A 105,818-nucleotide genomic window follows, 5' to 3' on the forward strand; every position below is an offset into this window, starting at 1 on the left:
TAAAATGAAAGCCTGAAAGTCTCAAGTCAGAGCACAGCAAAAAGAAAAGGAGAAGATGAATGTAGTGTAAGCACATAGACTGCTATACCCTTAAATGCAGAAGACAAGGTGCTGAGACAAGGACAGAAAAAATGAAAATTAAATGGTGAGGATGCAAGCAGTGACTAGGAGGAGCTGGGATTCAGAGACTGAGATCAAGGCTAGCTGAAGAAAGAAGAGCAAATATTTTCAGCTGAGTGCAGGCCAAACCCTTATGTAAGGATACTGGGTAATTTGAGATCTCACAATTTTTTGATCTGCCTGCTTTGTTCTGTTCTGCTGTAGTATTGTACCTTTACATTTGCCTGTCCCCTACAGAACAAGCAATCCCATTGTAATGCCATACCTTATTTTTATGATGAAGCCAAGAGCTGAAATACAGTGACTCACCAACAGTATTTCAGCTGAGTGAACACAATGATTCTAATAACTGTCTGCTAATTAGCAGGTTTTTGAGATAAAGACAGTTGAATAGCTTGCATCCTCTGACACCCCAAATTAATAATGCTCCAGTAGCAAATAATAAAGTGGTAAAGACTGCCATTATTACTTTTTGGTACAGTACAAAATAGATTAAAATTAATCTGGCTTGTTTATCTACACAGTCTAGACCATTTCAAAATGCTGGAAAACTCTGCCTTGGCTCTAACATATGATACCCTAGAGACCTTTATATAAATCTAAAAGAATTTCTCCTAAAGCAAGATGCAAACATTTATACTGTACAATTTTATGAATAAAATTAATTAACCAACAATTTATTACATTCTAAAAGCTTCATATGACCATAATAATCCTTGTATGCAGCCCAAATAGTATTTGGTAATTGCAGAGTGATGGAATAATGTGGATATTTTTTGATTACAGTTCATTACATAAGATAACAAGGAAGAATTTGTGTTTGAATCATAATGAAAACTTAATTGACACCACTCTTCTGAAGTATTTTCAATGACTAAATTTCAGTCTGTGTCTTAATCAGTTTTATATTAGAAAGAGATTTTAACAAGATGATGCTGTGAAAACAATATCATTGCATTATAAAACCTTTGGATCTTCTAAGTAATTAAACTCCAACCATCTTGGAAATCTGACACAAACGCAATTCTAACTTCAATATTCTTTAAGATTATACAGTTTCAAGTTTCTTTTATTTTCTGTACTACCTTTAATCAAATTTAAGCTTTTCCCTCCCTCTCCACCCCTCAAATAGTCTACAATTTATACCTGCAAGATAATTTCAGGAGGGATAAATTCTAGACTCCAGAATCATACCTTAACACAAGTTAAATCACACATTAACACGAGTTAAACTTAAGCAACAACATGAGTAATCATACAAAATGCAGTTACTTTCCTTGGCAGTGATTCCCAAAGTCTGCTCCCTCAGGACCTTCCCTCTATCCAGCTGTGCTCTCACTGAGGCTGAGTGTGCTCAGAGCTCACTCACACAGAGGGAAATGTCCACATCAGCTCAGGCCTCTTCCAAAAAGCCATTTCTACCATGAGCTCACATGTATTTTAGAGGCCTTTCTCAAGGCTGTACTTAACAAAATAACAGATAATCTCCCACGGAGAGAGATCCCAGGTTGTAACAGGAACAATTACAGTGCTGCCCATCACTCATATAAGACACACCTGGCTGCCCAAAGTTTTTAAGTGGCAACAGCACATTTTGAATTAAAACACCAGGAGGGAAGAACACAGAGCCAGCCCCTTGGAAAATGCTGTGCAGTTGGGATTCAGCCTGCCTAGCAACAGGCAAGGGCTACTTCACTTCCAGCTGACCTCCTCCTGACTTTTATGAGGATCCCACAGCTTGAATTAGGAGTAACTCAAAACCACCAAACAAGTTTCTATTTAAAGGTACAGCTGGCTTGTATACTAAAGGCACAGTGAAGAAAAGTGCAAACTCCAGGCTCCTGTTAAACAGCTCATTGCTGCACAAGGAAGCAAGAAATAAAGGGCAATCTGGGAAACAAAGAAATGGTTGCTTTTTCATTGCAAGACTCACTTAAATTTAATGCCCCACGTTAAAACCTGTCATAGCTGTTGGTAGGGTGATTAAAACCATGCAGCCATAAAATCTTGGTCCAGACTTCAACTGGACCCACAGTCTTGGTACAGGCTTATGTCTTACTACAGGCAATAAGGAACATAAACTACAAACCAATGGAATACATTATGCTCATTAATAATTAAAATCTGCTGTTCACAAGGATGCTCTGAAAATTTTTCTCTGAAAAAGCTTTTTTTACTGAGCATGCAAAAAAGTAGATAGAAACCCCTTGCATTTGTGCCAATATGAAAAATCAGAAAAATAAAAATGTGCTACAGAGGAGAAGTTGCTACCATACCCAGTTTATGGATTCCATGACAGAGACAATTTACTCAGCACCATAATCCTGTGTATGTTAAAACACCTTTCCAGACTAACCAGACCAAAGACAAGACAAGCTTACAGCACTCACTACAAGATAATACACATAAACATATAAATGTTTAAATACAAGATAATACATATAAACATATAAATACATATAAACATATGGAGTCATGATAGGAGTACATATGGTTTCTGTGATGCACAGACATATTATTTTTCATACATATACACACACATGCACATTAAATATTTTCTAGAACCAAGGAATACACTTGCAGGGAACACAAATTTAAAGTACAGCTACAAGCAATCTCTATGTATGTAAATACATACTAATGGCCTAATTAACTTTATATCTGCTCAAGAATAGCCCAGCTCCTGTTTGAGTGCTGAAGAACTTCCCCTGCACTGAATAGCATGATGACAATTTTCTGTGTCCAAGCAACATCAAGAACTATGGAGAAATGCATATGTGTTTGCAATAAATTAGAGTAACATTAATTGTTTTCACCCCCAAGCATCAATTCCATTATAAGCTTGTGTACTATCTTGTCAAGAATAATAGGAGTAAACAAAGACAGTATGTATTTAAAAAAATGTTTATTTCTTCCTTATTTATACATAGTTTCTTTTTCTTTTTATACAGTCATAAAAGGAAGTTTAAAACTCAAGTTTAAACACCAGGATTTCAAAACCACACATGTATTGACTTCAAAATTAGGTTCAAGCTATCTGTCACACCTTTCCCTGGAACTCTCAGAAGGCATTTTACAGTAAACTGAGCTGATAATAGACCTTCCATTTTCAGAAGAAGCAGTCCCACCTGCCCTGTGACCTTCCCCCTTCTTGTGCATAGAAGCTGTTTTGCCTTGAACTACACTATTACATCCCTAACCCTACATTGATCAGGTCAGGGAGCTAAACCAGTTCAAAAAAGTGGGAAAAAACATCTCAGGAAGATGGAATAGGTACCAACTGATCTGAACATCATCCTCTGTTAAATAGCGTGTCCTCAACTTTTGGTGAGGAAAGGAGGAAGCAGTCTCCTCCTGACAGAGGAGGTTTAGATTGGATAATAGAAGAAACTTCTTCAGCCAAAGGGTTGTCAGGCATTGGATCAGAATGCCCAGGGAAGTGGTGGAATCACCATCCTTGGAGGTGTTTAAAAGATTTGCAGATGTGGCACTGTGGGACATGGTTTAGTGGTGGACTTGGCTCTACTGGGTTAAAGCTTAGACTCAATGATTTTAAAGTTCTTTTCCAACCTCAATGATTCTATGATTCTGTGATAAACTCTGGTTAAAGAAAGCTGCATTGAAAAGATGCATAAAAAGAGCAATAATTTCCTTAAATGTAGGTGCTTGCTCAAAGCAGAATGGGACTGGATGAGCACCAGAAGATTAACACAAAAGGGTTAAAAATTTGTCTCCAGGGTTGAGGGAGAGAGTAGGATCATTTCTTTGCTCAACAGCTAACCACAAAACCATCTTAACTGCATTATGAAAGCATAAACATAGAGGTCATAGAAGAAAAGACAACAGTCTCACTCCTGTTTACAACACATCCCAACAGAATTTCACATTCCATACTCTGGCTTATTTCCTAAGCCTCTGACAGACTCACAGGAGAGAGACATCCTAAAAAGTAACTCTGGTTGTTATTGCCAGATCTTGATTTCTCCAGCCCAGTCACATGTTGCAAGGAGTGATGGCAAGACTGGGTGAAATGTTGCACTCACACAAGCTTCTTTATGTGCAGACAGAGTGCGAATAATCCTTGAAGTATGATAGTTGTAGAAAAACACTTTGCCATCTGAACTTCCTGTCACCAAAAGTGTTCCATCTGGAGAAAATTCACAGCCCACTGCAAATCCTTCCACCTGTGAAAAACAATAACAGAGTAACTCTTGATGCTGATTAGAAAAGTTCAGTGTGAAAATTAATAGAGTACAAAACCTGCATGTCTTTAAATAAATATACACTAAAGAATTCTCCAGGTCTTTACTAAGACACAGCTATAGCAAAAACTTTTTTAATCAAGACATTAAGCATTCATAAAGCCTTCTAATAACTATTTCATTCAGAGTGCATTTGATTCAAAATAGACTGGCACATGGGAAAGCAAATGAAGCCAATTAATATCTATCACTGATTTATAATAAAACACTATAAGCAGACATATTAAAAAGTAGAGGTGCTTTGTTATCAATCATCCTTTTAAACTTAGATACTGTTTAAGCTCCTGGTGGAGAAGGATACCTTGTGTCCTTCGTATCTTTTCTTTTTGTTGATTCTGTAGGGTCGCTGGGCAGAAAACAGAGCCAGGTAGTTCCCGTTGGTCTGAGCAACAAACACAGACTCCCTTGGGTGCAGGCTCAGGCTTGGGCAAGTGTAACGCTCCTGAAAAGGATTTTAAAGGAAGTTTTGTTTTATCAAACAGATTAGTTCAAATAAATCAAGTTATCTCTTGACATATTTGAGAGCCCATGAAGGACAAAGTAAGGACAAGTCATCTCCATTAATATATTATATAAAGATACTTAAATCACTACAAATCTTATATCAGGACAAAGGCTAAATCAAACCTCTACCTTGTTTTCTTAGATATTGACCAAAATCCCCTATCCACCTGAGCCATAATTATACTGCAGAACAGCTGCAGAAAGGTAATTCCAACCAGATGGCTCTCCATCATCAGCTTTTGCCCAAGGAAACCCAAAGTTTGGATGTTGAAGTGAATCATCTTCTCCCATACCCCTTCCCCCACAACCATACTGTGCTTTCCATGTTACTTTGTACAGTTCTCAAATCCTCCATCCTTCCAGTTCTGGCCAGACTGACAGGAACAGAAAACATCTGATTGAAACAGACACCTTTCCCCATCCCACTCTTATAAAAAAGAAGAAAAAAAATAAAGGATCTTTATTAGCCTCCTCATGACAGTGATGTGGGCTGCTGCTGGCTGCAAGCTCATAAATATCTGCAGTAATTAGTAAGACTTGGCTTTACCATACAGTTCCTATTTAAGACTGAATTAAGATTATTTTCAAAACTCTGCATGGTGACTCCCTCAGAAATCAACTGCTCTCACAAGGCTTCCACCAGGTCCAAACCACTTCTAATTTCAGCCTGACCTAAAGACTGCTGAGTTTTGATGCAATGAGAGCTTTGGCTGTAGGATCCATCTGCACGTGAAGAACACCAGGATAACAGTGAACTATTGGACACCATGGGCTATGTGGTAGAACAGGAAGAACATCAGATTGGTTTTGTTTTGTGATTTGGAAGTGAAGGACTGGGAAGGAAATTCTGGGTACTGTAAAGTATTGGGCACAGTGAAACTGTGTGTTTCTGCAGAGAAACTGGGTCTGGAAGTGCAGGACTAGAAAGCACAACACAAACTGCAGGAGCATGCTGCTGTCATGCTGGGTATGTTGTAGTGATGGGTTATTTTAGAGCTGTTAACTATTCATTGGTTAATGCAGGCAAGCAATACAACAAGTCCTGTTGGGATCTAATCTGTTTGGAGAGTTGTGGGTTTCACCCCCACTTCAAAGGTTTCAAAGGTGAAATTCAGAAAAGTGAAGCAGAGCTTGCTAAGTCATCACCACATTTTGTTTATTCACAGTGCAGAAAGGTAGGGGTGGAGGGGGAGAAAGTCCATTTCAGAGATGCTGTAGTCATGTTTGTTTGTTTCTCCTTGATGCTGAATCTTTCTGGTCTGTAATTTATATATTCACAGTTCTTTCTTTTTTCCTTTCCTATTGTCTATCCAAGGTATTGATAGACCCAGTAGAGTACAAAGACACAATTCAGGAAATGAAACACTAAAAAAAACCCATTAAACCATCAACTATGTGCTCTTGTCAGCAGAGTACTGTTCATTTCAGCCAAAAAGCATCTATATACAATCCAATCATATTATATTACATAGGATATTAGACTTGGGTTTTCAAAAAAGACCCAGAGAGTTGAAATTTTCTATTAACTGCCTTGGTAATCTCCTTTGAAGCTGTCAGCCTTTCTAGACAATTTAGTCCATTAAATGTCTTGCTTGGTTAGATGACTGAGAAATACTGCACCTGCACTGATAAATGCAAATTTTGCCTCTGTGATTAGTCTGTATTAGGTATCTATATGCACATATCAGGTTGCTATTACTTTGTGAATATTAAACTCCATTTGTCAATAGCCCTCAGAGCAGCTGATGACAAATGTATGAAAAAGTGTGGGAAAAGAAACATTGCACTACAGCAGCTACTGCCATGCACCACTGGCAAACCACAATGACACTGCAGAGTCCTTGCCTAAATATAGCTTAGACATCAATGAATTAGCATTGATATGTAAATATTTTAAACACAAGGAGACCTCTCAGTCTTCAAGGTTATTTTTTAATAACAACTAAGTGTTAATTGTGAAAACAAAGAAAGTCATCAACTTACATGAAAGGCATCTTCTACATCACAAGACCTTATTGAAAATTAAATGCTTTTTTTGCTCCACTGACAAGTATGAAATATTAAATCATGACCCCAACAACAGCAGTTGATCTTACATGAAAGATCTGATTGGAGATCTTTGCAGCACTCTGGAAGTCCCACACAACAATGGTGCGATCGGCCGAGTCCCGGCTCACAGCGTCCGTGCTGGTAAGAAATTCTCTTCCTTCAGGAAGGAAGAGGATATCCAAAGTCTGTTGTACTGCAGCTTTGTACACTCTCAACACCTAGTGGACAAAAGAGTTTGTTATTTTTTTGGCAGATTAGAACATGACAACCTATGTTTTCTCTCTTTGTATAAATAATTATCTCCATTAAATTATCTATTATTTTTAAACATCAAAAGGTAACTTGCTGTCATTATAGTGCAAGAGTTCTATTGTCACTACACTGCAAGGGTTCCATATTACTGGAGTTTTGTACCTCCTTGATGTTTCGTGTAGGCAGCTCCTCCAGGCACTGACTCCTCCTTGTCCTCACAGCAGCCAACTGATTCCAGTTCCCTGAGCTACCCAATCCATTCTTTTATAACACTCTTCTTATTGGCTACAGGTGTGGCCTGTTAACACCAGGCCTGTTCCTAACCCTTAATAACTAACCCAGCTGCAACTCTTTAGGGGGTAAGATTACTTTCTACACTTCCTTTATTTACTTATATTCTATCTCCCTACAGTAACTCATTTTAAAATGTTGACATACTAGTGTTCTTCAATAGCTTGGGCAATGAATATAAAGAATCAATATACAGGAAAATTAAATTATATATTTTTAAAAGCATCAGTTTGTACAATTTCTAAGTTATTTTTATATATACATAAGAGTCTGTTGTGAATTACCAAGGAATTAGAGTAAGATCCAGAAAGAGCTTCAGACAACACAATGTGAAGCTGGGTCTACACAAACTCCCTTTAATATTATGAAATCTTCTGGATTCCCTAGAAGGGACAAAAGAATCCTTGGCAGCAAGTTGTCACTCAGTGAGCCAGGGTTAAAATGAAGGACTCAGGGAGTTTGGGGTGTCCAAACTGGCAACACTAAACACATCATTGCAACCCCTGGGGACAAGCCAGGCCAACCAGAGCAGCAGCAAACGTTCCTTAGCTGCCTCCCAAGATGAAAACCAGCAGAGCAACCACCTCAGGTGTCTGCACACCAACACACACAGCCTGGGAGCAACCAGGAGGAGCTGGAGCTCTGGGCCCAGCCAGAAAGTGAAAGGCACCTGAGGATCTTCATGGACAACAAGCTCAACATGAGTGAATAGCAAAGAAATCCAGCTGGGTGCTGGGGCACACCAACAAGGGCATCACTAGCAGAGATTGTCATTGTCCCACTCTCATCAGCTCTTTTAAAGTCACACCTGGCACATTGTGTTCAATATTGCCCATCCTATACAAAAGACATGGGGACAGGCTGAAGAGAGACCAGAGAAGGGCAGTGAAGATGCTCAAAAGATTGGGAAGCTGCTACATAAGGAAAAGTAGAAAGACCTTGAGCTTGCTCAGCCTTGAGAAAAAAAGGTTAGGGGAGACCAAGTCCCAGCATTTAACGGATGGCTGCAAAGATGATGGAAACTCCCTTCCTACAAAGAGTTATGTGGAAAAGAGGAGGGGTAATTGGTGCAAGTTTCACCTGGGGAGATTTTGATTGTACAGAAAAAGTGGGTTAGATCCATGCAGAAATGGGTATCAGCCACAGGATTCTGAATATTTTAACAGCCTGTAAGCTGGATCTTTAAAAGTAAGATATTTTAAATTATTCTAAGGAACACATGAACAATTTGAATGTCCTTTCTTTCCATCTTTCTTCATGAAATTCTGTATCTATGTTGTCTAATTTGAATTTTGCAAATCAATACTTTTGCTTTCTTTTTTCTCTGATTGCCTCCAGTGAAGAGAAACTTCAAGGCAAGTGGCCAGATCAAAGCAAAACATCTCTCTGAATAAGGTGATCCTTGAAACTAGGACATGGGAAGACTCCTAGTTATTAATACCTGAATCTCTCTCTCTCCAAGATAGCTAAAAACATAGCTGCCTGCACTTCCAAAGTGTATTCAGAGGTTAGTCCCTCTTCTAATGTCACTAGAATACCAATAGAGTGGAGAGAGTGCTTGAATAATTATCCTGGAATGACTTCCAACTTTGTGAGGCATTTCAGTGCCTACCTGATACCCCTTTACATACCCAGTGATTACTGACTTCAGGGCCCAGACCATTTGCAGATACATTTTTTTAAATAACCACCAAACAATTTCCACGCGTCACAGTGAAATATCCTAAATTATACCCCTATTTTACACTTTCACCAATAAAAGAAAAATCATGTCAAGTACCAAACACAGCATGAGAACTTCTTGATTTCCTGCCTCAAACTCTAAAATCTATGGCTGTTGGGGAAATGTTCAGAAAGCTGATCCTGCATTAGGGTGGATCTACTCGTGGATGTACTGAGGTCCCTTCCAGCTCTGCTTCCTGTGATCTCAGCATGTAGAAGGATGGCAGCACAGCTGCTCCAGTTGCTTTTCACAGGTTTTGTGAAATACACAGTTTAAACACATCATGTTTGCATTTGATGAAGAACCTTAGCCATGCAAGCACCCTACACACCCTGTAATAACAGCAACAAGATGCAAACCTGCACACTCAAAAACTTGCACATTTCTCAGCAATCTGTCTGCTTTTTTAAGATAGTGAATGTACAAATGTGCTTCTTGCTCTCATCAGATTTTACAGCCTCAGAATCTGCATAATATACAAAGCAATTAAACTTTGCAAAGCCAAAAGGGATATTTCCATATTTATATCCTCTACTTTCTCTATGGAGAAATCACCATGCATACTTCTTCACAGAGTTATAAAAGGAAGTCTATAGTTCATTAGTAAAGTAGAAAATGAAGCTATTTTGTAGAAGCAAAAATGAAAAATAAAACCCCAAACTGAAAAAAAAAAAAGCCCACAAAATATAATAGCTGCCTGGAATGAGATATGGAATATGAGATATGAGATATGAGATACAGGAACCTGACAGCCGTAGGAGCTGCAGGAGAAGAATGAAGTCAGATTGAGGGGAGTGGACACAAAAGGCAGAACCACCCTGACAGACTGAGGAGGCAGCTCCTTAGCAGCAGGAACCTTCTCAGAAGTGACAAGTCCAACCAGAGAGTCAGCAGGAGCAAGAGCATGGAGCAGCACAAGTGTAAAAACAGGGACCAAGAGCCAGAAACAAAAGCCAGTTAGTGCTGGGAGATGAAGAACAACAAAACAGAACAATAAATGACAACAAACTTCCAAATGGATATTCACGGTAGTGATTTTTAATATTTTCTTATTTTAAAGGTGAAAATCACAGACATATCGTTTACATCTTCATCATCTAAAAAAAGTCCCAAACTTGTGAAATGTGGGTACATATCCAGCCATATGTTGTGTCCAGCATTGTAAAGGGTTTAGGCTTTGGATTTGCTTTTAACAGTTTTTGGAGCAACAGACACCTCTTGGTACAGAAAAAGAAGATACTGTGAAGTTTTGGTAATGTGCAAATACTTTTAATGTTTGCTGAAAACCTATTGGGCTCTTACAAAAACTGCTACTATCAATTTAAACCTTCACCACTAATCATTAAACAATATTTGTTTGTCTGTTATTTAATGGAATATTTAACTAAATTACCTGTGTACCTTACCTTTGCAACAGGAAACTGCCTATCAAAATAAGCACAAAATACCTTCATTTTCTATATGTTTGTTATATACCTCAGAAAAACTATGCTATTTTATCTTCAAACTACACAGTAGGAACTGACTTAGGGAACAGTAAATTAACACTTTGAATAGCAACTGGGAACTTGATATACATAGTATTTCAATTGCCCCATGAAGACAGCTTTCAAAAATAACTAATTGCAACATCCCTGCTCAGAAAAGTACTCATAATTAAACCTGCTTTGTTCTACCTTAGGCAATTAATTCATGACATGCCTGAGGAACTTGTCTGGGGAAAGCACAGGTTTGCCTACCCTGCTGGCTTTAGTTTGTTAATAACAACTTCTGCTCTTTTCCTACTTGCAGATTTATCACCTACCAGCACTGGAAAACCACAGTTCACTTCTTCAATCTAAGAATTTTATGGACATAAAATAGTTCATTTCAAACAAAAGCCTAATCATTTCTGGTGTCAACACAATCCAATAACAAAACTTCTTCAATAAGGCAGGAGCTCATGGCTGCAGGAATTCGAAAAGAAAGGTAATTTAAGCAAATTAAATCAGCTTCAAAGAGATTCTTATGGTTCTGGTGGTTTGAAAAGCAAGCTGTGATGCTGAATTCAAGGCATATATTTCAGATGGGTGTTCTGTAATACTTCTCTCCATTAAGCACATACCATGCACATACTGGCATTCTGACAAGAAATCTCAAAGCCTCCACATGAGCAATCCAGAAGCTGCTATTTGCCCCAAGCCTGTGCTGGCCACTTGTATGCTGTGTGCAATGCACTTTACAAAAAGCACCTCAAATTTTATGCTAGTGATGAGAAAGAAATGTGCTTTTATATCCATAGTCCTGTGCCATCAGGAGAGGAGGTGTCAAAACAAATCTAACAGGACTACTGGCAATATGGCTGGTCATCAGAAAAACCCTTTTCACTGAGATCCATGGCTTCCAACCTGTAAAATTTGGCATATTTTTTCTTTCTTTTCTTGTCATATCTTTTTAGATTGTGTGATTTGGCATGGACCTGCCTCTTCCTACTGACATGCTGGGTAATTAGTTCAATGGGAGACTGATTAAATTTCCCCTGTGAAACAGTACTACACCATCAACAGTAACAAAAAGTACATTGTAACTTAAAGAAAAGCTTACCCTTTCACAAAATAGAAGGGGCTTTTATCTATTGTAGTGCAAACCATTTGTGTCAATCTATTGTATTTCTCTTCATGCAGTTAAAAACACTACTTTTCTTTACTCTTTAATTTTTTTCCCATTTGTAACTGCTCTGTTTTCAGAAATAAAGCTCAACATTATCAACAGATCTTGAGAATAATTAAAAGGAAAGAAGTACTTTTTAAGATGAAGAAGTGGTTAACTTTAATCTGATATTAATCTCTAAGATTTCAGATTTGAACAATGTACATTGCCTTTTTTAAAGTCAATTTTAGATCACTTGAAAAGACACAAGAATCTTGTGATGGAAATCATCAATCATTTATAAGAAAAAAAATAATTTTCCCATCATATTGTTTTATTTAAACTTATCTCCCCATCTCAAATAGGATAAGAAGTGAAATCCACATATAAGAAAGATACGGAATGGCTTTTTGTGAAGAACTCGTAGAAAGTTTTTAGTACAAAAACATGGAATTCTTAGTACAGAAATTAGATGACTGAGGGCAATCTGAAAGAATTGCAAATAAAGTCTGAGCAGCATGAAGGAGAGTGGTTTCCTCCGTTATAAGACTTTAGACAGTAAATGAGCAGAAGGCAGCTTCAAAATGCACAGAACGAGATGCTTCTTCAAACACTACATATTTAAACTGAGTTCCTTGCTAAAGGAAATTGCAGATGTAAAAAGATTAAGAAAACCAATTCCAGAGTGTGAAAACTCAAAGTGATCCAAGAAGGACAAAGAGGCAGGAATCCCCCAGACTGTAAGTTAGAGAGGCCTAGGTAACCATTGCTGGGAATTGTGACAAAGATGTTTGCTGTGCTTTTCTATTCTTCCTCTTCCAAAGTGTATTGGTCACTGCTGGGGCTGTAAAGCATGCCTAGAAATGGACTGAAACTGGAACAGCCATTCCCTGACAGCCTCTAACATGAACACTCCCACTCCAAAAGAAGGAATGCTTCATTCCTGGCTCATTTCTGTCCCTCTGGAGCACAGGAGTGATGTCCTGCACTGACAGGTGTGGGATTTTCATCTGCAATGCCACCAAATGAGGCTCCCAAATAAACACAGCAGACTGCTCACCTGTGCCACAGACAAATAACACGTGCCTTCCTCAGAAAGGACCCTGAATGTTAACAATTAAAATCAAATGTCACTGTGCAAGTGCAAATATACCCCCACCACATTTCTTTGAACATTTGACCATGGATTCAAGAAGGATTTCTCTGAGAAGAATAACTTGAGTTTTCTAAAGCACTGCATAAATCATCTTATTTTAATTACCTTGTTCTTCCTAATACCACCAGTACATGACAATGTATTGGCTGTTTCTATAGAAACCAGAAGTGCAAGCAGCTCCACCAGCTTCTACAGCCTTTTCTCATATTTATATGCTATCCAGAGACAAATTCATTAGGGTCTCCTAAATACATGCTACTTAAAATGACTGCATCTCATCTGGAAGAAATTGCAATAGAATGTTTCCAAGGAAACAAATGCAGTGCATTTGCACCTATTAATTTTTTTAACTGTGCTTTAACAGCTTGGGCTTATTTCTTTATAAACTCAAGTATGGAGAAATAGCTCACCAATATAAAAAGCATCTCTTCAGTTTTTTTCTTTTTCAGCATAAAGTTGTAGATGATAGTTGCAATTTTGTAGCTAAGTATTGTTCAGAGTAATAAAGATGGGGGAGGAAAAAAAACCTGTTGTTGCTCTGCCTTGAACTTTGCTGTTAATAAAAATTTTACAGTTCATTTCAAGACATTTTAAAAGCTTCAAATAGGAGCTTCCATCATTTTTTGCTAGTTAATTTGTTCTATATCTTATAAGATCTCAATTTTTAAAATGGGAAATTCTGTGTAAATCTTCAAATCTATATTTTCCTTAAATTTGCCTTGACTTTTCACTAATCTTTTTTCAAACTTTCCACGACAAAATTTTGTTATTAATCCCAAATGGTTGAACCTTTCTATTTCTTTGTATCCTTTCAATTTCTAGTAAGTTGTTGCCATTTTTCCTGTGTAATATTCTATTGCTTTTTTTAATTGATTGTGCTAGCACAAGACTTTCTACAACAAACATTTTCCAAAATTAAAATAACATATTTTGTCTCCATTTAGTGTCATGCCTGAAGCACTTCCTTAAATTCCTCCAAGCCAGTTTCCTTTTTTGAGACATCCCTTTTAGCTACTTTTCTCATTATACAGTACCTAGGTTAATTCCTGCCTTCCCCAGCTTCTCTTATTGCTCTATTCAAGTCCAACATCATAAAGGGACATCAAGTAAACTTCACACAATCAACCTTCCCTTAAAATAATACAATATTTTAAAATATATTTTATTTTTACATTTGTAACTAATCTTTTCTTCAAAGTCTGCTCTGTGGCTGTCCAGTCATATTTTACTGGGCCTCCTCTACCTGATGCCCTTCCTCTCTTTCCCTCCTTGTTTAACATAATCAGTGGATTTGCATTTATGGAGGTCTAAGAGCTTCAAATAATGCTTTAGGATCAGAGCCACAGCCCTGTCACCTTCCACTTATTCCCTCTGCAGATTAGGTGTGGTGCTTCATCAGGACTTGCTGTTCTGGCAGTGATCACAAATAGCTCTGGCCAAAGCTCCAACAAACCTCACCAGCTCGTGACACTGGGCACGTGAGCATCAACAGACAAGAGATCAGAGAGAGACTTTGTCCAACAGCTGGGTAAATTATTCCTCTAGTTTTAATAAAGTCCAAAAAAATGTTGTTAGTGATCTCCACTCACCAAGTTCCCCCACATTTCTGTATGGACACAGTAAGGAACCAGTTCCTGAATGCTTACAAATATTAAGTTGGATTAAAACAGAATATAAATAAAAGGTAAAATATGCAAATGTGAAAAATAATTAAATGGATACATTTAGAAACTTTAATGAGTACATTCAGATGTAAGCTTTGACTGCTGTACATCCTTTCACCAGAGCTATGCAAACCTTGCTGACACATGTAAATACATTGTTCAATGCAGTTTGACCATTCACCATATAATGAACTTCAGCTCCTTTAAAAGTATTACCAGTTTTAAACAGCTACAGTAGTAGTCTTTCTCTGATAGTACATCTGTGTAAGCTTAGAAACCTAAATTAAAAAGCAAAAGAACCCATCTGTAGTCATATTTACATTAATGAACCCAATAAGGTCCTTATTTCTGGGTTAAAGGATACAAGTCTCAATCTTTTCTTCTCTTTGGTATTTCAATGAATACTAAAATTTCAGGTAGAATAAGTGATTGGAATAGATACTGTATCCTGTCTGAAAATCTAATGTAGATCAGCCAAAACAAAGGGTGACTGTGGCTGGCTTATGCTGAACATCTTATGAAATTCTTCCACGGCTCAGAGTAAGGAAATACTTCTAAAATACATAACTACTTTAAGGTCTTGGGGTTATTGCACACTTCTTTTTGCAGGGTTTTATGGGGTTTATCTAAGTTCAGCTCCAAGGTCCAAAGGTCCCATGGGGCTGTTCAATATGATGCTCCCTCCTTGGTTGACATTGCAGATTGTTTTAGTTTTTAAAACACAGCACCTCACTTCCAGGTTTTCTGGTCTTTTCATAAAACCTCTATAAACATTCTCCAAATTTTTCATAAGTTTAATCAATCTGTTATACAATAATATAAAATCTCCAGAATAATCTCTTTACCAGAGAGACAAAACTGGGTTTAACACAAACAGAAAGAAATACCACTATAATAAATCTCCACAGGCTATTCAGCTGCCTCTTCTATTTTTTTTTCAGGCTTTGATTACTTGTGTCTCTAATTTTGAGATGCTGTATACTTTACATTTCACTGAGAGGTTAATAAGCTGTCCCATCCATTCATTTATCTGAAGTATATTGTTTAGCTCTATCTTAAAGATTTAAACTGCCTTATTGTTCTTTCATTCTTTGTCTTGCTTAATACCCAATGCTACCTTTGAAATTATTTTGCCTATTTGCTCAACAGAACAGGAATAGCAATAAGCATCTTTCAACATTCCCCATTTTTTGTTCTTTTTTTTTTTTTAATGTCTGCCTCTCTAATTAATGGCCTACTGCACATTTCTGTCATGGTTTAAACCCAGCCAGCAACTAAGGACCACACAGCCACTCACCCACTTCCCCTGTGCCATGAGAGAACTGTCAAACTGAATTTAAAAGATTCTTTTATACACATCAGCAAGGCTTACATTGTGTAAAGCAGGGATGCTATTAGCTCCCCTAAAATTTTTCAGTGTTTTAGTAGCTGAGAGGATGCCTCAAACCAACTTGCTACATTTTCTCTGGGACTTGCAAATCCAATTGTTGTACCACATTCAAATCATGAATATGAGTAATTAATGCTCACAAATTCATGGTCCTGGTCAGAAGCATTAACTTTTAAAAATACCAATATGAGCTACTCTATGTCATTTTCCATCAGCAGAAAGCATTCAATGTGGCACACTGCCATAAAGCAGCTCATTTAGACCACTGCATGTATGTGTAATTGGACAACATTTTTGCAATTTCTCATTCTGTCTCTTTCTGTTATGCTTAATGTTTTGCTCTAAATTTCCAGGAAAAAATCTCCTTATTTCCTGATAAAATAATCATTTTCCCTCACAGTTAATTTTAAGTTGTGCAAGAGGATAGCTTGTTAAAACAGAGGAGTATATCCTAAAGAATGACCCCTGAAACTAAATTACCAGGACATGCTGAAATTGAGTTTTCAGTGTGCGATGAATAACAACATTCATTTGTTCATTTGTGCCTGATTTAGGGTGTTCTCTCTATTGACAAAATATGCTGCAAAGCCTGAAAAAGCTATCAGGAGTGTGATGATAGGAACAAAAAGAATCATTGGTTCACCCACACATCATTCCAAACTGAATGACAGATTAACACTCTTGAAAAGAACAAGCAAAACAGGAAAATCTTGTAATTAATTAGGATGAAAGAACTTGGAAGATAGAAAGGTTATTTGTGTCAAAATTGAAACAAAAGTGGCATGAGGTCTCAGACATCTATTTCAGTTAAGAGAAAATGGCACTTATTAGAACAAGACAAATTTCAAAATATTGGCTAAGACACTGTCCAGTTTTAACTATGGCTATGACAGTGTAAAATGGAAAAGATATGTGAATAAGGACAGCAATATAAACTGAAAGCAGGAATACCTGAAGAATCCATTGAAAACCCCCAAAACTAGGAAGTGGCAGACATGACACATTGATGACACTGATAATTCATGCCTAACCAATATTTCCTTCAATACCTAAGAGTTTGAAATGTAACTACAATATTTTGCAGTAATGATGCACAGGTGATACTAAGCTCCACTCAGATGTTTGCTGCTCCTCCTTACTGCCTCCTTTTTTTGGGTGCTACCCCTCTCTGTTTGCCTGGTCCCTGTTGCAGCTACACTGTTCATTGGTGAAGGACATGCTTCTTCTCTCCCACCAGTTTTTAGGAACAGTTTCACTGAGAACACTTTCCAGTCCACAGAGATGCACATGTTTCTGTAGGAGGCACCTTTTGCAGAACATCAGGCTGAGGTGGCTGGCAATGTTTGGCAGTCACAGTCTGGGATGCTGGTGGTGCTTTGATGGCTCTATCCAGGTCAAGCATCGCATGCTCCTCTTCAAAAAGAACTGCTTTCTGAATCTACCTTTATGCAGGACTGATCTTTAATCAGGTTTGCCAGAAACATCAACTGACAGTTTGGCTCTGGTTAAACCGAGGTGTCATCAGAACTTAAAACCTAAAAGGAAGGATCTGCTTTAAGAGACAAACACATTTATTGTCCTCATCGTCTGGAATACAGTACTGTTTGATACCTTGTCTGGTACCAAGGGAAAGCACTACTGAAACTCTGACAATTCACAAGAGGGGGGAAAGGGCCAAGAACAGCATTTTTCAAGCCATTTGTCTTGGTGACACTGTAACACTGTTCAAAGATAAAACTACTGCAGATTGGCAGAGATACTGACAACAGAAGAGTAGCAGACTCAGGAGACAACTCAAAACCAATCTATCTAGCACAAGCACTAACATCTGTTCTCTAGCCCCTTAGCTCTACTTGAGCTAATGCCAATTTTGCAGTCTTCAGATCTTGTCATCAAAATCACTGGTATCAGAATTGCTGAAAAAAAGTTTCACTCAAGTATAAGTCTTGGATTATAAATACCTATTGTAAACAAATCTTCTATCTCCTTGAAACTGAAGTGCCTTCTCCATTATCAGTATTTGAGATTGTGTCCTACCACCTGTGAAATATTTCTAACATATTCCTCCACAATCATACACAACAGGAGAACCACCCTGACAGGCACATTTTGCAACATGTGACTCCAGGCATTTGTTACTGTAGAACAGAATCAGTTATCATTTTCCATCTGAAAAGACTGGGCACTCTAGACACACACAAGCTGAAGGCATTGCCAGTTTTGGCATGACCGTGCTCATCAATCACAATTGACTTCAAATCTAGAGAAAAATCATCTTCACAGATTCTCATAGATGGTTGCTCAAAGATGGGCACAGGTGCAAAATCCATCATAAAGAAATGGCATGGGGTGAAAGAATGCCTCTGGCTTTATACACAGCCAGACTATCACTTGACTTTTGTATAACTACAGTATCATTTCCAGAAAAGATTATTGGACCAAGTCAGAAAATCTCTGAAAGAATGTTTTGTCACCTACATCTGCCATCTTCTCCTTGACTACAAAGACCTCAAATTTGACATAACAATCAACAATATTTAAGCCTTAAAAAGATGACACCCATTTAGTTCCTGAAGCACCTTAAAAGGCAGTTCAGCATACCATGACAACAGTGGGTTCTCTGTGTTAAAAAGGACATTGAAGGATTCAATTACAGACTGCACCTCCTCCCCACAATTAAGTTCTACTGAGAGAATCTCAAGAAAGAAAAACTTTATTTGCTATGTCATTTCCATGCTATGAAACCACTGATCCTTCTCTTCAGAAGCAAAGACTTCTATTAGTCCTTCTTCCTCAGTTCCCTGCCAGGAGGAACAGTGAAAATTGAAAATCTAATTTCCTTTTTTTTAAAAATTTACAAAAGTATTTTTTATTAAATACATTTATATTTTTGCAATTTAAAACTAGAACCATCTTCCTTCACAGACCTATGCTTTGAGAACCTCTTCACATCCCTATGAAGGAAAACTAGACATCATACAAGTATGATGGATGCAATGAGACCGATCCACTTTTACAAAGGTTTTCATACTAACACTGTAACTCTGAAACTCACAGTTATTTTATTTTCAGAGTAGCCTCAGATGTGGCAGTCTCAATATGTATTTACTAATGCTTTTCTTTTAAGAACTTATTCATGTGGTAGAGATCCTACATAATTAAATGCGTTCCTCAAACATCAGTGACAAATGCAACTGCAGCACAGGAACTTGATTGTTAATTGCACAAGAATACTCTGTTTTCTCAACAGAGCAACTCCCACAATGATTTCAGAGCTCTCCTGTTGAGCCCTCATACCTGAAATGTATCTCCTTTTATCTCTCACCTATTATTCCTAGTACATCACAGACAGAGACAAGGTGTGGCTATGCTATCTCATGTTTTTCAAGTCCCTTCTACCATCCTCAAGAGCAAACAGATGGCAAACTATGATGAGTAGGATCTACCCACAGTGATATTCAAAGGAAAACAAAGAAATAATCACTTTGCAGTCCCTGCTTCTCTTTGAGCTGTTCTGTGCATGAGGATGTTGCTTACCTTAAACTTCCACTGGCAGAGTACAGCTCTGGTCTTACCTGAGCTCTCAATGGCAGCTGGGAGCACATTGCTCTTTGTGGTTCATGATAAAGTAAAAGCAGAGCCTTGTTCTTTGTGGTTCATGACAAAGTAAAAGCAGAGGCATTTCACACTTCTGTGGCCCTTCATAATTGTAAAAATTGCTCCAGGCTTCTATAGAAAAGTTACAGGCATAAGGTACACATCCTGACCCACATGTAAGAGCTTGAGGAGCAAATTAGCTGTACTGTTTCTTTGCTTTTCACAATCCTCAAAGGAGCTATTGGTTTTGTTTATTTCAACTATATGTAACTTTTATCTACAGAAAGAAAAAAATTATATTTTTCTGTAAAGTGTTCCTCATAACACTTAAAACACATTACAGAGGTTCATCTCAATGAATAGGAACACAGTGAAAAAGCAAAAGACCTCACAGTAACATTTTAATGAAAGACCAGTAAGTACATCTAGCACCTTGATAACACACAGCAGACACAACCTAGGGAACATTTGGAAAGAGAAAGAGAAAAAAGATTTGCTTTACCTTAGAAGTCCTTAAATCCCATGCTTTAACTTCTGGGCTGAACCCTCCACAAATGAAAACATTTGACTCTGTAGGGTGGAACTTCAGTGCACTGATCCTAAATTCTGTTTTGCTGCTAAATATCTGCTTCCCTAAAACCAAGGAACAAGCACACATTACAATTTGAGCAGAAAATGAAATACGTTATTCATTTCAACTTAGTTTCAAAAATATCAAGGTTGTTAAAAGCGAACATGCTTATAATTACACACTTCAAATATCTAGGGCTAGTCTAATTTAATGAAAATAAAGGACAACTCACTAATTTCTATCCACTTGAAATTGCTCCTGCTCATGGGCCTCTGCACCACTGACTGCTTCCTACTGAAAAGAGACAACAAGTGGCTCCCACATTGGGGAGAGGAGCTCCACTAGGTCACAGTGCAGACAACACACAGGAAAAAATCTACAAATCCAATGGTTGAATGTTTCCCTACTGAGATGCCAGTCTTTTTCTTTTCAATGAGACAAAAATAATTTGAATAAAACATTGTCTGTACAGAAATACTACATCTCAATCTATATTACAGCTCTTGAGCTGTTTACCTAACTTTCAGCAAAGGTAGGAGTGAAACTTCATCTTGGAAGTAGGAAATAATTTGCAAACCACCATATGAAGGCAATAGCTGTTCCCATGGATACACTGTTGCCAACATTTAATTGTACACACTAATCTCCACAGGATCCTGTGGTTAGTATCAATTGGATTGCCTGCACTTTGGAACACAACAGAATTCAGCTAGGTTAATTTATAGGACTTTTCCATAGTTGACTGCTTCCTTTCATCCTAACAAATTCATTATATTACTGTACATTCACTGAAATAAAATTTTTGGAACAGCAGTATGAACCAAGATAAATATATCTGCTCACTTTCACAATAACAACTGTGATTTATATTCTACATATCCCATATAAAGATCTACATTAAATCAAGTTACTGCTGTAAGCAACAGTGAAGGAGGTACTGCAGAACTAGAACAAAATAAAATCCTTTAAAATACCATGAGAAAAGCTTCTTAAAATATTCTTTAATTTGCATTTTCTGCAAGTGAGGATTATCTTAAAACAGGCTTTTTTAAACAACAGAAAATACTTTCAGCTAAAAACATTACTGACAGATGTAAACTCTTGCAGTTAGGTGTACAATACTGAAAATCATTCACACTGATTTTTTTATGCTCATTTCATGCTCTGGGGCCGATTTATTTGATTTCATCATCAGTTCCATTTTCCTCATTTCCTGAACTCAACTTACATAGTCAATAGGCTAAGACTTGTAAAATTACTTAATTATTCAGTTTAAAGAAGAGAAAGGTTTTACTTTATCATATATGCTCATTAAGGGAAAAGACAGGGAAAAAGATTACAGAGAGCCTAAAGGAGGGGTGAGTGTTGTTCTATGAGAATTCTGGTATTTGTAGGGTTTTTTTGTCCATTTTTAAATGACTCACCACCAATTGCCACTGCAAGATCTAAAGGGTCTCTCTGCCACCACTAAGTGAAACACTTAATTTTGTCCATGAGTTCCTTCCCCAAAAGGACAAAAAAGTCATCAGGGCAGCAGAGATTTTCTCCACAAGTTATATTTGTGACCATCCCTTGCCATGGGAGCTTTCAGAACCCCAACAGCTACAGGGGAAAAAAAAAGACTCCACAGGGAAGGAAGAAAGTATTAAAATCATCAGTTATAGGAGCAACAAGATATTACTCTCGTGTACACCACTACCAGGTATCATTTGGGGGGGCTTTACAAAAGCCACATACACAGGCATCTTACTCACCCCCAGCGCTTGAGAAAATACTGAATTACCCCATGGAGGCTCACTACTCAGTTTAATGGCACTTTACTCCCAAAGGAACTTGTATCTTACTAGCTCCCAGCATAATAAAAACTCTGGGAGTATAATCAACAAGTTTTCAATGGGACTGCAGTCAGAAATTAGCAAAAGTGCAGCCTGCCTGTACTAATCCTGTCACACAGCTTTATAAAGGACACAGCAAGAGATCACTGTTCTCCACAAAGTGTTGTCCAAATGGCATTAGACATATCCATAACTGATTCAGTGGAAGCGCTCATTTTGGCAATCACTGGCTTTGCTATGTGTTTACCTCCACAAGACTTCTCAAAACTGCTTTTTCTATAATAAATATTTGTGTTCTTTAGCCTAAGACACGAGAAAGTTAGGTAAAACACAGGCAAAATAGATGTGCATTTAGTTCAAGATGCATTTCATCCACTAACTACAAGATCTGTTACCTTTTCCACAGAAAGATTGATTTAACATAATTTGTTATTAATTAGTCAATTTTTCCATCTCATTCCCAATTGCTTCCAAGTAATTTAATAATCTGCCTGATATTTTTTTTCAGAAACTAAAATGCTCTACATTCCCTACTCTGTCTCTCCCTATTTGATAGAGTGGGCACTGAATTTGCCCTTTTCTTGTCTTCTACAGGCGGCAATTTATCCAAAAGCTCTCAGTGACAGTCACTAAAATAATTAAACCATAATAATCTCAGTGTTATGAACTCTACATTACAATGTAATAACAAATAAAATTAATGCAAACAACCTGGGCATCTTATTTACCTCTTTATTCTTTAACCTCATTCTTTTTCTTAATTTAAGTTGCCACCTTATGATTTGAGGCCGCAGATATTAATAATTTTTTTAACTTAAGTCAACGATTACAATAAACTAATACTAAAAGCTCAGACTCTCCAATTAACACTTTGCAAGACAACCCTCCCTCTCTTATTGCCTCCCCAAAGTGAAATTCAATCAAACATCTCTTTTTGAGAATTGAGTAAACAGTGTTCTGAAGAGTTTGGTGTTATTAGATGCACACACAAATTCCATTCTACTGCCATGTCACAGAAAATGGGCAAGACTGGAATGTAGACAGGCTGAACAGCAGCAGTTAACAAACTCGAAAGGTATTAGAGAAAGGAAACACTCTTTATTGTCACAACTAAAATTTATTCACAATTCACTCAGAAATTTAGGAAAAATATCCACCTGAGAGATGGAACAGGTCAATGCAAAAGATGACATGGGGCATATTAGCTCATACAATTCAGTAATTTGAGGCAATGAACTCAACTCTTAGCCTTTTCCTGCACAAACTTGGCTTCAGGTGCTATACTGACATGAGCAGAATTTATTCTTTCCAGGCTGTAATGCTGTTATGATGGAACCTATCCCACAGCTTGGGAAATCCAGGTTCAGTGTTTGCTGTAGATCCTCCTCCACCTTTCTGGAAATCTTTTTTTTCAGTTACCCATCTTTTTCTCTACAATTACTCACTTTACTAAATGAAATATTCATCTTTGAGGGGTCTTATTTTATATATCGAAACAGATGCCTATAAGGAGAAGACCCCCTTATCCATAACAGGTATAAATCAGCACATTTCTATACACCTTTATTTTGTATATATTTATTGTATTTTAGTTCCTAGAGGCAGCATAACCAACTCATAGACTAGAAAATTAGGCCTTTTGAAAATGTCTTTGGCTAATTGAGGGAAAATCCATATCACATATCATTTTCCTTCATAAGGTATTGTTATTCCAAAGCAGAAATCAAATGTTTCTCTAATCCTTAATTTTCACAATTTCAGTAACAATATCTACTATATCTTTTGCAGCGTGTTTTATGTTCTTTAAAGGCTTTAATTAAATTCTTCAAGCATTAAAGGCTTGCCAGTAACATAATAATAACATGCACAATATGGAAAAAAATCTTTAAAAATATCTTGAATATATGTTTCCGCTTCTTTATGCAGCAGCCTACTGTGAAACTGCTCAGATATGAAATCAGATGTTTTAAAGGCTATTTAACACTCTGAATTTTTCACAGAACATCAGCACAGTTGCTCAGAACAGGATGCTTCTGTAACTGTGCTTAGTGGCCCTTAGGTTCACACACCTACTGCATAACCCTAAAACGTTTCCTTCCTTACTCTAATCTGTGATCTGTCTTTCTGTAAAGAAAGGTGAAGCCTGAGACTGACAAGGACACAAGAGCAATCTTGCTTAGCAAAATGGATTCCCCTCTGTGCTTAGAAAAAGACATAAAACAACATATACAAAAATATTTCATTACAGTCACAGTCCCTCTCATGCACAACAGTGAGAAAACAAATTAGATTGATTAGACATCATTTGTTCTTAAGAAATCAATGCTGTCTGTTATTTCTCCATTCTTGGTGTGCTTACAAATGGCCTTATTATTTTCTCAAGAACCAAAGTTATATTGATTACATATTTTTTCCTATATTTTGTCCCTACATGTTCAGACGTTCACAACAAGTGCAGATTTTTGAAATATTAAATTTTCTGTTTTAAATTTTGAAACATCCCCATAATAAATACTTTTCAGCAAGGCTTTACAGCAGCGAGCATAAAAAGTGAAATGCTGTTACCTCCTAGCTGGAGAGTGCTATGTTCAACTTATTTCATAAAACTGCTGAATCTTGGGGGAAACCTTTGACCTCACATCTAAGGTGCCTGCATACGCTCAAAAGAAAAAAAATAAACAAGCAAACAAAAACATTATCAATAAACTGGGCTTTTTTTTCTGAGGTGCCATATAAAAGCTTTCTGATATTAAAACATATTCTCTAAATACTACTGGGAGAGAAAAGGAGGAACAGAGGAATGCCACAGCTTTCCTGGGGTGATGTTTAGGTAAGAGAACTAGAACTCCTATGTGAACAAATACGAGTACATTAAAAATAGCAATGTTATATATAGGACTATCAAATTAGAACAGAAAAAAATACATTAAAAAGAAAATTTTCTTGTTAGGTACAAGATGTTCCATTAAGAAACTCTCTCTCATTATAACACTGAGGAAATTATATTTGAAAGCAAGCTTAGTCCATGAACTAAAATACAACTGCAGCATTTGGCAACTTAGGAAATGTGCCAAAATTTCTTGGAACATTCCCTCTGTCATAATATTAAAGAAATGAAAAGTATCTACAATATGCAAATAGTAAAAAACCCAGCCAATGTTCTGCCTATGCTATTATACCAATTCATTTGTGACTAATGAAAAATCTACTGATTAATAAAACATGCATTCCAAAAATAAAACAGTTATAAATAAATTCTAAAAATACAATTACCCTTCCAAAGTTGGTAGAGCACCTCCATTGCATCTGGACATAACAGAAGTTAAATGTCAAATTTATTTGACCTAGAAAGTTTTAAGAGCATTTTTTTCAGTGCTCTCAGAATATAGCCCTATTTAACACTCTGTAAATAACAATGTGTCTGAACTACCAGTAATAGAAAATGAATGTGTGTTATCAGAGAAAAACAAAACCAAGCAGTCTCAGAGTGCTGAATTACTATCATATTTGTGAAAATATTCAAAAGACTTTGTTTTGGATCTACCAATATTCATGAATCTCCATAGTGCAGTGCTGAACTTGCCTGATGCAAACTGCAACTGATCACAGAACACTCATGTGCATGACTCATGCATAACCTTCAGTTCTTTAAAAATAATGTATATTTTGGGTCCAACCCATACTGAATGTGTACAATAGCTTTTAAGAAAACCATGTTTGTGAAGAGTCTTAGCTTCACATCCTGGTGTTAAGGCACTGGATGGCCCTTGAAGATAATATATGATGATCTACAAAAATTGAATTTAAAAAAGACTTGCACAGCAACATCTATTATCTTTTATCCAAACCACAGTAAGAGAACTCCTTGTACCTCATTAACTTGAATTCTTCTCTTGTACTGTTCTTCATCACAGTATCCTGTAGGTTGGACCTCCAGGGATCATCTACTCGTAATCCCTACTCAAATTATGTCCAGCTGCAGCAGATTACTTAAGGATCTAGGGTCTGTCCACTGAAGTTCTGGGTACTCCAAGTACAGACTCCAGAGCTTCTCTGAACAGCCTGGTTTAGTATTTGATCACCCTTGAGATGAGCCAACAAGTTCCTGTGTTCCTACATCGTTCCTTTGCCTCTTATCCTTTCACTGCACATCTCCGAGAAGAGCCTGTATCATTTTCTCTACCTGCTAGGTAAATACTCCTGATCTGGCCTGGAATGATGTTGACCTTCTTTGCTGCTGACAACACTGCTGATTCACATGCAGCACCAGGACCTCCAGGTATTTTTTTGTAAAGTTTCTTTCTAACCAGTTTAACATCAGTCTGTTCTGTTGCACAGGATTACTCCACTCCAGATCATGTCCTTGCTGAACTTCCTGAGATTCCTATCAGATAATGTTTTATGCTTGGAGTATCTTAGATCTTTTTATATGTAAGAACTTTCATTTCATACATCTGACAAGGGCAAGGGATTTGATGGTGTAAAACTGCAGCATAAGATTTCATGGATGTGTCTTCTAGCCTTATATCAGGATTTCTCTGCCAACAGCAAAAATTCTGTTTCGTGACTAATGAGATTTCAGTGTTTGCTTCTATTCTGATGTTGTTCAGATCATAAAGGTAAGGAAAAAACACTCCAGAAGATGCAATATACTAGCACATGGGATACCCAAACTGAAGTCCAATCTTCGAAAGAAATTTTCCTGAAGAATTTATTCTAGTGCTGTTTGTTAAAAAATTGCTGACAAATTCCTTTGAGAAATATCATAACTAGCCTTCATCAGACCCAGAACAATTAGCAAGACTACAATTTCAATTTAGTAGGGCAGAAACTATGTTCCCAACAGAAAACCAACAGAAAATGACAAAAAATCCCCCACAGCTCAGCAGCTCAATACCATGCATGTACTAAGCTGTATTTGCAACCTTTTTTAAATTTTAAGTCATTCTTTATAGATCATTAGGTTTCTTTTAGTGAAGGACATGTAGCAATTTTTATAATACAGATGTAATATATAAAACACATACTGAAAACCAAGACAAGAAAGATTAGATTTTAGGAAACTACTGGAAAAATGTTGAACCAGAACAAAATATACCAGAGCATAGACCCTGAAAGAGAGCATTATTATTTATAAAATCCCACTGGCATGCACTTACTACATTTAAACACACTGGTAGTTAGTTCACACTAGCAATGGAAAGTAATTAGGACTGAAGTCCAAAAAAGTATATGAAAGTCCAATGCAAAGGAACAGTTCTAACATCTATCTGAAGTTAATCAAAGAAGAAATCATCTCAGCACTGATGAAGAGTGAGGAGGAGTGAATGATTCAGTGAACTAATGTAAATCAAAATCTCATAGATGCCTTAGTGTTTTTCAAATGGAAATGAGGCTTTTTATATCAAATTGATTTGGATTCCAGAGGCAACTGCTTGCCCTGTCTCTCTGAACAGAACTGATGGAAATGTATGAAAAGAAGAGTAACTTTACAACAGGGAAGGAGCTCAGAAACTGGCTTGCATACATAGGAAATCAGACTAAAGTTCTGATCACTCCTATTATGCTTTTCCAAATGGGGTGTGAAAGGTCCAATCGCAACTGCAGTTCAGAGGAACTACAAGGAATTCTGTGTTCTTTAAATAAGACAGCAATGAATACCTGATACTTCCAAGTATATAAGCATTCATTTCACCCACATACAATTTATTGAAGTAGCTAGAAACACTATAACTCACAAGTCAGTAAGGAAAGAACCATTTACAAATTTATCTGCTTTGACACTTAGTAAATATATTTTGTTATTGTTGTCATTTCTGAGAGAAGTATAAATGAATCACTATAATCAACTTAATCCAGACTTCTGTCCCATTACTGGTTAATTAAGCTGAAGAGATGTTGGAAATTAAAGCATATTATTTAAATTATGTACCTTTGGAATTTTCCCTATAATTTTATGAGATTTTTCCCAGAATAGTGAAATGTGACTCAGACACACAAAATCTATTCAGCTGCTACAAATCCCATTATGAACATAGCCATTCCATTTAGAATTTTTAAGCATTACCAACAAAAGTAAATCCACTTGGATTAGTAAGGTTCAGTTATATGTGGGACTAGAAATGTTGCTGTAGAAGTCTGACAAACTAATGACTTGGTATATTAACCTCATGTACTATTACACCAAGTATATAAAGCTCCTTTCCCCATGAAAAAAGCTGAATATTCTCAAAACACCAGTATTCTGTGACATATTTTACATTCCTACACTGCAATGGCTTCCTTCCAGCCATCACTGCATTCAAATACTTCTGGTACAATTATTGTTGAGAAAAATAAATTCTTGGAGCATGAAAAAGAACCTTTTTCTCATGTGAACAATATTTTAAAATTTTCTTGGCTGCTTTCTCAGTTCCTCTGAATAGGATTTCTGCTTTCCAGTTATTCACATACAATGTAGTTCTTGCTTTTATGCAAGAGAAAATCCTCTAGACAAAACTGCTTGCAATTTTTGTAAGGATTTCTATTGTAGTATTACAAAAAATATTGCACCTTTGCAGGAGTTAAACACTAAAAATTAAACTAAGGGGGAAATATAAAATTGCATCTCTTCCCTTGACAAGGTCCCATTTTGGATCTAATTCATACACACACACAAATATATCCTATTATGCAGAGTCCCAGTGAAAGCTGCTGATGTTGGAAACACATTAAGGAGAGAAGGAATACAGAAGTGCTGACAGAAGCACTTTAGTTTGTGAAGGAGACATGAGGAGACACAGCATCCAGGAAATTAGTTGTTAAGGTTACAACAATCAAATCCCAAATCAAATTCAAAAATGCATCAAAGCAACACAAGTTCAGTCTCAAGGTTTCATACCAGAATTTAAGTTTCTATACTCCTAATTAAGGTCCTATTCAGAAAAAAGAAAAAATCACCTAATTAACTTCAAACACAAACTTCAACCCAACAGAGAATGAGATACAAGCCTATGTTTAAACTAAATATATGTATAAATGTTACTGAAGTCAGTCTTAAGAGGCTGTTCAAACACTTTAATGAATTATAGTGACAGAGCATAAAAACACACATTTCATTCCATTCATCTGTGTAGTATCTGACAACATAAATTAGATGTGATTGTCAACTGTAAGATATTTCAGTTTTCTCAAACTTCTCCAACAACTCTTAATTGCCAAAACACATTTTTTAAGTATGGTCACGTTTCAAGAATTCTAACTTTCACCTATGGATTTGTCTATATTTTAGAAGAAAGAGTAAGGCTAGCAAGGTCCCAAGGGATCTGTACACAAAAGGAAATGGCTGTAATGCATTCTTCATGGCCTTTACCTGTTTCTACATCTGTTAAATGCAGCATGGAATCAAAGCCCCCACTGAGGATCCTTCTTCCACAGGATGACCACCGGGCAGCTCGAACAGCACAGGAGTGACAGGAGAAGGTTTTTAAACAGCAGCCTGTATCTACAGCATCCCAAACCTTAAAAAGAAGGATAGGGACACCTTTATAAAGAATCACAGTATTTTTTTCAATAATAATTTTCTACAGGAAATCACTGTAGTTAAGAAAGCTTTGCATTCTGAAGTTGTATCAAGTTGGTAACTTGACACAACTTGTTACTTGTTTCCCAGTAATATATTTTAGAAAATACAAGTAGTTTGACTTCAGTTACCAAATACAGTTGAAAAAAAATTATATATATAATTATATATATAATATGGTGTATATATATAATTATTTGTATAATATGCCTTTCATGGTTCTATTTTTGTCATAGTTTTAAGAAAAAATTAGAAGTTTAGCAACATCATATAAAAATCCAGTATGATCAGATCTGTGACAGAAGGCTAAACATCAAAACTATTTTCTTATAAATGTTCCTCTTCAGTAAAAACTGGAATATAAAATATCTTATGGTTGTACAACATAATACCTTTGGAGTTTAAAATGTGAAAAGGGAGAAAAAAACAAGACTTTGGGTAATGTATTTTTATCTTCAATTATATTTTCTTCTTACTGGGCAAAAAGGACTTGCTGACAGTATCATTACACAATGCATACTCAGAAGACAACATTCCATTAAAGAAAATTATTTTATCAAAAGATTTTCTATCACGAAGCACAGTTCTGCAATACAAAGCAACCAATTATGATTAATTACTTGACTAGCCAGTAAAGACTGAAACTATGAGGACCATACCCTTAGTATTCCACCCTAATCACAAGTCTAAAAAATCAGGGAAATTTTAATCTTACACTGCTTTTGAAAGTAAGTTTCTCTCTTTTAATGAGTTTTAATGATTGTTTCAAGTTTCACGGTATCAAAAAAGGGTTAATTATGTCTTGCAGGGCTTTTGGTATGAGGAAGCTAATGAATGAATCAGGATGAAAGGAAAAACAGGTGGTACATGCTTCCAATATTTTCTGTCATGTTTTAGAGATTAAGTACAAAAACTCAATTTTCACAAGAAAGGTAAAGCAAGTCCGACAGCACTTTTGAGTTTATGCTTCATTTTAAAAAAGCTACATAATTGGAAATAGCACATCCTTAAAGCTGCACATTTCCCTCCATTATATGAATTAGAAGAAGTGATCCACTCTTGTGGATGAGATCACTGATGACACCCAAGGGACAATTCAGCAGGTAACACATTTCTCTCCACTGTTTTACTTTCCATCAGCTCTTTTTTGCCCAGGTAATGGTGGTGTTGCAATGCTTTCTGAAATTAGAGTTGCATGGGCAAGGCAGTTTCGACTGAGTAAATTCACTTAGTTTAGTGCCCATTAATGTAAACTTTTAATTACAGAACCAGGTTTTGAGGAAAACAGACCAAGAGTTAAACAAGTGTTAGTGTTCAGAAACACATAATCACAAAAGCGATTATATGTTGGTGCTTTCATTAAGAGCTCTGGGTGTCAGGGGTATTTCAACTCAAATCTGACTCTGACCATACATTTGAGATGAACACGTTTTTATATTCTATCATGATAAAACTTTCATGTTAATTATTAAACTTATATTGCTCTATTGTATACAAAGATTTCAGTCAAGCATGGCCCCTCGTGGCTCCCCCTTAAATTTCTAACATAGTTTCTCATGATTCTTCTTACGATTCTACAATAATTATATTTAATTACTAAACAATCATCACATCTAACAATTATATCATTTATCATACTGCTTACGCAGGTGCGTTGATCTGACAAAACACAAAGTCTAACATTTTCAGAGTCTATCTTTAACATTTTCCCAGGGCCCCACTATCACAAGCACTCAAGGGAGCATCTTCCCCTGTCAGATCCCACTTCAGTGCAGTGCTTCTCCCCCTGCTCCTGCCCAGCTCCATCAGTTTTCCCTGGGCATCATGGTGAGATGCTCAGCCAAGCAGTGAATGCTCAGCTGTAACAGAACTGCCTCGGGTTACAAGCACCAGGCTGTGCCTCCAAGGAACAGAGATGTTAACCACGTTGTATGCACAAATGGAGAATCTTCTCTATTTCATCACGAAGGAAAAGGCTTCAGATCCTATCAGAGGATCACTGCAAAGCCACCATCATGTCTGCATTTCCTTAGGGAGCCCCTTAAGCAATTCCCCATTCCTGTGTATTCCCACTGTTTAACCTGGGGAAAGTGAAAACAATGTGGTTCATGGGAGAGAGAGTTCCACTGTCCAAAGCTGGAGAGGAATTCTGCTCAGCTGCTGGCGCCTGCTCCATCCAGGCAGCCACCGCCACTGAAAAAAGGAGAGGTTGCAAAAGGATGAGTCCCCTGCATCTGAGTTTGCACCTCTCAGCCCAAGGCTCAGGTGTCAGATCAGCAGATTCTCCAGGGTGATGGGCATTTCAGGGTTCCAATTTCAACTGAGAGAGCCAAGTGTATCAAAAATAACTTGTGTGGAAATAAATGCATTTCTAGTCTTTTTTTCTTCACTTCCTCCAAATTCTAGGGCCATTAAAGCTTCCTATTTCAAGTGACTGATGTTGTGAATCTTGCCCTCTTTGGCAAAAAAAAAAAGGAACATGAATTACAATCTCTTTACCAAAAGAGGATCCCAAACATATTCTTCTGAGTGGCATCTATACATGAACCTGAAAAAAGGATTTGTTTTCAAAACCAGTCTAAGGCTGAAGATAAGGGCCACAACTCCATAATCTGTCACGGTTTCAAGAATTTCAAAGTATTTTTTTAATAAATTGTCTTAGAACTATTTTAAAAATTTCACTTAAAATACCAAAAGATGCTAAACTTTAACCTGGTAATAAATACCTTTACAAGTAGTATTTGTAGAATAAACTCCAATATTTACATGGAAAAAGATCATATTTAGTACAGAATAAATTATTTGGGCATGGGAAACAGTTCACTGAAAAATACAGAGACTGAGATATATATAAATCTTCATTCACAGGCATTGGAACACATGTATCAAGTATTCTAAGACTAGAAATTATTATACATCTGCCAAAGCAAGACACATTTATATGAAATTATTTTTACCAAGAGATCAACTGCTTTAAGTGTTGTAGCTTGACTTCAAAACTCAGCTCTCACAGAAACTCAGTATTATTTCTAGATGAAATACTAAATTCTCATTAAACCTGACATTGCTGTTTTATCTTGTGATGACCATTGTGATTTTAATTGCTGAGCTGAAAAGCTAAAAGCACACATTTCATCCTGCTACTCTGAAAATACTACTTTTTTTGCCACACACTCAAGCAATAATGTTGTACATTATAAACAGTAACTAATCCATCCTTTCCCTTTATAAGAATCATAAAAACAATGAAATATGCAACTGTTATTAGAAAAATAACACATATTATCATATTGCCTCCTCTAAATCCAAAATTATTAACTAATTAATTATACAGTATTTGAAAGAAGTAAACAGCTAATACTCATTTCTGGTATAAAGGTATAATGAAAACGTTAATTTTATTTTTTCCAATTTTAGTTAAATTTAAACTGGTTCATCTTTCACTACTATTTCCTACTCTTCTGGGCTTCACTATTTATAATACTGCATTTCCATTTCTTTTCCACAAATTGTTTTCATTTCATTTCCTCTGCCATTATATAAATTATGGTGATTACATCGTTTTCTGCTAGGATTAATGTATGGGGCCAAAATGGCAGGTACAAACAGCAAAGTGACAAAATTATACTAGTGATTTCTTTACAAAAGCAATTTTCCTTTTACTTTCTCTGAGGCACATTGTAATTCAATTGCTCTTTCACATTCTCCATAGTATTTGGAAATAAAGGCTTCAGAAGTTGTTTGCTTTCCTGTATAGCCTAGAAATGCTATGAAAATACTGTAACATGTATTTGAGGCAACACAACCAGACCTCCTTGCCCTTGAGATTAGAAGTGCACAAAGCACATAAGCAACTACACAATGTAGGAGATGAGATTTATTATAGATATGTTTCCAGATCCTATTTTCTGCTTGCAGGAAAACAGCCTTGGAAAATAAAGCAGTTTGGGTTGGAGATAAAAACTCTTGGTAAGTCTCAGCAGGAAGCAGCAGAGGGTAAGCACTTGATACTCAAGTAAACAGCAGTCACAGAATAAAGCTCTGGGGTCTGCACAATCATAACCAGCTCATAAGGCACAAAAGAAAGGCTTTTATCTTACTGATCATACAAACCAGGGATTCATTCCCAGAAAAAAAAAACTGCACAGTAACATAAGCAGAGGAACCAAAATAATATGAGAACTCATCATGCAGACCAAGAGTGATAAATTAGGAATTGAGCACATCTCTTTCATTGCCATGCTATGATTATCCATGATGCACTTGCCTCCAACTTAGACTGCAGAAAAGAAAACCCAGCAGCCTGACTTTTAGAAAGAGAAAGGTGCATCTATTCAAGCAGGCAGTCAGTAATTGCACAGTGAACCTGAGAACAATGATTCAATTGTGATAAATTAGAGGTTGGAAGCAAGTGAGGAATTAAGTTGTATGCATTTTGAATTTGCATGCACAGAGGAACTACAGCAGAGCCAGTCAAGAATACTAAGCAATAAATCAATTTCTGGAGGATGTGTACCACCAGAATTAAAAAGTTTTTTAATGGATGGATCCATGTTCATTTCAATATAACATCTAATAAAAGAGTTAATAAAACATCTAAGAGTTCTAATAAAAGAACTCTTCCTCCCTCAATTTAGCTAAGTTGTGTTACCAACTTCCTCTGTCAATGGCTCCTAGTGAACCACAGCAAGAAATCATTTCTTACTTGTCAATTACTATAAATATAAACGTGGCATTTAAGAAACAGCCCTGTTCAAGGATGATGTGGGATAATACTGAGTTACAGGATGCATGAAGAAATAACTATGCTTTGGCTAGAATAGACTCTGTTCCATTCCACAGTGCACTCAGGCTGCTCCACAGACTTTTGAATCTAAAAAGATATAAGCCTCTCCTGTCCCTTTTTTTAAACAGCACTGCTCTCTGATGTATCTCAAGAAGACAAAACTGATTCAGATTTTTTACTTTGTTTTTTAACTGAATTCAGGTCTGAAAGATATGCCATATCTGCTAACACACAATTTCTAACAAATGAAGTAGAGAAGGAAGCCCCAAACTATCTACATAAAGTGTCTTTTCTAGTTTTCAAAGCAGGCTCTGATCTCTGATCTGTACTTTAAAAGGTTCTTTGAAAATCAGTGGACCAGAGGGCAGAAATAGTCTCATGGAAAAACTATAAAAAGGTATCTCCTGCTGTTACTACTTCAGACTCCCCAGTTGGATGAGGTGCAGCTTTGGGCAGGACTGCAAGAGCTGAAAGGGCCCCTTGGTTATCTCTAACACACAGCAATAAGATAAGGGGCTACATAAGGAGGTAGGTATATTCTTTTGTTCATAAAACTGAGACAAGAGAGTGCCAGGAAGGGAAGCAATAAATAGCCAAACAATAAAATTGTTAGGTGTGCCTAAGCCTCTCAAGCCATTGGGTGACTTACAAAAATGTCTGATCTTGCATGTAATATATATAAATCCCTAAAGTAACTACAGGAATATTTAGAATATTTTATGTTTGTTTCAATTCATGTCTTCTTAAAATATTGAGCTAAATAATACTGTTGTAGTACAAAGCAAAATTTGTTGAAAGAACCATGGAATAAATCACTTGAACTCTTTTGTTTAAACCCGCAGTTAAACCGTGTGAAAACGAAATTAAGTTCAAAAAACCCCTGTGAGCTAAGGTCACTTTGTGTATAACCTTCAAGTGCTAATAAACTTATTTTCAAACAGCTATGAAGGATGTAAATAGATGTTCAGATTGTTATATGGACTATGAGTGATGACATTTTGAACACACCAGCTTAATTTTCAAACCAACTGTCCCAAAAAAAGAGTTTTTCTGCAGGATTCTGTATAGCTACATAAAGCTAACACATTTTCAGATGTGTTGAACACTTGCTTCAGGAATGTTTAAAGTGTTCTAGGGAACATATTTTAAATGACATCCCTCTTCCTAATCTAGACATGGTGTAAGAAGTATATATCAATGCTGTCATTTGAACATTTACATATTTCCACTAGTTTTCTTCTTGCAGCAGTTGTAACTCAAAATCAATTATCTTACTAATCTGAAGGGAAGTACCAACTTTATTATTGCTTTAATATCTGAATAAGAGAATAAGAATTTGTATTTGGATAGCTTATTACTAGACAAGCTTTACTACTGTAGAAACAGGGAGAATGGAAAGTAGAAAACTATAATAAATTCAATTAGCTGAGACAGCCAGCATAAGGCCTAAATTTGTTATTTTTCCCTTAAAAAATTTAACATGAAAATGTCACAAGTGTATGAATCAAATCAAGGTAATGAGTTATAAAATCTTCTCTTTCTCAAAAAAAAAATGAAAAAAAGGAAAACAAAACCAAACAAAACCATAAACAAAATAACAAAAACCCCAGAAACAAAATCAAACTAAACCCAAAAATAACTCAGCATATTAGACATAAGATAGTTCTAATTTTGTAGGGGGCTTTATTCAGGCAGAAACATTTCCAGTTATAATACTTGTGGTATACTAGTTGGCACTACTACTAGAAACTACTCAGTGGTGTGAAAACTGATTTGCACACGTCAAAAAGCTTTAATCCTACAAAACCCAGCAAAGGTTAAGTAAAAGCACTATATGAGCTTAATGCCAACCAAGCCTATGAAACACAATTCTAATTATTTGATGTTTTATTTTAATCTTCCCTCCCACAGAAACTCAGCAGCCCTCTCCCCAAGGAAGGCTCCATAATTGTTAGTTGTGAAGCTTTGTTTGGGTGGTTTACCCATTAATTGGAAAATAAAAACCCAATCAAAAGCGCACTTTGAGCTGCCACCACCTTATAAAATGATTTTAAGAAAACACTAATGGAAGAAGATAAAACATTGACATTTTCAGTTGGCAAAGGAGGGGTAAGACAAAGAAAATAAAGTTCTGTAAAAAGGAAACAAAAACTCCACACCACTGGGGCAAGAGCTGCCCATCTGATTACACACAATAAAGAAATATTCTTGGTAAAACTTTAACAAGAGCTATCACACTTCATTTAAATAGACCTAACCATTCCCTACTTCAAAAGTTAACCTGTATCATGAGGAAAATCTAATCAACCAAGCAAAAATCAAGACATAAATAATTTTAAAGTATACAAACTATCTGGAGTTTTGCCAGTATAAATAATTAATGTTGCCTCCACAGGAACCTTTCCAGTCAAAAGTGGCAAACAGAACTCTTCTGAAAGAAGTAAATTGTATTTTAAAAATGGTAACAGTAAGACACTGAACAACACTGACATAAATATTTAATAGATATTTCTATTAAAGAATTTGCAAATTATATATTCCCATTGTATCCAGTGTCCTCAGGACATACCAATCTCATCTGTGAAAATTCTTTTTTTAACCATTTGATTCAGAAATGGGAAAAGTAAAGAAAACTTGGACTCTGGTGAATTCCTATTTCTTGGATGTCATTTGTTGTGGATGCTGACAACTGGTCAGAGAAGAAAGTCGGACAAACTTCCCCAGGCATTGCCCTGGGAAGTTTTGGGAAAGTTCAGAGAAAGAATTAAAACAATTCTAATCTTAGCAGCTGGTGTTTTGAAGGCGTTGTTTACTTGGAAGAGGTGCACAAGAGGGTGTTGTTCCTAATTAGCCAAAGGTGTGAGGGACATTGATTAAGGACCAATCGGGTCCAGCTTTCTATAACTCTCTATAAGAAGGATGTGGTCTAATAAACTCAGCTTTGCCTTCTGAAGACATGGGAGTCTGTGTGTCCCTTCATCCACCCATCCTCAATACAACAGCCACAATTCATGCTGGAATTACAGACAGAATGATAAAATGGACAGCTGAGACCTTACTTCCATTCAGTGGTTTCAGTATCCTTTCCCTGTTAATTATCTGCAGTTTCTGGACAAACAAGCTCAGTCCTCCAGCATTTAACCCCCTCTCAGAGGGAGGCCAGCACAGGCAGGGGTTGCACAGCCCCTACACACAGCTGGGGTAGGATGAAATGCTGCTAAACATGCATGGATGCAGTAACACAGACAAGCAAAATAGTACTAACACATTCAAACACTTGATTGAAGTAAATAAGTGCTAGAGTATTATATAATTATTCAGAAGTAAGCCCTGCTGCTCTTATAAACTGAAGCTAGAGATTAGAATGAGTTTGTTTATAAAGAATGTTTACCTAAAATTAATATTTCTATGATAAGAACTGAAATACTGTTGAAGTATGAACAAGTTCAGGGTGAAATCTTGAAAATAAAACCATGTTTGACAGGGTTTTGGGTGGGGCTCTTTTGTTTGTTGGTTGGTTTTGTTTGTTTTTTTTTTTAATGTCTTTCATACCACAATCACGGCCATTTCATTGTGTTGTAGCATTTCCAGTGAACATCTAGTTAAGATTTGGTACCAAGCTTTGAGTTTTAGGGGCATAAGGTTTACTGCAGTGCAGTGTGTTTGGCAGAGAAGTTTGTTTTTCTAAAAAGGAGGTGAGGGTTACAAGTTTCAAATATGCATTTATTTTTAGTATCACAATGTAATACAAGGCACGTTTGTATTGTGACAAGAACACAAAACAACAAAACCACTTTAAACCAATTAAAATCAGCAGGAGCTATATATCTTACTTGTTTAATGAACAGTACCAGCAGCACAGGTTCACCCCCACTGAAATGAAAAAATATTGAAACAAGATCAGTAAGATGATCTTACCACTAAAAATACTTCCAGGAAAGTGGGCAACGGAAGAGAAGAAGTAACACAGCTCAGAGTTCCTTAGATATCATCTGAGTTTCTCTACAGGAATTACTGGCACTCCAGCAGGAAAATGTAAACCCAAAACTGAGGAGACCTAAGAACTATGTCTAAAAACCAAATGCTGAAGAACCTAAGAACTATCAAACTTTTCCAATTTTGTCAACTATAATCAAGCTGGCAAAGACACAGAGGAATGTGAAAAAGCAAGCTAGTTCCTGGTAATAAGTATTAGAGTTTTAATTAAAATGTCAGTCAGAATATAGTATAAAACTGTTCAAACACAGCCATAATACAGTTGCTAGCATTTTTTATTAGTTATATTTCTTGACAGTATTAAGTTGCAAGTAAACTGACATGCCTATTTTCATTACTTTTATGGGGTTTTTTTCTACATTGGCGAGTGAAATCTTCATAGTTCTAGCTTCCCTCCTTGGAACCAAAATATCATTAGTAAGAAAATTCTCCTGAAACCATTTTATTTTCCTTTAAAAACTTCAGGGAAATAAATTACACTGTTAGACTTTCAAAACACATTGAGTCCTTCTGCAAAGCACGGATTTGTTTGTTGGAATGTTTTAGACCACATGTATCATTTTAAAAGACACAGAAAACTGCAGACATTCACAGAAAAAAGTCTTCACTAAATGAGATCAAGATCTCTAAACACACTGATCATTCTTTTGATTTTTATTCTGGCAGACAGCTAATTTCCCCACTTCTCCTTTGTTCTTAAAAAGGAAAGACTCCAAAGGAATGGAGATGCAGTAGGTGTTAAGAGCAGCATTCCTTCCCCTATTCTAAGATTTGGAGAAACACTTTGCATTTCATTGATATGACAGCACTCTAAGTAGAACCCTGCTGCCTAAGAGTCCTTTAAAAGCCAGCAAGACTTGTGGGACAGCAGCAGAGCTGGCAGCAAACACCCTTGGACAGAGGTGTCAGTTCAACATCCTCTGTACTGGCACCTCCCTTCACTCCTGGCTTCAGCACAAACTCTGCAGCACCAAGACCTCAAGTGGAGATGAATGAATCAGTCACATTACACACAACACTTGCTCATCCTTCTAAAAGGCCTGGAAGATGCAACCTCTGAAAACTACACTAATTTAGACACACTGAGAACTGCAAAAGTCTGAACATCTATTAAGGTGTAGGACCCATGTTATGTTACATGTGACTTTGGCTACAAATTTTAATGTCCAAATGAATCAATAATACAGAGCAGCCCACAACAGCTTGTGGTAGGATTTTACTGAATCTATATCACACAATTAGTAACAAGCTGGAGTCGTCTTTACCTTCAGAGAAAGAAACATCAAAGCCCCCCTCTGGCAGCTGTACAGCTTTAAGATGTTGATTTGTTTCCACAGATATAGCCTCATCCTGCAGTTCAGAAACAGGGGTGGAAAGAAAAGAAGGCTGCAAAATCACTGTTTGATTAAGTTCTTGCAGTAAAGATCTTGAAGTAAGAGCAGGTATTTATTTTCCTTACCCAGAGCAGAATACATTTTCATAAATACAAGTAGTTTGATTATTTAAGTGACACTGAAGATAATGCTAAATTTTAGTTGTGTAGCAGAGATGACTTTGTACTGAAATCGGGTTAACCAGAACAACAAGAGAGCACCAAAAAACAGGTAATTTATTTGGATTTTTTTTTAATTAAACTGAATATTTTTAAATTGCTTTGAAGAATACACCTAGCCTGAGGGCTGCAGGGATAAACTTTGGCAGAGGTCCTCTCAAGATTTTTCTGTATAAGATGTTATTTAGTGGGATGATGTACAGTATAGGGACCTCCACTTGTTCTAGTTACACTAGAGTCACCGAGACTGAGAATTTTTCCATTTTTTTCTCCAGGAAAACATTCTGCTTTACGACAATTGTTTGTGCCATTACTGAGTTATTATGATGCTTATGTGTCTCTAAGCACTGGGGAAAATAATGGGAAAAACAGACAAGTTTATGGTCCAAGTGACAAAGGTCTCTCAGTGCAAGGTTTGGTCTCCTGCTTCCCCTGGAACAAACTGTTCCTTGTGCTGTCAATGTTCTGCCTTCAACACACACATCCAATTGCTGCATGGGAATGGGAAGTGCTGCTTCCTATGGAAATCAAAGAGCCTCCAGACAGCTCCTAACACAAGGCTGCCTCCCATAATCCTCAATGACAATTCCTCCCTGGGATATCTCAACAAGGTCCAAATCTCTGCAGCAGGAATTCCTGCTCAGGTGGGTCTCCACTGGATATGTGAAGGTAGATTTTATCTAGTATGAAGTCTGTGAGAAATACTGTTAAGCCTTGAAAACTGAGGAGCATCAAAGAATGAGTAACATGGTGAGATTCAAGTGATTGATTATATTAAGGATATTTGCATTTCCTGGCCACTCATGAGGGGTGTAGGAAGCAGATACCTCAAACACATCAGGATTTCTCAAAGTTACACATTTGACCCCCAGGATATTCAGTGTCTCCCATAAGATCTGCTGACTCAAACAAAACAGTTTGCCCCACAGATGGGGATGGCCATCTAGTGTGCAGCAGCACACACATTAATCCTCAGCAAATTCCTGACTTTTAAATGTAATAGAAAAAATTCTGCTCTGACACAGCTATCTAGAAATGTTCTAAAACAACTTGCCCATTTTAATTTTTGTTGTTTCTGCAGTTTCCCTTCAAGCATGCAGCACAGCTCAGTTTTGTTCACTCAGCACAGCCGTCACCGTAACTCAGCCTTGGCCCTGATGTGGGGCCAGGCACAGTGCAGGGCTGTCACCATGTCATGCTTACTGTACCAACAGGAGCTTCCCTACCCTTCCAGCTTCCCCACATGTTATGTTGCTCATAATAAATATATTTTACTTCTACACTGATCTCCAGCATTTCCCACCCATTCCCACCCTTCATATCCATATGTCTCTATGGTAAAGAGGGGGATGGCTTGGGTTTGTTTCCCCCACCAGCATTACTCCAGCTGTCTCAGGTACACTGAAACTTGACTAATTCACACTAATTTTAGCACAGATAAACAACATTGGCTGTGTCATGCTATTTTCAAGTACATTCCTTTTTCAAATGAAGTCAATACAGCAACTCCTCTTCACCAAGCAATTTACACAGCATCAACATGCATCATTAGAATACTCAGATTTTTCTTTCTTTTAGGAAACTCAAGTATCTACGCATTAACAGCTTTACATAAAACAAAACTGACCAGCTTTTGTTATTCCTCCTTTGCATATCCATGCAAACCACTAGACAAAAAGGGGCCTGCCATTCCTGTGACAAATAGCAGAAGATTGCAAAGATGTTTAATATTCTTTGTAATATAGCTCAGTTCCTATAACATCATTTAGATTGCCCTACGGAGTTTCTGTACTTTGTACTTTATAACATTTAATCTCTCTCCTGTGAAATCTTGAAGAACAACCTATTCCATATGTCAACCCAACAGAAAGTTATTGACAATGATTTCATGAAGAGCTTTGTCCCAAAGGGCATTGGTAGGTAATTTGCAAATCTAATGTACCTCTAGTCAGCAGAGGGTTTTCAATGCTCACTTACATTCCTACAATGTAGCACAGTGATACAGCCCCCCTGAAGCTGAATGAGAGATCTTTGATTATGTTTTTCATCGATACAAAGCACCACAGTTTACACCAAATTTTAAGATTCAAAAAATAACCTTAAAAGAACAACTACTTACTTTTTTGACATTCTGCACAAGACTTTGGTAAATAGGTTTTTCTTTATTAATAGGTCGGGGGTGGTTTATTTCAATAATAAATTCATAAACATTAACACAGACATAATATTCATTCTAAAAATACAGGATTTTTTTTCTTAAAGCAAATAAACATATAAAAATTTTGTACTTGTTTTACCCAGATATCATAAACTGAAGAAAAACTACAGCAATTTAAGACACAAGAAGCTGTACCTCAAAGAGAGATTATTACTGTAGTCCAAATGTTTCAAAGCTAGTTTCCAGACGTAACTGACTTTTTAAATTTAACTAGGAGTACAGCTCAAATGAGAAGCACTGCTACACAAGTGTGGGTGGAAGCATCTATAAATACTCAGAACTTTACATGTTAAAAAGTATCTACTATGCTCTCCAGCAATAGTTTAGAAGTAAGGTAACAAGCTTGCATATTCATTGTGATTTTGTCATATTGTGGCGACTGTATCACTAACTTTCATTTTACAGCTGGTGTGAGAAGATGCCTTTGCATCTGGAAATGAAAATAATAGCTAAAACCCTAGGAGCAGATTAAAAACTAACTTTCTCCTCCGTGGATGTTGACTTGAAACTATGAATTAATGACAGAATTATCAAGGAGCAGATATGAACATACTGACACTTGCAAACATTGCCTGGCATTTACACAGGACCCAATTAAGTTATTTTTAACTAGAGAAGTAAATGTAATATTAAATTGTTTTAAAATACCCAGCACTGCCCTCCCCTGTTTTGCTCTAAAGCCTGATGAACACACTTCATTTAGCAAGCAATAATGCAGAACTGTGGCATTCTATCTGCAGGGGCAGCCTCTGGTCACATTCCCATAGTGCAAATTACTTGATCAGTACACAAGTGCAGTGGTACCATAAGAAATCCCAGTTAAACTCAGCCCAGGGAAATAGCTGTGTATCCAGCAGAGCATCTCACCAGAGCCCTGAACATGCACATAACCCCAAAGGTCCAGCACAGGTCCCAGAGAGCTCAGCTCCTTGGCACCAGTGCAACACAAACATTTCAACCATGCAGCCTCGGGTTCAGCATTTCCCGCTGCAGCACCAGTACAACACTGTGGGATTCACATCCTCTGAACCTGAGAGAAGCAGAGAAAAGAATGATCAAAACAATTCTTATCTCACTTGCTGCTCCTGTCTGCCAAAGTAGAATGCAATATGGAGATTGCTTACCCAAAGTGATGGTGTTTTGTTGGGTGCTTGTGCAGATTCAATCTAGATGTAATGTAATATAGTATAGAATAATATACTATAATAAAGTAATTAATTAGCCTTCTGATATCAGTGGATATCCGTCTGAGGCATCAGTGGATGCATCACTTTCTTCCCCACTTTCTCCCCCAGGGGTTGCCCTGATTTACACTACAACACACCTACAGGAATGTTACTTCACCTAGAAATATTTCACTGCATTTACTTCACTGTCACTGCAGACTTACAGAACAAAGAATTTCAAAATTCTAAGTTAATTCAAATATTTGGGGTGTGGCCTACTTGAAAATTCTGGTAGCACTGTAGGCTACTATCTCCTAGCAAAAATTTAAAGAGAGTAGTGACAGTTCTGGCCAACTTTTCAAGAGTATTTAAATCTATTTAAGCACATAAATGGGAACGATTTCTAAAATAAACAAGAAATGTCAGCAGCTGAATATCAACTTTTTTGATAATTCAGACTCTGTACTGAGATACTCAAGATTAGATTTCCCAAAGAAAATAAGAGCCTTTCATGTATAAAGGCAGTAGAAAAAAGTAAGCCAAAAATGTTTTGTTCCAACCCATTTGGCATAGCAGACACATAGGAAAGCTTTTTGACATCATTACCAGACCATTTAGTTAGAATATGTCTATGACATTACCTAAATACTTAAAATCAACACCTGGTGGTTGTGAAAAGTTTTTTTCATCCAAGTCACTCTACAGATGAAAAATTATCATTGGGAAGTTTCCCCAATGAAGTCCTTATCAATTCCAACACTATTTTCACATAACATGTTGAAGACCCTTCCACAATCAGATTCACTTTATTATTTTAGCTTCCTATTACTCACTGTCTCCTCTCTTTGTGCTGCCATCGCTAAAATACTTTTACTACTTGAAAAAATATTCATCACTCCCCTTAGTTATGCCTTCCTGTACCTGCAGCTATCTCCCCTCCCACCGCACAAAGCAAAGATAATTAGTTTAATTAATCTTCATGACTGTTTCTAAAATTTAGTAACCTTTCTTCCTGTTCTCCAAACTAGTTTGAAATTGATGTCTGAGAGATCAAAATATCTGCTTAGCATGTTTTAAGTGCTGTCCCAAATTAAAAACTTGAAAGTATTTAATGTACTGTATAGAAAAATATTATTCTGAAATGTAAGCTACAGGTTATTACCAGGATTTCAATGGAATCTCTATTCACACAGGTTCATGAAATGTGCAGGCAAAGAGAATATGCAGTTTGGAAGTAAAAGTAGTTGACAATAGAGGTCTTCTGCTAATGAAAGGCTCTTTTATATATATCTAAATGTATATATTTTCAATATACATGCACATATAAGCACACATGAAGTGCACTGCTGCAAACAAGTCAAAAGAATGATTCACTATTGAGGAAAGATTTATTTTAATGGAAAAACATTGAAGAAAATCCTTTCATATTTCTATTAAGTTTCTACCTGAAAGGCAGAGAAGAAAGATGGAAGAGGGAACCTGGAAACTAGAATATAGGGAGGATTTTCTAGGATCTATGAGGGATTTTTTTTGGTTGCAGTGTAAGCTTTCTTGGGCTGTGGAATGCTCTCTGCCAAGAAAAAACATCCTTAGAGAGAGAAAAGCATACAGAGCACAAGTGCTGTGACTGAAAGAAACCCTTCTGGTATTATCATAAGCCGTATTTCTTTAGCTGAAGATGTCAACACACCTTTGTAACACCTCATGATGGATCTAGCCTGCCAGCCTAATTTGCTACTTCTTCTCTTTTCTTATGCTGCCTAGGGAAAAAAAAATCAACTGATTGCTTTTTCTAAAAAAAAATATTACACACATCACAGTTCAGGTGTTAAAAACCAAATGGAATGAAATAACTGATTATCTGTGCTGCAGTGGTACACATAAAGAGCATAGAGGGCCTAAGCAACTGCAACAATTTCAGAATGATTTAAATAAAATCTGGATCTTATACTGAGAAACTTTTAGAAGCAAAATACATTTTTCACAGTAGGTAAGAGATTCCAGAAACATAAGTACTACCCTGAGTAATTATTGTTAATTAACTAGCAATGAGGCACTATTTCCAAATGTGACATTTAAAGCACATAATGTGATTGTGAATATTCACAAAGATAATTAAGTTCATCTGCTTCAAGTCCTTGATTTCAGCGCATCTGAAAACACCTCTTAAACTATCATTAGACCTGTAATCAAGTATTTTGTTGCTCAGGAAAATTGCATACCTTTGCTTACCTGCTAAGATTGGGATATGTATTCAAATACCAGTACGTGGCTTTTGAGAAGAAACTCTCCTTCAGGCAAACACTGAGGAGAAAAAAAACACTAATTCTGATTGTTTTCTCAAAAGGGACCACTAAAAATTAATTCCTCACACCATCAGATGGAAACAAAACCACAAATTTCTGTGTTTCCCTAACTGAACTCAAGGTCACAAGACTGATGTGAGCCATACTTGACTGAAAATCTTCATCATCAAGTAAGATGTACCCCCAATGCACATACTGAGGATACTATTCATGATAGGTTACATACTTTCTTCCATCTTCTTTATAGCTAGATCCATTTCTCTACAAAAAGAAAAATGCAACCAAATTCAGGGATGAAATACAATGTATAATGTAAAAATGTGAAAATCAGAAAAGCTACTGACTTCATTCTCTTGGGAAAAAAGTTTAAGCTGTTACTCTTCAGAGGGAGAAGGAGTCTTTGATCATCAACTCTGATCTTGATCAAGACCTTCTTGGAGATATAAACTCTGAAAATAGCAAAAAAATGACCCCAAGAACAGAGTGTCAGAAGAGTCATGACTTGGTGTTTTCTCCTTTGTTCCTTTAAGAGTAAAGACAGCTCCTTTCCATTAGAAAAGAGATTAATGAATAATGGGCTCCAAGATGGAGAAGAAACATTTAGACAGCATTTTAAAGTACAAAAGGTTAAATTTACTCTATCACTCTCCAATTATTTGACAAAGAGGATTTTTAATCAGTCAAAACAACAGTGTGAATTATTATGTACTCTAAGGATGTCCTACTGGTCTGGATCTCTCAGCCCAGTTTGATTAGCAGTTTTTTTCAATGCCAGAAAACTCTTTCTTGATCAAACTCTTATCAAGGATTATGTTTGAAGAGAAAAATAAGGCAAAATCTTTCTAAAAAAAGAAAAATGAAATATTCTTAAGGTGCATAGTGCCAAGAAACTCCTGACCTTGTCTAAAAGCCAGTTCCTGCTGCTGCCTGGCTGCATTCAGTGTAGATTTACTATTCTACTTTAAAGTCCATTGCAAGCACAGGCAATGCCCACAGCCAGGAGAGCAGAGGGGATGAGACACTCTGTGCCACAGGTCATTAGCCCCAGCCAGCACCCTGCTCACACCAGCAGCCAGCTGGACCTCACCCACGGGGTGTCATCCTCCAGGAAAGTGTTGGTCCATTCTCAGCAGTGAAGGGACAACACCTGAGCCCAAACATGGCATACATCTCATACAACCAATTCCAGGCTTGCAAAGAACCTCCTCAAGAGATCTACATGTTACCCACCTTCCCCAAGATCTGTTTCCTTAATCTATAAATAGACTGAGAAAACAAGAAGAAAGAAAATGTTCTACAGTCTCTGGAGATGAGCAACAGCAAGAATTATGAACATGTTGCTACACTCCTACTAAAGACATGACTTCAGATAAAAGTGACCTTCAATCTAACTAAACAATAAAATCATAACTGTAGTTCTCTTCTAAGTGCTTTCAGAGAAAAGTAACCAACTCAGGATTATCCAAAAGAAGAAATACAGAAGAATAAAACTTACTACAGATCTTCCTTTCCCTTTCTTTATTCTCTGCAAGAACACTGGAATGCTGTTGAAACACTTTCTTACAGTCATTTTGGCAAGTTTCATGAGGAATTATCCTGTTTCTATATAAAGTGGTCAGCAAAATAAAATAGGCAGTGAGAGGTTAGACTACACTAAACACTGCTACACCAACATTACTACCACCAAGTGCAACAGGTTAGCCCTAAGGCAAGCCAGGTTGCCAAACTGGCATTATTTGAAGGCCCACTGCTCCAGTGCACATCCTCAAAGCTACTGGACAATTTAAATCAGGACACTTTAAATCCCCCAGAGCAGTGGGTTACTGCTTTCTATAACAAAACAACCAAGGAATAGAAGGAATAATTAAAAAGCAAAACTATGCCATTGGTATTTTCTCCTATCATATTTGTAAGCATGACAAAATAATGTCTTCAGACAGTTCAGGGGAATAAAAATGTATGTTTCTGATGCTCATCACTGTATTTACAGCAAATTAAGAGGAAAGCAACAGCTTAAATAATGTTTTTCAATTGAATTCATCTGTTCTACAGAGCTGGCATGATGGTATTAGACCATATGCACCATAACACATAGATTATTGTATGCTATTTTCTCAAACCATTCTAAAATCCAAATTAAGCATCCTGTGAATAATTGCAGAGATTTGTACCAAAGAAGCCTAGAAATTAACAGGTAATACCTATGTATTAGGTAACCCAAATGAAAAATCAGAAATTCTCAGAAAAAAATATCAAATAGTTGAGCAAAGTCAGACCAAACAGCAAGATTCATACCAACAGAGGCTTTGTTTGACATTTTAGTCATCTGTATCAATCAATCTTCTTTAGCTAGTTCCCACTATTTACAAGAGAGATGGGCTTACCAAATGCTGAGTAACACAGCAAGCTGACAAGGAGAGAAAAGAGAGAAAACAGGAAAATTAAAAGAGAACCACTATTTTTTACTCTGAAGACAGGAAACCTTTACATTACAATGCTCACCAAAAAAAAGTAATTTGTAATAAGTGTATACATTCAGATATTTAAAATCATCAGTTATCAAGGACTCTATCCTTCTCAAGAGCAAAGTGTCTGCCATGCCATCAATCCTCCTCCTTTAACATAGCATGTTCTTTATTGTGCAGAAAGGTTCTGGGACAATTACACCTGAAGCTAATCACAAGCTTTCCATAAACCATTGACTCTAAGGAATTTGCTCATATAGATCACATTCTCAGACAGCTAAAAGTTATGAGAGTGACTACAAAATAGCTAAAAAATAGCAATTGTACATTCATGCTGGGCAGACAGTGCAAGAGAGCAACTTCCCACACACACCAAAACAAAGTGAAGACTTCCCATGTAGTTTGCAGTTAACCTTTAAGTGTTTTGTGACTAATCACTGCACTATGGCTAACCCTGTGGATGTTCCTCAAATGGCAAGTTCCTGGAAAATGCAGAAGTGTAAAGTTACAATTTCCTTACACATCAGCTAGTGATTCAAGCTATAGTTTGTTCTAAAATATGAAAAATCAGAATTATTTTAGCATAAGACAAAGCTAAGTATAGTGAAGACACTTAAATCCCCACCTCTGCTGAACATTATGTATCCACAAAAATTTACTTCAGATATATCAGCTACTCCACACACAGCAGTGGGTGTGTTTGGGATGGCATGGTTCAAGCAGGGCAGTTTGATGCACATATTCAAGTAATTAAAGAGAAACATACATTTAATGACAGGTAGCTAATAAGAAATACTTTTAAACCACTAAATTCCCTACTGCTGCCCCTATGTGGAAGAAGAACATGGCATAAATGTGGCAGCTTCTCATCAGCTTCAGAACGCAGTGTAGTGTGTGTAGTAGTGTGTTAAGAATAACACATGGTGCTCACAACACCCAAAAGCACAAACCCACTAGTGGTTCCTGCAGACAGTACTTGTGCCCAGAAAACACTTCAGCAATCAAGATCTTACCAGCAAGCAAAGGAGAACTTCAAATGTACTGCAGCTCTCCAGGAGATAATTAGCTAAATTACTATAGCCATTTATTAAATAATCTGGTTTCCCCTTCATCTCTATGAATCATATTCATTAGCATCAATCACTTCTTCAAGTCACAAACATTTATGCTCTATTAAAAGCAGGGATTCCTCAGAAGTGCTAGACACCTCAATTTCAAACTCACAGCACTTTGCAGATAAATTGCCTCAAGAATCCTCAGTTCCTACAGGTAAGGAAGGACTGGCTACTTTCACAAGCATATCCCACAGACACTTGCATCCCACAGATTTGGAGCACCCACTGTGGTGTAAGAAGCACTGTTCTGCTCACAACACAAGTCTTAGCAACTGCACTCCCAGCTTCTCAAACACTGTGTGTCAACTCCTGCTGGCCTGGGACTTAATTCTGAAAACAGGAGAGAGAAAACCACCACAGACAAACTCCATTTAGTTTTATGGATTTTTTTCTTAAGCTTCAGTTAAACAGTAGCTATTAAAATTCAAATCACAGCTGTTTGTACTGTACCTCAATACTATCCTACTTTTTAATATAAAACTGCCAATCAGCTAAGGCTACTCATGTGCTTTAGAGCTTTATATTGATCTATGTACCTATATAAAATCAGATACCATCAGACACCACCTTCTTCACACAGCCAATAAAACAAAGTACAAACAAAACAAACAAAAAAGGAGCAATTAAAAATTAAAAACCTGTCTCATTCTTGCACATCATCCACTGGGAGGACCTGGCACAGCAGGGACAACAGCAAGGGACAAGTTCTGGTGAGCCAACCATCAGATGAGTGGTGGTTGTTCATCAGCACAGCAGAGCTGGACACTGCCAGCTGTGCACCCACTGACAGGGTATTTGTGCAATGGCACAGAGCAACCCACCACTGCAGCAGGTCTAAAAGTAAAAATAATGGTAGACAGTTGTACTTTGTACAGTTGTAATTTCTTTTGGGAAGAAATCACTAATCCAAATTTACAAGGAATTTCTGTCCATCCCCAATGTTAATCAGGTGGTTTTCTTATTTTAAGAAGTAGTTTTTGGAGTCTTACTGCCCACCCTGATTTGGAGTAATATCTGAGGCAGTACACAGTGATTTAGAGCAGCTATCTAAAAACCTGAGCTATAATGAATCTTGCATTTATCAGGCAGCCTGGGCAAGTTTAATTTTCTTTACAACTTCATCCTTTCAACTAAAAAATAAACCATTTATTATTTCCAAGGCTATTGAGAATGTTAATAACTGGAGGGAGAAAAAAAAAAAAAAAAAAACAAAACACAAACAAAAACAAAGAGAAAAACCAAAAAAAACCAAAATATTAAAGATCCTCTTATCTGGAAAATATAGATGCAATCTTAAACCCTCTGATGTCAGTGACATAACCCAGTATTAAACATGAAAACTAGTTATTTGATTATGGAAATAAACTATTAATTATGTCAAGCAGCTACGTGTTTTGCTAGCAATGAGGACATTTTAACTAGCACCATTTCAGTACCAGCAAGCAGAGTAAGATTGAACTACCTAATTAATTTTAATTTCTTCTGCATTGTTAGCATAGTGCTAGCTTTAACATGCTTATATGACTATGTCAGCCCTAACCACCTGCACCCCTAACTGCCATCCTTTCCATAGAAAACCAGCTGTGTTATCCCTTAGCGGATAAAAATACAAAATTCCGAGCACTAGTCACAATGTTCAGAATGAGAAAAAAATTTTTAAAGAGTACATTATCATTTGGAAAGAGGCGAGGAGACCAGAGAAAAGGACAGATTCCTAGTTCTGACTTCAGGAAGCAAGGTGTTACACAGCTGGCACAGGGCACAACACACAGGCACATGAAGTCTTCACTATCATGCCCAGCGTTGATCCACCAACCAACAGAAACGTCTGAGAAAGGCAGAAGTTTTTATAACATTTTCAGGTACGTCCTAGAAGAAAAACAGCAGTTTTATTAAAAAGAATATAAAATAAAGCCTCCATAACCACAGTGAAGGTAAAGACCAGCCTTAACAATCTAACCAGCCTGTCACCCAGCACACAGGAGCTGCAAGACAAACCCAACACAATTCCACAGCAGCCACTAAATGCTTTTTCTTTGAAGAGACATAATTACTGCAATGAAACATGATATGTATGATAAAGGACTGTAAGTCATTAGTTCCATAGTAATGAAGCAAGTTCTTTGATGAACAAGGGGTTTTCTAATGTTTCTTCCTCCTGTAATTAAAGGGAATTTATAACTAACAGTTGTTTTTATAGAATAAATATATAGCAAAGGCATCAATTAAATTCTTTCTATGAGGCTTCATCCAAAGATCAAGTGTTAGCAATCCTTGGTACATTCACTGGTATTATGACCTTGAAGATGCAGCTATATGACACATGCTAAAAATAAATTCTGCTTTTAAAAGAGCAAGTGAAAATAATAGAAACTTCAGGAAAACTCCTTCTAGCCCAGATGCTAGATAAATCCTACACAAGTAATCTCTCTATAGAATCTGAAAAAGTAGAGCAAAATTTCTCAAAAAGTTGTTTCCTTGACAACATTGACAAACCAAGAAGGGTAAGGAATCAAAGTCATAAGATGCCTTGTGGTTTGTTAGCAGATTTTTTTTTAATATATAGCAGTATGTAAGATGCAGCTATAAAGCCAGATTTCTAGAAAAGCAGCAAGGTTAGATTGGTTTTATTTATATTTTCAAACAGCAAAATTATTCAGAATTTCTTAACTGTTACAAAAAAAAAAAATTATACTCCCATAATATATTATAGTCACTTAAGAACTTAAAATTACTTTAGCACATTCTTTTCCCAAGTACCAAAATCTTGACTGTTTCACCAGCAATCTTACTGACACACCCAGAATGGGGACAAACCATCATTCGTGTGTCCCATCTCAGCTGACATTCTGCCACTGGCCTGCCCAGCAGCTGCCCACACAGGTGCTGGGTGCAACTGGAGAGCTTCCCTTGGACATTCCCAGTTCAGCTGCATTGGAGGCTCTGCCCCACTGCCATCCCTGGCCCTGACTCTGCCCTGCCAGGAGCACAAGGCTCCTTTCTCCTCTGCTGCTTCAGAGACAGAGGAAACAACTGCAAGAGCTCCCAGCAGAAAGGAAGGGCAGAGCTCACCCATTAGGGACAGATGGGTTGCTAGGAAAAAAAGTCAGATAAACACTTTAAATTCCTCAAACTTCTGCAAATAATGATACAAGTAAACAAAACTCTTTCTAGGTAACATGAGAGAACAGAATCCTTTCTTCCACATCACTGTTAAGGATATTTAGAAGTCAGTCTCCATAATTTTGGATTTCCAGAGAAGAAAAGTTCGTGAAACAACACTGTCACAACAACCATGTTATCCCGTGCACCTCACCTGTGGCCACTTTGCACCTGTTGATCAGTGTCAACCAAATTTCACAGAAGGCCTCAAGTGTTTTTCTCTCAAGGCTTAATCATGCTAAGCAGCTGAATAAAAGATACTGCAGAAGATCCAGAGAAAGAAATTGAAGAGGATTTGTAGTCAGACTCAAAATACAGACAGGCTTCAGTAACTTCCCTGCTCTTGGAAGAACTTTCATTTTCAAATTTTTTCTTTAAATAATTCCCAATTTATTTTTGCAGGGGTGAGGGGGAACACAGCTACACTGTGAAATATCCATCCCACTCTTCTCCCCCATGGCCACATCCTCTCACACAGCCATAGAGCAGTCAAAAAATGTTTCACAAGAACACTGGGGGTATTACTCCTGCATTCTTTAAGGAAATCCTAAGTCAGGAGTCATTTCCAAGTGGAAAAAAACTCAAGATATCACAAAGCTAAAAACCTCACCCAGAAGCTGAGAGGTTCACTGCATTTTTGCCCTCTCTCTTTTCCTCAAATGTCAGTCTTCATACAAGTATTAAGATAAATTCTAATACAAAGCAGTACTGAATTTAGTTCCTGTTAGTGCAGAAGGAAAGAAACAATGGCTTATCAAATCCTACAGAGATGAGGATGCTGCTATTTATACTCAAAGAAACATACTCCTTTGAAAAAAATCCTTTGAGGCCTAAGAGTGTGTCAAACACTCAGAACATAATAAAAACTATACAAGTCATCTCCAGCTGTGGATTCTGAAAAAGTGAACAAAGGCATTACAAGGATTTCTGTTTCCTTGACAACTGCATCACTGGAAACAAGGAAATAATTAAAAAAATATATCTCTCTAACAGCACTCTCTAAACATTATCAAGGTACTAAAATACCAAATATGAAACAACTCTTACCCACACAAACCTTTGGGATGAAGAGACCAAAATTCACCACTTTGATGAACTGTTCTTTGCTGATATGTGTCACCAGCTTTTGCAGAACAATTGGGAGAGCTATCCATTACATCCTGACCTGGATTATCATCTACCCATGGCACAGCCAGAAGCTTTCACTGGTGGTCAAATACATTCCTTCCTGCATGATGTTCCTTTTCTTACAAAAATAAGCACGATGGAGGATACTTCTCATTGAAGTGTATGAAACAATTCTGTTTCATCAACAAGATGATCAAGGGATACAAAAAACGCTGGTCTTACCATGCATGTGCCTATCACATAAGTGTACTGCCATCTTAATAACCAGCAATCTTACAGTCACTGGAAAAAACATGAGAAGAGAAGAGAAGAGAAGAGAAGAGAAGAGAAGAGAAGAGAAGAGAAGAGAAGAGAAGAGAAGAGAAGAGAAGAGAAGAGAAGAGAAGAGAAGAGAAGAGAAGAGAAGAGAAGAGAAGAGAAGAGAAGAGAAGAGAAGAGAAGAGAAGAGAAGAGAAGAGAAGAGAAGAGAAGAGAAGAGAAGAGAAGAGAAGAGAAGAACCTTCATAAAGAGAGTTTTGCTTCAGTATTTCTGCTAATATTTAGCAACCTCTTCAACAAGAAAACAATGGGGTTTTTCCCACATCTAGGTAAGCAGCACACAATATCCAGAATATTAGCATTTCCTTGCCACTTCCAAGATAATGGGGAGAACTACTTGTTATTTTTAATATACAGTATTAAAAATGTATCAACAGAGATCTTCAAAACATTTCAAATAAAGAACATATGTATCAAACAGGATGACTTCCCAATTTGTCACCTACAGTTAAAGGAATGTTGCCACAATTAGATTTTAAAAATCAATCTAAGAGTTGCCCTACTGGAGGTACTAGCAGCATGATAGCTAATTCTGCTTAGTGAACAGTTTGAATCCAGCCTAGCTGTGACAGGGCTACAGCCATCTGAAAGCCATGCTTGAGTGTACAGCAAATATGCTGGCAGCTTAAATTTATTCCTTAATAAACAGACACACCTGTGACAGAACAACAAGAAACACTACCTATTCCAAGTGAATTGTGTACAGAATGGTTGAAAGCAAAAATATTAGGTTTTGTTACTCTGAGACAGGGTAATGGCCAATATCTAGGAAATTTGTGTTGTCACTATCTGTGTCACACACAGTTTATGGATTGAGGCTATCCTCTTCTATCATTCAGCCCAATACAACAGGATAAGGAATAACAAAATTCCTGGAATATACTACTGTGCTGTCTTTCTCCTAACAGACACAAAATCACAAAATAATAAAATACTTTGAAAGTATAATTGAAAATTGTATTTCTTGTGGCGTTTGACACACTCCAGGAACCAAAATCCGTACATTAAATTTAATGAGTATGAGTAACATACCACTCTAAATCTAATGATCACAAAAGAGTCTCAGAAGAATGGAGAGGTATCTGGAAGAAATCTCTTGAGGTAGCAAGTTACAAAGATTAACTGCTTAGGAGCTCAGAAATCCCAACTTGAAAATAAGCACAGACCAGAAGAGGACTTAAAGGGGCCACAAACCTTGGACTTGTTCTTCTTTACTCATCCACTTAGAGACTGACTCCTGGTCTGAACCAGGATGGTTGTTATGTTCTTAATCATGGGAAGTCAGCAATGCCCCTGCTCAAGAGGCTTACATTATTAAACTCATTTAAAAACTTTTACTTTACTTGTATTGATAGAGCTGGGACTAAATGACTATTCAGCTAGGCCAGTAGGGAACAAAATATATAAGAAAAACTTGCAACAATGTATTAGTACACAAAGTGCTATTAATATACATTTTGCATACTCAAGAATTGCAGCACTTTCTTTCCTTGATCTTGTTTAACAATGGAGTGAAAGTGCTGAAAATTAAGAAATCCTCTGCAACAAACATAACACCTGCTGTGATGCTCTAAATAAAATATGAGAAACACAAAATTAAGAGCTAGCAGATGATTATATAAAGATGTTACCTTGAGTTAATTTTAAGGTAAACTAGGAGATACAGAACAAAGGCATAGGATGCTGAAGTTACGAACAATTGTTAAAAAGCTAAGTCCAGCACCAGAAACAAGTGAAAATGCTAACATCTGTGTGGCTCTGTGTAATGACAAGATCTTCCAAATAAAAGACACTGACAATGTGTATTCAGCTTTATGGTTTCTGCAATTGATAAAAAGGCACAACTTTTTAATGTTCTCTGCTACCAAAGACAAAAAGCTGTATTCAATGGCAATCTGTGATTCTGGATGCTGTATTTGGGGTTCTAATCCAGAAGTACCTAAACAAGGTCTGATGTTCAGAAAGCATTGAATATCCACACTATGGGAACCAGGCACCTTTAACAGCAGTGATAACTCTCAAAATTTATGAAAAAAAAAAAAAAAAAAACCCAAACCAAAAAAACAGTAGATGAGATATTAAAAGAATTAACACTATTCAGCTATTCAAACAGAAGGTAGAGAAGGGTTATTCAAAGAAAGCAAATTTAACCAGTTCAGACAACAATGTTTCACAGTCCCTAAAATCCATACCTAAGCTACTCACAATAGTGTTACAGTGTAACTGTGAAGAGCAGCACTGCCTCAGCAAGAGCTCCCCCTTCCCTGCAAATTCAAAATTTAGCATTAAATATTCTTCTATTAATGCTCCAGATTTGAAGAACCATGGATAATTTGCAATACCTATCACTTCCCAGATGAGGTTCTATATTATTTTCAGGTCTCTCTGAAAACTCAGGGGTTTTCTCACACATTTAGCAACACATGCATAAACTTGTAATTTGGGTCTTTCAACATACAACATAGAGGCAAATATTAGTCTTTGAGTCCTCATTCACAGGCAGTTTAGTTCCCATCCCTTTCTAACACGCTGAGGTGCCCCATCTGCTGGCACGAGTGTTACTCTAAAGAATTCTGCTCCGAGCTGAAAACTGATACTTTTTCCAACTTCACCACTTGAAGTGTTCTAAATGCAGCAGTACAAAAGAAATCAGATCAAATACTTCTAAAGAAAACCATGAAATGCACAAAAACACAGTTCATTCATTCATAACTATGCAAGTTATTTTTACTGGATGCTTACGATGATCTTCCAGCTCTAGGTTATTCTTCAGACAACAGAAACTGAAAACATCAACTCATTTACTGTAAATACTTTAGCACGACTCCCATTGATTCATAAAGGTGTTAAAGTGCATTTTCAACCCGAGAGAACATAAATGGAAGACTGTACTTTTCTCCTGATCTAAACAGGATACATACACATACTTAAAAAGTAAAAAAAACCCACATAATCAGTTCCATATACACATTTTAGACATCCATCTGTGTGATATGAATGACTTAGTCATCGTAATTTAGACAGAAATAAAAAAAAATTATGATCACTAAGGTAAGTAAAACAAGTGTTTCTTCCTTCTCCATGCTAAGTTAATTTTAAAAAAGAAAATCCTTTTCCACAAAGGAAAATCTTAGTCTGTGATGAAAGAGGAAGTTGTTAAGATGAAATTATAAGAACAGATAAAATATACAAACTGAGTAAGAGATCTGGTTCAAGCACTTAAGCCACCATAGTCATCTCAACTTTGAACATTCCATTCTGAGAAATCCCCACTAATACTGGACTCTTCAAAATACAAACGTCTTAATGCATAGGCTGGGTGTAAGGACTGAATCCAAGACATTTACTCTTAAAAACAGTCACAGTTACTCCTGTGACTAACTGAAAGTACAGAGTTTCCAGGGTCTGAATTGCCTCTTCTCTCTGATCATACAGAGATTTTAGGCTTTTAACAGTGCTTTGAGCTTCACCCAGATCAGATGTTGAAAGTAAATCATGAAAGCATCCTGAGTGTCTGCATATTCCACTAAAGGGAAAGAGGACACATATTCACTCCCTGGATTTAAATGAGCAATTCCAAGCAGGTGTTTTTTGGGGGAAAAAATACACAATCTGTGTGAAGTTAAAAGGATGAGGAAAAAGAAGAGTTGACCTGCATTTTCAATCGGCTGTTTTATGCTATACCAGAAAATCGACAACTTCAGGCAACAGCAGACAGCCAACATCAACTCCCAGAAGGTAAAGCAGTGCTGCCACAGTCACCAGGGATTTATGTGCTCGGGATCCCAGAAAGGGAGAGAATCTGGGAGCCGAACACCCAGTGAATCCTCGAATCCTCGGTGTCACCGCGCCCTCTGCTGCCCAGGACAGCCAGCGGCTCCCTGAGACACAGCATCCACAGCATCCACAGCATCCACAGCATCCTCATCATCCTCAGCATCCACAGCATCCACAGCATCCACAGCATCCTCATCATCCTCAGCATCCACAGCATACTCAGCATCCCCAGCATCCTCAGCATCCTCAGCATCCACAGCATCCACAGCATACTCAGCATCCCCAGCATCCACAGCATCCTCAGCATCCTCAGCATCCACAGCACCCTCAGCATCCACAGCACCCTCAGCATCCTCAGCATCCTCAGCATCCTCAGCATCCTCAGCATCCACAGCACCCTCAGCATCCACAGCATCCTCAGCATCCACAGCACCCTCAGCATCCACAGCACCCTCAGCATCCACAGCATCCTCAGCATCCTCAGCATCCTCAGCATCCTCAGCATCCACAGCATCCTCAGCATCCTCAGCATCCTCAGCACCCACAGCATCCTCAGCACCCTCAGCACCCTCAGCATCCTCAGCACCCACAGCATCCTCAGCATCCTCAGCATCCTCAGCATCCACAGCATCCAGAGCTGCCCTCCAGAACACAACATGTGCTTTCAGACTTCCTAAGAGCTTCGGTATTCCTGCATTAATTTTTTAGACCTGCATGCTGTGAAGTGTAGCCAGCACTAGTATACTTCATTTATATTGAATTTCCAAGTTTTGAGGGACCTAAAATAGATTTCTTTAAAAACTGGCTTTACTGTTAATGACTGATTCCAAGCAGGCATGGTAACACTGATTCAGAAAAATATTTTTTTTTATGCTCAGAAGACAAACCAGACTGGCCATTATTTCAACTTTGTAATAATTTTATGTTGCAGCAACAACTCAGATTTTAGATTTTTATACCAAATTCAACACATCCATAACTTCACTTGTCAGTACAAATGAGGCTCTGGAATACTCAACAAACATTAAGCAGATGATGTGACAATTTAAGACAAAAGGTCAAATTCAGACATCCAGGGGTCAGTATTGAACAATCTAAATTTACATTGCTGCTTAACAGAAACACCCATCAGCACTTTTTGCATATCTTAGCCTTTTCCTTCAAGGTCTGTTCTTCAAGCAAAAGCCAAGATATAACAAATATACTAAAGATGACCTGAAAGGAGAAATAAAGGCACTTTTTCCCCTACATTTAATGTTTAAGAAAAAAAGAGGTTTCAAAATCCTCGTAAAGAAGATGGAGGAACTATGTTGGTATTCTGGTACAAGGGCTGTTCTTCTTAAGATTTACTAAAGTCCTAAATTTTAGAAGCAGGAAAATGGTAAATACATGTTAGATGCAATAAAGCATGTCTCCCACCAGAAAGGACCCTTTCTGAGCACTCTCATCAAAGGTATGTTCCTGTGCAAGGCCACTTCAGAAGACTATTATTTGAACCCAGAGGCACAATCAGCTGGGAAAGCTGGGAAAGCATATACCCATTACCCATTTTAAAAATAAAAGCCTCATTGGACTGACTAAATTACCAAAGAACTGAAGACAAATTCATTAAGGCTAGGAGGAAAACTCACTCTGAGTATTGAGCAATTAACCCTTGAAACAAATTGAAGTGAGAAGACCCCTTAGACCATGACAAGACAGTTCTGAGATGCAAAATCCATCTGACCTGATCTACCTCCTCCAGCAGATGTCACACAGGCCTGTCAGAATAATTAAAAATATTATTCCAGTGTTGGCGGTTAGTTGCTTAATGACTCATGACAGAATCTGTGTGCATACCCTAGTGCTCATGGCCATTGTGATGAAACACTGATAGAGATCATGAGAAATGATCTAACTACTTAAGGTCTAAAATACTGACATGCCTAAAATAAAATTTAAAAAAAACTAAAAATAATTTTAAAAATTAAAAAAAAAAATTTAAAAGCCCACCAAATTCTAAGCTAATGGAACTAACTGTGGGTATAGTGAAGGATTAGGCTGCAAGTTTACAATAATCTTATGAAGCATCTCCTGAAATTCTGAGTACGTTGGAACTGTTAAATACACACAAGCAAGGATGTTATTATGTTATTTCCAGAAGAGCATTGTTTAATACAACATGATGGTTGAGCCACAAAGCATCTTCCTTTACATTACCTTGACTGTTCTGTCCATAGAAGCTGAGAGAAGCAAGTGACTTTGTTCCAGTACAGGACACCACTGGATTTCATTAACGGGGCCGCTGTGTTTAGACATGTAAAATATTAAGCTTTTGGGAACTTCAGTTACTTTATATTTAGATCCCAAATATGGCTTAATTAATTCAGAGGTCTTTCTCAAAGCCTGCTCTCCTGGCCCAGTTACCTTAACATCACACTCTGAGCTACCTCTCTGCTCAGATTCTTCTTTTTCAGGCTTGCTGGAATTTTCTTGACGCAATCGTTTCGGGATGTATGGTCTAATTCCTTTTAGGGTAGGAGTGCTGTCATTGTGTGCCCTCTTCTGGAAAAAGCCATTTCCAGAATTTGTTGAAGAGCTTGAAGCCTGTTGATAGTTTCTGTAAGCCACAGATACTGCAGCATGGCCAGAGTAAACCCTCTGACAATGGGGAGGTGCCAAGTCAGTGTTGCTATTCCATGCATAACGCTCAGAGGGATCTTCACAAACCCTGCTCCAGCCAGGGTGCATTTCATGTGCAGATTCTGTACTACCAGGTTCAAAGTGCTGAACACAACTCACAGGAGAACTCAGCTGGTTTGTTTGTCTGCCAGAAGCATCAGGGGCTTCAGTCTTTTCAGCTTCTGTCTCGGAGTCTGAATCTTCATAAGCAACCAAACTCATTATGGCTAGACACAGCAGACTCCAGAGATCTCAGTGCTGCAATCCTCCAAAATTATGATCTAAAATAAAGAATTGATCATTCAGAGCACAATTAATTACAGGATCCACAATCTGAGCAACTTAGGGATATAAATATGTTTTACCTAAAAATAAAAAAAACAAAACTCCTATTTCTGTTTATTAATGGAATTTATTCCTCTATTATAACACACTGTACATTCTATTAAGCAACACAATTTGCCTCCAAGCCCTTTGCATGCATTTTTAATGCATTGCAGAGGTGTATATGCATACCACAAAACAATGACAATGAGGATGAAAAGGAAAACAACCTTACAATATAAATACAGCAAATTACTTTGCCTTATTTCCAGCATTACATCCACACAGAGAATAAATTAATTAATTATGTAGTGGTTTTGTATGTTCATTTATAAGAATACAAATACTTCAACTCTTTTGGAGTCAGTCTAACAATATCTATTTCTTAACACTACAGATGACTTGAAAGAAGTGTGTAGGGGTTCAACTGGCAGTTAAAGTGTAAACACATTTCTGACCTCTTCAGCAGCCTTGCAGTATGAGGAAATTTTCCAACTATATCCAGAGAGCATGTGCCACACACGGAACATGTGTTTTACAGATCAGATATGCCAGAAGCTACACTGAATTCACTATTTGCATTTACTTACAGAAAAATGAGAGCACAGATCCCTCAGCTGTGGAATAAGGTTTTTTCAATGTGTCCAGGAGAAAGAAATCTCCTGTCAAGACTGCATATGTAACATGCAGAATAATTCACTCTCATAAAATCCCACCAAGATTTTTCCAACAATTTGTATGGAGTATGTGGAGTATAGAGTTAACTACATTCAAACAACTGATGTGTCTGCAAAGTAATATTTCAACTTCTGTTTATAGGCAAGAAGTACTGGTATGATGGATTAAATGTGACATTTTATTACTGCTTTGTTTCCTTGCCAAGCTGTTAGCACTCATTATGCTGAAGAGATTTAACCCACAACACTTTCAGACAGGCTGCTGAAATTCTTGGTTCAGGTCAGCAAAGAAACTGCCCTCAAAGCATCTTGATGGCAACAGGGAACACATGAAAGTCATTAGTTATCTCCACAAGCATTGGCAGCATTGACACCACAAATGCAGGCACACCACAAATGTAGGCCCTGCAAATACTTCTGCAGGAGTAGGACTCTGGAACTTGCAGATTATTCATTTAACTTCAGAATTAGATCTATTTGAATTAAAACAACTGTGTTTCACATAACCTACAGAGGTGTTACATGACTCTAGATTCTGTTATCAAATTTCTAAGCACAGATGCAGAAGACAGGTACTTATTAATACACACACATTCACAGATCCTTCCCAAGATAAGTGATAAGACATTTAACTGGAACAAGATCACCAACATTTCAGCACATTTCAGCACATAAAAGCAACAAGATCTCCCTCTAGAGGACATTTTGTCATTATCTGAAGTTTAAGACAGTTATAAGTGACAGCAAAGAAGAGCAAGGAAAAAAATCTGTTTTTAATAACACAGCTTCATTTATTACAACAATATTTCATTTAAACAGAAAAAGTAGTGTTTCATGAAAACTTAACTAACAAATCAATTCAAAACTAGTAAATTGAAGTTCCTAGCAGTAAATTGACACATCAAATAAATAGGAGCTTTGAAGGGCTTCATTTCAGTAATTGTATCAAGTAGTCACTGTTTGTACTTCAGTGCTAAACACATTTTCCAGCTAAATGCATCATGTCCAAAGAACAAATATAATAAGAAGCTGACCACTGGCTAAAAGCTACAAACTAGGATACACAAGTGGATTGGGTTAGACTTACAGTTACTTTAGTTTGTTTTAACACAAAACAACCCCAAGCTGAGATTCAGAAGTGCTGGACAGTGCTTTGCAAACACAAGGTTAAAAGTGATTCTCATGAGAAACTGGAAAGAAACTGTCCTATTAGATTTGGTCAGCATAAACCCATTCCATCACACACATTACCCATAAACCTCAGTATTTTTGTAACAACAAAGCATGTCTCTCATCTAAACACTTCCCATCAACTTCTGTTTTTAAGGAAACACCACCCAGAGCCACTGCCCTACCCAAAGAATAATGCGAGGTCAGAGGGGAACCACCATGCACCTGACTGGAACCATCCTGTAACTAGACTGGGAATTTATTCACGGTGTGATGTGCAATGTATTCAGCTAAAAGAAAAGTTTGCAGCATTTTGGTTTTCCTCGGCTTCCACAAGACTGATTGATCTGAAGGCACTGAAGAAGAGTGTCCAGCTTAGGGGCACAGCGATGGCAGCAGAGCCGGGACAAGGCACAGAGCACCGCGGGGACGGGGGCACAGCCCTCCCCGGGCCCTCCACAGCCCCGAGGGACAAAGAACAAACTACTGGGAGAGGGTTCGGTGGAGGCCACAAAGATGGTGAGGGGTCTGGAGCATCCCTCTTATGGCAGACCCTGGGAGACGCGTTTAGTCTGGAGGACAGAGGGGATCGCATCAATTCGCACATATGTCCCAAAGGCGGGTACCCAGAGGATGGTGCCAGGCGCTTTTCCGTGGTGCCCAGCGACAGGACGAGCAACAATGGCCATAAACTAAAACCCAAGAGTTCCACCCCAAGGCGAGGAATCGCTTCTTTCCCCGGAGGGTGGCAGAGCAGGGGGACACGCTGCTCGGTGCAGGTGTGGATCTCCCTGCCTGGAAACATCCAGCACCCACACTGGTGCGTTACTGTGGGACCCGCTCTGGGTGACCCTGCCTGGATAACCTCCAGAGAGCCCTTCCAGCCCTAACGCTGCTGCGAACACCCGGCCCTGTCCAGCTCCACCCGAGGAAGGGGGTCCCGGGAGGGCCCCGGCAACTGAGGCGGCTCCTTCCCTCTACCCAGAGCCCCGGGCGCCGAGGCCACGCGTGTGCCGGGACAGCGCCCCCCAGCCCCGTTCCGGTCCCGATCCCGATTCCCGGTGCCGGTTCCCGGTCTCGGTTCCTTGTCCCGATTCCCGTTCCCGGTCTCGGTTCCCGGTGCCACCCCTGCGGTACCTGCGCCCCCGGCACCGCGCCCGGAACTCACCTGCCGGCCGCCGCCGCGCCGCTCCTAAACACGGGCCGGCCGAAAACACAGCACCGCACTCAAACAGTTCCGTGTGCCGCAGCCCCCGCGCTGGGGCTGCGGGTTGGGAAGGGCAGGGTCAGACGGCGGCTCCCGGAGCGGGAAGGAGCTCCTCGCCTGCCCTGCGAGCCAAATGGAGAGCGCTGCCTTGGGCTGGGGACTGCAAGCAGGAGGGAGGACTGTGTGAGGCAATGGTTCCGGGGGGTTGTGTTTCCCAGCCGGGAGCGCACCGGCCGTGCCGGCTGGGGTGATGCAATGGTGGTGACAGCGGAGCGGCGGGTGAGGAGCGCCGGGACGGGCCGGGATGGGCACCGGGATGGGCACTCGGGGAGAGACCCCGGCGGGCGGGAGAGGGGCTGGCTGGGTGGTCACTGCCGCCCCCGTGAGCGGCGTGTGGAGGGGCTGTGCCGGGCACGTTCCCCCCTTCCCTTGGGCGATGCACTCGAGGCTTTGCCCCCGTTCCCTGCGGGGCCGCCTCGCCGCAGGGCCCGGTGGAAGTGCCCCTGTCCCTGGGGAGGGCAGCGCGGGTGGCCCGGGCACTGCAGAACGCATCGAGGGGCAGAGCTGGCCGGTGGCCGTGCCCGGGCAGGGCGGGGCAGGCGCTGCAGACGCCGGGCTCGGGGAGCAGCGGGATGAGGAATCATTGCGGGCTGTAATCCTGGGCTGTAATTCTGGGCACGGCCGGTCCTTGCACGGGAGCTTTGCTCTGATACAGCTGCAGTAAAGCCAAGATTCATGTGCTGGTCAGTCCTCATTCTTTGAATGGTCATGTTATCTGTCATCTCGTCTTGCAGTCTTTTATTGTAATTCCGTGCATAAACTGAAGTGTGCCGTGACTGGGAAGGTAGGTCTGCTATAAAGGGCAGCTCTGTTGGAGTGCCTCTCAAGGCTTGATTCCAATGATATGTCTCAATGCCCAGTTCTTATTTTCTACCTACTTTAATTTTACTTTTCGTGTTTGTTTTGATTTGTTTTACAGGAGGAAAAACAGTTTTCAGGAATGTAAGTGCTGTTAGACTTAGTCTCACATTCTTTCATTTGCTCATGAAAGCTTGTTCTGGTCTGTCATCTCTGAAAGTCATAATGTACTTCCATGCAATGTTTGTCTTCTCAACTTAGTGTGAAACCCTGTTTTTTCATTCTCAGGTCTTTAAATTACCAAATCAGACTGGAGACAGTGACAACGATGATAGAGCTGTGATGGTCAGCCAGTTGGAAAGGGAGGAAGATGCAGTAGTTTTCTGATGCCTTTGCCTAGGATAATTTTTGAGCTTTGTCTCATAGCAGTTTAATATTTTGGAATGGACACAGGAGCAATACCCATTATAAGTTCCCTGCATTTCATGAGTAGAAAAAGCACACATATCTTGGCTTTCAAGTTCACACTGGCTCATTCTGTACTCTGGTCTTAAATATCCTAATAGCTTATTCTCCAATTCCCATCTTTTTTTTTCCTTCAGATCTGTTTGCCTATGGTATGTAATCTATCTGGGAATGTTAATTTTTATAATATCAATAAGAAAGCAAGAAAAAAAATCCTGATAAATCGTAGAATATCCAGACTTTTTTTTTTTTTTAGTGGCTCACAACTGCATTATTGTATTTCAAAAGGTAAAGACCTGTGTTCCTCATCACTTAATTCCTGGCTTGAACTCCACTGGGAAACGGGGGCAGTGCTGAGGTAAATAGAGATAACCTTTAGGCAGCAGTCCATAAGTTTTGCATTTTATAGTCACTATATCCTCATGTCTTGTTGCACCACTACTTTTGCTACTTCTTAATGAAGATGCACCTTCATTTGAGATTCTCTTTTCAGCTTAAATCCATAATATTCCAGACATTTTAAGGGGTCTGGTTTGCTGCTTTCCATTATATGTGCCAACTGTCAGCTGTCATTTCAGCCTTTCTGAATGGAGGCAATCCATCAGTAAGACTTTTCTGTAAGGGATTAAGTTAAAACAACAAGTCACAATTTGTTCTACACCAAAGAAAATTATTATATTATATTATATTATATTATATTATATTATATTATATTATATTATATTATATTATATTATATTATATTATATTATATTATATTTATTATATTATATTTATTATTTATACTTTTATTACTTTGTGAAATTTGAAGTCTGTAAATATAAATGGCATGTTCCTAGAAAAAGGACGTGTGTTTATCTTCATAAATATTTTCTAATATGTAGTTATTCTATACTTTCTTTAACACTTAAAATATTCTCTGCTCCTGAAGAAAAGGAAGGCAATATCTAAATAAAAATATGCAATTAAATTGCAGGAATGTATCAAAAATTGTTTGCTCTGCTTCAAATTACTTTTGTTTTTTAGTCACACTTTCGAACTGCAAAAAGTCAAGTTATAAAGGATCAAATTAGGTTAAAAGCTTAAACATTATTTTGTAATCTAAGTATGGTAATCCAAGGGTTAATAGAGTAAACAAATTACATTAACAAGTGGATGTATCCACTTCTAGTTACTTTCTCAGGATATTCTACTGAAGCTGAAATGTGGGAATAGTGCAGCTGCCTGGCAAACAAAGCCCTAATGATAGGTGTGTTTTGGTAACCACCTGGTTACCAAATCGACCTTCAAAGCTTGCTGGGCAGGTGAAAGCTTTTTGCAGTAGCAGCTTAAATAAGCACTGTGTACATATAGCCAAGGTTGTGATTAGACTGATTATTTTGTAGAAGGAAGGCTTTGAAGTACTGCTGAACAGCTAATGCAGCTGTTATATTAGTTGGTTTTGTTTTGCTTGGATTTTTTGCTTGTTTTAATTCTGGGAAAAGGGAGCCAAAAGAACATGTATTTTTGCCTACCCTCAATCGGTCTGTGCTCCATGCACTGCAGTGGATCAGGAATTTGCTGGGGGGTCTCTCCAGAGAGACAAAACCTTTGCAGGTCAGGAGTTTTTTCCATGGGCACAGCATGGCAGAGCGTGCTTGGGCACACTGCTGTGTTCTTAGTCTCAGCCATCTCCTCATCTGTAACCATCTCCTGTTATTTTTCCTGCATAGTTCTGAGAAACACAGGCAAATTTTCAGCCTACTGCTGACCCAAGGATTCTTTGGAAAGCAACATTTCTCACCAATCAGTGTGTTTTGTGACTTGTGGAGGAAAGCCATGAAGAAGATGACTAAGCTTTGCTCTTGTGTATCTGTCTTTGGACAGAAGCACTCTATTACAAATGCTGAGACAAAATTCCCTGTTGTAGTTATGAAAGTCTCATCATTCATAATTTGACAGGCTATCAGTGCAGGAACATTAACTAATCAGGAGTCAGATAGCCTCTATTAGTTGTTCTGAGATGCTCTGAATTGCATATACTGGTATTTAATTATTTCTCTTTTGCCAGGAATTTGACTTTGAAAAGGTGTTCTAGTGTTAAATACATAGACAGACAACATGAACACTGATGTCTAAATTTACCTGGTGCTCTTGTCAGTCTCTGTCCATTTTTGTGTGAAACTGAAGCTCACTGTGTCATGTCTCCACATTTATCAATTTGATATGACTAGAATATGGTAGGGATCAGTATAGTTTTTATTTTCTTATTCTATTCACCTAATCTTGAAGACTTACACTAAAGAGTAAATACTACTGTTTGCCCTACAGTTCTGTTTGTTCCTGCTGTTTTGAATCTCCAAGCCAAAGAGCTGGAAGAGGATAAATTCAGTTGAGTTGTACCTAAACAGATCTTTGTGCAGTCTGGCAGAATGGCTGACAGCCCCAACTGTGATTTGAAGTCTCTGAGTCCACTTCAGCTGTTTGAAAGAGTGACTGAACAAGGAGAGAAAGTCAGAGCACTGAAAGCAGGAAAAGCACCAAAGGTATTTACATTTCATGTTTTGAACCCTTTTTTTTTAAGTTTAGGTATGTCTTTGAGTGCTGAAGAATTTTATCATTCTAAGATCTATTTTGCATTGTGATGGGAAAAACCCTTGTTGAAAACTGTTTATGTCCATTCTGTGAACGGTGGCATACCTGGAGCCAGGCTGTCACTTGCAGGACTGAAGTTTTTATTCTTGAAGTAAGAGCATAGTCCTAGGCTTGGAAAACTGCTTCATCCAGTTGCCATACCATGTGACAGGATCCAAGGCATTTATTTCTCAAGTAAATTTATGTCACTTGCATTCTTCTCTGAATTTAGATGGTTCATGAAAATTTTTTCTCCAGGCATTATTGTAGACATTATCAAATATGTCTTCCTGTAACTATACTGACAGTTCCTTCTTAATCTCCCTTAAATAATTTAGTAATTTGCCATTTATTTCAGGTTCCCTATTGTGTCATCACTATTTTGGCAAGGAGAGCTCAGTTTTAAAATGAGCTTTCTTAATGTGTTGCCTGTGGGAGAAAGCCTTGAACACTGGGAGTCAAATAAAGTGTTGTTCTATTTATTGCTTGCATGAAATTTTACAATAGCTTTATATTAGAGAGGTCATAACCATAACTTCTTGTTCTAGTGTTCTTCCAGTCTGTCAATGAATTGTAATAAATAAATTGTTTTAAGGTGAACCACTAAAAACATTGTAAAGTAAATTAGATCATAATTTATGTTTTATTTTTATACTTTTATTAATTTATGGTAAAAGTGCTGAGCTTGTTATACCTCTGAAAGGCAAGCAAGCATTTTTTTTCCTAGGCAGAAATTGAAAAGCAAGACAGAGCTGCTTTAAATGTCTTGGCAATGGTGATGATTTATATTCTAATGAATAAGTATTTGCTTTTCTTCTACACTTGACATTGATGCTGAAAGCATTTAAATAAAACAGAGTTTAGGGTTTATTAATGATGCAATTCAGATCAAAGCATGGATGTGGGATTTTGAAAGGTTGGGACATTAATGTCATTGTCTATTTTAAGTATGTTAAGGCAAACAGTTGTTTGGGTTTTTTTCCTTTATTCAGGATGAAATTGATGCAGCAGTGAGGATGCTCTTATCATTAAAACTGTCATATAAAACAACAACAGGACAAGATTATCAGGCAGGCTTGCCTCCAAAAGATCTTCTATTAATAAACAATGGTACAACTAAAGAAGAGGATGAGGATTTGGTGGATCCCTGGAATGTGCAGACATCAAATGCTAAAGGCGTGGATTATGACAAGCTCATAGGTATAACTCTTCCTTCACTGCTACTAAGGAATTTATGTAAAGTGATCCTAATGACCACAGAAACAGCAAGGCATCATAACAAATCCAGATCAAAACATCATAGGTAACATTTAATTTATGTCTAATCTTAGCATTTCCATGTCTAAAGAATTTGCTGTAAGAGATGAAAATGTCCCAGGTGGAGATTTCCTGTGAAAGATTTAAATAATTTGCAAAGAACTTTTAAGTTCAAAATCCAGGTTTTAGTGTGGTTTGTTTTTTAGTGTAAGGACTGTTATTAGAAATTACACTAGTGAAGACACTGACTGAGCATTCAGTGGCTGGAATGCAGGAGAGCATTTTCAGCAGCCTGAAGGATTCTTCCTACCCACTCCTCACATCACTTATAGATTGGAGAGGGCAGGAATGATCCAAGGCTAATGCAGAAATCTGTTAAATCTAATGACTTCTTCAGAAGGCACACTTACAGGCAGCCAAGGGCTGGCTGCAGTGAAGGAGTTGCAGCTCATTCAAAAACATGCAGTGTAATGGAAAATGTTTCAGATGGGGTTATTACAAAACTTGCAAAGTTTTGTAGTTAAAGAAACAGAGGTCTAGGTAATTTCCTTATTGATTTTACAGTTTACTGTTTTAATAACTTGTTTGAGTCTAGCATGGAAACTTCTGTAATGAAATATTCATTAATTTCTCTATTTTTCCTTTTTTCATTATTGTCAATCTTCAATTCCTGTTTAGTACCTCAGTTTTACATTGCTGAGGTCTGCTTAGTAGTTTTTGCTCACAGTAGAGCATACACCCTTATGTTGCAGTAATTGTATCTGCTGTGGGGACAGTTGCTTGTGTCAGCATTATTTTAATTCTTTGTGATGTTACTGAGAGATTGTGTCAAATTATGCACACATTGGCTGAGTCTGCAGGAGGTAACAGGAGAAAGAGAAAATGGGAAAGGGAGAAGTGTGCAAAGAAAATCATAGGTCAGGGTGAGAGAATGAAAAAAATATATTTTTTAGAATCTGGAAGAGGAAAGGATCTTGTTACTTGCATAAGAGTTACAGAGAAGTAATTTGGGTTTTTTTCTTGGAAGGAGGGGTCCTGAGCATTTTAGAAAAGGAACAATTGCACAATTGTGATGGCACAATCTCAGGATCTTCCTAAAAACTATTTACCATAAATCAGTCCATGCCCTTTTTTTCCTGTAACTGTGTGCATAAGACCTTTCACCTTCCATAGAGTGTTGGTTAGCCTAAAAGGTTTTTACTTCTTTACACTACTCTCAGATTATTGAATTTGATAAATGAGTCATTTTGCTTGTTCTAAGTGCTGTGTTGGAAGTGTTTCAGAGAATGCTAGCCTAGCCACTTCAGGATGTGAAGCAGTAGCTGGTTGTTATTGATAAGCTTCCTTCTTTTCCTTCCCTTTTAAAAAATAACAATTAAAGGTGTTGTTACATTGGATAGCTCCTACCCTAAGGGAAATTTTTGTGCCACCTATATTCTGTTACTAGTGGAACCTGAGAAAGTTGCCACTGTGCTTATGTTTAATCAAACACAAAAAAATGAAAGCAGTGTGTGAATTGGAAGAGGTCTTCTCAAATGCTTGTCCTAGATGTGCAATTATAAATGTATGGTAGCACAACAAAACAGCCTGAAGATATTCTGGGAAGAAGGGTTCTGTCAGCTAAGTACCAGATATAAACATCCCTAGAAATTTGATGTTTAAGAATGATTTCCAGGATCATTTGCTTCAGATTGAGGTGAGGTGGACATGCCCACAGATTGAGGTGAGGTGGACTGGCTGTCCACCTCAATTCCACAATTCCTTCTTCTAGCCCTTCTTTAAGGTAGGATTGGCATTTGCATTCTTCCAGCCTCCAGCTGCCTCTCCCTGTTGTCATGATTGTTCTGAGATCCTTGAGACTGGCCTGGTCACCAGAGTTACTGTGTGACAAATATTGGAGTATATATTTCTCTATGTAGTTGTAACAGGGCAGTGGCAAAGAAGAAAAGTGTACAATGAATTTCAACAAATGCAAATATGCTTTTGAAAATGGCAGTTCTCAGGACTTCTGCACAGTGAGTTGAAAGCTGTATTTTGGTAAAAGCTAGAACACCAGAGATAAAAAGCACATTAGGAATTTTTTTAAAGCTTGTTTAGGAGCAGAGACTTTGTCAGAAGCTGTTTAGAAAGGCAGATTCTTTGTGAGCAGACAGCCTAAGATGTTCTGAGCACTCAAATAAGAGGAAAGAGGTAGGGAAAAATGATCCATCTTTTAACAGAAGAGGTGAACATGGGCAAAGAAAAGGGAGTTGTGCAGCCTGTGAATGTTTAATAAAGATTTTTAGACATTTCCAGTGAAATGTTCTATACCCCAGAGAGCTTTTCTAATCACTTGCTATGACAGTACACAAATATTTCTAGGGTAGCCAGTCCCAATTAATCCAGGGCATTTTCATGTTTCCTGTTGATGTCAGATTAGCCTCTTACCAGTTGCTGTTGATGTGCTGAATCATTTTCATGCTCATTGGGTCTCTTTTCAGCATTCTTTCAGATTATCATTTGCCATTTTGTGATGCATTTTGCATTTCATTAGTGCAATCTGAATAATTCTAGTATTGAATAAAGCAGAATAGTAGCAAACAGTAGATTATTGCACAGATTTTTTTTTTCAAACATATTTAAATTATAGAGCATTGGCCTGATTGTTAAAATCCCAAAATTACTGGGAATATGGAAAATACTGCTATTTTACTCTATCACAGCCTTTGCTAAACCACCAAGTCATAAGACTTACTGATTGCCATGAAGAGCATTATGCATTTCCTTTTCAAGCCTCTTGAGGGGAGCAGTGTCTGTAATCATATACATATTAAAGAAGAATTAAGTTTGCAGAAGAGTATTTGGGGTTGGTGATGTCGTTTGAGTGAAAGCAAAAGATGTTGTCTGACAGCAGAAAATTTGGACATCAAAAGAGAAACATTCAGAGCCTCTTAGGCATTTTTTATTGTATGGCTTAGGCCAAGCTGGTGATCTGAATGTGTTTCTTATGTTTTGCTTGGAATAGCAATGCTTGGAATATCACTGCTTCTGCTGTAAGGAGGCTGCAATTACAGTAATTTGTGGATGGAGAAATACTGTATGTTTTAGTGAGCTGGGCCTCCTAGCATAGAGATAATACTGGAGGTGACTGCTGGGTCTTCAGGCAAGAATCAGGAAAATTGACTATTTGACTTGAAGATGTCTTTTTTAATCCAGCCTGCTTTGGTATGTTCTTGGTATTCCAAGATCTGGCTGTAGCTATGCTGTGCTCATTTTAATTTTTTTTTAACATTTTATGATTATAGTTCGGTTTGGCAGCAGTAAAATTGACACAGATCTGATAAATCGAATAGAGAGAGCCATTGGGCAAAAACCTCACCACTTTCTACGCAGAGGAATCTTTTTTTCCCACAGGTGAGTTTTTCTTTTCTTAAACTTCAAAAGGTTCTGTTGGGCACACTTCCTGCAAGAATTATTGGGAGAAGCCTGTAACTAGCAAAAACCATGTGCTTTTATGCCAAGGCAAGCCTACTGTGCCATTTGAAATTAGCAACTCTTGCAGATTTCCCCTGGCAACACTCGAAACTCTTGATTGCGTGGGTTTGTGCTGTGTCCTCAGGAACCCCAAACTGAAGAAATGTGCTCAGAGTGCAGGCTCAGTTTGTCTCTGTGTCAGCAGCCAGAAGCAGTGGCCTGGCAGAGAACTCCAGGTGCCACTGTTGGTTTCAGCAGGGCTCCCATGCATCTGTTTGTGGCACAGAAAGGGCTCAGGGAATAATCTTAAGCATGAGCCTGCCAGTGACCTTCACGGGTTAATGTTAGCACACAGGGCCTTTTGGGCTGTGGCACCAGCAGGCTTCACAGAAGGCCCTGAGCATGGCTGAGAACATGGCCTCCACCAGAGGTCAGCTAAACTGCTTGGGTGAACCTGTTTGAGAACCTATCCCTGTTTTGCTAGGCTCTAGAGATTATTATCCAGTGAAGTTATTTTAGAAGCTGCACAATTTCAACATTAAATTTTCAATTTTGATTTAATTTTTCTTGGAGTTTTTTTCCCCCATGAAGACTGAAGGAAAAACAAGAACTTTCTTATTTCTAGGACCTTTAACATACTGTAATTTATTTATAAATACTTTTGGCTTTAAAAACACTCAGATTTTTAATAAGGGCTTTTTACTATAGGTATCTCTTGCTAAAGAGTTGTATCTTGTTTTCTTTGTTTTTTCTCTAGAGATATGGACCAAATACTTGATGCTTATGAAAACAAGAAGCCCTTTTACCTTTATACAGGCAGAGGGCCATCCTCTCAGGCAATGCACGTTGGTCATCTCATCCCATTTTTGTTCACAAAGTAAGCTGTTTCTACCAGTTGTATTCATCAAAGCATTCTTTTCAAAAGAAACATTAAATATGGCTTATGGAAACTGCCAAAATGATACATTGCAAGGAGATCTGATTGTGTGGAGTGAATATTAATGAATTTAATTCAGTCTTACCTTTTCACTGAAATGATCACAATCCCTGCATCACCATAAAGCCCTTTTCCTTACTCTCTTAGCCATGTGGCACTCCTTAGAATTTCTGCTGTTCCTAAAAACCAGTTCCTTACAAGACTCAGTAACATTACTCTGTAAGGTGCTGCCTGCAGCAGCAGGACACAGAGACATTGGGCTCAGAAAGGTAAAACCTCTTTGAATTCTTGTTCCTTTGTAACTGGTGGGCTCTGTCATGTGAGTCTTTTTTCCAGTTAAGTTGTCATTATCATCTGTATAGAACATTTTATCTGTTCACATAAATATAAACATACAAAGAAAAGAGCAGACCTCTCCACATACGGTTTAAATACATAAAAATATTTTAGCTGCATGATTTACATCTTCATTTTAACTTAATTTAGGATTAAACATGTCTACTTCTCTTAGGTGGCTTCAAGAAGTATTTGATGTTCCCTTGGTAATACAGTTAACTGATGATGAGAAATACCTCTGGAAGGACATGACAATTGAGAAGGCATATGAATATGCTAAAGAAAATGCAAAAGACATCATTGCATGTGGTTTTGATGTCAATAAAACCTTTATATTTTCAGATTTAGACTATTTAGGGTAAGTAGGAATTTCTTTTGAGCATTGTAGTGAAAAAAGTGTCCATATTTTCTCTGTGTTTTCTCTCCTAACTTTGACAACATAAGTGTGTCTAAATTTGAAAGCTTCAGGACAAGTTTTGTAATACTTGAAATGGAAACATATTATTTTTTCTGCTCTAACATTTTATATATATTGTCATTCTCCTGTATAACATAGGAGCAAATACTTGTGTGTGCAATGTGTAAATTATGAAAAATATATTAAACCAGCTGAAATGTAAAAATACCTAAACCACCAGGAAACTTCCTGATTGATTTGCTTAAGATGGTATCAAAATCTCTCAGATGTGTTTACACTTTATTTGCTTTAATAGAAGGCATTGCAGCAACTTGTTGTGGTCAATTATTTTAATAATACAAAATTGAGTGAAGTTTTGAGTTTGAAGTTTAATAATACAAAATTGAGTAAAGAATCTTTGTAGTAATTATTGGGGGACGGGAAGAATAAATTAAACTTTCAAGACATAAAATTCCTGTTTGTAAATGATTCTCTAATTATCATCTCAATGGGCCACAAAAAGTCTGAAACTGAGACTTAATCCTGCAGTTTTTTTTGATGTTCTCTGCTTTTGCAGTCAAAGTTTGTACATACACTCTCCTCCTCTTCTCATTTTATTTTTCCACTTTTTTTTTCTCACAGGACAAGTGCTGGATTCTACAAAAACATTGTCAAAGTTCAGAAGCATGTCACATTTAACCAAGTGAAAGGAATCTTTGGCTTTACAGACAGTGATTGCATTGGTAGGAAATTGTACCAGTTACAAGAAACAGTGCTTGCTTTCACTTTCAATTGAGCTATTTTAAATAGGAGTTTAAAGAGATTAGTGTGCCACTCATGAAACAGGCAGAAAAAGCAGGAGGATTATGTTTCTAGGCAGTTTCTGATGTTATTGTTGTTCCTTCAGAATAGAACATACTTTACAATGAAATTTCTAGCATAACTTCCACCTTTTTGACTTTAGTAAAAGCAAAGTACAAAACACAAATGTTAAGGAGTCCAAAACAGAGAACGAATTTTTCTTTTCTTTTCTTTTTTATTCTTTTGTTACAGTGATTGGAGCTATAGGCAATCTTACCTTCTAGCAAGTTCTATGCCAAACTTGTAAGGAAACTTATCAGAAAAGGTTGCATTAGTACACATAGGCATTTACATATTTGAAAAAAGTTGGGTGCTGAATAGCCTAAATTATCAAGTAACTCAAGTCTCCCATTTACTTCACTGCAATTGCAGGTTTCTGTCACCTGGCCAAGAGAAAAGATTCTGTGTAAAAATGACATTAAATCCTGGATGTTTCTCAGCATTATCATCATTCTTTATCCAGTAATTAGGCCAGTGACAACTTCCAGCCTTCACTGTAACCAAGGAACAGGTTTCCACTTGTTGTAGCAGTGCTCTGATAAAAGATGGTATTGTGATTATGACTTCATCACGTGTGTGTAAAAGTCCAGCACTTGCTGTCTGTTCTGATAGGATTTTGATAAGCTCCAGGTTGGCCACACTGGGATTAAGCCCTGTATAAAAAAGAAAACTGGGCATATCTGAGATGCTCCATGAGTACAGAGTGATTATAGCAGTGATTTAAGATCTTAGAGGGAAGCTTATGTGATGACTGTAGCAATTCTCTCACAAAGTGAAAAAAAATGGAAAGCTTAGTCAATTCTGTTTCTGGAAAGGGCAGATAGTTCAATGATCAAGAGAGTATGCAGTGATGAACTTTTGCTGAAGTCAGTGTGGTCACAGCTTGCCTTTTCTATGTCAGTTGAAGGTTTGTTGACATTGCAGAAGATAAAGGTGAAAAGGTTTCCTCAGATAAGGCAGCAGAGCTTGATAAAGATAGAGCTTGGTCTTCAACTGAGTGTTTGGATAATTCACTTGTGCATTTTACAGCCTGCAAAAAATTCTCTCTATTTATCACTGCTTCTGTTGATTGCTTAGCTTTTCCAAACATGTTTTTTAGGTAAGATCAGCTTTCCCGCTATCCAAGCTGCTCCATCCTTCAGTTCATCATTTCCACAGATATTCAATGGCAAAGAGAATATTCAGTGTCTTATCCCATGTGCTATTGACCAGGTAAGAAAATCATGTTTTAACTTGGTTTTCATGGATTTGGTTTTATATTGTACCATTGGTGGTGGTATCCCAAGGCATCTCTAAAACATTCCTGCAGTCACCTTTCTAGGGTAGAAACTGAAAGACCTAAAAGATGAAAAGATGAAGGCTTAACCCAACAATCATGTATTCATCCAGTCTTGGATCTCTCTTGATCTCAGCTCCACTCACACTGAGCTGACATCTAGGAAAGCAAGGACTGTAACATCTATGCAAAAGCACACTGACATGGGGGTAGGAAGAAACGTTTGGCCATCTCCATGGTAACTTGGACAAGATGGAATGAGCTCAACTTGCAGCACAAGAGTTTTCTGTTGAACCATGGGGAAAAACCCTGTCTCAGTAAGAATAAAGAAGCACTGAAATAGTTTGCCAGAAAGGCTGCAGAATTTTAACAGTGCAGATTTAGAGAACTGAAAGAACATCAGATTCAAATGAGAGTAATAGGGTTTTGTCTTTAAGTGGTATTTCTAGGAATCACATCCTGCACTGTCTGAATCTTTAGCTATTTTAGTCACAGGGACAGATGCTGGAAGATGATGTAATCAAATTAATCAGCCACAATATTATGAAATAGAATTTCACTTTGGTTTTAAGTCACATCATCAGCACAGCACTGCCAGCTTGCTTGCTGATTTAGTTCAGATTCTCTGCTGGTTGTTAAAATGCTTTGGGAGAAAGCTTTCATCTTAGGCTGTATCCATCTCCAGGCATATTAAGCATAGTTTTAGCAACTATTTGAATTAATGTAAAATTTTGTAAATATGCCTATTACTTAAGGGAATCAGAGTGTACAGCACTATGAAAAAGGAAAAAAAAGGGGATTTTGTTTGTTGGTGTTCTGAATGAACTGGATTGAAAGTAGGTTCTGGAATATTTCATTGTTTGCTTTTTTCAGGTTTTGGTTTTTTGACATCACTTCTTATGGCATGAATGAGTCAGCATCAATCAGAATTGATTTCAAATCACATTTTTCAGCTTTATTCTGTGCTTTTATTGGTTGTTTTAGGATCCTTATTTTAGAATGACCCGTGATGTAGCACCAAGAATTGGACAGCCTAAACCAGCCTTACTCCACTCAGTCTTCTTCCCAGCCCTACAAGGAGCACAGACCAAAATGAGTGCTAGTGACCCAAACTCCTCCATCTTCCTCACTGATACACCCAAGCAAATCAAGACAAAGGTAAGGACTTGTGAAACCTGATAAGGATGAAGCTTTACAACAAAAAGGAGAGGTCATAGAATCATAGAGCCATTTGGGTCAGGAAAGAGCCTTAAGCTCATAGAGTTCAACCATAAACCTATCTCTGCCAAGTCCACCACTGAGCCATGTCTGTAGGTAACATTGGTAGAAGAGTCTCCAGCTTCATCAGAAAGTGTTGCAGAGGTTGGCCCAGCTCCTACCTGACACTCCTTTGATTCCCCCTCAGCTGTCTGGCACTTCCTTCAGAGATCCTTCTGGTTACAATGGCAGATTTTAGTGTTTTCCTTGAACATGTGTGAATCGAGTTTTCCATACATTTCATGGCAAAGCATCTTCAGGAATTGACTGAGTTATGCAAATTTAGCTAAACTATCAAATATGATACTTTACCTTACCAGCTAGTCTGATAGTGCCAGTATTAGCTGGGAAAGTGTACAACACATGTTTGTTTTTCTGATACCTGGAGAGCAGTGGTGTGAGAATAAGAGCTGTGGAGGCTCATGCTATTAAAATAAATCTTATGTTGCCATAGTTTTGAAATCTGACAGGCCATGATGTAAACCTAATACACAGCTCTTTCTCTTGACTGCCTCTCCTTGTTGGGAGCACCAAACATTCCATGGTGTTAGTTACAACACAGGTCAGACCTTTCCTGCTGCTTGAGAATCTGTTGCTGCCAATTCACAAAGAAATCTGCTCACTCTAGTTTCCAAATAAACATTATGCTGAATTTCAGCTCAGAAGGGTTGAAATTTTTTTCTGAGTATGTTCCTAGTTTGTTTCTAAGTTCAAAGGAAGATTGCTTTTATCTGGTGTCAGATGATGTAGTTTTGTAAAAGTTCACCTGTGTTGTGGTATTTAAAGAAAATGAAAATCATTCCTTGGGAATGAATTTGTAGGCATGAAACCAGGCATTAAAAAAATGTCAAAACAAGAAGAAAATATGTTAATGTTGTTTCTGTTGGGCAGGCTTGGATTAATTCTCTTTGACAGCCACCCCATAATGCTTCATTCTCCTTTGTAGAAACTGATTAAGCAGTGCTGTTTTGAAGAATTAGAATTCTTCATGTGTGTTATAATAATTCCAGTTAACTTGCACAGTTATAGAGTTACTTTAAAAAAAAAAAAAAAAAAAAAAACACTTTAAAAACACTTTAATTTCAGAATAGAGAATACATGGTTAATGGTAATATTGGTAACATTCTTCCATGATTTTTTCCTGGCAAATAACTTGTGATCTGCAATGAGATCCACATTCATAAGTCCTAATTCTACTGTCTTTAAACTACTTGAAAAAATGAAAAACAAAGTGTTTCTAGCTACTTGGAATAAAAAAGACATAAAGAAAAATCTGAAATTTTAAATGTTGAGTAATGGTGGACAAACTCAGCTCCTGAAGCCCATCAGAAACAAGTCTTTATGGAAATACAGCTTCAGTGAAAGACCAAATACTGTTATAGCAAATAAAGAAACAAATATATTAGGAAAGGTGACTTCTGGTCATGATTGAAGGTTAAAAAGAGAATGCTACGCTGAACAAAAAAAATTACTGCTTACAGCATTTTTCAAATTATTAGTACATTGCTAATTAATGAGGTTCAAAACTAGTAATGGAAGATAAAAAATTACTATGTAGTGGAAATGGCTAAGAGGATTCTAGGTAATCTAATGAGATGAGTGACAGCATTTCAATAAACTATTCTTATTGTACCTATCAGCAAATTACAATTCAGTTACTTGTTTGTTTTCCTAAAGTGTTATTTAGATTTTATGTCTACAGACATATTGAGGGATTCAGAGACATTCATTCAGGGGGAAAAAGATCAGTGCATCACTGTGGATGGGTCACTGAAGCCCTCAGTTAATGAGTAGATGCCAGAATATGTAAAAAGTGAATTTGAGATGAGGAAAGGAATCATTTTTTGTTTCAACAAAAAAATGCTTTCACCTGTCATGTTGTATTTAATCCTTCTCTGTTTAGGAAGAACACAAACTGTAGAGATAAAGGGCATTGAAAAAATTTCATACAGACTTGCAAAATCTACTAAGGAGGAAGGTCAGTGCAGAAGACTATGTAAAAACTTCATTTTACAGATGCTGAGACAGCTATTCAGGCTGCCCTACAATATAAGAATAGATGTGTGTGGCAGATGGCAGTTCATTGCCTTAAAATATTCATCAGTCCCTGATTTCTGATTGTAGTTTTTTGCCACAAGATTTCATCTGTAACTTGGTGGTTGGAGAGATTCAAAAAAGCACTAGACAGTCTATATAGATAATAGGAATGTTCATAAATTGTAAATATATAACAGCTCCTGGATACCAGAACTAAAAAAAACCCAATTCATATGCAAATTTGTCTCTTGGCAGGTTGGTAACAGTATCTCAAAAGATACAGGAGCTAAATGAAAGCTCCGCATATGGTTAAGAAATATTTTTTTCCTCCACTTAGCAATTTATTTTCTTTAAATTTGTAGGAAGATTAGCATCCTCAGAGAGTTCTACATATGTGTAAATGCTCAAAATAGGCCAGTGGCTTCTGAATTTATTGGGAATGGGATTAGCAATTACATCTGTTCAGTAGTGCTGTTCATCTGCCTATAGGAAACGATGCTTAAAGAAAGGGAGACTGTCAGCAAATATTCCATTTTTAGACTGAACAATTGGGCATTGGCCTGATTTTAAGCATTCTAGACAGACTTTTGTAATGTTTAACTTTGCTTTCTCTTGTTTTTCTTTTCCACAAAAAGGGATAAGTTTATCTCTAGGATTTCTGCAGGATTTTCCATGCCTTCTTCATCTCTTCCAAAATTAGCTTCTTGATAAAGTAAATATCTTAATTTTTGTTACATGAAGTACATCTTCTGTAAGCACAAATTCTATGCAGCAACTTCAGCAAAAGGAACCTAAATTTTTTTTTACTGAGTCTTGGGTAGATTATTTTTAATTTTCACTTATTTTTATTCTGATTATGCAGTCTGAGGAGTATGTGTACAGCCATTTTTCCCTGCTGGGCTCTAATGACCTCCTTTTTTCAGTCCTGAGGCTCTGCTTTAACTTGTTCCACTCATTCCTCAGCTAATCCTAGGTAAAGAATTTGGAGGATCATCACACATCTCTGTTTGCAGTGAAGTAATCCTGATTGTGGTGGGAATTACAGCAGGAGCTCCTGGTGTTGTTTCAGATGAACAAACTCCTGGTGTTGTTTCAGATGAACAAGCTGCTGTTGCTGTTTCAGATGAACAAACTCCTGGTGTTGTTTCAGATGAACAAGCTGCTGTTGCTGTTTCAGATTAACAAACTCCTGTTGCTGTTTCAGATTAACAAACTCCTGTTGCTGTTTCAGATTAACAAGCTCTGGTTGCTGTTTCAGATTAACAAACTCCTGTTGCTGTTTCAGATGAACAAGCTCCTGTTGCTGTTTCAGATTAACAAACTCCTGTTGCTGTTTCAGATTAACAAGCATGCCTTCTCAGGAGGCAGGGACACAATTGAGGAGCACAGGAAGTACGGAGGCAACTGTGATGTTGATGTGTCCTTTATGTACCTGACTTTCTTCCTGGAAGATGATGACAGGCTCGAGCAGCTGAAGCAGGTGAGTAACCAAACTGCTCACAGGGTTATTCGTTCCCTGCTCTGAGGACAAAGCTGTGCCTCAGTCCTCCTGAGGACCTTCTCCAGGAAGGTAATTTTGGTGTTATGCTCTCCATCCCTTTCAAGTTTCAGTATTAGTATTTCAGTTTTTGTTTCTTTGCAGTGTTCTTTCTCACAGGCCAATCCATCTCCTTTAAAACAAAAAATCTCCAGTGTTTCCACAGGAATCTCCAACAGTCTGTGGGACAGTATCTTCCCTACCTTTCAAATGAGGTCACCTTGGGATTAGTGTGGTTTTAATTGTATAATACACTCTGCCTGTTCCTCGTTGTAAAGTACCTAAACATTCTGCAAAACTACAAAAGCACATGTCTAAAGCTTGCTGGGTTTTGGTTTTTTATCATCATCACAAGAAATGTAATAGCTCTGAGGAATTGATTCACTGATCCCAGGCAAAAACTGCTTCATATATGTTGCTTTCTCTTTAAGGCTGTCTGTCAGACTTCTGTCCCCAGGGCTGGTAGCAAGCCACTTCCCTTCCTTTCCTCACCAATGCTAGGTGGTGTGTTTGCTCTGGAAGGCAGGAGCTGCAGTAGATAACACCCATGTCACATTGGTTTATCAGCTTTCTCCTGCTGGGAACAGCTGCAAGGAAATCAAGAGCTGCAGATTCTTCTCCAGCCCTCTACTCCTTCCCACACAAGAGCAGGGTTGGATAGCTACTCTTTTCTGTGCTGTTGTAAATTCCTTATGGAAACCTGAAGCACATTTGACTTTAAGAGATTTTTTTCATTGATCTCCAGCCTCTGCAAGAGTGTCAGCTGCAAGAGTGTCAGCCTAATTGTGCTGCAGAGCACAAAGCCTGGCCCACAGCTTGCAGCTCGCTGCAGTGGTGCCTCAGAACCTGGGTAGAAAAGGTGAACTCACCCACTGTAGCAGCATCAGTGCAGCTGCTTCACCTCTAGCACCAGAGGGCACTTCCAGAGAAAGTAGCATTGGTGTTTTTATAACAAACTAACAAGCACAAAAAAGAATTCACAGAAGGACTAGGTTGGAAGAGATCTTAAAGATCATCAAGTCCAACCCAGCCCTAACACCTCAACTAAACCCTGGCACTGAGGGCCACATCCAGTCTTTTCTTAAACACATGCAGGGATGGTGACTCCACCACCTCCCCAGGCAGAGCAGTCCAGAACTTTATCACCCCTTCTGTAAAAAACTTCTTCCTAATATCCAGCCTGTATGTCCCTTGATGCAGCTTGAGACTGTGTCCTCCTGTTCTCTCAGTTGCTGCCTGGTGAAAGAGACCAACCCCACCTGACTACAATAACTTTTCAGGAAGTTGCAGAGAGTGATAAGGTCACCTCTGAGTCTCCTTTTCTCCAGACTAAACACCCCCAATACAGACTTCAAACATACAGACCTCAAACCACACCCTGAAATTACAATTCCACTTGTTCTTGTTAATGTATTTTACTCTTGCTGAGTGAACATCAGCAGCATTTACACCTTGAGCAGGTGTTACAAATGGCTTGATGATGAGGGGAGGCAATCATGTTTATTGTCATTTCAAATATAGCTGAACTGTCCCAGCCATGGTTGGCAAATGTGGCTGAACCAATAAACTTGGCCTGTGCTTCTAAGCTAGAGCATTTCAGTATTGAGCAATGGAGTGGATTACCAGCTGTGAATATGACTACAGTGTGAACATAGATTCTGAGTGTCTTTGCTATAAAAAGGATATTTAAATCACATCTAATCTCTTACCAAATGCAGTGAGAGAAAAATATGGGCATTTGTACCTGTTATTGAGGAAAATAAAGGCTTAGACTGTTTATTTGAACTGGGATTCTGGGGAGGAAAATTGCAGTTTCCTGCAAGTAATTACAGGATTTCCTAGTTACACTACTGAATGTAGTTTATTCAGTCCTTAGAATAACTTGTACATACAAAGTTTGCCAGCTACCTTAATGTTTTAACAGGCAACAAGCAACTCCGCAAGTTTCATTTTCAGAGTGATACCAGATAATCTTCCAAGGCATGTACTTACTTTTAAGTAATCCAAATCTGTCTTTTAAAGAAATACTGATCACTGAGTCTTTTTGTGAATGGCACCATGTTCAGCAACCAATACTTTCTTGACAGGCCTACACCAGTGGGGAATTGCTCACAGGAGAGCTGAAGAAGGTACTTATTGAAACAATGCAGCCCTTGGTAGCAGCTCATCAGGAGAGAAGGAAGCAGGTCACAGATGAAATTGTGAAGCAGTTCATGACTCCACGGAAGCTGGCTTTTGAATTTTGAAGAAATGTATATGTAACTTAGCACTTCCTAGTTCACAGCCAAGTAATTATTGTCTTCTGTTGTGTGTCATCACTCCCTAGTTATGTACAGCCTGTAATTGGTGCTTTATAAATAATGAGTAAATTATCATGAACAGCAGAGTACAGAAAAAGTTTAAAATAGGACTTGGAACTATTTAAAATCAGAATATGCAAAACAGAATTGATCCCTCTCGCAGGAAAGCATGTGTGTCAGCCCAGCATTGTATTTTAATGTATTTCATGTTGAAAATATAAATAAAATTTCCATTGATGATAAAGACTAACTTGGAAATTGCTTTAAATATGTTGGTAAGAGGTCATATCTCAAAGTAATAAATAGTAGCTCCATTTTCTTTTGTACTCTGTACCTTGGTTTACTAGATTGTATGTCTTCTTGGGCTGCTGAGAACATGCTGCACACAAAAGAGTGGTGAATGTTACATAGTGGGATCAGTGCAGAAAGAGTGGACATCTGTGAGTTGAACACTGGGGAAGGAATATCAGACTTGTCTTGCTGTCACCTTCCTCTTTGACATTGGGCAAGATGCAGAAATCTCACTGTACTTTTTTTCTGGACCTTTTTACCTGATCTGAGTGCCTCTGGAAAGAGAAGATCATCAGGAAGCTGTCAGGTCCTTGATATTCTCAGGTGGAAGATAGTGTAGAAATGCAAATATTAGTTTCTAAGAATAAATAACAAGTGTTAAATCATGATGTGAAAATTTAACTCACACTGGACACAGGGATGCTTTTAGTACTCTGTTCTCTTTCACTGCACCAGGAGTTTATAACTAGGGATATTTATTTTAGGATGTATTCCAGTGAGAAAATACACTTTGTTAAAATACCTCATGTAATATTTAATTATCTCCTTTCTTCAAAAGAACTTCAGTGTCTTCACTATGATTCCTGGAAGAAAAATCCAAAGTATTAGTTATTTGTTTTGATCTGAACAGTGCTGACTGTTAGATCTGTCTTGCATAGAATAGAAAATTGCTAGCCCAGGTATAGTCTAGCAAAGATGGATTTATTTGATATAGATAACACAAGTGAGTTAACCTGGTTATGTTTGTTCCAGGAGCCAAGGAAAAGGCAGATGTGCAAGGCAAACCTAGGAATATTGCACGAGTTTCAAACTTGTGCTGGAAATAGCAAGGCTTATTAGCTTTTGTCTTTTTCTTTACAGTTTATGTGAGCTGACATTTCTAATCTAATGCCATTGACTTCAGTGAATTAGTGAAAATGTTTCCCAGAGACTGTCTTCATAACCCACAGGCAAAACATCTCAGTGCCAGCAAGGGCTTAACAATGAGTAAAAAAACCTTTTTTTTTTTTAGAAGTAGTGGAACAATTCTTAGGGGGAAGAAGCAGCTTCTTAAATCCAGTAATAAATAAGCTAAGTCTTAATTGCTTTGGACTTTAAGGATGACCTTCCTGTTCTTGCAGTCTACTCTTTGTCATCTTTAGCCATACATAAAAGATAAGCCTTAAATTGACTTTAAAAGTGCTTTTACAGACTTATAATGCAAATATATTGTTTAAAATATATGCAGATTTGTTCTGCTAGATTTATTTCATTAGCTGAGAATTTATTTTGTTATTCACCAAAGGGAAATATGCTGTAGGAGAAATGGTGCTGTGTTCTAGTCTAGATAAGCAGAAGGATTATTTTACAACAACAATTGAAATATGTTTTAAAAGTTCTAGACAGGAAGGTGATAGGAAAAGTATTTGTTTACTGAAGAGCCACTGTTTTCAAGTTCTCTGAGGAATTCATACAACATGCTTCTGAGATGGTTCAGTTTCTCAGAGGAGCCTTGATGAATTTCTGACTCGACTGTAATTACGATTCATGTCCCAGGAGTCATTTTAAAGGTCAAGATAAGGCAATTTTCAAAAACACACTGAAATGTTACCAGACATGGTTCATTACATTTTCCTCAATTTGCTCATTTTGTCCATCTCACTGTAATAAAAATGTAGATAAAAGTCTATTTTTGTTTACTTTTTTTTTTTTAAGCCTTAAATTACTGTTGCTTTGGGTTTGACCTCTCTTCCTGCCTTTTTATGTGTTGATTTGTCACCTTGTTGATGTAGCTGGTTCTTGTTTTGAAGTATTGGAACAGGGTGCCTTAGAGCCCCCTTGCAGGTAGAAGGTTCAGACTGCTCCCAGACTGATCCAGTGAAGGGTCAGTTGTGCAGAGGTGACCTGGTCCCAAGCCAGACTGGATGTCCCTGTGCACAGCAGCCGGCTCTGGGATGGGGGAAGGTCCAGAGACCTGTTTACAGTGACACCTCAGTGGCTTTGGTGTAAACTGGTGCTTGAGTGGAAACACAGTGCTCACCATTTCTGTGCAAAAGCACAGATTCTGATTAGCTTCCCACAGAGCTTCCACAATCCCCAAGAGGAAAGCTGAAACCTGCCTGGATATTCATGAGCATTGTCAGAGCAAACAGGAACTGTCAGCAACATGGAACCTGATCCTAGTGTGACTTCTAAGAGTTTTTGCCTCAAGGCCACCAACTTTGTTGCTGAAAGAAATTATCTATATGACAAGCTGCAGTCAATATAGCAAAGCAAACCCAATATCAGCACAGCAAATGCGGTGCCTTCTTTCTGCTGGCTGGCCTTCAGCTAGCTGGTTTATCAAAATAAATAGTTCTGTGATCATTACAGTAGCTAAAGGTCAAGATAATACAAAGCAGAAAATAAAGCAGTCAAGTGTTGAAAACCAGAAGCTGAACACCCAGGTGTGTTGTGGTGTGTGTAGTGAAGTACATAATATGTGTCCTGTCAGTAAACAAAAATTGGTTTAAATTCATGTGCCTGTGTTTACAGTACTCACACAGTTCCTGTACCTGTTGCAGTTTGTATCAGCAGCGAGTTCTTACTCAGGTGGTCACACAGACAACCTGAAAAGTAAGGTGGTTTTTTCCCGGGATCGTGAAGCCCTTCCCTTCCTGAAAGAAGCTGCCTAGAGATACAATTTGCCTCTCATGTAGCATTCCTTCAGACCACATGAGAGCTGCTTATATGTGGTGCTGAACAGCCCGAGGCTTAGAGTTCTCAGCCCCTTCCACTGGCTTCTGCAGCTACTCCAAATCATATTTGCAATCCCTCTGTAATTTCTCTCCCTTGGGATCAGCTGTATTTCAGTTACACCCACAGGAGACATTTTTAGTTATCTGAGTGCCTGAGTGTACTGGGAAAGATGGGCTGTTTAATATTCAAACCTTGGGCTGACCATGAATGGTATCAGTGCTGCCTAACAATAAAAGGTTGTTTAGTCTGTTTTACAGGCATTCTTTCGCCGTCTCAGTTCAGAGAGTGTAATGCCTGAGAACAAGATTGGCTGACAATAACATGGCATAAAGGAGTATGGTCCCAAACATCCAGGCAGAGCAGGGGTAAATCACTACCCAGTTAAATGCATCCCTTGTAGAAAGGGTGAGGGTAGTAGACTCTTAAGAGGAATTCCAAACCTCAAGGACATGGTTAAGTCTCCTGTTTTAAGGACCTTCTGACTAAAGGAAGTTTGTGCTGACATCTAAAGCTGTCACCAGTGTGGTAGCTTGCTGAGGCCCTAAGCATTTTGGAGAGAATCCAGTTTAGTGTTGGGCCTTTCATTTCACTCCCCTTAACGTGACATAGTGTGCACCAGCCTGGTCTCTTCACCCTGCTCTTGGATCAGCTGCAGGAGCTAAATGGACCCTTGAAAGAATTCAGGTGCTTGTTTGGTATGATTGCACAGCTGTGAACATGTTTAAAAGGCCAGTTGGAGGCTTAGATTTCAGGAGTTGTGAAGTTTTTAATGGTCTGTGAGGTAGAAGAGGTTCCCTTTATTCTTGTCTGGGAGCACCTGAATTCTTTAAACTTGTTGTAGTTCTTTCTGAATTTCAAAGGCAGCTGACATATCCTGTCTGCTGCAAAACTGCAGCCAGTGTCATCAACTGGTGAGAGTGACTGCTGACCAGAAGGGTCCTAAATATGAGAATTCCTTTTAAAATACAGTATTCCCCTTTCCCTCCAATCAATGCATTTTTAGCAGAATCTGAGAGGTTGGATCCAGAATGCTTCAAGTGTTGTCATCCAGGGATCAAACCAGAAGCATATATGTTGCCTGTGAGGCAGAATGAGCAAACTAACATTTCTGGGTTTAGGGATTTTCCTTCTGAAGCAATAGCATAGGCACTGGTTTTTCAATTGTCTTTTTCATGAAAAAAGTAGGAAAAAGTAATGAAAAATAAGTAGTAGTAAGATGAGAAAGAAGTAACAGAAAAGTCTGAAATTCTTTCAAAAATGCACCTTTGGCAAAATACATTTAGCTGCTGCTAACAGCACCATTTAAAGGGAGAAGAGTATAGACTTTTAAAAGCTGGGAATCTTGATTATGCTCTACAACTTTGCAGCTCTCTTCCAACTTGCCTAACCCTGCCAGTGCTTGGGTTTCATGGCAGCCTTTCCTCTGCCAAGCAGAGAGGCTTTGCATCCATCCCTGCCCTCGCTCCAGGATGAGAACAGAGCCTCCAAAGCTGTGCCAAGAGAGGCTGTGCCATGGAGAGCTGCTGCTCCGTGGCCTGGGGAGAGGGATGGTGCTGTGTGAGGGATTTTCAGGGAGAAAATCCCACAGCCAGCCTGGCTCTGCAGCCAGACCATTAGCACAGTTATGTAAACAGAGCATGGCTGCCACTCATAGAGAGCAGCAGGGAAAAGAAGGGACATTCCTGCTTCAGCTCCTGCCAAGGGAACATAATTGGAGAGTGCTTTGGGAAAATTACTGCTGGGAAGGGGAGGTTGCAGCCTGGAGCACAAATGTGTGAGTCACTCGCTGAATGTAGTGCAGGCATAGCATGTAAAGAGCACATGCTGGAGAGTGTTAAATCTTTACAAACTCCCTCCAGCTCTTTCTTTGGTTGGGAGGATCATTGTCTGTGCCAGTAGAAAAAAATTACTTGATTTACCAAAATCCCTGCTCAGACAAACAAATAATTAGGACATAAAAATTCACAAATGTTTCAAGGGCCTAAGCAGCAGCCACAGTCTAAATACCTTAATGAGATAAAAGGGAGGTTTTGTATGAAGCCAAGGCTCCCTGATGAGTTTGTAATCCTGTAAGAATAAAACAAATCCATCAATTGTCAGCTTTGGGCTGAAATGTCCATGCTTCTTATGCTGTCCACCAATTCAACAGTTGTTTGTGGATGTTGTCTTACGAAAAAATAAATAAATAAAATACACTTTGGACAGAGTGGAACGAGCTATTTTTTGTTCATATAATGATCTGAAAATCTCAGTACACCTTCATATGTTACAAACACTACCATGTTCACGGGAAAGGCACGAATGCAGTTTAAACCCAGTCCTTTGAAAAGCACTTTTGCCCCCTCCTTTCTCACACTTTCCCTCACACAGTGGATCAGGCCTTTGTACTTGTGCTGGTCTGATTCATCTACTTGCATGCGTGATTTGATGACATCCATGGGAGTACCAAATCCCCAGGCCAGGACTCCAGCAAAACCACCAGAAAGCAGCACAACAAGGAAACCTGCAGGAGAGAGTGAAGGGAGAAGGGCAGTTCACTTGCACCTCATTCAACTACATCCATCTCAGATTTGACAACAATCTTTGGTAACTTTATGTTTTTGGGGAGTTATTTTGTGCAGCTCTTGCAGTTGTGTGTTTGCAGTGATCTCAGAGAATTTTTGCACGTGACATTTTGAACACCATGTGAAGTACATGAGGTACAGCCTGAGAGCACTCACACCCTCCTCAGATGGATTGAATTTTTATAATTCTCAGGGAGATGCTCTTTTGGTGAATCTTACCTATTCAATCTTTTCTCAAAGTGGATAGTTGCTTTTTGGAGCCAAATCACAACTAAGAACCTGAAGTGTCTTTACCTTCTCCCCCTAAACTTCATATTCAAGCTCTGGGCTGACCCTTGTCTGAGCTCCATGAGGGCTCCCAGGAGTTTTGTTTAATTTCTTGTTACCCTGTTACCCTGTTTTCACATTAACAGGATTTCATATCCACATTCCAGGCACCAGAGTGTGTGGTGAGAACCCCTCCTGCAGGAGGAGGAGCTGCTTAGGGACAAGTGGGGACAGTGCAGCCCTCACATGCAGGCTGCTGGCACCAGGCTGGGGCCAAAGCCAGCACACACAGAGCAAATCTTCATGAGGATCTGGGTGAGGTATTATGGGTACTAGGTGATGTTTGCCCAGAGCCTGGTTTCCCTCTTAGTGTGGGACTAAATAAGCCATTTTTGCAGGTAATGCCAGATGCTTTCCAACACCCACCTGGTTTATTTCTCCCATCTGGTGTGAGCCAGTCGCACAGAACAGAATAGGAAAGGAAATATACTGCAGAAGCAGAGCAATCCCTGCAGAGTAATGCAGAACAGCCCTTGTAGAGTCCCCCAAAACCTTCCTCCTTGATGATAACCTTCAGACAGTGCAGAGACCCTTGGTACTTCGGCTTGGAAACAGGCTGATGTGTGCTGGAAGGGCATGGGTCCCTCTGAGTCTGCATCCGAACTTTAGCCACCTCACTGGGGTTTGTCAGCACAACCTGCAACACCAGAGAATGGCATTTTAATCCTCACAGTTAAACAGTGCTTTGGTCTCCCTCCTGTAAATTCTTGTCTCCCAGCTTCTCAGGCAATAGCATTGTCTGTGAGCTCCAGCAAGCTCCAGCCTCTCCCCTCTGTCTGTGCTGTTCCACCCAGCAGCAGCAGGACACATGAGTGAGCAGAGAGAAAGACAAGGCACATTCAACACAGGATATTAAATACATGTAACTACTTGCTAAACTGGATGGGTGTGGAAAGAGGGACGTCCTCAGCCACAGGGAAGCCAGGGAAGCACATATCAGGGCTCTTGTTTGCATTTGTATTTGAACCAAGACCATCCAGGCTATGAAAATTTAAGCCATGTTGAGTCACTGACTGTAGGAAGCACCTAGAAGCCTGAGCATCTGGACTGCTCTGTAAGAGGATTGTGGCCAGGCGCACATTTCTGCCCAGCATGCCATTGCTGTGATGGGATGAGCTCCACCACATTCACAGCACCTGTGGATGCTCACCCTCATCTGCTGTGGGAAACTGCTCCTGGACCCAGCCTCGGCCCTGCCTGAGGATCCTGCAGGTTTGAAACGAAGCATTGTTGCAGACATCTTTTTATGAAAATCCTTTCTTAGGATTTTTTCTTCCTGAGAAGCTGAGAGGCTCCAGGAACAAAATGTAAACAATGGTTATCTGCTGCTGTGGAATGCAACAGGTGGATCCGTGATTGATCTCGTGTGGATGTTTGGATTTAGTGACCGCTCACGGCAGAGCTGCTCTCTCTCTCTGTCCGAGCCAGCTGCCTTTGTTATCATTCTTTCCTTTCTATTCTCAGCTTTGCTAGCCTTCTGAGATGAAACTTTTCCTTCTATTCTGTTTAATATAGTTATAATGTAATATATGTATCATAAAATAATAAATCAAGCCTTCTGAAACATGGAGTCAACATTCTCGTCTCTTCCCTCATCCAAAGACGCCTGTGACCACTGTCACACAGCATCACTTCCCAGGGGTACCCCCTGAGTTTAATCCTGGATGCTTTCACTCCAAGTTCTGTCTGTCTGTCTGTCTTACACAAACACACCCTCCAGCCACATGGGGAGTTTGCTGCCTATGCTGTGTTCTCTTCCTCGTCCTGTGTTTGCTGCCAAGGTCTGTGTCATGTTAATGGCACGTTCTTAAGCGTCCTGGCGCTGCAAACCCAATCCAGCACGGGCTGCCCAGCAGGCCTGAAGGGGCAGCGAGGGCAGAGCATGACCTCCCCTGCAAAAACAAACCCACCAGGCTTGTTGCAGCTCCCCTACGGCCTCCCGGACCGAGAAAACATTCCCTGCTTTTCCAGCTGCCTGTGTTTGTGAACAAGATCTCATGTTGTGCTTTCCCTGCAGGGTGCGAAAAGTGCATATTGTATGGCTCTACGCAGATATTTACCATATGTATTTTGATGTATTGATCAGTAGTGCTGTACTAACATTTTAATAATAAATGTATTCTTGTAATTAAAAGGTAACTTTTGTAGTTAAAATTAGAACTATGTTAGTGGGATTTTTTTAAGAAAGGAATGAGGCACTCGCACCAGATAGCAGCCACAGGACACCTAAATCTTTCAGAGAAAAAGAATTTATTGCCCTCTTATCAGAAGAAACGAACTCCTTCCCACTTTGAAGGCGCCGTTAGGATTCAGAGGAAGAAGTTGATGGTGACCAGGCAGAATCCTGTGTTTGAATGGAGTTTATGCATCATGTATGAAGTGTATGAATATGCAACAGGGTATTGTTTTTAAGGGTTAATCGTCTGTTAAGGTGTGTCCTTTTTGCTGCCCAGAAGAAGGTACCCAGACGTCAGTAACTCTTTGTCTTTATTGTCTCATATTGCCCTAATTCAATTTGTCCAAATTACTATTACTCTAATCGCATTACTATTTTTATAACCATTTTATTACTATTAAACTTTTAAAATGTTAAAAGCAAGTGGTTGGCGTTTTTCACAAGTGTGTTCACCTACCCGGGCAGCGCCGGCAGCAGCTCCAGCCAGAGAAACATCCAGCTTGGACGGCTTGGCATCTGCAGCCCCGTAGCGCAGCTTGCAGAGGGCGCCGAGGAAGTTCTTGTATGTGCCAAAGGAAACTGAGGAAACCACTGATACAGCGAGGGCTGAGGCGGTCACCCCTTTGTAAAAGCCCCGGACCTCGTGGGAAACAGGACAAAGGCGACTTTTAAGGGTGAGCGGCATGGGAAAGCATCTGCTCAAAAGCACTGGCTGGGCATTGCTGAGCCAAAACAAATTCCCACCTGACAGCTCATCAGCAAAGCTAAATTTCACCCTGAGGGCTCTCCCAGCTGATGCTTGCATGCAATGGTGCCCATCGTCCCCAAAGTGACAGAGGCAGCTCTGCTGCTCTGAAACAAGGCACCTGCAGTGCTGCTGAGAGACACCCACCTTTTCTGTCCTGTACGTTTCCTGAACACAGTGCCAAAATCCTCTGTAGTGGTTCTCAGTCTGAATTCTCACCTAGGAATGAATACAGGGACAACTTTAAAATGCAGATAAAATATTAAAATAAATAAAACAACAAATGCCATAGCAGCAAACCAGATAATTAACCATAAAATAATGTGACCAAATGTGAAAAATGCATGTATTTTATGATTGGCTTTTCACAAATATTAAAATTAATATTATATGTGTTGTGTTAGAAAGTAATGCTGTACTAATTCTCTTAAGTAGTGTGTTAAATACAGTTTTAGGTTATAAAAAATGTTAAAATAGAAATGATGCTATGTAGGATACTTTTTTTAAAGAAAGGACTTGCAGCAAGATGACTTGCAGCCACAGGACACCTAAATCTTTCAGAGAAAAAGAATTTATTGCCCTCTTATCAGAAGAAACAAACTCCTTCCTGCCTTGAAGATGCTGTTAGGATTCAGAGGAAGAAGTTGACACTGACCAGACAGAATCCTGTATTTGAATGGAATTTATGCATCATGTATGAGGTGTATGAATATGCAACAGGGTATTGTTTTTAAGGGTTAATCGTCTGTTAAGGTGTGTCCTTTTTGCTGCCCAGAAGAAGGTACCCAGACGTCAGTAACTCTTTGTCTTTATTGTCTCATATTGTCCAAATTAAAATTGTCCAAATCATTATTATTTGTATTACTATTTTTATAACCATTTTATTACTATTAAACTTTTAAAATGTTAAAAACAAGTGATTGGCATTTAATTTCTTTTTTTTTTTAGAGACAAACACAACCAAATACAGTGAGATACGGGGATGCAATGCAGATAAAGTATTATCATGGGACTATTTTTCTGAAAAGGAGGGGGAAAACAAAAGGGCCTCTGTGTTTTTGTTCTATAGTCAAAAAATAAAGCTCCAACAGGTACCTTCACTGTATCCAGTGGATAACCCACGGCTGTGCTTAGGCCCCCTGAAACAGAGAATATGTAGGAGATGGTTAACAGCACATGTCACAGCAGAGCTTTCTCCCATCACAGAAGGGCACTGGGGAATAGCAGGAAACAGCTCCAGAGCCCAGCTGTGCCTGGCACCACACTTCCCCAGCTCCAGTAATGACGTTTGAGCCATCAATGACAGAGAAAAATGCAAATTTCTGTGTGGCCAAGGCTCACCCAGAGGAGGAAACAGAGCATAGGAAACTTATCATGAACAACAAGACTGAGGAAGATGAGGCAGGGAGAGACCCTGAGAGCGCTGCCCCACGAAGGATGGAGGGAGGATACCGGGCTGTGCTTGTTTCCCCTCTCAGCTTGGGCAATACAGCTTCTTTGAGCTATGCCCAAGCGTCCCCACTCACAGAGCCTGGAGCAGTTTTGGCTTCCAGGCTCGGCGGGATTTGGGGCAGGCAGGGATTAGCGCTGCGAGTGCCCAGGGGCAGCCGAGCCCGCCCAGCGCAGCATCACATGCGGGGACAGCGTGTCCAATCCTCCAGCAACACACCCTGGAGCTACTCCTGGAGCCTTAAAATAGCCCCTGGATATGCAATAATCCCCTGAGACAAAGCTTAATGGCAAGCAAGGAGGGCTAAAGAGCTCCAACACGGATTTCTCTCTGTAGCAACAACAAATAGATCTCACCTCACTGCATTTCTCAGCTCTGAGCTAAGTGCTAGCAGGTAATGTGCTCACCAGCAAACTTCCTCCCAGTACATCACCTCAGTAATGTACATCACCTCTCAAGCCACCTGAGAGGAAATCAGGCTGGAGAAAAATGGAGCTGTGTCCATGTGAGTTATTCAGACAGAGATCAGGTTCATAGAAGTGCTGGAGGAGCCTGTCAGACATTCAGAGATACAGGGCACATCAGGGGGCTTACCTGTTGAAAACTGCCTCTCACTGAGTTCTTCTTTAAAAAAAGAAAAATTAAAACACAAGCTACTCAAAAATGTGTTATCACTGTGGGCATGTTCACCTCCGATTACATGGCTGCTTGAGAGCTCTGGAAAGCTCTCCCATGTTCTGGAGAAAAGCAGCAGCTGCTGTTGTGAGTCACCAGGAGACAATCCCAAAGTGCATTACAGAGGAAAACAACCAACAGCATCTTTCTTGCAGAAAATTGAGGTTTGTTCTTCAAAAACACCTATCAAATCTGACAGCAGATAAACAGCAATGAAGGAGGGGAAAGGGCCTAGATGGAAGAGAGACAGCGATGGAAGAGAGAGGGCAAGGGGGAATACACAGTCAATAATATGGCTTGGAGAAGCACTGGCTGAGGTCCAGGCAGAGAGTGACAATGCACAAAGTCATCTGGGGACACCTGTGCTGTCCCAGGCTCCTGGCCAGAGCAAACAGGGACACAGGCAGCACATGGGCCACTGCCAGGATGGCAATGCTGCCCTCACAGCTGCAGTGCCCAGGCCGTGCACCCCACCTCAGCTGGGAGGTCGTGACACATCTCATCGTTTTCAGAACTCCTGAACCTTAGAGGAGATGGGCATGGGCTGAGCAGGTGCTGGGGACACAGGGGCACCATGCACAGCTAAGTCCTGGCTCACTGCACTGGATGAGGAAGCCAGGAGCTCTGGCACATGCAGATCACACACCGAGGATGATTTGGGCCAGTGTTTGACAAGAACTGATCTCCCTTCTGGAGAAATCACCCTGTTCACATGATAAGATACAGAGACAGCAGCACAGTAGGTTGCCCTAAACAGTCTCTTTCAGCCCTAAAGGCTCCCCATCAACCTGGTTCCAATAAGGATCAAACATCTCCACTTGGTAGGAGACCATAAAAGCAAATTTTTCACTGCTCCCAGCAAAGATGTGAATCCCCCAAACCTCCAAATAACCCAACCTGCCATGAACTGTGCTACTTAGGGGTACAAAGCACTCCAAGCAGTTGTCAGAGCTGAGGAGCTTGGCCATGTCTACCAAAGGCTGAGGAATGAGGGCTCTGCACACTCTCACATGATATAAATAGCCTGGCACTAAGATAGCATGACCCACACATGCCCTGTTTGCACAGCAAAATCAAAGAAGGCCAGAAATGAACTGTGGGCATACAGGAGAGGGTTCCTGTGGGACTCCTGCTGAGTAACCCTGCATCAGCTGTGACCAAAATAAACAGCAAAAACAAGGGAATTACCTTTTTTTGTTTTAGTGAACCATTTTTCATGCCTCCTTTATCTGAGATATTCCTGGGTATTGAGCAGAGCTTGCAACATCCCCTATGCACACAGAGTGCTCAGAATGGATCACTCACAGCCCCTGTACAAGTCAGGTCACTCTGAGCAAGCAACTCAAATAAAGAGAGATTCTGGTGGGGTGCAATCACAGGGGAGCAAGGGGCAGCTGTACAGAGCCCACGAGGCTGAAACAGCCCTGAGCTGATGGCAAACCTGGCTGAGACACCCAGGGAGAAGCAGGGATCAGTGTCCATGCCCTGGATGGGCTGACAGCGACTTTCAAAACCCTTTGTTTTGTGCAGAGTTGGATGTAGCCATGATATTTTCTGAAAAATTCTTTCCTTAGAATTTTTCCTCCTGAGAAGCTGAGAAGCCTCAGGAACAAAATGCAAACAGTGATTATCTGCTGCTGTGGAATGCAACAGGTGGATCCATGATTGGTCTCATAGAGTTGTTTCTAATTAACGGCCAATCACAGTCAGCTGGCTCAGACTTTCTGTCCGAGACACAAACCTTTGTTATCATTCTTCTTTTTGTCTTCTTAGCTAGCCTTCTGATGAAATCCCTTCTTCTATTCTTTTAGTATAGTTTTAATGTAATATATATCATAAAATAATAAATCAAACCTTCTGAAACATGGAGTCAGATCCTCGTCTCTTCCCTCATCCTTGGACCCCTGTGAACACTGTCACAGTTGGGAACATCAGTGCCCTGACCCTAAGCAAGCTGAGCTTCATTCAGTCACACAACCCCAGCAGGAGCTGCTTTATCTGTAAGGAGACAGCATGTTCCTTCTAGAGGGGGATTATTTTATCTTTCCTTGGACTGCATGTAACCTCCCAGCTGTGGAAAAGCCCAGCCCTGCTGCAGGCCCTGCTGCACTACCACCACCAGGTAAACCTTGGCTTCACTTCCCCAAATCTTTACTCCTGACATAAGAGTCAAATCATCCTCACCCTGCACTCATCACCAGCCCCAGCCATCAATCCCCATCCCCTGCCATGGCCCAGGCTGCTGCTGTAGCAGGGCTAGAAAGTGTGCATGGATCACAGGAAAATTCAAGTCAGAAGAGGCCTTAAGAGGTCTCCAGTCCAACCTCCTGCTCAATTTTACTGGCTAGGAAGGACTCCTTCCTAAAACATCACTAAGCAGGTTTCTCTCATGTTTTTTCTATCTGGAGCCAGAGCAGATCACTGTTTCTGGGGCTGAAGATGCTGAGTTTCTTTACCTCATTGCCACAGAATCCATTGCCCAGAGGTGATGCACAGTATTTGTGCAGAGGCTGGAATTGGCATGACCTCTGCTGTTTTTCAAAGGTGCTTAAGCCAGGCTTTCTCCAAGACACTCTGAAAACAGATCTAGGTCACTAGAGTGTCATTTACTAAACAGAAACTCTTATTTTCTATGTTGCCTCAACTTGCTTGATGCTCCTTAGCTGGCTTTACAGACTCCTTAGGAACATGAGAACTGCTTCAGCTCTGGCAAACATAAACCCCAAAACAAGCTCAGCACCAAAACTATCCCAGTTCTTATAGGATAGATGTCTAACCCCAGGAGCTATCCCATCTGAGGCGAAGGATGATGGCCTCAGCTTGTCTATGGGCAAGCTCCCACCTCTGCCAGCCAGTGAGAAGTTGCAACATCCCTCCTAGAAAAGCTCTGAGTTGGACATGGAGAACAGGATGGAAAAATCTTGCTCTCTGACAGGCTGAGGTCAGGGAAGTGCCTTACAACAAGCCAAGAATTTTCTGGTCCCAGCTGGATCTCCACAGCCTGCATCCCCTCAGGCCGAGCCTGTGTCCAGGGCACAGGGGAGATTCTTGCTGCATGGCTGGGCAGAACAGGATGCTGGAGCCTGGACAGGGGGTCACAGCACAAACCCTGGCCTTGCATGGGAGCTAGGGCAAAAAACCAAGGGGAATGGCCATGTTCAAACTCTGTTTTCAGCTCTTCATGTTCCCTTGCAAAAGAAGCTTGTCTTTAAGTAACCTGTCTCAAACCATGCTAAAAAACAAAGAAGTCCAAGAAAAAAAATGCCATCATCTCTGCCCCACCACGAACATGAAGTCTGAGAGGAGGTTTGGTTAATCCTTCTGGCATGGACATCTCATTGCCAGCCCTAGGCCAGGGCTTCCTTCTCCAGAGTGCCCTGAAGTTAGAAGGGACACAGCAGGAAAAAGACAAACTATCATGGTGGTGCTGGTTAGATCCTCCTCTCCCAGGAAGGGTCTCCCAACACCCCTGGAAGACCAACACCCCAAGCATGGGCACAACAGGCACCTCCAGGGCTGGATGCTGCTGAGATGCCAAACCTCTCCCCACTGGCACATATTGGGTCATGAGCTATCAAATGGGCAGGGTAATACTCAGCATGGTCCTTCCCAGGATAAACACATCTGCAGTGGGACCATAGGCTGTTCCTGGTGAGGGGAAATGCCAAATTTCATTGAATGTCAAAGTGAGATCTGTCATGCAGGCTTGGGCTGGATGTCTCAGCCACCTGGTAGGTTCACCTGGCCTTTCTGTCAGTGGTGACCAAAGGCTTTTCTTCTGGTATTTATTGGTATATATTATATTTTATATTTTTATATATATATATAAAATATATATATATAGGCATATATTATCTTGTATACTCCACTGAATCTAACGAAATTTCAGCGAAGAACTGAGACCAGTGGGTACATTTTGTCGTTTAGAACAAAGATGGGTTTGAGCAGTACATGGTCTAAAAATGTCTAGAATTTAATCACACTTCTCTCCTGTTACTTTTTTTATATACAGCTAACCTACTTTCTCCCAGATCAAAGCCTGCTGCCTGCGCTGAGATCACCATCACAACTGCAAATGCATCTTAACCCAAGATAATGCAAAGGGCGTTCATCCAGACAATCTGAATGCAATAAGAACGTTGTGCTCTCACAAATCACATCCTCAGCCCCCCTGAGACGACATTCCAGCAGCCTACTGGGACCCCTGCATGCCAGACACGTGAGGGTTTCACTGTCAGGGCTATACAAGCTGGCTTGTATCTGCACAAAACCTATTACTCTCTGTCTCTTCCTATTAGTTTTACCCTGTCCCAGTGCAATCAGAGTGGAGGAGATTGCAGGCAATGACCTCAGCTGACCAAGCTGCAGCGCTGCCTCTCCAGCAGCTCTGTGAGCCTACTCTGGTCACATTTCCCACTTCGTAAGGAAGAACACACTTTTAACAAGCAGCCCCCCATTTAGACTCTCAGCTCTGCTATTGAGAGCTGCTCCTCAGCTGAACAAGAAGGAAACACAGCCATCTGTTTTGGCCAACAAGCCCCAGTTCATGCATTTACCTCCGATGGCCCCAGCAATGAAATCCATGCAGAGCGCGGCTGCTGCCAAAACCACCCCGAGAGCGCTGGGGAGGAAGGGAGGGGACGAGGATCCTGTTCAGTCTTCCCAGAGCCCTGCCAGTCCTCCAGAAACACTGGTTTGTGACAGGAATCACCTTCCTACAGTCTGCCCTTGCCTCGGGGATTGGGAGCCTTGTGGGTACTGGATGAATCCGCACGCTGTGGCAGAGCTGGGAAGCCTGGAAGTGTTCCAGGAACACAGTGAATAAATAATCCCGTGAAGCCCTGAAATGCTGCGCCAGGGCTGCTGCTCCCTGTGCCCTTTTGCCTGGAAAGTCCCAAGGGGGGGTGGCTCTCAGGGTAAGGCTGGCTGTGAGGGGCCATGCCCTGCTGTTGTTACCAGCCCCAGAAGACAGCTTTGCACACTCGCTTGACAGAGGACACTGCTGGCTGTACCATGGAGGTGCTGCATTTGTGGCTATTTGCAGGATTCCTCCTTCCCCTATCCCAGCCCACTCTTTCTTCTTCTGATAAACCACACACCCTTTCCATTAATGGAAATTCCTTCTGCCTTTACCAAGCCATTTTTCTGGATTTTCCTGATGCATGAAGCTGACCCTAACTTTTACATATATCCCCATAGATTATTACCTACTCATTATTTATACAAACTGTGAACCCCAATAATTAACCTAACCACATCCAGAGTATTTGCTTCTATTTCAGACAGAAGCAGCATAGTTCTCCCAGCCCCTGGGGCAGCTCTTCATCTCTTGCTCAGATTCCTAACCCCCTTTCCAATGTCAGCTCCTTGTAGAGAGACCTGCTGATCAAAGGGAACCAGGAGTTCAAGGAAATGTCATATTGCCTGGTTTTGCACAACAGTCCTGTTACAAAAGGGTGCCCCATCTACGTGTGGGAGGTTAAGCTTTGCCCAGAGAGACCCTGGAAACCAAAGTCCTGATGCAATGAAGGGCTTGCCGAGGCGTGACCTGAATTTTACCCCTCTTGTGGAGGTTTTCCCGGGTCAGAGCCAAGGTACATTGGCAGCAAAGGGAAAAGAAAATTTCACAGCTGCTGCCCCCCGGGTCAGCTTTACAGGGGAGCTGAGCACTTCAGTGCCCAGTGCCATTTCCTGCACATTTTCCAGGAACATATTTCTCACTGAAGCATGTCTTTGGGGCTGCTGTGGCAGTGACAAACAGAACAGCTCTGTGTGAGGGCAGAGTTTCTGGGAATTGAAAATGAAAGTATTTTTATTAACTTGCTTCCTGTGATTTCTTATGCATCCTTCCCTGAATGCTTTCTGTTCTGAAGAGAACAGATTATTCCTGTTTAACATCATGCAAGGACAGCAAAAAAACCTTAAAACCACAAGTAAAACATTATCTAGAGAGGTAGCAATGTAGCTGCAAAAACACACTGGGTTATTTAGTAGCTCTTTCTTGTGTCCATACAGGAGTTATTAATGGTTAATAACAGTTTGTGCATGCCAAGTGCAGGGAAATCTGTTGTTTCCTCTTCTCCCATCATCCCATTCTGTTGCTGTCCTGGCAGAACCCCTCCAGCAGCAGAACAGGGATGGGACCTGCTTTGTCAGTGACACACGGGGACAAGGACACAGTCCCCTGGGGAGGGGCAGCCTGGAAGCACATGGGGGTGGGATTTTTCTACACATTGCAGTCACTGGTGTCATATCAGTGAGAAAATAGAGGCTGGCTGGCATTTCACTGGCTGACTAAAGCATTTAATACTAATACTAATTATTATTTTCCATGAAACATCAAAAGACCAAGCAAAATTCCTACTTTCTTTAGCTGAGCTGAACAGCTCAAAGGGAATCTTCCTCATGAAATTGTCTGAGATTGTAAAAAAAAACCCAACCAACATAACCCCCTTCCTTTTGTGGAAGAAAATTAATCCTTTGTTTATTTTTTTACCATCCATTCACACCAATGCTTCTAGCAAAATGTCACTTGCTTTATATAGCAGGAATCTGACTCCATAATCTTCTGATAATGGTTTTGGTCCCTTCAATGGGGCATACCAGGAAAGGTCAGGTTTTCCATCTGACTGGGGTTGCTTTACAAATAGAGGTCATTCAGAAGGTGTCCATGTGAAAGAAGAATATTTTGGGGCTTGAACCATTTCACCTTGACCCACGAAGGTATCCCTGAGACAGCCAGCTCTGAGGAATGCACACACAGAGGTGCCTCAGGGACATCTGCCTCAGCCAGGGCTTAGCACAGTAACATGAGCCTCAGCAAACACCACTACAGCACTCTCTGCTCCTGGTGGGCAGTCAGGACTTAGGGGAAAAGGGGATCCACTGCCAAGCTCAGCCTGGCCACCACGTGATGGCAGCAGGGCAAGAGTCCTCTGGAAGAGGAGCCCCACACCAGGGTTCAAGTGCTCACGTGAGAGCAAATACTGAGGGAGGCGTAATCCTGTGTGAAGGACACCCCATCTGAGAAATGAAGCCTGTGTAACTGCTGGCACACTCCAAACAGCACAGACCAACTCCCTGTGGAAGAGAGGGACCCTCTTCCACAGCAGCAATTCAACTTCCCCTACTAGGAAGGGAAGGAATTCAAGGCAGCAATTCAACTTCTCCTACCAGGGCTCCTCGCAGAGACAGAGTCCTTGAGGTCTCACTCCTCTTCTTCTTAAGGAGCTTCCTCCTCCATCCTCTCTTCCCTACACTTCAGAGATTTACCAGCCTCATTAATTTACCCGAACCCAGTGCTATAGGTCAATGGAGACAGTCCAGAAAATCCATCCCAAAGAAATCTTGAGTTATCAGGCATTTCTCCAAGATGAAATATTAATCATTCCTGTCCCACTTTGACACAGTGCTCAAGGGCTGCAGATCCAAAGATCACTGCTAGTCTAGCTTGCAAATAAACACCATGGTCCACATCTATGCAGTGAGGAGAGAAAGTGCTGGTCCTAACCTAGGTGGTCATCTCAAAGCAGGGCCTAGCAAATCACACATCAAACATGTTTTGAGCCTCCACAAGGGATAGCATTCCATGAGAAATAAGTCATGACTTCTTTCCTCCAGTAGCAAACTGTTCAAGAGAGATTGGTTCAAAATGGGCCAATTTCACAGGGGGGTTTGAGAAAGCAGGGCATGGAAGGTGCTGTCAGATAAAACCACAGCTCTGATGACATGAAGCAATCTGCAGGAAATCATGAAACTGAGTGATAAAAAGTGAGGAAGGCCCTAATTTTGCCCAGTGTGTGATGGATGAAACACTTCATTTGCTTCACAGGAGGAGGCAGCTGTCTGCCCACCCAGGCAGAGAGAACTGCTCCACTGCAAAGTGGCAGAGGGTCTAGAGGACCAGAGCAAGTGATGGAGCAAAAGGAAATGTGGGAAGGGAGCCTTCAGGCAGGCAGGCAGTGTTAAATAGTGTAGGGGGATAGAATACAAGAAAATAAAGATAGTGTAGAAAGTAATCTTATCCCTAAGGAGTTGCAGCTGGGCCAATTAGCAAAGATTAGGAGCAGGCCTGACTTTAACAGGCCACAGCTGTAACCAATGAGAAAAAGATGCTATAAAAGAGTTGGGTGGTTGGCTGAGAAGGGAATGGGAGTCTGTTGGCTGCTTTGTGAAGAAGAAAGAGTCAGTGCTTTGAGGAGATGACCATGAGAAACACCAAGAAGGTATGAAACTTTGGTGATAAGGAAAAAACAGTATGGAACCCCTGCAATAAGATGACAACAAAATAGCATCATACAGGTGAGACAAAATAGCAGAGGCCTCCTTTTCCAGTATTCTTCCACAGCTCACTCACAGGATTTTACCAAATCCATCCTACAAAGCCTGTCCTCTTTCTCCTCTGCCACCAGCTGCCAGCTCATCCAGCCAGGCTTGCTGAGAAAACTCTCCTTCCTCACTTCCTGCCACAACGTGTTGCATTTTCCATCCCACCTGCACTGTGCAATGCTGCGCTCACATGCACACCATTAACTCCTGTCCAATTTCTTTTGGAAAAGTCCTTGACTGGAGGGACTGTTCAAACAGCATCGCCCCGCTCCGCCCCCGGGCTGTTTGCACATTGCAGAACAGGAAAGGGTGACAGCAGTGACACCAGCAGTGCTGAGCTGGCAGGGCCTGGCCCTTGGCTCCAGTGCTGGGGGTGGGATGGGAGGTGGAACCTCCTGGCTCCAGCTGTGTTGTGGATTTTCAAATCAAAGCAGCTCATTGTCCTTTATCTCAGGTACTAAAGGAAAACCAATAATTCCAAGGACTTGAGAACTCACAGCAGGAATCTCACAGCAGAACAAACAGAGGCAGTAAGGAAAGCACTCTGAGCATTGGCAAGTACATCAGGTATAAGTGATACGTGATTTCACCTCTGGAAAGCTGAAAGGAGGATGCAATGTTTCTACACACATTCCCAAAGGCAGGGAAAATAGTACATTCCTAAGAAGCTGAAGATAACCACAGTAATTTAAGAAGTCACAGATTTTCTGGCTTTGGGCAAGTCATTCCTTCTCCCTGCACCTAATCTTCTCATCAGCATAACTGATGTGTCCACTGCCATGAAGACACTGCAAGGATCCGGACACTTCTCAGGGAGTCTCTGTTCAGGAGGAAATAATGGGAAAAGGTGGAAGTAACAATATTAGCACCTATCCTACACAAACACCCCTGTGAAATGATGTATATATTGAAAATTTAAAGTGTTACATAGATCTTTCCCCAAAATCATAGAATCAGGTTTGGGTTGCAAGGGACTTTAGAGATCACCTAGTTCCAATCTTCATGCTGTGGGCAAGGACAACTTACTCTAGAGCAGGTTGATGAGGGCTCCATCCAGCCTGGCCTTGAACACTTCCAAGGATGGGGCAGCCTCAGCTTCTCTGGGCAGCCTGACCAGTGCCTCACCACCCTCACAGCAAAGAACTTCATCCTAATATCTAATCCAAACCTACTCTCTTTCAGTTTGGATCCATGCTCTGTGACCTGCAGCCATATGCCTTTGTAAGCAGTCCCTCCCCCTCTTTCTTGCAGGTTCCCTTCAGCCCCTGGAAGGCCCTGAGTACATCACCCATCACCCTGGGATGCACAGTAAAAAGGGCAAGTTTGACAGTGCACCACCCCAGCAAGCTCTCAGGAAGGATTTTATACCAGCCTGCATTGCAAAAGAACTCCTTGCTGTGATGGAGGGAGGGGGTGTCAGGACTGTTTTGACTTTCTGACTGCTTTTTGAGCTACTTTCCAACCTCTTGCACAATTTCTGCACTTCAATGAACAGAAGATGTAGTCAGTGACTTGGCAGCAGGCTTGGAGAGCCAGGAGCAGAAGGAAGCACTCACCTTCCTGGCCTGCTTTTCCTTGCCACCAAGCAATAAAGAACTCTTTATTGCATGCTGATATTAATGTACAAGCCTCTTCCCTTTCAGCAGAGGCACCTCATGTGTTAGACAGTAAAACACAGCTCTTTTAGTAGGAACAGAGACAAGTTCCCAATCCATTTATTGATGTTGCTGGTGCACCATCAGTTCTCGCTCCAGAGTCTGTGTTCCTGTATATTTTTTTTGCAATATTCCCAAACTATGTCTCCTTGAGACCTCTGCTTTACACCAGTGAAAAATCTATGAGATGCTACATTATTGACTAGCCAATGGTCCTCTTCCTTTATAACTAGCTGATTTTATATGACTTAACAACCTCAGAGCTACTTGGAAATTAGAAAGAAAACCCAGCTCTAGAACTATAAGGCATTATTGTCTGGGACTTTGAGATCAGCTGCTAAAGTCACATGGGAAAGGGTTACTTAACAGAAAAACCTGGCACCAAAGAGTTCAGAAAAGAGAGCTTTTTCTAAATGCCAGCATTATAATGAGCTTATTTTGAGAGGGGATATATACAGAGGAATTTTATCTTGCAGAAATAGAAAACAACTGAAAAGCAAAGTATGTCCCTTTAAAATACTGCTAGAGAGCAAGTTTAATGCTGGAGAAGAACCCCACATTGTTGGTGGGGGGGTGATGGTGAACAGCCTCTGATACCCATCCTAACTTGATCAATACTAATTCAGGGGTCTCTGCCTGTGTGCACTGTCCTAGTGCAGATATAGACCCATTTCAGCAGCAAGTGTTCAGTCCTATGCCTCCAACATTAACCTGACTTTTTCCATTGGCCCGACCAGGAGAAAAATTAAAATCTAAGCCAGAAGTTTCCATAGCTTTTTTCAGGAGCACTCTCAGGCTTAACAAAGAATACTCAGACACCAGGACTAGCAGTACCAGGCTCTGAGGATCATAGGAAGTGCACAGAGTCACTTATCACCTGCCTTATTTGTTCGGGAGCTATAGGAGTGTCCACTTGCAGAGTTCATGGGAAGTTTCAGTAGAGGCACAATGGTCATCCTGCCAAGCCTGTTCTTTCAGTTTACAAGAAATGGGTGCCTTTACTATAAGGCTGTTGCAACAACAAGCATTCCACGTAACAGTTGGAAGCCCACAAATGGCCCAGCAGGAAGTAGCCCTGAAGACAGGCCAACATATTGAAAAATGGTCCAGACACAAACCTTAGTGGCTGTGTGCCCACTCTGGTAAATAGCCTAGCATAGATTTAGATTTAGCTGGACACCTAGTCTCCCAGTCCTTGGCTGTGCATGTGAATACAGCTTGTGCCAGAGGATTTCAAGTATGTGATGTTGAAAGTATATTTTTGTACCTGTTGGCAGTGAAAAGCCATTAGCCTCATGGAAAGGCTCCTGTAAGAACAGGGTAACTTAAAAACAAAGCAATGAGGCAGGCAAAGGAGCTTGTTCTCCTAGTTCTGCTTCTTGTTCCCCTGGGCTAAATCAGTATTATCAGCTCTCTTATCTATAAAATAGACATAATTGCACCTTTTTACCTCACAGAAACAGCCTGAGGCTTAGGTTATACTGTCTGCAAATTCAGGCTGGAAAAATGCTATAAAGATGCCAGTTACTGAGCTTTTATCTTCCTGTCCTGGGTGATTTCCCAACAGTTTTTGCTCACTGTCACCAATCACAAGAGTATTTGCTGAGTGACTGAGTAACTTGCAGAGGGGAAAATGGGTAAAGCTGCTGGGCTGTAGAGAGTTATTAGCCCAGG

At 39.3% G+C, this 105,818-nt stretch overlaps 3 protein-coding genes across 10 annotated transcripts; 1 reads left to right on the forward strand and 2 right to left on the reverse strand.

Moving 5' to 3' along the window:
* Nucleotides 1-3,008: 3,008 nt before the first annotated feature.
* WDR25 (WD repeat domain 25) lies at nucleotides 3,009-63,622 on the reverse strand. The gene is made up of 7 exons (XM_063159951.1): nucleotides 63,593-63,622; nucleotides 59,792-60,534; nucleotides 29,394-29,541; nucleotides 20,139-20,269; nucleotides 6,983-7,153; nucleotides 4,684-4,824; nucleotides 3,009-4,304 (listed from the first exon to the last, which is right to left on the reverse strand). Exons 2-7 carry the CDS (start codon nucleotides 60,473-60,475, stop codon nucleotides 4,083-4,085), a joined length of 1,497 nt encoding a protein of 498 aa, XP_063016021.1. The 5' UTR covers nucleotides 60,476-60,534; nucleotides 63,593-63,622; the 3' UTR covers nucleotides 3,009-4,082.
* Nucleotides 63,623-63,787: 165 nt separating this feature from the next.
* Nucleotides 63,788-83,465, forward strand: WARS1 (tryptophanyl-tRNA synthetase 1). 4 transcript variants are annotated; one of them, XM_063159952.1, is made up of 13 exons: nucleotides 63,788-63,910; nucleotides 64,611-64,633; nucleotides 65,243-65,312; nucleotides 67,265-67,479; nucleotides 68,560-68,767; nucleotides 72,109-72,217; nucleotides 73,035-73,154; nucleotides 73,726-73,908; nucleotides 74,590-74,690; nucleotides 75,908-76,020; nucleotides 77,069-77,242; nucleotides 80,718-80,858; nucleotides 83,003-83,465. In XM_063159952.1, exons 4-13 carry the CDS (start codon nucleotides 67,366-67,368, stop codon nucleotides 83,159-83,161), a joined length of 1,422 nt encoding a protein of 473 aa, XP_063016022.1. In that variant the 5' UTR covers nucleotides 63,788-63,910; nucleotides 64,611-64,633; nucleotides 65,243-65,312; nucleotides 67,265-67,365; the 3' UTR covers nucleotides 83,162-83,465. The 4 variants fall into 4 exon arrangements, with proteins under 4 accessions (XP_063016022.1, XP_063016023.1, XP_063016025.1 ...); XM_063159954.1 differs by lacking the exon at nucleotides 63,788-63,910 and adding an exon at nucleotides 64,312-64,475; XM_063159953.1 differs by lacking the exon at nucleotides 65,243-65,312 and having other exon boundaries at nucleotides 63,843-63,910.
* A 97-nt stretch (nucleotides 83,466-83,562) lies between these two features.
* Nucleotides 83,563-99,017, reverse strand: SLC25A47 (solute carrier family 25 member 47). Of its 5 annotated transcripts, XM_063159958.1 has the most exons (9): nucleotides 98,718-99,017; nucleotides 93,132-93,175; nucleotides 92,184-92,255; nucleotides 91,749-91,931; nucleotides 89,482-89,752; nucleotides 88,640-88,727; nucleotides 88,232-88,291; nucleotides 84,030-84,090; nucleotides 83,563-83,781 (listed from the first exon to the last, which is right to left on the reverse strand). In XM_063159958.1, exons 1-8 carry the CDS (start codon nucleotides 98,743-98,745, stop codon nucleotides 84,042-84,044), a joined length of 795 nt encoding a protein of 264 aa, XP_063016028.1. In that variant the 5' UTR covers nucleotides 98,746-99,017; the 3' UTR covers nucleotides 83,563-83,781; nucleotides 84,030-84,041. The 5 variants fall into 5 exon arrangements, with proteins under 5 accessions (XP_063016028.1, XP_063016030.1, XP_063016027.1 ...); XM_063159960.1 differs by lacking the exon at nucleotides 88,232-88,291 and having other exon boundaries at nucleotides 98,718-99,014; XM_063159957.1 differs by lacking the exon at nucleotides 83,563-83,781 and having other exon boundaries at nucleotides 83,815-84,090.
* Between the last annotated feature and the right edge of the window lie 6,801 nt (nucleotides 99,018-105,818).

The sequence above is a fragment of the Melospiza melodia genome, chromosome 6, assembly GCF_035770615.1.
Source record: "Melospiza melodia melodia isolate bMelMel2 chromosome 6, bMelMel2.pri, whole genome shotgun sequence".
In the NCBI taxonomy this organism is placed as follows: domain Eukaryota; kingdom Metazoa; phylum Chordata; class Aves; order Passeriformes; family Passerellidae; genus Melospiza; species Melospiza melodia.

Excerpts from the sequence above, each read along its gene's own strand:
- WARS1 (XM_063159952.1), top strand. The coding sequence starts at position 67,366 with ATGGCTGACAGCCCCAACTGTGATTTGAAGTCTCTGAGTCCACTTCAG. Across the intron at positions 72,218-73,034 it reads GGAATCTTTTTTTCCCACAG|AGATATGGACCAAATACTTG; the intron begins GTGAGTTTTTCT and ends TTTTTTCTCTAG. Across the intron at positions 73,909-74,589 it reads TCAGATTTAGACTATTTAGG|GACAAGTGCTGGATTCTACA; the intron begins GTAAGTAGGAAT and ends TTTTTCTCACAG.
- SLC25A47 (XM_063159956.1), bottom strand. The coding sequence starts at position 98,745 with ATGGATTTCATTGCTGGGGCCATCGGAG. Across the intron at positions 92,256-93,131 it reads ATCCACTGGATACAGTGAAG|GTGAGAATTCAGACTGAGAA; the intron begins GTACCTGTTGGA and ends ATTCATTCCTAG. Across the intron at positions 88,728-89,481 it reads AGATGGGAGAAATAAACCAG|GTTTCCTTGTTGTGCTGCTT; the intron begins GTGGGTGTTGGA and ends TCTCTCCTGCAG.
- WDR25 (XM_063159951.1), bottom strand. The coding sequence starts at position 60,475 with ATGAGTTTGGTTGCTTATGAAGATTCAGACTCCGAGACAGAAGCTGAA. Across the intron at positions 29,542-59,791 it reads CTATGGACAGAACAGTCAAG|GTTTGGGATGCTGTAGATAC; the intron begins GTAATGTAAAGG and ends CTTCTTTTTAAG. Across the intron at positions 7,154-20,138 it reads GGGATTTAAGGACTTCTAAG|GTGTTGAGAGTGTACAAAGC; the intron begins GTAAAGCAAATC and ends TTTGTCCACTAG.